This window comes from Oryctolagus cuniculus, chromosome 5 (assembly GCF_051225735.1).
Source record: "Oryctolagus cuniculus isolate XC-2025 breed Fujian yellow rabbit chromosome 5, ASM5122573v1, whole genome shotgun sequence".
Taxonomy (NCBI): domain Eukaryota; kingdom Metazoa; phylum Chordata; class Mammalia; order Lagomorpha; family Leporidae; genus Oryctolagus; species Oryctolagus cuniculus.
Genome location: NC_142871.1, coordinates 145,938,523 through 146,082,477, shown reverse-complemented (window position 1 = coordinate 146,082,477; position 143,955 = coordinate 145,938,523). Strand labels below are relative to the sequence as shown.

At 39.6% G+C, this 143,955-nt stretch overlaps 1 long non-coding RNA gene across 1 annotated transcript; it reads right to left on the bottom strand.

The window, feature by feature from the left end:
• Nucleotides 1–40,206: 40,206 nt before the first annotated feature.
• Nucleotides 40,207–135,737, bottom strand: LOC108178872 (uncharacterized). The gene is made up of 6 exons (XR_016233479.1): nucleotides 135,380–135,737; nucleotides 96,427–96,474; nucleotides 94,845–94,893; nucleotides 90,497–90,554; nucleotides 84,331–84,482; nucleotides 40,207–40,323 (listed from the first exon to the last, which is right to left on the bottom strand). It is a non-coding gene; the product is annotated as an uncharacterized LOC108178872 (long non-coding RNA).
• Between the last annotated feature and the right edge of the window lie 8,218 nt (nucleotides 135,738–143,955).

Here is a 143,955-nt window from a genome sequence, read left to right as displayed (position 1 = left end):
AGACAGAGAGAGAGAGAGAGAGAGAGAGAGAGAAAGGTCTTCCTTTTCAGTTGGTTCACCCCCCAAATAGCCGCTACGGCTGGTGCGTTGCGCTGATCTGAAGCCAGGAGCCAGGTGCTTTTTCCTGGTCTCCCATGCAGGTGCAGGGCCCAAGCACTTGGGCCATCCTCCACTGCCTTCCCCGGGCCACAGCAGAGAGCTGGCCTGGAAGAGGGTCAACCGAGTCAGAACCCAGGGTGCCAGCACCACAGGCGGAGGATTAGCCAAGTGAGCCGCGGCGCCGGCCAACAAGCGTGTTCTTAAACCTGAATCTATATGAGTATCACTTGGTGTGCTTTAAAAATTATTGGTATTCAGATCCCACCGCAGAGAGCCCCATTCTAGCTGAGCATTATAGCGTAGGTGTTGCCAACTAATATGTAGTCAGGGCTGAGAGCCTCATCCGAGAGGAAGATGGTGAGCAGACGTCTGAAACATGAAGTAATATCTTTACTTCAGGTGCCTCCGTGAAGACCTTCAGGTGCCGTGCAGAGTCAGCATCTTCTTTCCTGGGGCCATTTACCTTCTCTATTCCAGTGCTTCTGACATAGATGGCCTCCACAGACAATTCCCAGGACAGCAATCACACTGAGAGGCACTAATGAATTCAGGCTCACTATGTAATTTCTGTTACTGGGAGATGATGACATAAATTATTCATTCTTAAGCTGGCCAGGTATTAGGATTAACCAAGACATTTCTTAGAAATTTAGATGCCATGAATGGGTAACTGAATTTTTCTGAAGATAAATCCCTATAAAATGCATTTTGATCAAATTTTACAAACAACCTTTATATTTCAGCTTATTCATAAGTTGCTAGATCTGCATATGTGAAAGCACGAATTTGACATAAATGAGTTGGACAGAAATACATGGCAACATGTGTTTCATTCTGAAAACAATTCCTTTCTAGGATATGATAGTCTGTAACTTTTAGAAACTGACCTATCTGTATTGGAATTCCTGTTTTACCACATAAAGTCATGTGGTCCTGGTGAAGCTACCCAAAGTTTCTGTGCAGCAGAGGCAGTGAGGATAACAGGAATATGTTCCTCCTGGGCTGCCGTGACCTGCCCAGCATAGCACAGATGCTGATACATGCTCATTTCTCTCTCCTCCCTCGTGCCCTGCAAAGTGTGTCCAGTGACAGAGACAAAGTATAAAGGAAAGAGAACAAATGCAAAGAAAGACTGATACACAAGAAAATATAAGCATAGGTTAAGCATAGGTTGTCAAGAACATGTAATTCATGTACCTAAAATCTAAATAATTTCCAATAATAAAGGGTGAGGATCTCAGTGCTAAATCTCTCTTAGATCTAAAACATTTACAGGTTCAATGCTTCTCTGAATGTTTGCCTGAACTCAGATACAGCCATGTTTAGTTGATTTCTGGAAAAATGTTTGAAAACAATTCATAAAGTAACAATTAATAAAGACAAAAGAATCAGACTTCACTGAAATTGATGTGTTGCTCATGAAGAAGATGGATTTAATAAAATAAGGTCACTCTAACTTGTAGCTCTCTATGAGGTCCACTCTTAGAGCCAAGAACTTGGCTTCTACTTATTTATCAATAATATCAAACGTCAACAGTGCTGTGAAACCTCTCCAAAAAAATCCTGTTCTAAATAAAATGAATTCTGTTCAACAAATATTTATTGAACAACTTAAATATCAAAAGTATCCTTCTCTATTCTCCCAGATTTCCTGAAATATGACTTCATTGTCACACTTTCACACTATTTTTTGCATATCCTTTTCCCTTTTTCCTCTCCCCTACTAAACTGTATCCTTTCCAGATGGAAACCTAGGCATATTAGTCTTGGAATTCCTCTTGCTAAACACAGCACCTAACACAGTGATTTGGGGAACAGTAGAATAGAATGAAGAGCTAATTTATCTAACACTAAAGTACCATGTATTCAAATTTTATAGAGGTACATACAAGCATTTGACAAAGCTCAATCTTGTTAGTGAAGATTGAAGAAAAATAAATTGAAATAAAATATTAGCAAACTGAATCTAGCAGTACACTCAAAGAATAACTAATGAGCCATTACTAAGTGGTGGCCATGTCCAGAATAAAATAATAGTCATTATTAAAAAATATATCATAAAATTCACCATCTTAAAAAGTCAATGGAGAAAAATAATATTACCTCAGTAAATACTAAGAAGTCTTTTGATAGAAAGATACTCCCATAATATGATAAAAATCAAGCTCAAATTAATTGCAGCTTCAGTGTTAATGATAAATCTCTGGAACCATTGATATGAAAGTCAAGAACAATGATAAATAGTAAATTCCAATAAAAACTCCATTATTTAGTGTTATATACATAAACAACTAAATACTTCTTAAATATATAATTATGTTAAAGAAAGAGGGAAAATTACTATTTTTATAAATGGCATATTTATATACCTGAAAGAAACAAAAGATTCAACAACAACAACAAAAAAATCCAGAAAACTTAAGAACTCGATATGTACCACTAACTCTTAAAGAACCTAAATTGGCTTCAGGCTGTCTTCCCCCCAAGCTTAATCCTGGAGGAAATATATAGGAAAATACTAGAGAGAGAATAGAGAGAATCAAAATTCTAGGTAGAAAGAAGTGTAAATTTGAAATGCATGGCAATATCCAGGGTGAGGACTTGAAGCAAAAGGCTTGGAGTCCTGGCAGTGCAGACCTCGCCATTCTGCTCTTGACTCTGCCTTGCCAGTGGCTCTCTCAGCACTGTCCCAGGACCATGAGCACCTGCATCACTTGAGGACTTGGTAGGAAAAATGCTTGTGTCCTAACCTGGCATACTAAATCAGAAATTCTGGGAGTGAGGCCCAGTGATCAGTTTTTAAGAATCCTCTGGGTGATTCTGATGAATACCGAAGTTTGAGAACCACGGTCATAATGCTGCTTCTCACTGTGAGGAAAGTGTAAAGTACTGAGCTCAGGAGTTGTTCTACGGGAACAGTTCCCAGGTCCCTGAGTTGTCCATTAGGGGCTCATGTACACCCCATGCTTATCAGGAACGCTGAGACTATGCTCTGGCCTTCCTCCAGGGATTTGCTTTGACAGAGTAAATGAGCTCACAGGCCAAAATAAAAGGTATTTGAGGATCTTACTTATTTCCAAAAAACAAAATATGGTAGAAGCAAATTCTCTCAGAAGCAAACATATTAGGAAAGAAAGACCAAGAGCTTAAAAGTATTCAATGTATATGTAAAAGCTTTTAAACATTGAAAAAAAGAAATTATGGATAAGGATCACTAAGACAAAGGGAACAAAAACAGTAAGCTCCATGACTACCACAATTTACTATCTAGAAAGAGTTTTCAGGGTACAACACAGGTGGGAAGAACCCAACAAATCTACTAATTAGCTGCTTGGGATGCTTGCATTCCATTTCTAAATTCCCGGGCTTAAGTTCCTGTTCTGCTTCTGCTTCCAGCCTCCTGTTAATGTAGACCCTAGGAGGCAGCAGGAAATGGCCCAAATACTTGCGTTCCTATCACATACATGGGATACCCAGATTGAGCTAATGCTTATTATAATCAATGTTTAAAAACAGTGAAAAAGAGAAAAATCTTAAAATCACACAGAGAAAAACAGTGAATTATTGAGGGGAGGTAAATATGAGAAAGACATCAAACATATCAGAAGCAATGCAAGTCAGAAAACAGTGGAACAATAACTATCAAGAAACAAAAGAAAATAATTGTCAGGCTGGCACAGTGGCTCACGTGGTTAATCCTCCGCCTGTGGTGCCAACATCCCTTATTGGCACCAGGTTCTAGTCCTGGTTGCTCCTCTTCCAGTCCAGCTCTCTGCTGTGGCCTGGGAGGGCAGTGGAGGATGGCCCAAGTCCTTGGGCCTCTGTACCCGCATGGGAGACCAGGAGGAAGCACCTGGCTCCTGACTTCAGAGAGGTGTATCTCCAGCCATAGAGGCCATTTGGGGGGTTAACCAACCAATGGAAGGAAGACCTTTCTCTCTGTCTCTCTCAATGTCTAACTCTATCTGTCAAATAAATTAAAAAAAAAAAAGTTTTGTCAACTTGGAATCCTATACCCACAGAAAATATCTTTCAAAATCAAGAGTAAGGCTGGCGCCGTGGCTCAATAGGCTAATCCTCCACCTAGCGGCGCTGGCACACTGGGTTCTAGTCCCGGTCGGGGTGCCAGATTCTGTCCCGGTTGCCCCTCTTCCAGGCCAGCTCTCTGCTGTGGCCCGGGAAGGCAGTGGAGGATGGCCCAAGTGCTTGGGCCCTGCACCCTCATGGGAGACCAGGAGAAGCACCTTGCTCCTGGTTTTGGATCAGCGCGGTGCGCCGGCCGCAGCGCGCCAGCTGTGGCAGCCATTGGAGGGTGAACCAATGGCAAGAGGAAGACCTTTCTCTCTGTCTCTCTCTCTCACTATCCACTCTGCCTGTCAAAAAAAAAAAATCAAGAGTGAAATAAAGACATGTTAATACATACAAAACTGAAAAAAAACATAAACAAACCATCACTACAAGAAATTTTAAAAGTCCATCAAGCAAAATGAAAATGCTAACACAAGAAATTCTGTGTCTTAGCCAAGAAATGGAGACAATAAAAATAGTAAATGTTGGGTAGATGTTAAAATTACTTTTCTTCTTGTTCATAATCATTTTATTTTTTTCTGTTACTATTTTTTCTTTCTTTTCCCCAGAAACTTTTATTTAAGGAATACAAACTTCATGCATTTTATAAATATAACTTTAGGAACATAGTGATTCTTCTCATTGTACCTGCCTCCCTACCCTCACTCCCACCTCTTTTCCTCTTCCCTCTCCTCCTCACATTCTTATTTTTATAAGATCTATTTTCAATTAATTTTATGCACATATGATTAACCCTATACTAAGAGTTCAACAAATTTTATGAAAAAAGATAGTTTAAACAAAAATACTGAGATGCAATGTAATTCATTACTTATATCAAAATAAATATGCAATAAAAATGGCACAAAATCCAGAGAAAGTGAATAGAAGTATATGTTTAAGATGCTTAAATAATACTTAAATTGATACAATTCTAGCAGTTTTTTTTAAAGAAGCTAACATGCTAACTCTGAAATTTATATGTAAATAAAACGTCTTGCGATTATTTTTTAAGAGAAGAACTAATTTAAAGAGTTGTACAACCTGATTTGAAGACAATACAGTGTTGGCATTAAAGAAGAATACCGATTAATAGGACAGAATAAAACCCAGAAGTGGATCTTTACTTACATGGTAAATTTACTTTTGGTAAAGTGGCTAGCTCACTCACTGGGGGAAGGGATCATCTTTTTCAGTAAATGGTGCCAGAATAACTCACTGTACAAAAAATACAGAGCAACCCAGAGAGCACCAGCAGAGCTTCTCACACAGCAGTGCTCTTGTCATTCATCTCATCAAACAAGAACAGTTTCGTAAGAGGTTTCAAGGTAAATCACCAGGCATTTACCTCTCTGTCCTCATTTAACATCTTTCTGTTTCCTAGTCTTAAAAATTCTTTAAAGGGCACCCATTTTCCTTCAGCTGACAATGCAGAAAAGACTACACTGACATAGTTAAATTCCCAGGACTTTCAGTCCTTCAAGGATGGACTCAATGATTGGTATCATTGCTTATAAAAGTTTCTTGAACTGGACAGAATCTATGTTGAGAAATAAATCTCATTTTCTTTCATTTTTATTCTTTATATTTTCCATGAATTTTTTGAAGTCCTCTGGTATGTGTTGCTATTGTACAACTCAACCCTAAGACAAACCAATAAAAACTAGCCAAAATATTTGGACAAACTCCCCCAAAGAAGATATACAGTGGGGAAATAAATACATTCAAAATTTCTTAACACCATTATTCAGTAGAAACATGAGCATAAAAACTACAGTGGAATTTCACTACATACCGACCACGATGACTGAAATTTATGAGCCTGTCAAACCAAAATAAACTTAATATATTTTTGTCATAAAAACTAGGAAACACTAAACAATAAGATTGAGAAATTGTGCATGTAAAATTAAGTTTCTTTTAATGGGTAAATAAAGGCAACCTATATGTTTGAAAGATACAAATAAAACCAGAAGATAATGTTTAAAAAACTATGATAATGACTTGCCAACTTTACCGTACAAAGAATTCTTACAGATTAGTTTTATAAAATCCAGAGGGTTATAAACTGTTAATTTCCAGAGAAAAAAGAAGGTGATCAACAATAATATGAAAATTTTCTCTATCTTAGTTATCAAGGAAATTTTTAAAAACCTAGAAATGATCTTCAGAAATTGGCAAAATTATTAGTAAGCCCATATCATTGTACTAACATGCCATAATAAAAATGTAAATAAATACATGAATAAGTGTTCTCTTGAATAGATATGACATTAGAAAATACAAATTTCTCTGAATTCATACATTGAATTCAATTTAAAATTTTTAGAAATTTATTCAAATGCCCATTCAAAATTCCAACTAAATAACTAAAAACTTGGCAAAATAGAATTCAAAGATATTTCCAATTATTGTTCAAATTCATTGGGACAATAAACTGGTCATTTGCCATAAAAAATGTTGCCAATTGTTAGAGAAAATAAGCTATTCATCTGGAAGAAAACAAAGATGCTACTGGGACATCATATCATTTATTTAAAGAGTAAAATTAAGACATAAAATTAATAGCTGAAATTTGGATTGAGTTGTTTTATGTTAAATAATCATACAGTGGGGAAAGCCTCTTAGCATTCAAAACTCAGAAGCATAGAGAAATACAATGCTGATAAATTCATGAAATAAAACTAAAAATTTCATTATGAGAAGAAAATAAATCATATTGAGCATATTTCTAGAATCTAAAATAAAAATTGGAAAGCAACATGTGTCAGGCATATGACAAAGGATTATTAGTAAATATACAAATAATCCAAACAAGTTATCTGGGATTTTTAAAAAGTGTACTATCACAACAACAGATGAAGACCCAAAATAAAAACTGTAAAATATTCAGTAGTAATAAGGATATTCCTTCTCACATATAATCAAGCAATGCACATCTAAGCAACCATATATAATATCAGTAGTGCCAAAATCTATTATTAGGTATTGAAAAATATCTAAATCTACGCTGAAAACAAAATAAAAACAAGACACTTAAAATTTGTTGAAGGAATTTCAATTCTTGTGTCCTTTCTAGAGAACATTTTGTCACAAATGATAAGAAGGGAAGCAGGAAGGGGACATTAGAGTTGAGGGCTGAGGGTAGGGACGTAAGAGAAAAAAGAAGAAAAAATATTTTTTTCCTTTCAAATGTTATTTAAGCAAATTATGGGATGAACAAACTAACAATGCAATCATCAAAAATGATGATACGGAAAATTTTGTCATGAATAAGTGCTCAAAGTTTGTATAAATAATACTATATATAATTTATAATGCTATTCACAAACATATACACCAGTGCCTTTAAAAATTTGTGGGAAATGCATATTATAAAAAATATGCATGGATTTCAAAAATGTTTTGCCCCTAAACACACTTATCTTTTAATTACACTTTTCCACAAATTTGTTGAAGTCTCCCTATAAAGAAGACTATGTAAAAACGGTTGTGTGGGTATGAGTGTGTGTGTGTGTGTGAGTCTGTGCATGTGCCTGCACATGAACATAGAAGGATATCTAAAAGAGTTTTCAATGTTACATCAGTAGTTACCTTAGTGGTGGAATTATATAGAATTATTCTTACATTAACCATTATACATTTCTAATGGTGTCAGTTTTTAAAACAATGAGCATAGTTTTAAAGTAATAAAGCTATTTTTAAAAAATATGAATCATCCAGGGGCTGGCACTGTGGCATAGTATGCTAAGCCTCCACCTGCAGTGCCTTTGCCAGCATCCATATGGGTGCTGGTTGGAGTTCTGACTGCCCTTCTTCCAATCCAACTTTCTGCATATCGCCTGGGAAAGCAGTGGAATATGGCCCAAGTGCTTGGGCCCTGTGCCATGTGGGAGACCTGGAAGAAGCTCCTAGCTCCTGGCTCCTGGCTTCGGACTGTCTCCAACCATTGAAGCCGTTTGGGGAATAAACCAGAGGATAGAAGATCTCTCTGTCTCTACTTGTCTCTGTCTGCAACTTTGCATCTCAAATTAATAAATAAATCTTTCAAAAAATATGAATCATGCAGTAAGATATGAGTGTAAGAGGACACAACTTAGGACCCCACCAGCCGAGAGCTTCTGCATTAGCATTGGAAAGCAAGGTCAGACAAGACTGCTGCAGTCTAAACCACTAGTAAAAAAGCTGCAGGGAGAGCCTAGAGGGAATCTGGCTTGGAGTCACATGGGGGATAGTGTACTCACCAAAATAGAGAAGAAAAAGCAAAGGAGGAGCATGTTTTCTGTTTCCTGGATCATTCTGCAATGGCAACCTAAAACAACCTGACAGAGAGCAGGTGCCATTTTGGACATATGTAACAGCTGTGCCAGCTCATGCCTATGCCCAGCAACCAGCCAAGTGGAGGCACCTGAGTCTGGTAAGAAGCACAGACTAGGGGCTGAGTGCATCGGACTGTGGGAGGCTTGTGTACCAGGACTGTGAAAACACTGAGGTTGTGTGAGAGGGCTCAGGGTGTGGCTGGGACACTGGGCAGTCACTGTTGGAGGCTGCACAGGATAGGGTTCCCTGGTTACCTGGCAAGAGACGATGCTGGGAAATCTGAGCTTATACTGAAGTCTGCACAGACTCTTGTGTGGTCTTTGTGGCAGAATGAATTAATGCTATAACTAGTACTCAAACAGTATTTTACACTTTGTGTTTCTGTGTGGGTGCAAACTGTTGAAATCTTTACTTAATATATGCTAAATTGATCTTCTGTATATAAAGATAATTTAAATGAATCTTGATGTGAATGGAAGAGTAGAGGGAGTGAGAGATGGGAGGGTTGCAGGTGGGAGGGAAATTATGGGGGGGAAGCCATTGTAATCCATAATCTGTGCTTTGGAAACTTATATTCATTAAATAAAAGTTAAAAAAAGAATGGATGAATGACATACTCACTGGGGCTACTGCCCAGGCACTGGTCTCCTTCAAGGAGAGGAGCAGAGTTGAGTCTATGCCAACAGACAAGAAGAAACCTCCCTCTGATTAAAAAAAAAGGAGATTTACCACACCAAACCTGGGTATGTCACCTCAGATATGCCCTTCATCCGGGAGCACTGAACAGAGAGCCTCTAGTTATTACCTGAAAGCAGACATTCCACTAATCCAATCAGAAATAGTCCAAAGATAAAAGCCACCACGGTAAAAAAAAATCAAAGAAACCAATGAGTATCCCCACAAATGCTGAATAACAAATGCACCAATCCAAGAAAAAAGAACAAGGAAGACAACATTATACCTCCAAAAGAACACAAAACCTTAGCACTAGATTGTGAAGATGATGAGATTGAAGAAAATTCAGAAATGGAATTCAAAAAACTGATCACAGAATTATTTTAAGTAATCAGAAGCAAATGGGCAAACTAATGAAATCCATACATGACATGAAAGGAAATTTCCACCATGAAATTGAGATCATAAATCAAAATGAAACATTGGAAATGAAGAATTCAATAGAACAAATTAAAAAAAAAGTGGAGATCCATAACAACAGTATCAGTGAAGCAGAAGAAAGAATATCTGACTTAGAAGACAAACACAGAAAATGATACAGTCAAACCAAACACAAGAAGAAGAAATTAAAAAACTAAAAAACACTGTTGGGAAACTACGGGACACTATCAAACGACCTAGCATATGCATTATAGGAGTTACTGAAGGCATGGAAAGAAAGAAAGGATTAAAAGGCCTTTTTAGTGAAATAACAACAGAAAATTTCCCCAACTTGGAGAAAGAAAGGGGCATCCAAGTATAGGAAGCACATAGAACTTCTAATAGACATGACCAGAAAAGATCTTCACCACAACATATTGTAGTCAAACTCTCCACAGTAAAACATAAAGAAAAGATTCTAAAATATGTTTGAAAGAAATGCCAGATTACTTTCAGAGGACATCCAATTAGACTCATCAGAAACCCTATAGGCTAGCAGAGAATGGTGAGATATAGTTAAGTCTTAAGAGAATAAAAACTGTCAACCCAGAATACTATACCCTCAAAGCTCTCATTTATGAAATAAAGATCTTCCATGACAAACAGAAACTTAAATAATTTGTCACCACCTGTCCAGCCCTATAGATGATGCTTAAAGATGTGCTGCACACAGAAACACAGAAACATAGTCATCACTATGGAAGAAGGTAAAGGAAGGAAAACTCCAAGTAAAAGTACAAAAAAAATCCAAAATAAAAAACAGGAATATTTTTGGAAAAATGGCAAGGCAAAGTCGTTACTTATCAATAGTCACCTTGAATGTAAATGGCCTCATCTCTGCAGTTAAAAGACACATACTAGATGAATGGATTAAAAAACAAAACCCATCTATTCGCTGCCTACAAGAAAAACATCTCACCAACAAAGACACATGCAGACTGAAGGTGAAAGAATACAAAAAGATATTCCTGCTAACAGAAACTAAAAAGAGCTGGTATAGCCATCCTAGTATCAGACAAAATGGACTTTGACACAAAAACCATTACAGTAGACAAAAAAAGACATTGTGTAATGATTAAGGGATCAATTCAAAAGGAAGAAGTGACTATTATAAATGTATAGTCACCTAATTACAGGCTACCTGGCTATTTAAAAGAAATGTTAAAGGATCTAAAGGGAGATATAGATTCAAATACAATAGTAATGGGGGATTTCAATATCCCACTTTCAGCAATAGACAGAACAACTAGACAGAAAATCAGCTCAGAAACAGCAGAGTAAATCAATACTACAGACCAAATGGACCTAATGGATATGTGCAAAACTCTTCATTCTACAGTCGTAGAATACACATTCTACTCACCAGCACATGGAACCTTCTCTAGGATTCACCACATGCTAGGCCATAAAAAAAGTATCAACAAATTCGAAAAAATCAAAATCATGCCATGCATCTTCTCAGATCACATTGCAATGCAGCTGGAAATCAGCAACTTAGGAATCTCTAGAACACAGGCAAACACATGGAGACTGAACAATATGCTCCTGAATGAACAATGGGTTATTGAAGAAATCAAAAGATAAATCGAAAAATTTCTGAAAACAAATGGAGACCACACCACACAAAATGAAGAGCTGGTTTTTTGAAAAAATAAACAAAATTGACACCCCATTGGTCTAACTAACCAAAAAAGGAGAGAGAATACCCAAATTAATAAAATAGAGATGAAAAAGGAATGTAACAACAGACACTACAGATATAAAAAGAATCATCAGAAATTACTATAAAGAGCTGTATGCCAACAAACTGGGAAACCTAGAAGAAATGGATAGATTCCTGGACACATACAACCTACTACATTGAGCCATGAAGTCATAGAAAACCTAAATAGAGCCATTACCAAAACAGAAATTGAATCAGTAATAAAAACCCTCTCAACAACAACAACAAAAAAGTCTAGGACCAGATGGCTTCACTGCTGAATTCTACCAGACATTTAAAGAAAAACTAACCCCAATTCTTCTGAAATTATTCAAAACAACTGAAAATGAGGGAATCCTCCCAAACCTCCCTTCCTAAACCAGGAAAAGAAACAACAGAGAACAAGAACTACAGACCAATTTCCCTGATGAACATAGATGCAAAAATCCTCAACAAAATGCTAGCCAATCAAATCCAACAACATATCAGAAAGGTCATTCACCCAGACCAAGTGGGATTTATCCCTGGTATACAATGATGGTTCAACATTCACAAATCAATCAATATGATACATCACATTAATAAAGTGCTGAACAAAAGCTATATGATTAACTCAATAGATGCAGAGAAAGCATCTGAAACTCTAAATAAATTGGGTATATAGAAACATTCCTCAATATAATCAAGGTAATTTATGATAAACCCATGGCCAGAATCCTCTTAAATGGGGAAAAGTTGGAAGAATTCCCACTGAGACCCAAAACCAGACAAGGATGCCCACGCTCACATTTGCTATTCAATATAGTCCTGAAGTTTTAACCAGAGCCATTAGGCAAGAAATTCAAATCAAAGGGATTCAAATTGGGAATGAGGAAGTCAAAGTATCCATATTTGGGGATCCAAAAGACTCCATCAAAACACTATTGGGACGCATAGAAGATTTGGCAAAGTAGCAGGACATAAAACCAATAAAATCAAGAGCCTTTGTATACACAGACAATTCCATGTCTGAGAAAGAACTTCTAAGATGAATCCCATTCACAATATCCACAAAAAATAGCAAATGTCTTGGAATAAATTTAACCAAGGATATCAAAGATCTCTATGATGAGAATTAAAGAACATTAAAGAAAGAAATAGAAGATACAAAAAATGGAAAAATCTTCCATGTTCCTTGATTGGAAGAATCAATATCATCAAAATGTACGTTCTTCTAATAGCAATCTACATATTCAATGTGATTCCAATCAAAATATTAAAACATTCTTCTCAGATATAGAAAAAATAATGCTGAAATGCATATGGAAACACAGGAGTCCTCGAATAGTAAAAGTAATCTTATACAACAAAAACAAAGCTGGAGGCATCACAATACCATATTCCAAGAGATACTGTAAGGCAGTTACAATCAAAACAGCTTGGTACTGATACAAAAACAGATGGATAGACCAATGGAACAGAATAAAAATGCCAGAAATCAATCCAAGCATCTACAATCAACTTACATTTGACCAAGGAGCTAAAACCAATCCCTGGAAAAGGATGATCTCTTCAACAAATGGTGCTGGGAAAACTAGATTTCCACATGCAGTAGTGTGAAGCAGGTCCCCTTCCTTACCCCTTACCCAAAAATGCAATCAAATGGATCAAAGATCAAAGTCTATGACTCAATACCATCAAATTGTTAGACAACATTGGGGAAACCCTGCAAAACACTGGCACAGGCAAAGAGTTCTTGGAAAGACCCTAGATGTACAAGCAATCAAAGCCAAAATCAACAGATTATATTACATCAAATTGAGAAGTTTCTGCAGAAGAAACACTCAGGAAAGTGAAGAGGCAACTGATAGAATGGAAGAAACTATTTGCAGACTTTGAAACTGATAAAGGATTAATAACCATAATATATTAAAAAATCAATAAACTCCACAACAATAAAACAAACTATCCAGTTAAGAAATGGGCCAGCACCCAGCTCCTGACTTCAGATTGGCGCAGCGCTGGCTATAGCGGCCATTAGGGGAGTGAACCAACGGAAGGAAGACCTTCCTCTCTGTCTCTCTCTCACTGTTTATAACTCTACCTGTCAAATAAAAAAAGTTACTATAAAAAAAAGAAATGGGCCAGGACTTAAAAGACATTTTTCAAAAGAGGAAATCCAAATGTCCAGCAGACATGTGAAAAAATGTCCAGGATCACTAGCCATCAGGGAACTGCAAATCAAAACCACAATGAGGTTTCACCTCACCCCAGTTAGAATGGCTTTCATACAGCAATCAAGAAACAACAAATGCTGGTGAGGATGTGGAGAAAAAGGTACCCTAATCCACTCTTGATGGGACTGTAAACTGGTAAAGCCATTATTGATGACAGTTAGCAGATACTTCAGAAATATAAATATAGACCTACAGTATGACCCAGCCATCCCACTCCTGGGAATTTACCCAATGGAAATGAAATTATCAAAAAAAGTTTTCTGAACCCCCATTTTTATTGCAGCTCAAGTTACAATAGCTAATATATGGAATCATCCTAAATTCCTGTCAACTGAAGACTGGATAAAGAAAGTATGGGAAATATATATTCTATGGAATACTACACAGCAGTAAAAATAAAATGAAATCCAGTCATTTGCAACAAAATGGATGAATCTGGAAAGCATCATACTTAGTGAAACAAGCCATTCCCAAAGGGACAAATACCATATGTTCTCCGTGATCTGTGATAACTGGTAGAGCACTTAAGATAAAATCTGTAGAAGTAAAGTTGACACTTTGAGAAGTAATGACTTGAACAGCCCTTATTTTGACTGTGAAGGTACGGTTATTTTTTTCTTAATGGAGAATGGGACTGGGAATGGGACAGGGAGGAGAAAGTGAGAGGGGAAGCTTACAGGGCAGGTATAATGGGAAGAATCATTATATTTCTAAAGTTGTACTTAGGAAATTTATACTCATTAAATAAACAGTTTCTTTGGGGGAAAAAAGAGTTTAAGAATAATCTGATGGGGCTGGTGCTGTGGCACAGCAGGTTAAAACCCTGGACTGAAACGCCGGCATTCCATATGGGCGCCGGTTCTAGTCCCAGCTGCTCCTCTTCTAATCCAGCTCTCTGCTATGGCCTGGGATAGCCGTAGAAGATGGCCCAAGTCCTTGGGCTCCTGCACTCATGTGGGAGACCCAGAAGAAGCTCCTGGCTTCTGGCTTCAGATCCATGCAGCTCCAGCCGTTGCAGCTTTCTGGGGAGTGAACCAGTGGATAGAAGACCTTTCTCTCTTTCTCTACCTCTCTCTGTAACTCTGTCTTTCAAATAAACAAAAATAAATCTTAAAAAAAAAGAGTAATATGATTCATTCAACTTAAAACCACATATGTGACATTACTTTAAAACATGTATTATTATTGTACATATTTTGGGGTTACCACTGGCAACTCAGTACACGTATTAAATATCAAATGATTATAATGATAAAATCAGGTTATTAGCACTTCTGTTTTCATAAACATCTCTTATAAATCCTTAAAAAATGAGGGTCAGGTGTTTGGCACAGTTACATTGCTGCTTGGGGTGCTTGCAGCTCACGTGAGAGTACCTGAATTCAAAACCCTGGGCCACTCCCAATTCCAGCTTCCTGTTAATGAGCATCCTGAGAGGCAGTAGGTTATGGCCCAAGTTGTGTGTCTTTGCCCACACAGGAGGCCAAGACTGAATCCTTAGCTCCTGGTTTTGCCCTGGCCTGGGCCTCAGCTATTGAGGGCATTTGGAAAGGGAACCAGTAGATGGCAAGATGGGAGACCTCTCTCTCTCTCTCTCTCTCTCTCTCTCTTTACTCTCTTTCTCTCTCCTTCTCAAAAAATAAAATAAGATAAACAAATAACTGCTTTTTAAATAAGCAAGGCATTAAATATAAACTAATGACAGAAAAAGGGAAATGTTATTTGCTATGATTTGATCAGTATACTTTGAATACATTTATTGAAATTCACACTGTACTCCAGAAATATGCACAATTATTACGTGTTAATAAAGCATGTCTTCTTTGAACAATCTTTCTATTAGTTCAATTTCATTATTACTCTGTCTCTTCACTTTGGAGAAAACAGAGGAGAAACAGGAAACATTTGACAACATTTCAAATATAAAATCAGTATTTCATTTTCTTTTTCATGGTTTTAGTAACTGAATTTCATTTTAGGTCAGCATCCTTTCAGATATTTGGAAAGAGGCAACATTCTAAATATTAACTTTAAGGTAACATTAAAATGTCATCCACACATTTTAAGTGTACTGCCCAAAAAAAAAAAAAAGCATTGGCTGTGGCATGCAAAAAAAGGAAAGAGGCAGAAGAAAGCAAGCCAACAAACACTGATCACGAGTAGGTGGAATGAAAAACAATGAGAGTCTAAGGGTTGGGGTAAAAACAGAAAACAATTGAAAATTCCAAATCTAGAGCTATAGCATAGGATAGATTTGGCGGAGCAGTCCAGTATTCATAGCCAGGGACCATTCATTCAACCTTTTGGTTCAAATCCAGTCAGATATTATCTCCAGGTGCAATATTTGGCACTGAGATGAACGTTAAAATTAAATGTTTATTGGTGCCTTAATACTGTCAGAGCCTTGTTCCAACTCTGACCCAGGTTTGTTTCCATCAGGAAGAATATATGGTGCTTAATCCTGGTTTCCCCAAGATTCAAGAAATGTCATCACAACCATCTTGCTTCCATTTCTCATGTCAGTTTTAGGAGCACAGCTGTCTTGTGTACTAGTATCTGGCCATAACATAGGCTGCAAATATTGCGGGTAATCTGGATTATTTTCACTTTAAATTTAACCATTTTAGCAGAAAATGATATCTTAGACAATATTAGATTGTTCTTAAATAGATACTTTATCTGACAATGGATTTTAAGTATGTAACACTTTCAATCAGTCATTCTAGTTCTAGAAATTTCCACTAAGGAAGTCTGTGAATGTATAAAAATTTACAAACAAAATTATTTTTAACTTTTATTTAAAGAATATAAATTTCCAAAGTACAGCTTACGGATTACAATGACTTCCCCCCCATAACGTCCCTCCCACCCGCAACCCTCCCCTTTCCCGCTCCCTCTCCCCTTCCATTCACATCAAGATTCATTTTCAATTCTCTTTATATACAGAAGATCAGTTTAGCATATATTAAGTAAAGAATTCAACAGTTTGCACCCACATAGAAACACAAAGTGAAAAATACTGTTTGAGTACTAGTTATAGCATTAAATCACACTGTACAGCACATTAAGGACAGAGATCCTACATGAGGAGTAAGTGTACAGTGACTCTTGTTGTTGACTTAACAAATTGACACTCTTGTTTATGGCATCAGTAATCACCCTAGGCTCTTGTCATGAGTTGCCAAGGCTATGGAAGCCTTTTGAGTTCACCGACTCTGATCATAATGAACAAATTTTAATATAAGCTTATTTTTCATAGAAAAGAATAAAAGACAAGAAAGCACACTAAACTATCCAAAAAATAAGAGACTGAGAAATAGTCTCTTATTATAAATAAATAAAAATGAGTACAGACATTGTACAAGTTTGTCACAAAGTTTTTAGAAAACCAAATTAAATAAATTTTACTTTGAAATGTATTTATTACTGCTACATAATACATATTTCCATAAATTTTAGAAGATCTTATATGCAGGGATTTCAAAATGCCTTAGTACCAAAATAAACTTACACTTAATTCCATTTCCCACAAACATTTGATAGTCCCTTTGTATACAGTCAATTTTTTAAAGATTTATTTATTTATTTGAAAGAGTTACTCAGAGAGAGGAGAGGAAGAGAGAGAGAGAAAGAGAGAGAGAGAGAAAGTCTTCCATCCGCTGGTTCACTCTCCAACTGGCCGCAACAGCCGGAGTTGCGCTGATCTGAAGCCAGGAGCCAGGAGCTTCTTCTAGGTCTCCCACACAGGTGCAGGGGCCCAAGGACTTGGGCCATCTTCTACTGCCTTCCCAAGCCATAGCAGAGAGCTGGATTGGAAGAGGAGATGTCATGCCAAAAGGATGTCACCACATTCATTATCCAGGTCACACGACAAACAGTGCACCTAGAAATTGTTTGCTACAAGGTCTATGAGATGGAAAATATTTTGATCTGAAATTGATCATATTAGTAACCCTTCCATAAAAAGAAAAATTAGACTTAGATATGCCATGTAATTGGGTGTGGACCAAAAGAGATAGATTTTTCTCTAACATGGAAACTTAAATAAGAAATCTTGAAGTTACAAATTTATATTTACTTTGGAAGGTCAGAAATTATCTTGTTGATTATGACTGGCTTCTTTTAAAAGAATTAAATCCGCCGTGGTTCACTAGGCTAATCCTCCACCTGTGGCGCCAACACCCCAGGGTTCTAGTCGCGGTCGGGGCGCCAGATTCTGTCCCGGTTGCCCCTCTTCCAGGCCAGCTCTCTGCTGTGGCCCAGGAAGGCAGTGGAGGATGGCCCAGGTCCTTGGGCCCTGCACCTGCATGGGAGACCAAGAGGAGGAAGCACCTGGCTCCTGGATTCGGATCAGCTTAGCGCACTGGCCGCAGTGTGCCAGCCATAGAGGCCACTTTGGGGGGTGAAGCAATGGAAAAAGGAAGACCATTCTCTCTCTCTAACTCTGCCTGTCAAAAAAAAAAAAAAAGAATTAAATCCATCATAAACTTCTGCTGAAGATTTTGAGACTATCATTCATTTGGAACACAAATTCCCAGACAATCTAGATTCTGGCAGTAACTTGCATTTACTTATTTTGGTTCAAGGTTTCAATTTTACCTCTGCTTCTTTTTTTTTTTTTTTTTTTTTTAATTTATTTGAAGGACAAAGTTACAGAGAGAGGCAAAGCCACAGAGAGAGAAAGTTCTTCCATCCACTGGTTCACTCCCCAAATGACCACAATGGCCAGAGCTGAGCACATCTGAAGCCAGGAGCCAGGAGCCAGGAGCCGGGTCTCCCACATGGGTGCAGGGGCCCAAGGACTTGGGCCATCCTCCACTGCTTTCCCAGGCCATAGAAGAGAGCTGGATTGGAAGAGGAGCAGCAGGGACTCGAACTGGCACCCAGATGGAATGCCAGCACTAAAGGCCAGGTCTTTAACCCACTGCTCCACAGCTCCAGCCCCAACCTCTGCTGCTGCTTCTCATGCAGCTGGTCAGATTACAAAAACAGTACTGACAGTGAAACATAGAGATTTGTATAATTCGCCTCCAATCTTTCACCAATTGTTAGATTACTGACAAGGAGCTATCTCAAGCCTTCCCTTGGCTAATTCCACATTTACTTGGGAAGAAATATATGATATGGGAGCAGAATACCCAAGTTTTAATATAGCTTACTTATGTGAGGCTCTGGAGACTCAGTTTCCCCATCTGTGAAATGGAGAAAAAGTCTATCTCAGAGAATTGTGGTAGGGTAAATGAGAATCTGCTGAACAATCCATAAATCTTCATTACCATATATGATTTCCACTTTGTCATATAAGTTTTTACTATCAGGACTACAGAGGTAACTATAATTATTATTGGAATTGCTGTTTAAAGAATAATTTTAGAGTAGTTTTAAAGATTCTCAGCAAAATGGAGAGGATGATACAGAGATTGTCCATATACTCCTTGTCCCCACATATGCACAGCTTCCCTCGTTATCAACATCCCCCCCCCCGTGTGGTATCTTTACTACAATCAATGAATCTATGCTGACACATCATTGTCACCCATAGTGCTGAGCTTACATTAAGCCTCACTCTTGGTGTTGTACGTTACTTCAGTTTGGAAAAATGTAAAATGAATGGCAGGTAGCCAGCATTGCAGATTAGTTTCACTGGTATAAAAATTCTCTCTGCTCCACCTCTTCATCCTCCCTGTTTCTCCTACCCCAGTAACTCCTGGAAACCACTGATCTTTTTACTCTCTATGGTTTCACTTTTCCAGGACATCATGTTAGTTGGCATGATACAGTATAGAGTTTTTACAGATTGGTTTCTTTTACTTAGTAACATGCATTTAAGCTTCCTTTTTATCTTTAGATAACCTGATAGCTCATTTCTTTTTAGCACTGAATAATGTTCCATTGTCTGGACTTACCACAATTTATCTACTACCTAAAGACATCTTGTTTTCTTCTAAATATGAGCAATTATAAATTAGGCTGTTATGACTATCCATGAGCAGGAGTCTGTGTAGACATAAGTTTCCAACTTCTTTGAGTAAATACCAAGAGTGACTATTGGATCCTATGGTTAGACTATGGTTTAGTTTGGTAAGAAACTGCCAATCTGTCTCCTAAAAATGTCTGTACCATTTTGCATTCCCAACAATAATGAATGAGAGTTCTGATGGTTCCATATCGTCATCACCATTTGGTGCTGTCAGTGTTTTAATTTTGACCATTCCAACAGATGTGGAATGTTCTCACAGTGTTGTTTTAATATACGTTTCCCTGATTACATATTTTAATTTGCTAATTTGCTATTTGTATGTCTTCTTTGATGAGATGCCTCTCATAATCTTTAGTCCATGTATTAGTCTGGCAGTTTGTTTTCTTATTGTTGCATTATAGGACTTCTTTGTATATTTCCTTATCAGAATGCCTTTAGCAAATATTAATCCCAGCTGATGACTTGTCTTATTCTCTAACTCTGTCTTCTACAGGACTAAAGTTTGAATTTTAATTAACTTCAGTTTATCAATTTCATTTTAATGGTTATACTTTGGTGTTGTATCTAATGTCATCACCATAGCTAAAGTTATCCAGGTTTTCTCCTCTGTTATTTTCTAGGAGCCATATGGTTTTGGCTTTACATTTTAGTTTATCATTCATTTTGAATTAATTTTCACGAAGGGTATAAAGTCTGTGTCTGGACACACTTTTTACATGTGGCTATCCAGTTGTTCTACCAGCATTTGTTGAGAAGATTATATTTGCTACATTGTACTGCTTTTGCTCTTTAGTTAAAGATCGATCATTATATTTATGTGGGTCTATTTCTGAGCTCTCTATTTTGTTCCTCTGATCTGTTTTTTTATTCTTCTACCAATACCACACTGCCATGATTACTATATCTTTATATTGTCTCCATATAATTACTTCTTACTGTTTGTTTCATAAGAGTTAATTTTTGCCAAAAATTTGGAGGTTGTCATAGAGATAATGGAGGCGATGTCATGTGAAGTACACCACACCGTTGAATAGGTAAGGCATTGATGGTGAAATATCAGTGGAACTATTAAAAACATCTCCTCTACACATAAAAACTACCCTAAAACTCAGTGGCTTAAACAGCCACCATTTTATCTGCTCAGTCACTATTTTATCTGCTCACAATTCTGTGGATCAACCAGGACTGCCTATGTGGTTGTTCTGTTCCATGTAGTGTTGGTGAAGATCATTCATTTGGCTACATTAAGCTTATGAATCAGCTCACTCAAAAGCCCACAAAGTCTTCACTCACATGTCTCATGGTCTAGTACACCTCATGTGCCTTTCTGTCTCTTTAAGTGACTATCTTAGACTAACAGTATTATGGACTCGATGGGGATCAGACTTCATTACATGGTTACTGGCTCCCAAGAGGAAGAGGAAATATTCTAAAAGGGAGTTCACAGTATCTTAAGGTCCAACCCCAGATATTTGCTTCAAAAAATCCATTTTTCCATATCTATTGATTAAAGGTAATTAAAGAGTCAGATCATCCCTTCATGAGAGGAGGTTCAGCAAAAAACAGGAAGCCATCTCTAAACCACTTCTAGAGATGCTGTCATTCAATCTTTATGTTCCTTTTAATTCAATCTCACCATGAATAGTTACATGTTACACTGGTTTGGGGTAGAATTATTCCACAATGGATTTTGATTCCTCTTTTAAAAATTCTAATAAAATCATTCCTACTCACCCCTGTTTACAGGTAGTCTGAACACAATTTCCCTCTCTACCTGAAGAATATCACTTTCTGAGTTCCAGTCTCCTAAAATAATAGGTAATTCGTAAAGTAGAGTCAAAGCAATGGGTAAGATGATTAAATATGGAAAATGATAAGGATGAAGGATGGTGAAAGGATATCAAGGTCAAATCCTATGTTTCTTGTCTTATGCAGCAAACATAGCTGATAATGAAAATTATACCTGGAGACCAAATTATTCTACATCTAAATGCAACTGGCTTGAATTTCCAATTCCACAGTCTGCACAAGTCATTGTCCTTGTAAAGATTGCAATTCCTAGAAACCTCCATTCTCTGATCAACCTGAAACAGTTCTTCACTGTCTGTGCACAAATGCGCATACACATACATCTGTTCACATCCTGCACAAGTTTCCATCATGAAAATGGAGAAGGTTTACATCTTAAAACAAGTAGCTTTTACTGAGAATTTTACACATCTCCTTTCTTAAAATGCTCATTGATTGTCTCATCAGAAGTTCCCTATCCTCTTGTTTCTTCTCAGTTTATCTCGATCTTTCTATTTTTCTTCCTACTTTCTTAGTTTTGCTTCAGTTTCCTCCTTTTTCTCTCTTCTCTGCCCCTTCACAAAAGAGATATAACATGACAGCTTCCTGCACTGGGAACAGACCTGATTTCTCCCACTCTGAGGTATTAGCTGATGCCCAGGTTCCTGGCAGCAGCTGGGAAGGTAGGAAGGATAGCTATGACTTCCAACCAAACAGAAACAGTACTATTCCAAAAACGAAGTATGGCAAAGAAAGCAGTTTCTGCTTAGAAATGGTGATAAATGATAAACAATAAAGCCCAGTGGGAAGATGTAAGGGATCAAATGCATCCCTTCATGTGAGGTGCAGTACAGAATTTGCAGTCATCTTTAACCCACAGTGTCATGTCATCTGGGAATGTATTCATCGTGGCTGCATGGACTTTCAGGCACCTTCAAGAAATAGAAAGGGAGAGGCCAGTGATAGAGATCTGGAGTCCTAGGTCTGAGCATTAGGCATATCTGGAGATTTACAATATCAAATCACAAGTAACTGTCACCAGATTCCAGCAGGTTTCAAATCACTGCTGGCCCTGCCCTCTGACTTAAAAGGCCCAGAGATGACCACATTGTTTATTGTTTACACTCACATGAAAAGACAAAGGCTTGAACAAGAAGTGAGCAGAGGACATTCCTCAAATTGAGAGGTGTGGCTTCATTTCTGTTCAAGGGTCAAAGGCTCTCTTCTCTCCTACACAACCACATTTTCAACCAGGGTGTCACTAACACTGATTTCCACATAGCACCATAGAAAGTTGTCCAGCCAATGGCAGATTTGGTGGATTGCCCTTTATTTTTGCTTGCGGGAGAAAATTCATCATTCTCCTAGTGGTGTGCTGCTGAGAGGGTGATCTTAATTAAAATGTAAAATGTCAAACACCAGTATGGAGGAGGGTCAGCCTGGGGGAGAACAAATGAGTCAGGTTTATGAGTCACTGAGCAGAAAGCTGGTAACCCTACTACTAGAAAAGATTATAAAAAGAAAGCCAAAAGTTCATGTTATGTATTGAGCTACCATCTTTTCTCCACATGCCAATCAATGTAGACGCATGCATACCTACCTTCAAGGTAAACTGTGCAACTCACTGGCCTCACATAGGCACTATGTGAGCAAAGACTGAAGAGGGTATTTCACGCTTCTGTTTAAGAGTCTGACCTTTCTTTTTTAAAAGATTTATTTATTTACTTGAAAGGCAATTACAGACAGAGAGGGAGAGACAGAGAGAGAGGTCTTCCATCCGCTGGTTCACTCCCCAAATGGCCACATGGTTGAAACGGGGCTGATCAGAAGCCAGGAGCCAGAAGCTTCTTCTGGGTCTCCCCTGGGAATGCAGGGGCCCAAGCACTTGGGCTGTCTTCTGTTGTTTTCTCAGGCCATCAGCAGGGAGCTTGATTGGAAGAAGAGCAGCTGGGACTTGAACTGGTGCCCATACGGTGCCAAAGGCAGATGCTTAACTTACTATACCACAGCACCAGCCCTGTTGGTATTTTCTTAAACATTATTTATCAAACCTTCAAATCCATTTGTGTTAGAAATGAGGCAGGGCACAAAAGTTTTAAAGGATTTTTTAAGGAGCAGCACTTTCTGCTCTTTGAAATTATGATGCTGTTGGGCTTCTAGTTTCAGGCCCAGTGATGAAGAAAAGCAAACCTCAGTGATTTCTAATCTTTGGTTCAAGAAGCTCCTTGTCACTTCTTATTTTCCTCCCCTTCCACCTGTGCTTTGGCTTGGAATCCACTTCTTTCTGGAAGAGTTTCTTGGCCCCTGCTAGGGTAGCTGCCCCTCTTGTACACAGGTGTCCTTGAGCATCAAGAGCAAATTGATTCCAGGAGCCCCTTAGATAGCAAATCCCATGGGTGCTCATATTCCTTATTTAATATGGAATAACATTTGCACGTAACCTACACAATCTTCATACATAATCTAAATCATCTGTTGCTTCCTTACAATACCTAACACACTGGAAATGTGGAAATGCTATGTAAATAATTGTTATGCTGTGTTGGTTAGGGAATGATGACAAGAAAAGAGGATTTTCAGTGCAGACACAATTTTTCTATAACATTTTCAGTTCACAGCTGGTAGATACGGAATCCACAGATAGAGGACAGATTGTTCTTTTATAATACCCTGTAGTTATGTCCATCAAAACCCATGTTAGGTTAGGTGGTGATTACCTATTTACTCGTCTGTCACCCCCTTAGACATCCTCTTCTAAAGCAAGGACTATACTTCTCAACATTGACTCCCCAGCGCACGGCACAGCATCCAGCACAGAGTAGCTTTGCGACGTTTGTTGCTTTAATGATCGTTGTGCAGTGACACCATCCCATCAGATCTTGACTGTAGTCCCAGGAGGAGGTGAAGAAGCTGACACAGGGTGACTCAATGACTCACTTTGTGGCTGAATCCGGCCAGGTCCCCTGAACTGTGAACAATATTGGAAGCACATGGTGCAATCCAGCTTCCACTCCGCCTTCCACCTACTTCGTCACTGTGCCATTGAATTACAAAGCTCAGGACTCAGAATCACAGAGAACTGGAGCTGGAAAGGACTCCAGAGACTGCTTTGTCATAGTCCAGCCCCAGCATTTTACAAAAATGAAATCAATCGAGAGGAAAATTACTTGCTGCGGACCTTGACCTGAGACTCTAGCATGTGGGGTGCCTCTCTATTTTCTTTCCTTTGGTAGAAAGGTACATTGATAATGATCACTGATTGATAAGCATAGCTTTTCTTCCAGATCTGAGCCTTTATCCCAGGCCTATTCATGACATGCAAACAAGTGAATTTGAAAAAAGACATAGTTTTCCATTCATCTTTCCACTCTGGTTCCACATGCCACAAATGGAGACCATTTGGCGGGGGCTGAAGAGGTGAGAAGGGACCCATGACTGCAGTTCTGCATCACCACTCAGCAGGGCTGTCAGTAATGTCTTACTTAACATGCTGTCACAGAATTCTCCTTCAGTGTCACCTCGGTCGCTACTGTAACACTCCATAAGAAATAATGCCATCTGTTAAAATACACAAGGCAGGGAAACGCAGCTGCTGTCATCACACAAAGATGGAATCAGCCAACACGAAGCAATTACTTTCCTTTTAAATTTCACAATTAAAATTTTAGTCTTGCTTTATTTGTATCACAAAAGTCACCACAACACTGTGCCTGTTGAAGTAACAACACCACTCTCTTGATGAAAACATAGAGGAGGAGGAGATTCGTTGGGGATAATAGTAATTGTTACTCTGTTGCCTGTTTCATAAATATCTTCTACATTCCATTGGGCCATGTTAATTATAGGTAGCAGTACTAACAATAATGGATTTGCATATAGTGTTCACATTTAGGCTCTTCTAGTAATTACAGGAAAAATTCACAAAGTGAGGTTGATAGCTGATGGAATGATTATTATGCTACATATCCAAGATTTTTTTTCTCTTTCTCTGTCTTCTTGCTAGTAGAAGATTTAACAGAAAAGGAAGACACCCAGCTCATAGGCAAACAGGTTTCTAATTTAAACAGAGATGAAATTCTGCCTCTCAGTTTTTATTCCATTCATTGGAAGGGAGCAGATTGCTGGCTAAACAACAGAAGGGTGGACTTATTCAGAGCTTAACTGCTGAGCTAACTCTTCAAAAAGCTGTAAGAGATCAACAATTGCCTTGGCCATACTCCATTATGAGGGTGTCAGCAAGCTGGTGTTTCTCCCTTTGCTGCAATTTTAGCATGGAAGTTATATACTGTATTTTCTTGGGGCGGAAGAATAGGCAAAACCTGGCTTAACTGGTTTCTGATGGGCAAAGTTCTCTTGCAGAGAACAATAAAATGATTGACTACACGAAAGGGTTAAACTCTCAGCTTTTCTCCAACTTCTGACCTGTTTATGAGACCAAACACCAATAATGCTATGAGTATAGAAATACTTAAATATTTGTTACTTGGTTCTTCTTCAAAAGGAAACTTAAAATATCCACCCTTTTCGCAGTGTGTTTTATGACTCTTAAAGAGTCATAAGCTTCAGTAAAGTTTCCTTTCAGAATATAGTTTTTGCTTTTCACAACCTTGCTTAGTTATCTGGTTCTTAGACCAGTGGTCCCCATATCAACCAGTTCATAGACAGAGTAGCTCTCAAACCACATGGTAAAAACACTTAGTTCCTGGGCCAGTGCTGTGGTGTAGCAGGTAAAGCTGCAACCCGCAGTGCCGGCATCCCATGTTGGCATCAGTTCAAGTCTCTGCTGCTCCACTTCCGTTTCAGCTTTCTGCTATGACCTGGAACAGCAGTAGAAGATGGCCCAAGTGCTTGGGCCCCTATCCCTGCATGGGAGACCCAGAAGACACTCCTGGCTCCTGGCTTCAGATTCACTCAGCTCTAATCGTTGCAGCCATTTGGGCCATGAATCAGCAGATGGAAGATCCTCTCTCTCTCTCTCTCTCTCTCCCCCTGCCTCTGCCTTTTGCTGTAACTCTGCCTTTCAAATAAATAAATCTTTAAAAAAAACACTCTATAGTCAATACATGGGCCTTTACAGGAAAATTAGTTACCATAAAATTGACATTTTATCATAAATGTCTCTAATTATTTATTTCTTTACATGGAATGATGTTGTTAGAAAATGATAATTATTAAAAGAATGATCATTTACTATGCCCCAACTTCTGTAAAATTAGTTATTTTTTTAAAAGTACACATCCAAAAATAAAATCCACATACAGGTTTCCCAAACCCTCTAATTCCTTCAGGACTAAATGCCCCATCAGAGATAATTCTGTAGGCTCACCTTTAAGAGACTTAAAGGTTCATATGCTAAAACCAGGGATGCTGGCCTAATGCTGTGGCATAGCAGGTAAAGCCTCTGCCTGCAGTGCTGGCATCCCATATGGGCATCACTTGGACTCCCTGCTGCTCCACTTCCAATCCAGCTCCCTGTTATAGCCTAGGAAAGCAGTGGAAAATGGTCCAAGTCCTTGGGCCCTTGCACCCACATGAGAGACCCAGAAGAAGCTCCTGGCTCCTGGCTTCAGATCAGCGCTGCGCTAGCCATTGCAGCCATCTGGGGAATGAACCAGCCGATAGAAGACCTCTCTCTCTCACTCTCTGCCTCTGCCTCTCAGTAACTCTGCCTTTCAAATAAATAAGTAAATAAACAAATAAATATTTTAAAAAGCCAGGGATGCTACCATTTTGGAATAATCCTATTAGCCATTAGGTCTTTCATTTCTGGTAGGGCACAAGGCAGCAGCTAACAAAATTATTCTCATAAACAAAATCTGGAGAAATACATTACTCATACTCATAGATTTTTGCCTTGGTCTATTGGCCAAAATCTTGATGAATACAATGATGTCTGATGTGTTTTTATAGGAAGAAAACTCAATTTTATCACAGACTGCAAGATTCTTAAGGTTCTTGAATACAAAAGGTCTTATTTAGAAAGAAATTTAAATCTATAAATATAATTCACAATCAAGGATCCTAAAGTCACAGAACAGCAATAACAACATGTCTGATTGCTGATTGAATCACACACTACCAGCATTCCAGGGAATCAATCAACAAAGGAGTCCTTAGGCCAGGCTTGTCTGCATTTTATACCATGAGACACATATTCAGACAGTCTTCAGTTCTATAAGATGCTTGTATTGTTTGCAGATTGATTTATAAAGAGGAAAGAGTATATGCTATATATTATACCAATCTTTTAACTATACTATTATGTTTAATATACATTAATAATGATCTCCATTCTGCCTTACCTGGCCACAGAGCTCTAAAACTAGTTTTCAGTTACCATGTTGAATTTCTATATTTTATTACTCCTTCTTTTCTGAGCCAAGCTTGAAGGAATACACAACAATGGTAAAAGCATGTAGTTATAAAGAAAGCAAAGATTATTTTTCCCCATGCAATGTATAAGGAGGAGTCTTATGGGACTCAGAGAGGAAAAGATACACAATCTGTTCAAACCACCCAATTTCTCATTTAATCCTCCACTTGCCCATCTCTTACCAACTCTTCATTTTTGTTAAATCCCTTATCTTTTCCATCCCTCTCCTGCTGTTCTCTTTTGGGTCCTATAGACTTGCTATATATCCACACCAAGACTCATGTTCGCACAGACATTTAGCATAATCACTTCATGTAACACGTGAACATTTTGCAAAGTAGAATACGCATGGAAAACATATACAAACCCTTCCCGCTTTATCAAAAGCAATAGTTGGGGTGTCCAGCGCTGTGGTGTAGTGGGTAAAGCCCCTGCCGGAAGTACCGGCATCCCATAAGGACGCTGGTTGGAGTCCCTGCTGCTCTACTTCCAATCCAGCTCTTTGTTATGGCCTGGGAAAGCAGTAGAAAATGGCTCAAGTCGTTGGGCCCCTGTAACTGCGTGGGAGGCCTAGAGGAGGCTTCTGGCTTCTGGCTTCATATCATTCCAGCTCTGGCCATTACAGCCATCTGGGGAGTGAATCAGCAGATGGAAGACCTCTCTCTCTTGCTCTCTCTCTCTCTCTCTCTCTCTCTCTGCCTCTCGTAGCTCTACCTTTCAAATAAATAAATAAATTTTTTTTAAAAAGCAATAGTTGAGGGTGAGGGGATCTGTACATGTGAATGAAATCAAGTAAAATCTGCCTACTTTAGATTTTTCCTCTACTATAATGATTATTTTTTCCATTCCAACATTATCCTTAGGGATGTACAGGTCATGTGAGCCGATAATTAAGAATAAGCTTAAAGGTGTGTAGAAGGAAAGCAAGTCTAGTTTTGAGTCTGCTTCAGTCCTCAGGTGAGACATGAAGTAGTAGATAAGAAACAACATGGATAACTGAAGACTCAGTGTTACCTGGGATCTCACCTACTCCTACACACAAGCACCTACCAGATGGCTCCACGGCAGTCGAGAGGTATAAAATGAAGTCCTTATTACAGTCAGCAGCAGGAATGCACAGTCTTTCCCAATTAAAGAAGATACTCATTTATTCAGGGGCATCCATATAAATGGATTAGATCTCATAAGACACAGAGTTTTTCTTTATGCAGATTCCTAAAGAATTCCAAAAGTGGGGAACAACACTCCCACCCTGCCCAAGCCAAATCACCTCAAATATAAATTCAGTTATATACCTATGACCATTTCTCTATCATATAACGTCCTATCAATATGGCTTCTCAAGTGAGATTGGTAAATCACTGTGCTAAGTGTTTGCCCTGTGTTGTCTTATTTACAGCAGAACAGCCAATTGATTGTAGTCCATAGGAGGGTTTCCAAATTTTCCAAACTATGGTCAATTACTCTAGAATCTTCTCAGTTTAAGCAATCTCCCTTGCAACTTTATATCAGCTTCACTTATCCTAAGAATTTACTGGATCTTATATTGTGAACATAATAATCAAAACCATAGTTATACAATGCTTCTAATTTTTTAAAAATCTCAGCAACTGATAACTATAATTCATGTAGATACATTTATTCTGCATTTGATTTCCTGAAAGAACACAAAATAAGGCAATAACTTAATTCATCCATGATTCTACCCATCTGATTTTCCCATTGTATAAGCTATGTGGAACCTAGTAACTTGCACATCAAGATCTTCACCCTGAAAATAGAGTATAAGATAGAGTGTGCTGAAGAAGAAATTTCTAATATTCTGGTCAAACCAATATGTTATTCATACAACAGCATGCAAATGAATTAAGAATACATGTGGGACTCCTGAATTAAATCATTTCCAATTCTGTCATTGCCCAGAAACTATCCATAGGTAGTTTGTAAATATTCACATCTAGGGAAATTTTTTTAAGCTTTCTATTTTCACTTATGGAATTAAGCTTGTCTAATGGTAGGTTTGTGCACATCATAGTATCAATGATCATGGGAAGTATAAGCCTTCTGGAAAGACAAACTCCAGTGAGGGAGATCTACATTAGGTTAGCATTGCCAATTTACCTAGCTAAATCATTATGCTGAAAAAAAAAGAAAACAATCTAATCCCAATTTCAATTACCAACATGTTTGTGCACCCTCATGCACATTTTCAAGAGAAGCCCAGTAAAACATCCCATTAAAATACATGTATGTTGTAATATGCATTGAGCTATATTACAAGTCAAGTAATACCTCCACCAAAATAAGTATATCAAATCCTCAGATTATTCATGTGTAGGATTACACAAATCCATTGTACTTTAGGCAAATAAAATGAAAGCATTTTTCTCTTCACCCTGTGAAGATTTAATTATGTCTTGAAAAGTTATCCATGAAAGTACTAACCCCCAATGTGACCATGTTTGGAAGTAGAGTCATTGAGAGGTGATTAAGGTTAAATGGTATCATTAGGTTGAAATCCTAATCCAAAGGGAGGGGAGTTCTTCAAAGAAAGACCCACCAGCAATATCAGAGACCAAATAAGGACAAAGCAAAGCTGTCCATCAATCAATAAGAAGCTTCATGAGAAACCAACCCTGAGAAACCAACCCTGATGGCACCTGGATTTTAGACTTTCAGCCTCCGAAACTATGAGAAATAATTTTTTGTTGTGTAAACTATCCACAAAAAAAAAAGCAGATAGACTCTTGCTATATCAGACTTGAATGTTGTAAAGTTGCTGATACATGTTTCTTAAATAGAAAGTACCAATCTTGTGGCTAGTGCTGTGGCACAGTAGGCTAAGCCTCTGCCTGCAGCACTGGCATTCCATATGGGAGTCAATTCATCTCCCAGCTGCTCCTCTTCTGATCCATTTCTCTGCTTTCACCTGGGAAAGCAGTAGAAGGTGACTCAAGTGTTTGGGCTCCTGGGCCCATGTGGGAGACCTGCAGGAAGTCCCTGGCTCCTGGCTTCAGATTGGTGCAGCTCCATCCATTGCGGCCATTTGGGGAGTGAACCAGCATATGGAAGACCTCTCTCCGTCTCCTTCTTTCTGTCTGTAACTCCACCTCTCAAATAAATAAATAAATCTTTTGGGGAAAAAAAAAAGGCAAAAAAAGCGGGCCAGCACTGTGGCACAGCGGGTTAAAGCCCTGGCCTGAAGTGCTGGCATCCCATATGGATGCCAGTTCTAGTCCTGGCTGCTCCTCTTCCAATCCAGCTCTCTGCTGTGGCCTTAGATAGCAGTAGAGGATGGCCTGAGTCCTTGGGCCCCTGCACCCACGTGGGAGACCTGGAAGAAGCTCCTGGCTCCTGGCTCCTGGCTTTGGATAGGCGCAGCTCCAGCCATTGTGGCCATCTGGGGAGTGAACCAGTGGATGGAAGACCATCTCTCTCTGTCTCTACCTCTCTCTGTAACTCCATCTTTCAATAAATAAAATAAATCTTTTTAAAAAAGCAAGAAAGTGGCCAGCGCTGCGGCTCACTAAGCTAATCCTCTGCCTACGGCGCCAGTACACCGGGTTCTAGTCCTGGTCGGGGCACCTGTTTTGTCCTGGTTGCTCCTCTTCCAGGCCAGCTCTCTGCTGTGACCCAGGAATGCAGTGGAGGATGGCCTAAGTGCTTGGGCCCTGCACCCACATGGGAGACCAGGAGAAGCACCTGGCTCCTGGTTTCAGATCAGCGCAGTGCACTGGCCGCAGCACGCTGGCTGCTGCAGCCATTGAGGGATGAACCAATGGAAAAGGAAGACCTTTCTCTCTGTCTCTCTTTCTCACTGTCCACTCTGCCTGTCAAGAAAAAAAAAAGCAAGAAAGCACCAATCTTTGTTATATTTACAAAAGAAAAATGAGACACCAGCCAACAACATGAAAGACACACATGAGCACAAACTTTATTAAGGATATAGTTACAGATATAGAAGATGTAGATATAGATAGATCAAGTGCTTTTAATATGTTTATCACTGTTCTCAGCATTAAGGATACATCAATGAACACCACAGAGAATAACCAACTGTCACACCAATTGCATTCTAGTGGTAGAAAGAAGTAACACATGTAAAAACCAATAAATAAAATAATTTATATTAGTAATTGTGCCAGGAGAAAAATAAAACAATGTATATTGTATATAGAGGGCAGCAGAAAGTTGCACATGATTGAAGCCTCTGAAGAAAAAGAAATCATGGTTTCATATTACAAGTAATCAAGAAGACTGAATAACAGAGTGAACATAGACAGTTGAAATAGCCAGCCATGATCATTCGACTCAACAGGCAGAACAGTGGAAAGTAGAGACACAAAGAGGAGGGTGCTGGAAGAGTTTCTGTGGAGAGAGCAGCCTAAATGCTGATAGGGATTTACAAAGGAGTTACAGCCTGGTCCACATGAAATATAACTGCACTGAATAAGAATGGAGATATATAGACTTATCCAATCCAGAGATTAGAGACTTATTCATTCAGGCATATAGGGGCTTACCTAATCCAGAAGTCCAGGTAAATTTGCCAGATCTCAACATCAATATTTAATCTCTTAGTTCCTGGCTGAGAATCTTATTCTTAATTAGTCCAAGTCCTATGAAGATATTTAGTACCTCATTCCATGTGATTATGGAAAGATGAAACTAGGAAGTAGAAGCAATGCAGCATTTTGTGACTTGACACACAGGAATCCAGGTCCATCACATGCCCTCTCTACCGACCAGAAAGCAACCCAGCTAGAAGAAACATCTCTCAGGGAACCTCTGGGGAAAAATACATTCTTCTTTTCCTTTGTCACCATTTTCTTTTTTTTAACTTTTATTTAATGAATATAAATTTCCAAAGTACAGCTTATGGATTACAGTGGTTTCCCCCCCATAACTTCCCTCCCACCCGCAACCCTCCCCTTTCCCTCTCCCTCTACCCTTCCATTCACATCAAGATTCATTTTCAATTGTCTTTATATACAGAAGATCAGTTTAGCATATATTAAGTAAAGATTTCAACAGTTTGCACCCACATAGAAACACAAAGTGAAAAATACTGTTTTAATACTAGTTAAAGCATTAAATCACAATGTACAGCACATTAAGGACAGAGATCCTACATGAGGAGTAAGTGCACAGTGTCTCCTGTTGTTGACTTAACAAATTGACACGCTTGTTTATGGCATCAGTAATCACCCTAGGCTCTTGTCATGAGTTGCCATTTTCTTAATATGTGATCTTTAAAAAATCAAACCCTTTATTTTTTTTTCAAGTTTTATTTAATAAATATAAATTTCCAAAGTACAACTTTTGAATTATAGCAGCTTTTCCCCCATAATCTCCCTCCCACCTGCAACCATCCCATCTCCCACTCCCTTACCCATCCCATTCTTCATCATGATTTATTTTCAATTATCTTTATATACAGATCAACTTAGTATACACTAAGTAAAGATTTCAACAGACTGCACCCACAAAGACACACAAATTATAGAGCACTGTTTGAGTAGTAGTTTCACCATTAATTCTCATAGTGCAACACACTAAGGGCAGAGGTCCTACATGGGGTGGGGAGGAGGTGCACAGTGACTCACACTCTCTTATTTATGACGTTAATAATCACCCGAAGCTCTTGTCATGAGCTGCCAAGGCCATGGAAGCCTCCTGAGTTCACCAACTCTGATCTTATTTAGACAAGGCCATATTCAAAGTGGAAGTTCTCTCCTAAATTCAGAAAAAGGTACTGCCTTCTTTGATGGCCCATTCTTTCCACTGGGATCTCACTCACAGAGATCTTTCATTTAGGTCATTCATTTTTTTTTCTTGCCACAATGTCTTGGTTTTCCATGCCTGTGAAACTCTCATGGGCTTTTTAGCCAGATCTGAATGCCTTAAGGGCTGATTCTGAGACCAGAGTGCTATTCAGGGCTTTTGCCATTCTATGAGTCTGCTGTGTATCCCACTACCCATTCTCTCCTTTTTAATTTTATCAATTATTTGCAGACACTGAAAAATCAAACCCTTTAAACATCCAAATAATCAGGAAAGTTATAAGAGGACCACAGACACATCATTGACTTCCCAGAAATCATCAGAAACACCCTCCATTCACTCCAGTCACAGCATTGACTGAGATGTTCTAATGTGACCCAGGACAGATCCAAGCAGAGCTCTGAGGGTTTTGTTCTGTCACATTCCCTCTCACTAAGGACAGAACTGACAGCTCTGAAGAAGTGTTTAGGGTGGTCCTGCTCTGAACAATGGAGGGGAAGCTTGTTTTCTAGCACAAGTCAAAGCCACACCAGCAGGAACACCCACTGCATTTTTAGGACACATGCACACTAAACAACTTTGGAAGCCTTCCCCATACAAACAAACTTCCTTTAAGAGAGAAAAAATAATTTTTAAATATCTTTGCATATTTGATATCTCCATTTGTTTCTTCTCTTTCCCTGCCTTTTCCTTGTCATAGTTACTATGGCATCCTGTTGGCAGTTGATTTCATGTCTGATTCTGTACACGTTCACTTTCTGAACTTCTTGGGATAGAATGAAGCAGATGTTTCACAGAAGACTATCTAATAAAACAGGTCTCTAGACCTACACACAAAAACAGTAACAAAAGAAATGCACTGTGCACAATTACTTTCCTTCATACCATGAACACAGTTTATTTTAAACTGATATATGTCCACTTTAAGCACATATTTTTCCAATTGAAATAAGCAGAAACATTGGAAAGTCTGTGACTTTGATAAATGCATGTGTTGTTCACAGTTATTGATTATGATTACCAGGGGGAAAGAGCTTATTGAGATTGTTAGATATATTTAGTCCACCAAAGTACAGGAGTGGGAACAGGTGAAAAATCATAGCTAAGAATCTCAAAGAATATGACTTTCTTTTGCAGCATGGCAAGATTAACCTATCTCACACAATAACATGAGCTGTCACGCTGCAGAAGAGAAACATGAATTTTGCTTGCCCTTAAAAAACACATGAGAAATATAAGGCTTATAAAACAGAGCAGTCTGGAAATTTCGGGCTATTTATTATAAGAAACAGTCTTAATTCTGCAACAAAAGCAGTTTCAGACTGCAGAATGCAAAAAGGAAAGAGAAATGTTAGAAGGGGGGGTTTAAGAAAGGCAGTTTTAATAAAGTGAGAAAGAAGGAGAGGGAATTGGGAAAGGGCAGCTTCCTCCCTGCCTTGCCTTCCATCACTTTCTAGAGACAGAGGAAGTCAATTATGTACCGCAGCTTCACCTCATGCAATTCGATTCCCTGGCTGACCTCCTTTGAACACACCTCCCTGCAGGATGTCTTGACAAGTTGCCCTGCTCATCAGCACAGAAAACTTTCACTACCTGTAGAACCAGAGAAGCTCATTAGAAACTCAACGAATGTGGCATGGGGCTGTAAATTGCTTTAAAAGTTTCAGGTTTTTCTCTTCTTTCTCAAATTGCACAGATCAATTATGAAGCTCTGTCACAGAAAAGTAGATCATAATATCCATTAATATATCACCATGTTATCAAGCTTCAGCTCATAATCCACCACAATGAAACAGGTTTTTATGGCCACTCTAAGCCAAGTCTTACAAATAAAGGAAGAAAGGAGAGAAAGGAGGGAGAAATGGTAAATGAAGGGAGAAAGGAGAAAATGAAAAAACTATTTACAAGGCAAATGCAATTGTTAACAGCAATTAATATCTAACATTTACTGCACTAATTAGTATCTCCTAAAGGGCCTGAGTGTGTGACTGTATCAGCTTAAGACTGCCTGATCTGATAAGAAAAAACCCATATATATCACATCAAAAAAATTTCTTTCTTGTTTTTCTTCCTTGCTGTAGTGAACACATGAGAGCACATGAAGGAAGGTAGAATAATTCATTACTTTGTCTCCTACTGGTTGATATGTTCAACGTTTTTTGAATAAATACAAAGTCATAAATTAGCTGGTAGCAAAACAGAATTAACTGAATGTCTTAAGTAGGATCATCAAACCAATGTTTGAGTCAATTTATCTGCCTAGGATTTCACTAATGTAGTTTCAGCTCATTAGGGTGAGAGTTGATGCTGGAGATGGGACATTATTAGACAAAGAAAGGGAAAAATGCAAGGTCAGAAAAAGCTGACTTCTTCTGTTTTTGCAAGATAATTTCTGGAAAGCTGTCTAATGTGTGTTTTGGCATTTGAAAAAACTACCCTCTGAACAGGAATTTTTGACTTAATAATGAAGGTATCTTCAAAGGGTCTGAAGATATTTCTACACATTCTGACACTAAAAAAACTCCATCTTTCATTCTCCCAGACATTACTTCCTGAAAATACCTTAGAAAAAATCTTGGGGGGTGGGCAGTATACAGAATAGAAATGCACACACACACACACACACACATAACTATACTCCCTGTAAACACATACACACACACACACACACACACATATATATATACATGAAAAGCAAAAAAATTATTCTACATATATATGTTACACAGAAATACAGAGGAAGACATTGTTCTGATTGTTTCCTAGGAATGAATTTTTCAGGCATCAAAGTGAAACAAAAATTGTGGTGCATAGCAAGAAAGAAACAGCAGCAAGGTTGTAGAGAGAGGAGCTTTTCTCTGCATTTCCAGTAACAGAAGAAATAATAATCTGTATTCTATCAAGAAGACTTCCCTGTAGAAGGAGAACATATGATAGTCACTGGAGTTTGCAGCCTGACCTGAGTCAGACAACAACTGCAAAAATGCCATTTCTACTCTATCCCCACAATTTGTTAAGTGAATTCATCACTTAATGGACAAAATAATAAGACCTTGCAACTCCTGACTTAACCACGTATAATAAGTCATTAAGGAAGAACTATTTGTTAGATTAAGACCTACACAATATCAGCAGGGCCCAAAGGCATCAAGCTTATGAATCTATATTTCATCTGGTTAATTCAAATATCAAAGAATCTATATAAGTGGAGCAAAACACTATCAAGGCTAAACAGTGGCAATAAAATAACCAGAGTAGGTAAATGTCAAGAAAAACAAAGTCTTCATAAAATTTAACCATGGCCAAGTTATGCAACCTCCAAGACTTAACACCCTGTTGTGTAAAATACAGAGAACAGTGGCATCCACAACATATTGCTATAAGGACTGAAATAGATAATGTGTTCAAAGCAGTTATCACAATGCATAGCACATGATAAGCACATGTCAGCTACACTGTTTGAGTTACTCACTAGATAATTTCTCAACTCTTAGTTCATTGAGCTTTTTAGTACACCTGATAGGGATATTATACAGTGGATATGAGTGCTCACAATTTTAAAAGATATTTTAAATATTTATCTGAGAAGCAGAAGATGCAGGGGTGGCAGAAAGAGAGGAAGAGGGAGAGGGAGAGGGAGGAAAGAACTGACAGAGAGATCTCCCATTCTCTAGCTCACTTCCTAAATGCCTGTCATGGTGTCATGGATAGGGCTGGGACAGGCTGAAGCCAGGAGCCAGGAACTCTAACCAGCTCTCCCACAAGAGTGGCAGAAACACAACTATTTGGACCATCACTGCTGCCTCCCAGAGTGCTCAGTGGCAGGAAACTAGAGTCAGATATAAGCAGATTTCCAAACCCATATAATCCAATATCACGTTAATCAGCATCTTAATTGCTGTCCTGAATGTCCCCACTCCTACTGTCAGTAACTTTGAATACAAACACACACACAAATAGCTATTCTTCATCAAATTTTAAAAACTTAACTGGTTTTTATATCTGGGCTTAAAAGCTTAACTAGATAATTTTCATTTGTCTCCTGCTGCTGCTGCTACTGAAAAACCTGTGCCTGAAGCAACTCCAAGCATGAGACACCTGTGATGTGTCTGATTTCATGATATAAATGCTATTGTGCACAACCTCAGATCCTCCAAGGTCAGCACATTCAGTTTACTAGGGGTTTTCAAAAGGAAACTGTACACATACACACACTAAAATTCTTCAAAAAGTTCATGGAAATGTATATAAAGAAAAATTATGCATAGATTTCAATTTGCATCAAAATAAACTTTTTAATTTGATTTTTCCTTGGATTTTCTGAAGTGCTCTCATATCTATATCTGAAAATGTCTATATATATAAATTGTCATTTGAAAGGTATATATCATCCATAAGTCTGGAATATTTTGCAAAACTATCCCTTTGTATTTTACTGTAGTATCTCTTTAAAACTATGCTTTCAAAATTTTTATATCTCTAGTTGAGCTGAAATTATAATTAGTGTAAATTTCTAAAGTTTATACTCTTGCAAGGGAAAGAGTGTTACTATTTGCCAGAATTAGAGATGACCTTGTCCAAATGGGGTAAACAAAAGATTGTTTATTTGGGGAGAATTTACATTTCTGGCCAACTAAATTTTTCTCTCGTGCCTCCAGTCCTCCTCTCTGGTACTATGAGAGGCAACTTTGGTGAGCAGCTCCCACTCACATCCGAGCAGAGCTGCAATAACAGCAAATGGTCCTTGGAAATCACAATCACATTAGGCTGCTGTTCAAATAGCTTTTAGGGTTGTGATAATAGGAGACATTCCTAATAACTGGTGACTCTGTGAGACCCTGCCCAGAAGGCCTCCGAATGGCAGCACACAATTTAAATTTTAATCTGGAAACAGTGGAAATGATCAGATTCCAGCTGGGAACCTTCTGGTCTGAGGCCGGTGTTCAGCCTCCCCATTAGATGCCCCAAAGCTTCGTTGAGTTGATGAGTAAATGCCTCGACTCTTAGTCTTTTTCGTGGTGTGACCAACTCCCACCTGACTCACTGGAACCCCGAGGGGTCCCGTTTCTTTGCTTCCATTGAGGTTGTCTTGGAACATTGCCCTGATCAAGCATTCCCACACTGCTGTGATCCAACCAAGCACATCTGTGCCTGACATAAGTGCAACAGTACTTCCATCATTCTGACAAGTGATAACTATCTGAACTTTTTCCTTCCATGTGCTGAGTGGGCTCTGGGATATACTTGCCCACTTTAAACTTCCAGTGAAAGCTGGCAGACGCATGCCATGGGCAGGAGGAAAGCACTTTTATTTTTTCCCTGCAATAGGCAATAACCCTTAGGATAATAACTCAACACAAGTTAAATAGCTAAAGGCGGCATTAGTGGGACCCTATCAGCATGGAAGGGAACAGCTGGCCATGTTAGCAATCATTGCATGTCATTACTTGGGAAGTCCACTCCCAATTCTACTACCAACTTGTATTTCCTGAGTGTTCAGGCAACAACGTGTGACAGATGAGAAAGTACCATCACAGGACATGAGAGGCAGAACACAAGATTTCAAAGTGTGGCAATGCCAGATTTGGTTCCTGATGTGCAAGGAGGGGGAAAAAATCTTACTTACAGAAATAAAGTTGGGGATAAAAAATTGAGGATTCTGCCAATAAAACTCTGATATCTCTAGCTTTTTTTATAATAGGAACATTTTCATTCCCAATGCACATCAGTGACTCCTAAGAATGGGGACTGGTCTCTCCAACGAGGAGTGTGATTTTAACAAAACGATGAACCTGGGTGCTGGGAGGACTCTGGGTGCAAACTCAACTGCTTCCACTGGGCTCCATTAAGAAACCTATTTCAGTGCCCCAATACCCTTAGCAACAGAATTAGAAAGTTGTTTTGATTTTTTTGAAAACCACACATAAGAGCAAATTTCTGCAAGGTGGAAATGGGAATAAAAACCAGTGTTTTGGAATTTGTTCTTTGCAGATAGTCATCAAATGAGGTACAATATTTGCTAACAGAGGGTAATTTGAATTATCCACGGATAGTTCAAAAACACAAAGAGTTCATTACCCAGATATCTCTATTTAAAATAGATTTGCTTTTGTTCATCAGTGCAGTGCACATGGCTGGGAAATGGCAAAGTGCCAAACTGAAACTGCTCCTAATTTTCAGAGGAGGCCACCAGCTAATTACACAGACTGCAGGTGTGAAGAGAGAAGCTCAAAGTAATCAATAGCAGTAATTAATCTGCTAGACTGGAGCTAAAGAGCTAACAGCTGGACATCAGAAACGGACACATGCAACAAGATCAGCAATAATTACCTCTTTAAATATTGAATTTCCATAGCAACAATTAGGCATTTAAATAAAGGCTGGAAACCAAGGCTTTGAGGCATGACACTGCATGGCAAACACAACATTCTCCAAATCAACCCTTTTAATAAAGCACCAACAATATGCTCAGGCTAGGTTGACCAGTTTCCAGGGGTGGAAGAAGCTGAATGTAGCTCCTTCAGCCTCAGCTTTCTTGGCAACCTGTCATATATATACTCTTGGAACTCCGAGACACAAAAATAGCCCTAGAAGTTTGCATTAGGGAAGACAGCAGTGCCATCTCTCACATCACAAAGCTACCAGATACAAGGCACATTTCCTCTCATTTGTGAAACATGTCCCTTTAAAAAAAATCACAAAACCTGTCAGTGAAACTCTTACCTGAGAAGCTGGAACCATCAGTTTTGAAGAAAGCCATTGGGCAGCATTATGAGAGCTTTTTCAAGACCAGTGGAAAACAGAGACCCACAGAGTGAGGTTCCTGTGACATTCTTAGCTTTGGGAAAAGAATAAAGGAAACTTTTTGTTAGTGGATTTTATATGATCAGGGGAGGGAGGTGGGAAAAGTCAGCATAGCTGTTATTGAATGTTAAGTAAGCGTGGGGCACCATGCTACACACTTTATGTTCTGCATCCGTTTGAGCCTAACAAGTTTGGTTTATTTTATGAAGCAAATAAAGCATAGGGAGAATCATGGCTTGCCAGAGTTCCATAGTCAATAAATGGACAATTGAAGAAGCATAATGTGAATCCAGTTATTGAAGTTTTTAAGGTTTTTCAGTCACATAATCAGAAGTATTTAAGAAAGGAATCTATTCTCTAAAATGCTGCAAGTTATTATTAGTTGAAACAAAGTTTACCTATTGCCATATATGCTCTATCACTGTTACAAAAAAAAGTCAACAATGGGTTATATTATTCAACAGACACTTGTTTCAGTTTCTTTCCCTTCAGGGTTATTGAATTTAATTTTTTTCTCATTTTCCATGGCCCTTATTCAAGTAAACAATTGTTGTTTAGAAAAAAATGACAAACTAGGATTAATAATCATTTATTCATGCAGAAACAAATGGCAGAGTAACTCTGAAACATGAAGTTATCCAAGCACAACTCATATTAATCATCACCAAAACAGAGTAGTTTTTGTTGAGTTCCTATTCTGCCACATGCTGAGCAAGGAATTTGACATTATTTCATTTAATTTTTAAGGTACTACTACAGACTAAATAATAAAATTAGCATCCATTCACACTTGAGAAAAATGAAGCAACGAGAGAATGCACAATTAACCAATGTTCCCAGGAACCCATATGTCAGTCCAAGTTTAACGGAGCTAGAATGTATGGTCAACCTACACTCTGTCTGCACACAGCATTGTGATAACTGGAGGGTAGAAAGGGCAGAGGGTAAAGGAAGTTTGCATATCAGGTTTCCCATTAGTGTCAGATGAAAGCAGTAAGTTCCTAGTGTTACACAGCACGGTTGGGAGACTATAGCCCACGATAACCTGTTACATATTTTGTGACCAATCGGAAGAAAGGAACTCCTGGGGATGCTGCTATGGTGCAGTGGGTTAAAGCCCTGGCCTGAAGCACCGACATCTCATATGGGCACCAATTTTAGTCCCAGCTGCTCTTCTTTCCATTTAGCTCTCTGCTATGGCCTGGGAAATCAGTAGAAGATGGCCGAAGTCCTTAGGCAACTGTACCCATGTGTATCAATCAAGATTCACTGCTGAATTCTGCCAGACACTTAAAAAAGAACCAACTCCAATTCTTCTCAAATGATTCAGAACAATCGAAAAAGACAGAATCCTCCCAAATTCTTTTTATGAAGCCAGCATCACCTTAATCCCTAAGCCTGAAAAACATGCAGCATTGAAAGAAAATTACAGACCAATATCCCTGAGGAACATAGATGCAAAAATCCTTAATAAAATTCTGGCAAATAGAAGGCAACAACACATCAGAAAGATCATCCGCCCAAAAACCAAGTGGGATTTATCCCTGGTATGCAATGATGGTTAAATGTTTGCAAATCAATCTATGTGATACAACATATTAACAAACTCCAGAAGAAAAACCATATGATTATCTCAATAGATGCAGAGAAAGCATTCAATAAAATACAACACCCTTTCATGATGAAAACTTTAAGCAAACTGAATATAGAAGGAACATTCCTCAATACAACCAAAGCAATTTATGAAAAACCCACGGCCAGCATCCTATTGAATGGGGAAAAGTTGGAAGCATTTCCACTGAGATCTGGTACCAGACAAGGATGCCCACTCTCACCACTGCTATTCAATATAGTTCTGGAAGTTCTAGCCAGAGCCATTAGGCAAAAAAAAATAAATAAATAAAGGGATACAAATTGGGAAAGAAGAACTCAAAGTATCCCTCTTTGCAGATGATATGATTCTTTACTTAGGGGATCCAAAGAACTCTACCAAGAGGCTACTGGAACTCATAGAAGAGTTTGGAAAAGTAGCAGGATATAAAATCAATGCACAAAAATCAACAGCCTTTGTATACACAGGCAATGCCACGGCTGAGGAAGAACTTCTAAGATCAATCCCATTCACAATAACTACAAAAACAAACAAATACCTTGGAATAAACTTAACCAAAGACGTCAAAGATCTCTACGATGAGAATTACAAATTCTTAAAGAAAGAAACAGAAGAGGATACCAAGAAATGGAAAAATCTTCCATGCTCATGGATTGGAAGAATCAATATCATCAACATGTCCATTCTCCCAAAAGCAATTTATAGATTCAATGCAATACCAATCAAGATACCCAAGACCTTCTTCTCAGATCTGGAAAAATGATGCTGAAATTCATATGGAGAAACAGGAGACCTTGAAAAGCTAAAACAATCTTGTACAACAAAAACAAAGCTGAAGGCATCACAATACCAGATTTCAGGACATACTACAGGGCAGTTGTAATCAAAACAGCATGGTACTGGTACAGAAACAGATGGATAGACCAATGGAACAGAATTGAAACACCAGAAATCAATCCAATCATCTACAGCCAACTTATATTTGATCAAGGATCTAAAACTAATTCCTGGAGCAAGGACAGTCTATTCAATAAATGGTGCTGGGAAAATTGGATTTCCACGTGCAGAATCATGAAGCAAGACCCCTACCTTACACCTTACACAAAAATCCACTCAACATGGATTAAAGACCTAAATCTACAACCTGACACCATCAAGTTACTAGAGAACATTGGAGAAACCCTGCAAGATATTGGTACTGGCAAAGACTTCTTGAAAAAGACCCCAGAGGCACAGGCAATCAAAGCCAAAATTAACAACTGGGATTCCATCAAATTGAGAAGCTTCTGTACTGAAAAAGAAACAGTCAGGAGAGTGAAGAGACAACGGACAGAATGGGAAAAAATATTTGCAAACTATGCAACAGATAAAGTGTTAATAACCAGAATCTACAAAGTGATCAAGAAACTCCACAACAACAAAACAAACAACCCACTTAAGGGATGGATCTCAATAGACATTTTTCAAAAGAGGAAATCCAAATGGCCAACAGGCACATGAAAAAATGTTCAAGGTCACTAGCAATCAGGGAAATGCAAATCAAAACCACAATGAGGTTTCACCTCACCCCGGTTAAAATGGCTCACATACAGAAATCTACCAACAACAGATGCTGGCGAGGATGTGGGGAAAAAGAGACATTAACCCACTGTTGGTGGGAATGAAAACTGGTAAAGCCACTATGGAAGTCAGTCTGGAGATTCCTCAGAAACCTGAATATAACCCTACCATACAATCCAGCCATCCCACTCCTTGGAATTTACCCAAAAGAAATTAAATTGGCAAACAAAAAAGTGGTCTGCACCTTAATGTTTATTGAAGCTCAATTCACAATAGCTAAGATCTGGAATCAACCTAAATGCCCATCAACAGTAGACTGGATAAAGAAATTATGGTACATATACTCTATAGAATACTATAAAGCAGTAAAAAAACAATGAAATCCGGTCATTTGCAACAAATGGAGGCATCTGAAACATCATGCGCTGTGACATAAGCCAGTTCCAAAGAGACAAATATCATATGTTCTCCCTGATTGGTTACAACTAACCGAGCATCAAAAAGGAAACCTGGTGAAGTGAAATGGACACTGTGAGAAACAGTGACTTGATCAGCCCTTGTCCTGACTGTTGAGGAACAAATTAATACTTTATTCCTTTAGTATTTTTTTTGTTCTAGTTAATACTATTGGTTGAACTCTTTAATTAATGCACAATTATTCTTAGGTGTTTAAATTTAATTGAAAAGTGATCCCTGTTAAATATAAGACTGGGAATAAGAGAGGGAGGACATGTACAGTTTGGGACATACTCAATCTGACTTGCCCCAAATGGTAGAGTTAGAAATGTGCCAAGGGATTCCAATTCAATCCCATCAGGTGGAATGTACCAATGCCATCTCACTAGTCAGAGTGATCAGTTTCAGTTCACAATTGATCACAATGATAGTAATAAGAGTCAAAGAATCACATAAACAAGACTAGTGTCTGCTAATACTAACTGATAGTATTAAAAAGGAGAGAATGATCCAACATGGGAAGCAGGATACATAGCAGACTCATAGAATGGCGGATGTCCTAAACAGCACTCTGGCCTCAGAATCAGCCCTTAAGGCATTTGGATCTGGTTGAAGAGCCCATGAGAGTATTTTAGGCATGGAAAGCCAAGACACTCTGGAAAAAAAATTCCTAAATATTAGATCTCTGCAAGTGAGATCCCAGTAGAAAGAACGAGGCCATCAAAGAAGGAGGTACCTTTCTCTGAATGGAAGAGAGAACTTCCACTTTGACTATGGCCTTGTCTAAATAAGATTGGAGTCGGTGAACTCAAAAGGCTTCCATAGCCTTGGGAACTCATGACAAGAGTGATTACTGATGCCATAAACAAGAGTGTCTATTTGTTTTGTCAACAACAGAAATCACTGTGCACTTACTCCCCATGTAGGATCTCTGTCCTTAATGTGTTGTACAGTGTGAATTAATGCTATAACTAGTACTCAAATAGTACTTCATACTTTGTGTTTCTGTGTGGGTGCAAACTGTTGAAATCTTTACTTAATATATACTAAATTGACCTTCTGTATATAAAGATAATTGAAAATGAATATTGATGTGAATGGAATGGGAGAGGGAGCAGGAGATGGGAGGGTTGCAGGTGGAAGGGAAGTTATCGGGGGGGACCACTGTAATCCATAAGCTGTACTTTGGAAATTTATATTTGTTAAAATTAAAAAAGAATGTATCAATTGAGTAGTATACATTTTTAATAGAATTTATGGTTTTAGAGCTTCTAAAAACTGTGAGGTTTTGCTGTGAACCTAAAAGGTGTGTTTCTTGAAGTGTTAATCTATGTCATAAGTGAACTGTTACCAAATTGAGCATGCTATTTTGGGAGTTTTCCAAATGTTTTGTCATAAAATTGATGGGACAAACATATTGTTCTGAGTAAGGAATAAGTTTTATATCCCCTCACACTTATTCAATCTTAAAACTACAAAGTTATACTGGATTGAAGAAACTTCTATAAATAAACCACATATGATTGCCTTCTCCTCTAGTTTATATATAAAATAATAGATCATTCCCTTACAAATAATAAGGTCTCATTAATTTGAACTAATTCCAACTTTGTAACTAAGAGGCACTCTGCTAGTTTTATGTTTAAGCATTGATAAAAGATAAGTTAATCAATGTATTTGGAGGAAGAATGCTTATCAACAAGTTCCCATGGATCCATAAATCAGAGAGGATGAGTACCATGCTGCCCATCTGGCAATAAGCAGTTTTCAAAGAATCCTTCCAGTATCTCTGTTCCCATTCATTTTTCATACAAAAAAGATTCAATTCAATCCACACAACAACCAAAGGAAGACAGGGAGAAATGGAGCTGGGAGGGAATATTTGAAGGCAAACAGTGCATTCAGAATGTCTCCTTATGGAAAATCCTATCAAGTACAATAATCGTCAAAAGGTACATGGAAAATGCATATTATATAGAAATGATGCATGGGTTTCAAAATAATTTGCACCAAAGTAAACTTATTTTTTTAATTTTACTTTTTCATGAATTTTTTTGAAACTGTCTTGGATCTACATGAAGGCAGATTTTTTTTTAACTTTTATTTAATGAATATAAATTTCCAAAGTACGGCTTATGGATTACAATGGCTTCCCCCCCATATCGTCTCTCCCACCCGCATCCCTCCCCTTTCCCACTTCCTCTCCCCTTCCATTCACATGAGGATTCATTTTCGATTCTCTTTATATACAGAAGATCAGTTTAGCATACATTAAGTAAAGATTTCAACAGTTTGAAGGCAGATTTTGAAGACTAGAGTAGATAATAAAACAAAATGTCATTTAATCTGAACATGACACTAAGAGGACCTCATTTTCTATAGAAATTAGCAAATATTGCATGTTGTTAAACATCAGGGATTTTCATTCTGAAAATTATTTCCATTGAAAGAAAAGGAAAGTTTGGTTTGGATGTTACTATAATTCCAAAGGGCAATGAACTATTGCTAGTGATTCCATTCCCAAGCTGCACATTTGATTGGGATTGGCAAACTAAAATATTGGGTAAAATCCTCCTTACATCCTTTTTAAATTGTTTTAAAGACTATTTTTTTATCTGAAAGGCAGAGATACAGAGAAAGAAGGAAAGAGAGAGATCTTCCATCCACTGTTTCACTACCTAAATGGCTGCAATGGCCGGGGCTGGGCCATATCAAAGCCAGGTGCCAGAGGCTTTGTCCGGGTCTCCCATATAGATGCAGGGGCCCAAGTACACGGGCCAACCTCTGCTGCTTTCCCAAGGCACATTATCAGGGAGCTGGACTGGAAGTGGAGCAGCCAGGACTCGAAACAGCACCCATATGGGAAGCTCGCACTGCAGGTAGAGGCTGAGCCTTCTACGCCACAGCATCGACCCCCATTTTTTTTTCAAAAATTTTATTCCTTAATTGTGCTTCAATAATTTATTTTTGTATCAAGGTAAAATATACATGACAAAAATTTCATCATTTAATCTTATTCCAGTGTACAATTCATGTAATGGAACATAGCCACATTTTTGCACATCAATCTGCAACAATTGCAACATTTATCTCTAGAACTTTTGTCTTCCCAAATTGAAACTCTGTATGCACTGGACCATAAATCCCCATTCTTCCTTTATCACCAGTGCCTGGTAACAATCTTTCTACTATATGTTCATGAATTTTAATGTTTTAGATACCTAATGGAATAAGTAAAATCATGCATATTTACCCCTTTTTTAACTTAGAAAACTTTTATTTAAGGTATGCAAACTTCAAGGATTTCATATATACAAATTTAGGAACATAGTGATTCTTCCCACCCTGCCCAACCCCTCATTCCCACTCCCAGCCTTCTTTCCCCTCCCTCTCCTATTTCCATTATTATTTTTTACAAATATCTATTTTCAATTAACTTTATACTCATAAGATTAACCCTACACTAAAAGTTCAACAAATAATAAGGGAAAAAAACTGTTCCTCAACAGTTAAGGGCTTTTCAATTTTATCGCATATCAAAGTGTCAATTTCAGTTCTATAGATTACCTTTTAGGTACTCTATTAGTTACCACAGATCAGGAGAACACATTGTATTTTTCTTTTTGGGACTGTCTTATTTCAGTGAATATAATGGTTTCCAGTTGCATCCATTTTGTTTCAAATGACAGGACTTCATTTTTCATACTGCTATGCAGTACTCCATGGTGTACATATACCATAATTTATTTATCCAATCTTCAGTTGGTGGACATCTGGGTTGATTCCATATCTCTGCTATTGTGAATTGAGCTGCAATAAACACGGGGCACAAATAATGCTTTCATATACTGATTTTATTTCTTTTGGGTAAATTCCAATGAGTGGAATGGCTGTGTCATATGGTAGGTCTATATTCAGATTTCTGAGGCACCTCCATAATGTCTTCCACAGTGGTTATACCAGTTTACAATCCCACCAATCTACATCCTCACCAGCATTTATTGTTTGTTGATTTCTGTATGAAAGACATTCTAACTGAGGTGAAGTCAAGCACAATTGTGGTTTTGAATTGCATTTACCTGATGGCTAGTGATCCTGGGAAATTTTTCAGCATCTGTTGGCCATTTGAATTTCATCTTTTGAAAAATGCCTACTTAAATCCTTTGCCTCTTTCTTAACTGGATTGTTTGTTTTCCTGTTGCTGAGTTTCTTGGGCTCTTTGTAGATTCTGGACATTAATCCTTTACCAGTTGCATAGTTTGAAAATATTTTCTCCCATTCTGATGGTTGCCTGTTCACTTTGCTGAGTGTTTCTTTTGCAGTGCAGAAGCTTCTCAGTTTGATGTAAACACGTAATTCAATTTTGGCTTTGAGTGCCCATGCTTCTGAAGTTTCTCCAAGAAGTCTTTGCCTATGCCAATGCCTTGTAGGGTTTCCCCAGTGTTCTCTAATAATTTGATGGTATCGAGTCATAGATTTAGATATTTGATCCATTTGAGTGCATTTTTGTGTAAGGTGTAAGGTGTAAGGTAGGGGGTCTTTCTACATACCCCTCCATACTTTCTTCATACTTCTTCCATGTGGAGATCCAGTTGTCCCAGCACCATTTGTTTAAGAGACTTTCCTTTTTCCAGGGGTTGATTTTAGCTCCTTTGTTAAGGATAAGGTGGCTGTGGATGCATGGATTGTTTTCCAGTGTTTCTATCTGTTCCATTGGTCTACCCTTCTGTTTTTGTGCCAGTACCAAGCTGTATCGATTATAATTGCCCTGTCGTATGTCTTGAAATGGGGTATTGTGATGCCTCCAGCTTTGTTTTTGTTGTATAAGATTGTTTTAGCTACTTTGTGTATCCATATGAATTTAATCATCATTTTTTCTAGATTTGAAAAGAATGTCATTGGTATTTTGATTGGAATCTGTATATAGTTTTCAGTAGTATGGAAATTTTGATGATATTGATTCTCCTGATCCATGAATATGGAAGATTTTTCCATGTTTTGTGTCTTTTTTTCTTTCTTTAATATTTTGTAATTTCATCTTAGAGATCTTTGGCATCCTTGGTTAAATTTATCCCAAAGTGCTTGATTTTTTTGTAGCTATTGTGATTATGAATGTGAATGATCTTACAATTCCTTTTTCAGTGGTGGCATTGTCTGAGTATTCAAAGTTTTGACTTTCGTGTGTTAATTTTATATCCTGCCACTTTACCAAGCTCTTCTATGAGTTCAAATAGTCTCTTAGTGAAGTCTTCTGGTCCCCTTTTAAATAGAATCTGGTCATCTGCAAATAGGGATAATCTGACTTCCTCTTCCCCAGTTCATATCCTCTTGATTTCTTTTTCTTGTATAATGGATCTGGCTAAAACTTCTAAGACTATATTGAATAGTAGTGGTGAGAGTGAGCATCCTTGTCTGGTTCCAGAATCTTTGTGCAAATGCTTCCAACTTTTCCACATTCCATAGATACTGGTTGTGTGTTTGTCATAAATTGCCTTGGTTATGTTGAGCAATGTTCTTTCTATACCCAATTTGCTTAAGCTTTTCATCATGAAAGGATTTTGTATTATATCAAATGCTTTCTGCATCTATTGAGATATTCATATGGCTTATGTTCTTCAATTTGTTAATGTAATGTATCACACTTATTGATTTGCATATGCTGAACCATCGTGATTTTTTGAAAAAAAAAATAAACAAAATTGATAAACCAATGGTCCAACTAACCAAAAAGGAGAGGGAGAAGACCCAAATCAATAAAATCAGAGATGAAAAAGGAAATATACATACCACAGAAATAAAAATAATCATCAGAAAGTACTACAAAGAGCTGTATGCCAACAAATTGGTTGCCTCAGCAGATATGGATAAATTCCTGGATACATACAACATACCAGAATTGAGCTATGGGGCCGGCGCTGTAGTGCTGGGTTCACACTCTGGTCTGAGATGGGGCATCCCATAGGGGCGCCAGTTCGAGACCCAACAGTTCCACTTCCAATCCAGCTCTCTACTATGGCCTGGGAAAGCAGTAAAAAAGATGGCCCAAGTCCTGGGGCTCCTGCTCCCATGTGGGAGACCCAGAAAAAGTTCCTGGCTCCTAGCTTCGGATGGGTGCAGCTCCAGCTGTTGCGGCCAATTGGAGAATGAACCAGCAGACAAAAGACCCCTCTCCCTCTCTCTCTCTTTCTTTCTTTATCTCTCTCTCTGCCTCTCCTCTCTCTGTGTAACTCTGACTTTCAAATAAATAAATGAATCTTTAAAAAATTGAGCTATAAAGACATACAAAGCTTAAACAGTTCAATAAACAAAAGAGAGACTGAATAAGTAATAAAGGCCCTCACAACAACAACAAAAAAAAAAGCCCATTACCATAGAGTTTCACTGCTGAATTCTACCAAGCATTTAAAGAAGAACTAATTCCAACTCTTCTCAAGCTATTCAAAACAAGTGGAAGGAAGGGTATCCTCCCAAAATCTTTCAATCAATCCAGCATCACCTTAATTCATAAACTAGAAAAAGATACAGCAGAGAAAGAGAATTATAGACCAATTTCCCTGATGAATATAGATGCAAAAATCCTCAACAAAATATTAGCCAACCAAATCCAACAACACATGAGAAAGATGATTCACCCCAACCAAGTGGTATTTATCCCTGGTATTTAGGGATATTTCAATATTCATACATTTACCCTTTCCTCTCTGGATTATTTCACTTAGCATATATCCTTAAGGTTCAAGTATGTTGCATCATGTATTTCTTTCTTTTTCAAGACTGAAAAAATACTGCAGCATATGTTTACATTTTGCAAATACATCCATCAGACAGATGTGTTGCTTATAACCTTTCGGCTATTGTAAATAATGCTTCTATTTACACTGATGTACATATATATCTATTTGAGTCCCAGCTTTCTATTATTTTTAGGTAAGTACCTAGGAGTGGAATTTCTAGGTCATATGATAATTCTATGCTTACTTTTTTGAGCAACATGCTGCCTGTTTTGGTAAGTAATGTCTTACTGGAACACAACCACACTTTCTTGTATTGGCTATAGCTGCTTTCATGCAACAATGGCAGAGTAGAGTGATTGCAGCATAAAGGCAAATGAAATACTTACTACTTTACCCTTTACAGAAAAAGCTTATTCTGTGTTACAGTCCTCAGAGGCACCTCATAAAAATCAGATGCCTGGGCATCCTCAGACACATTGAGCCACACTCTACAGGGGCAGGAATTACAAAACTATAATGTATATATTCTTTCAGAACAATTATTTCACAGTTAGTGTTGGAGCCAACATTTGAGAATCATTTAATAAGAGACCTCCAGAAATTTGTCAAATGCATTCAATGTCAGCAATTCTAGTGTCCAGTTAATCTCAAGATTTAAGAAGCTCCTAAAGTGTATCCAACATTTAAAGGCATGTACCCTGAGAATACAACAGAAGCAATGCATGACAATGAAACTTGGTTTGAAAGAAGAACAATTTGGGAACTGAAAGGAGCCCTATTTAGAATGGACATGTGATAACATTACACAGGAGGAGGTCTGACATCAGCCTCACTTGTATTGATCCATGCAATCAGTGAACAGAATTTCTCCATCTCAGTAGCCAGTCATTTCTCTTTAACTCACTGTCTCTAAACCTCTGACCTATTGATGGAAGCTATGTTTTTCAATATGAATTGTTCTGTTTTGCTCTGCACTTTCTAAGTCTGTTCATTGATTTCACTCACTTTCTATCATTCTGGGGATCTTATGTCTCTTGGTCCATCTTAACATGGGTGTGTGTTAAATTTTGAGAAAACAGTAGTAAAGTCCTATCCATTGTTTTCTCCACTTTCAGATGTTTCTTTTTAACTCTATATGACCCTGTTGAAAATATTTGTGGTCTGGTGAGCCATACCACATTCAACTCAAATACCACAGTAATAACAGATCCTCATATCCCAGTGTAACAAATGTCATGTAATGAAAACCTATTTAGGGCCGGCGCCGTGGCTCACTAGGCTAATCTTCCGCCTTGCGGCGCTGGCACACCGGGTTCTAGTCCCAGTCGGGGCACCGGATTCTGTCCCGGTTGCCCCTCTTCCAGGCCAGCTCTCTGCTGTGGCCCAGGAAGGCAGTGGAGGATGGCCCAAGTGCTTGGGCCCTGCACCCCATGGGAGACCAGGAGAAGCACCTGGCTCCTGCCTTCAGATCAGCGTGGCGTGCCGGCTGCAGTGCGCTGGCTGCAGCGGCCATTGGAGGGTGAACCAACGGCAAAGGAAGACCTTTTTCTCTGTCTCTCTCTCTCACTATCCACTCTGCCTGTCAAAAAAAAAAAAAAAAGAAAGAAAGAAAAAGAAAACCTATTTGTATTTTTTTAATTCTAGTCTAAGATAATCAAAGGTACTCTTACTTCAGGCAATATTTATTATGAATTAATAACACAACCTGGGGCCAGTGTTCTGGTGCTGCAGGCTAAGCTGCCTCTTTCAACACAGGTATCCCATATCAAAGTCCAGCTGGAGTCCTAGCTGCTCCACTGCCATTCCAGCTTCCTGCTAATGGATGTAGAAAGGCAGAGAAAGATGGCTCAAGTCTTCATCAAATGCCACCCAAGTAAGAGATCAGGATGGAATTCATGGCTCCTTGTTTCAGCCCAACCTGGACCTGGTTGTTGCAGCCATTTGGAGAGTTCATAAGCAGATGTAAGATAAGCATATTCTCTCTCTCTCTCTCTCTCTCTCTCTCTCTCTCTCTCCTTTTCAAATAAATAAAACAACGTAAGATTTTGGATTTTCTTTAGATATCATTTACAAATGGACTGATGCTATCACTGATTAAGGATAAGATATTAGCAACACAAAATAACCCAAACCAGAAGCAATTATTTTGAAAACATACTTTAACATGCTTCAATTTTTTTTGACAGGCAGTTAGACTGTGAGAGAGAGAGACAGACAGACACACAAAAAGGTCTTCCTTCTGTCGGTTTACCCCCCAAATGGCTGCTACGGCTGGCCCACTACAGCCGGCGTGCTGCACCAATCTGAAGCCAGGAGCCACGCATGAAGATATGATGGAAAAAATATGTGTTTTGAGGCCAAGAAACCAAGGTCCAAATTTAGACCATCACTAATTAGCTGTAAAATCTTGAACAATTTTATTAAATTCTCTAAGCCTCATTTCCTTTATATATAAAATGCATTACTATTTTCTTTGAAAACTTTGGAAGAATTAGACATTAGAATGTAAGGTATAAAACACCATAGTGGGCTACGCATAAACAGACTCTCATCAAAAGCTATTGCTGTTCCTTTCACAATTAGTCTTGGTCAAATTACTACATTAGTCCCCTCTCTAATCTCCCTTGCCTTGTATCCTGCTCTCTCCTGCAGTTGACCCTATTTCAAACCATTATCAACAGTGCTACCTGTGTAGCTTTCCCCACAATATAATCCTGCTTCATTTCCTCCCTTGCCAAAAGTCATTCAATGGTTCACTAACATTTTGTACCAAACATATCCTTATTTGTTGTTCCCTGAGTGGAACCATATTAGTTTCCTATTGCTCCTATAACAGATTACCAGGAACCTAGGGGCTTTTTAAAAAAATGTTTTTGAGGTCAGAAATCTACTATCAAGGTGTCAGCAGTCTTGGAAGTTTACTGAAGGCTCTAGAGGGGAATATGTTACCAGCTTTCTTTGGCTTCTAGAGGCCACCTGCTTTCCTTACTCACTGGCTTCTTCCTCCACTTTCAAAGCCAGTGTATCATTTTCTTATCTTTCTAATTTTGACCTCTCTCTGATTTCCATTTCTACCTTAAAAGAGGCATGTGGCCCATCTGGACAATCCAGGATAACTTTCTTATGTTAAGGTCAAATAACTAGTAAACTTAATTCTCTCTTGCCACATTAACCTAACATACTCATGAGTTCCAGGAATTAGGACAGGGACATAGTTAAGAGAGAGGCATTATTCTGCCTACCATAGGGATCATGTTCTATGCTCATATCTCTGTGCATGCTATTCCCTCAGTATGTAGTTCTCCTCTACACTTTTCCTTCACAATCTCCTTTCTTTTCAAACTCTAAGTATCAGCTAACTCAATAAGCCTTTTCATGGCCCAATCCTATCTGAATTACCTCTGTGCACATTTAGCTCTACAGATTACATAATATATATCTACGGCTGCAGTTGTAATTATTAGCTCATGAACATCAGTTGCCAGATTTAAAATTCTGCATGGTCAGTACCTGGGTTATTATTTCCTACTACCACCTCTAGCAGAGAGAATAAATTAAAGTAAGTGTTCAATAAGAGTCTGGTATAGAAATTGCAATCTGTGGGGAAGAGGGTGGGAAAATGCTTACAGTTTTTGCTGTTGTTTTGTTCTTATGATTTAGTTGCTTTGTTTATGTGTCCTTGGTAATTTCCTGATTTTTACCTGAGGTATCATTCACATCAAATATGAGATCACAGGGAAAGTGTTAATATAGAATGGTCTCAATGGTAGAATTGCCTTAGAAATAACGTAGGGAGATTTTAAAAATTTTTGTGACTTCAGCTGTGGTCCTGTAATTCTTATGTGCTTCCGTAGGATAACCAGGATATTGGGAGTTTAAAAGCTCTCAACAGATGCAGCTAAGGCTGAGACTCACTGGATTTTACCTAGTGCCCAAAGATTTCTCATGACAATGCTAAGAGCAATCTACAATATTAGAATTTTAACAATATTTGAATAACACACCAGTATTAGTTATTGATCAAACCTACTATGACTACTAACAAATGGTTATATTCATTGATAGACCATTTGAAAAGAAAAAACTCTGAATTTTAGTGCATATTCTCTTTTCTGATAAATCCCATACATTTTCTTGAAGAAAAAGAAAACAAAGTTTTGTATGTTCTTATTATGTGACTTTGTGCTATGGAGTAGAAATTGTCTCAGCCTCAAAAGAGTCAGCTCTCCTTCTTGCTGCATGACTGGCTCATTAAGCTTCAGTGATTTGGCCCCAACTTCCTATCTCTGGGGTCAGCCTGGGAGATTGTTGTGGATCACTGAGAAGAGAAGCAGGTTCCTGCCTGTGGAAGTTCTGCGAGGCTATGAGAGGGCAATGCTTAATTCATGAGGCATCCAGAGTGCAGGCTTTCTCCAAACCAGCTGCTTTTTGAAAGTCTGGCTGTTACCAAACAAAAAACATCAAAATAAAGAAAAAATATTAAGTCTCAACATGGTTGAATGCACAATTTGTGTGAAAATAAGTTGTCATGTACAATCAATGTAATATTCATCAATGAACACTTAATATCTCTTTTCCTTCCTAAACTCAAATGTCAGTGTATCATACTACTTAAATAGGGAAGAACGCATGCTTTTCTCAAAGGTCACAATAGCCGTATACCCTTAAAAATTAGAACAGGTTTTTAAATTTTTTGACTCATTTATTTTATTTATTTGAATGGCAAAAAGATCCAGAGAGAAAAAAAGCAACAGAGATAGAGAGACCTTCCATCAGCTCATTTACTTCCCAAACACCACAAATGCCAGGACTGGACCAAGTCGAATCCGGGATCCAGAAACATAATCCAGATCTTCCACATTAGTGGCAGGGCCTCAAGCATTTGAGCCGTTACCTGCTGCCTCCTAGGACGCACACCAATGGGAGGCCAAAATAGAAGTAGAGTTGGAATCCAAATTCAGGTACTATGACCTTGATTATGGTATCCCAAGTGGTGTCTTAAGTACTAGACCAAACTCCTACCCCAAGAATAGATCTTAAAGCAAAGCACTTTAGGTGGGGTTTATAATACTTGCTAATATACTATTATCTTTTCTTTATTTCTTATATTAGAAAGAAATTAAGTTGAAAAGATTGAATAAATTCAGATTCTGAATATACTTTTCTGATTATAGATAGCTATGTAGCAAACTATATAAATTAGACTATTTTATTAGCTATTACTGGTTTACAAATGATCACAAATTGAAAGCTTGAAATTAGTGAGTATGTATTACCTCACAGTTTCTGTAGATCAGAAGTCTAGGCACAGCTTAACAGGTCTACTGCTCTGGGCCTTACAAGACTATAATCAAGGTGTCATCTGAGGGGGCAGCATTGTGGCATAATGGGTAAAGTCACTGCCTGCAGTGCTGGCATCCCATATGTATGCCAGTACATGTCCTAGCTGCCCCTCTTCTGAACCAGCTCATTCTGGGAAAAGCAGCAGAATATAGCCCAAGCCTTTCCTGCCACCCACGTGGGAGCCCAGATGAAGCTCCTGGCTTCTAACTTCGGTCTCTCTCTCTATCCCCTCTCTCTCCCTTTCTCCCTCTCTCTCTCCCTTTCTCTTTCCTTCACTCCCAATCTCCCTCACTCTCTCCCTCTCTCTCCCTCTATCTTTCCCTCACTCCCAATCTCCCTCACTCTTTCTCTCCCTCTCTCTCTTCCTCTCTCTCTCTCTCTCCCTCCCTCCCACCCTGTAACATTGGCTTTCAAATAAATAAATAAATCCTTTTTAAAAAATGTGTCATCTGAGGCTGAGGCTTCATCTGGAGTCTCAACTAGAAAGAACCCACTTTCAGTCTCACTCAGGTTATTGGCAAAATTCATTCCTTTGCAATAGGGCTGAAGACCCTGGCTTCTTACTGTCTAGGAACTCATCATGCTTGCCCTCAGCAAGGAGAAGCTGCTCCACTAGTACCACTTCCTGCTAAATGGACTTCCTCAAATGGATGTCTAATTCTTCAAATCCAGTTAAGGGGAGAAAGACTCTACATCAAGACTATTAAGGAAGACTTGGTCTTATACTGAGCCTTGGGGTACCCCTACCCCCAAGGGCCCCAGGTTGAATGCACACCATGCCCTCTTTCCAGCTATATGACCATGCATTGCTGCAGTCTGGTCTTACCTCCATCTCCAAGCTGGGTCCCCGACTCACTTATGGTTCTACATACAATTTTTCAACTTCAGGGCACTGCTAAAGCAATATGCATTTAACAAAAATCACACTTCAGATTTTGAATTTTGATGTTTTCCTGGGATAGTGCTATGTGGTACGATATTCTCTTGTGATGCTGAGCAGTAGCAGAGAATGCAACTCCCAGAGAGCCCCATGTTCATGAAGGAAAACAACCCTTACTCTGCAGTATCCTATGTTGCTGAGCTGGGATGTGTGGTAGGTTAGCTGTATTTAATACAGTTTTATTTATTAATGATTTGTTTATTTTTACTTACAATTGGTTTCTTAGGATAGAAATGCACCATAAGTTGAAGTGCACCTGTACAATATAACTGTAGTGACATCCATTACCTTATCATACTCTATTAGTCTGAAGCAAGTCACAGCTTCCACCAATACTCAAGAGAGGGAAGAAATACAAGCATGTTGACGTCATAAATAAGAGTGCCAATTGTTAAATCAACAAGGGGAGTCACTGGGTACATGCTCCCCACGTAGGATCTCTGTCCTTAATGTGTTCTACTATGAAACTTAAAAACGACACTACTAGTCGAACAATATTCTATACCTTGTGCGGTTGTGTGAGGGCAGCCTGTTGAAATCCTTGCTTAGTATATACTAAGTTGATCTTCTGTATATGAAGGTAATTGAAAATGAAACTCAATGAAGGGTGGGATGGGAGAGCGAGTGGGAGAGGGGAAGGCCACGGGAGGGAGGGAGGTTGGGGGGGAAGCCACAACAATACAAAAGTTGCACTTTGTAAATTCACATTTATTAAATAAAAAAATAACTATATAACAAACAAACAAAAAAAGAAACATAAGAAAAAGAAATACAAGCATGTGAACATCAACAAGGAAAGAACAAAAGGGAGCATCCTAGAATCTATCTACTGCCCTCATTTTACCATAGCTTGCCTTGTGTCATTACGAGGTGGAGGTGGAGTTAACCCATTCTACCTGCCCAAGATCATCAAGTCTGAGAGAAGTTTCTTTAATCATGACTTCTTGAGGTTGGAAACATTTATATGACTTTTATGGGAACTAAAGAATTCTAAATAAGAATAAAGTTCTGTTTGTTTTGTGCTTAAGAAAGTAAGTGCACAAAACAGATTCTAAGATGGCAGAATAGGGAACAACATACTGGACTAGGCTAGAGGTAAATAGTGTAAAAAAGTGCAGTAAGTCCACTCTCAGGGAATAACTAGACAGCAAACTGCAGTGGAAATCCTACAGAAGGAAGAAGAACACCATGGACTTGTGTGGAAGGTGCAGACATGCAGCACGAACATGGACACAACACACAACTCCAGCAGACCGAGCAGGCAGAAGCTTAGAGGTGGAAGCAAGACCAGACTGCAGCATCCCATGGTGATATAGCTGGAGGGAGAGCATGGCATAAGCTTGGCCTGGAGCCCTGGGGGCTAAGAGGTACCCAAGGACCACGGTGTAGGAAAAGGGGCAAGTTTATCTAACACCATCTTCCCCACAAGAGCGCCTGATGCCCTGCTGAGAGACGATAGGTGACATTTTGGGCTTGAATGGCAGCTGCAGAAGCCCTTGTGTCTGCACACAGCAACTGGATAAAACAGGACACGATCTTCTTGCCAGTACTGGAGGCAGCAGCGGGGAGAGGGCAACATTCAGCCAATGGTTCTTGTGTATACTTGTGACCCAGAGATTCTAGAAGAGGGAAAAATATGCAGGCCCCACTGACTTTGAGGCTGACTGGGAGAATTGACAGGGGGCTGGGCACCCACACAGGACTGTGAGGCACCCCCAGTCTCCCAAGCTACCTAGGTGGAGTACCCACAGACAGCTGGCTCAGGGAACATCTGCCTCTCTGAGGACCAGTCTTGTGGGGAAGAGCAGACCTTCTGCACCCAGCAACTGTGGGAGCCTTGTGTGCTGAGACTGTGGAGACTGCAGATGCACAAGAGGGTATGGGGTGTAACCAGGTCTCTGGGCAAACACTGTGTGTCTCTCCAAACGTTGGAGCTCTCTGGTTGCCTAGTGCAGATGACTGCAGTAGGATCCATGCTTGGAGTGAAGACAGCACAGAGCATTTATGCAGTTCACACAGTGGCACAGAGGAGTGTTGCACACACTGGGGGCTAACACCTAGTCTTTGCTCAGCTTGGAGAAAAGGAGGTGAGAGTGTGATCACAGAAATAGAGGTGGCCAAACCCCTTCTGTTAATGAGAGATCTACCATGCCCACCTTGGGTATTACTGTGGATACTCCTCTCACTCTGCAGCACTGACCAGAGCTCCCTTGACACACCCAGAATATACCTCTGGGTATTCACTGGAAGTGCAGATATTCTATTAAGCCACAGAGGCATAGATCAAAGATAAAAGCAAGAGAGGAAAAAAAAAAAAACCGGTATCTCCACAAATACCTAAAAATAAACACAAACCAGTATCATCACAAGTGCCTCAAAATAAACCCAGAAATTTAAGAAACAACACTAAGGAAGACATCACAACCCCTGCCCTCGAAAAGATACAACAACACTTGAATACTAGAATGTGACGATAAAGAGAATGATGAAATGCCAGAAATGGAATCCAAAATATTAATCATAGGATTACTCAAAAGCAATCAGAAGCAAAACAAAAAGCTAAAGAAATCCATACATGACATGAATAAACATTTTACCATGAAATTGAGATTTTAAACAGAAATCAAAATAAATATTAGAAGTGAATAATTCAATAGATCAAAAAAATGCAGTGAAAAGCCTTAAAAATTTTGGTGAGACAGAAGAAAGAATATCTGAGCTAGAAGACAATCTTTGAAAATTTCAGTCAGTCAGGAAAAAAAGAAAAAATTAGAAAAATTTAAAACAGTGTTGGAGATTTATGGGATACTACCAAACAACCCAACAAAGGGGTGCTGGGAAAACTGGATCTCTGAGTGAAGTATGAAGCAAGACCCATACCTTACACCTTACACAAAAAATGTACTCAAAATATATCAAAGATCTAAATCTGTAACCCAATACCAGCAAATTATTAGAGAACATTGGGAAACCCTAAAGATGTTGGCATAGGCAAAGAATTCTCAGGAAAAAAAAAAACAGAAGCACAGGCAATCAAAGCCAGAATTGACAAATGAGATTATATCAAATTAAGAAGCTTCTGCACTGCAAAAGAAAAAATCAGCAAAAGGAGAAAATATTTGCAAACCATGCATCTGATAAAAGGTTAATATCCAGAATCTATAAGAAGCTCAAGAAATTCAACAACAGCAAAACAAACAATCCAGTTATGGGCAATGGACTTGAACAGGCATTTTCTTTTTTCTTTTTTTTTAACTTTTATTTAATGAATGTAAATTTCCAAAGTACGACTTATGGATTACAATGGCTTCCCCCCCCATACCGTCCCTCCCACCCACAACCCTCCCCTTTCCCACTCCCTCTCCCCTTCCATTCACATCAAGATTCATTTTTGATTATCTTTATATACAGAAGATCAGCTTAGTATACATTAAGTAAGGATTTCAGCAGTTTGCTCCCACACAGAAACATAAAGTGAAAAATAATAGATGATTTTTTTTAAATGATGATGAAATCAGATCAGACCTATTGTCATGTTTAATCCCAGTGACAGTCAAGTTGGGAATTGATAATTTCTTTTTTTTTTTTTACAGAAGATCAGTTTAGTATGCATTAAGTAAAGATTTCAACAGTTTGCACCCCCATAGAAACACAAAGTGAAATATACTGTTTGAGTACTTGTTATAGCATTAAATCTCAATGCACAGCACATTAAGGACAGAGATCCTACATGAGGAGTAAGTGCACAGTGACTCCTGTTGTTGACTTTACCAATTGACAATCCTGTCTATGGCATCAGTAATCTCTCTATGCTCCAGTCATGAGTTTCCAAGGCTATGGAAGCCCTCTGAGTTCTCCGACTCTTATCTTGTTTAGACAAGGTCATAGTCAAAGTGGAGGTTCTCTCCTCCCTTCAGAGAAAGGTACCTCCTTCTTTGAAGACCTTTGAACAGGCATTTTCAAGAGAGGAAATTCAAACAGCCAACAGACACTTGAAAAAATGCTCAGGATCACTAGCCATCAGGGAAATGCAAATCAAAACCACAATGAGGTTCCACCTCACCCCAGTTAGAAGGCTTCTCATACAGAAATAAAGAAATGCTGGCAAGAATGCAAGGGAAAAGGTACCCTAATACACTATTAGTGGAAGTGTAAACCGGTGCAGCCATGGTAAAAGACAGTATAGAGATACCTCAGAAATCTGAATAGTGGCCTTTCATATGATCCAGCCATCCCACTCCTGGAAATTTACACAAACCAAAAGAAACAAGCATATGAAAGAGTTATCTGTACCCCCATGTTGATTACAGCTCATTTCACAATAGCTAAGTATGGGAGTCAACCCAGATGTCCATCAACTGAAGACTTGATAAAGAAATTGTGATACACACACACACACACACACACACACACACTATGGAGTACTACTCAACTGTAAAAAAAAAATGAAATCATGGGGCCAGCACTGTGGCGTAGTGGGTAAAGCCATCGCCTGTAGTGCCAGCATCCCATATGAGCACTGGTTTAAGTCCCGGCTGCTCCACTTCTAATCCAGCTCTCCACTATGGCGTGGGAAAGCAGTAGAAGATGGTCCTTGGACCCCTTTACCCATGTGGCATACCCAGAAGAAGCTCCTGGCTCCTAGCTCAGCTCTAGTTGTAGTGGCCATCCAGAGAGTGAACCCGCAGATAGAAGACCTCTCTCTCTCTGCCTCTGCCTCTCTGTAACTCTGCCTTTCAAATAAATAATCTTTTTTAAAAATGAAATCATATCTTTTGCAACAAAATGGATGCAACTGTAAACTGTTATACATAGTGAAATAAGTCATTCACAAAAAGATAGATATCATATGTTTCCCTGATCTGCGGTAATTAATAGAGTAATTAAAATGTAATGTATTTAAGTAGATCTTCTGTATATAAAGAAAATTAATCTTGATGAAGAATGGGATGGGAGATAGAGTGGGAGATGGGATGGTTGTGGGTGGGAGGAAGGTTATGGGGGGGGGGGAGCTGCAATAATCCAAAAGTTGTACTTTGGAAATTTATAATTATTAAATAAAAGTTTAAAAATGTAATGTATTGGAGTGAAATGGACAAGTTAAGATTGAGATTTGATGACTGTTTACAATTGTCTGTTCTGTTGAGGAACAGGATTATTTTCATTCTGCTTGTTGAACTCTCTACCTCTTAACCTTACAATCATTAAGTAAACTGAAAGCAGATCTTTGTAAGAATTAAGAGTGATAATGGGAGAGGCAGAGGAAGAAGGGTTGGAGCACGGGTGGGAGGGAGGTTAGGGTGGGAAGTACCACTATGTTCCTAAATCTGTATATATGAAAAATATTAAACTTGTATAACAAATATTTTTTAAAAAAAGAAAAGAAATGAATAAATTAGGAAACATCTGAATATCCTTAAGTAGACTATTCTTGCATAGTCACAATCTAAGTATGATTTTTTATTTGATGGTTTGTTTTTCAAGAGTTCATTTAAAAAGTTTGCATAATACTCAAGATAGTTAAATAACTCAAAAGATCACCCAACAGGACAATGGAAAATTTCCTATTCCAGCTAAGTGACTTAAACGGGTCAAGTGCTAAGTGAATATATGTTAAATTCAAATGAATCAAAACTGCATCAGGGTCATATTGGCAATTAATGATATGCCTACAGTATCTCTATCAGTAGCTTAGGATTTGATCATCTTATGTTGTAGCAACTTTGCCTTTCTGCCATAGTCAAACGTTTCTTTCCTAGTTCTTTACCATTTGATCTAAAAAGCAAATATAATTCCAATTTAAGATGTGATAAAACTGAACTTCATATATATGAAGTAATTTTCCAAAGGTTACAAGCTGTATGAGATGAGACCGAAAAACAGATTCGCATATAAGTCAGATATAGATATAAGCTCTGACTTAAAGTGGTGCCTTCCCTATAACATCAAACTACCTTCTCATTTATAGCAAGGCCTCAATAATGATTCTAAACCAGGAATAGGTACAACAGCTACATAAAGATTGACTCTCCAAGATTCATAGGAAGTTCTGTTACATAATCTCTGCCACCATTGATCTTCACATTGTCATAGAAAAAGGAGGCATTTGGCAGGCGCCAGTCTGTGGACACTACAGACGTCATATCCTTGTATTCATTTGTCTGACACCAGCACCCACTCCATACAGAACTTAACCTAATACAATGCCCTCAACACAGACAGCTGAGAAATGTCTCTGGCTAGTTGTGTAGGAAGAATTGTCATCCATGCCACTCAGCCAGTTTCTTTAGAGACATTAAGTTATGATCTATTTTTCCTCCTAAGGGTCCTTAGAGGTAGATTCCCCCCCCCCAGTATCAGTGAGGGAAGTGGAGACAACGAAGTCAAGAAAATTTCTAAGCAATGAGCCTAAAGATGGAATCCAACCCAAGCCTATACAACACTAAAGTCTGTGTAAATTCTACCATGCCATGTGGTCTTTGAGCTAAGAGAGAAGAGATTAACTGTGACTTCTCACTTCTACTTTACTATCAACAGTGTGACTACTGTCAAATCACTTGTGTACTGTACAACTCCAGTTAGATCATCTCTTAGTTCCCTTTCTCCTGAATTCTAGGCCTCCATGATGCTTATACTCAGGTAATACTTTAAGAATCAATAAATTGGCCAGCGCCGTGGCTCACTAGGATTACCTCCTCTTGCAGCGCCGGCACCCCGGGTTCTAGTCCCAGTTGGAGTGCTGGTTCTGTCCCAGTTGCTCCTCTTCCAGTCCAGCTCTCTGCTGTGGCCCTGGAAGGCAGTAGAGGATGGCCCAAGCCCTTGGGCCCTGCACCAGCATGGGAGACTGGGGGGAAGCACCTGGCTCCTGGCTTCAGATTGGCGCAGCACACTGGCCATAGCGGCCATTTTGGGGGTGAACCAATGGAAGGAAGACCTTTCTCTCTGTCTCTCTCTCTCACTGTCTAACTCTGCCTGTCAAAAAAAAAGAATCAATAAATCTGGGGATGGTGTTGCGGCATAGTGGGTAACGCCACCACCTGTGATGCCTGCATCCCATATGGGCACTGGTTCCTGTCTCAGCTGCTCTGCTTCTGGTCCACCTCCCTGCTAATGACCTGGGAAAGCAGCAAATGATGGCCCAAGTACCTGGGCCTCTGGTACCCATGGTAGAAGAAGCCCCTAGCTTACACCTGGCCTGTGCAGCCACCTAGAGGGAGAGTGAGCCAATGGACAGAAAATTGATTGATCTCTTTCTCTCCCTCTTTCTGTCTCTTCCTCTCTGTAACTCATTCTAAAATAAATTTTAAAAAGTCATTGAGTTTGAATCAAGAACAAAGAAATTTTTTTTCCCCCTTCCTTCAATTATTTTTTAGGTTTGAGAATATCCATAGCTTACCAGAAATTCAATGTATTTCAGATAACAAACATTAAATGCAATGTATTCCACAACTATAAGAAAATTTGACATTGTATGCATTTGTCTTTTTTTTCTCTTTTTGACAGGAAGAGTGGACAGTGAGAGAGAGAGACAGAGAGAAAGGTCTTCCTTTTTGCCGTTGGTTCACCCTCCAATGGCCGCTGCGGCCAGCGCGCTGCAGCCGGCACGCCGCACTGATCTGAAGCCAGGAGCCAGGTGCTTCTCCTGGTCTCCCATGGGGTGCAGGGCCCAAGCACTTGGGCCATCCTCCACTGCACTCCCTGGCCACAGCAGAGAGCTGGCCTGGAAGAGGGGCAACCGGAACAGAATCTGGCACCCGACCAGGACTAGAACCTGGTGTGCCGGCACCGCAGGCGAAGGATTAGCCTATTGAGCCGCGGAGCCGGCTGCATTTGTCTTAATATTTCAGTCAATTTCTCCTACTGCATACAGCTCATACAAATTTTGTATAAATCTATTGGGCAGAGTACATAAAATAATATTTTAGGGGCTGGCGCCGTGGCTCACTTGGTTAATCCTCCACCTGTGGTGCTGGCATCCCATATGGGCGCCGGGTTCTAGTCCTGGTTGCTCTTCTTCCTGTCCAGCTCTCTACTGTGGCCCGGGAAGGCAGTGGAGGATGGCCCAAGCGCTTGGGCCCCTGCACCTTCATGGGAGTCTAGGAGGAGTCACCTGACTCCTGGCTTCAGATCATTGCAGCTTCAGACATAGCGGCCATTTTGGGGGGGAGGGTGAACCAATGGAAGGAAGACCTTTTTCTCTGTCTCTCTCTCTCTCTCTCTCACTGTCTAACTCTGTCAAATAAATTTTTAAAATTTATTTAAAAAATAATATTTAAACATACACATAATCTAATTACAGAGTTGACCAGATTAGATGTGAAAATGCATAATTACACAAACATAACAAAAGAAACTCATGCCTTCAAAATTTTCTGCAAATATCAAGACTACCTGGGAAGGCTTGGAAGCAAAGGTGGGTTTTGGGCCAGACTTACAAAGAATAGAAGGAATGTAGTTGATCAGAGAGAACACCTAACTATGGGGATGACTAGATCAAACACCCAGCAATTTGTAGGAAAATTATACAGGTCTGAAGGCTCACCAGAAGAAACTTTGAAAGGGATCACCTGCAGAGTTATAGACAAGATTAATGGAATCAGTAAGAAGCCATTTCTACACCTAGCCTGTGTGGACAATAGAAAGAAACATATAATGTCATGGGTGCCTAGTGAGAACTGGATCTTCCACAGCAGCCATGGACATGTAGGCTGTAACTGCTGCCAAAGCCATGCCACCAAATCAGGATGAGACCTCTCTCCTTCTGCTCTTCAATCTTCCAGTGCCTCCCAATGGTCAGCCCCAATGGGAAACTGATCCAGATAGAAAAGCCTCCCAGAAAATGGGAGTGAAGGTGGAGGACAGAGTTCATTTGAAGGGTCCAAATGGAGAAAACCAACCCAGGGGATGGATTTACCCTTTTCTCTCCAGATGCAAAGGTTAGGAGACTTAAAAGAAAAAGTACACACCAAAAAGGAAAGCAATATTCCCCCATTAGACAAATTAAAAGAAAGTTTCAGCTCACAACAGAGAAAAACTACATACCATGTACTGCCAGAACCAAAGCCAATAGGAAGCAACCTGGGGTGAAAGGTCAGCACAGGAAGACATTAGAATCCCAGGGTGGCACAGATGTCACAGGAGAAACAATAAGGCAACACAGAATCATGAGAAGTTGCAGAGCAGGCCGGCGCCACGGCTCACTAGGCTAATCATCTGCCTTGTGGCGCCGGCACACCGGGTTCTAGTCCCGCTCGGGGTGCCAGATTCTGTCCCGGTTGCCCCTCTTCCAGGCCAGCTCTCTGCTGTGGCCAGGGAGTGCAGTGGAGGATGGCCCAGGTGCTTGGGCCCTGCACCCCATGGGAGACCTGGAAAAGCACCTGGCTCCTGCCATCAGATCAGCGCGGTGCGCTGGCCGCAGCACGCCAGCCGTGGCGGCCATTGGAGGGTGAACCAACGGCAAAGGAAGACCTTTCTCTCTGTCTCTCTCTCACTATCCACTCTGCCTGTCAAAATAAAAAAATTAAAAAGTTGCAGTGCTTGGCAAGGCACAGTATTTCATTTTAGCTAAATGTGGTTTTCTGAACAAGGGAGTTAGGTTTCTATGAGGAAGGTATAGAACTAGAGCTGATAGAAGGAGAGAGAAATAGAGGTAGAGGAAGGGGGTTATATTAAAACAGTAAAAGTTAAAGTTAGAACAGACAAAAGGAAATAGGCTAAACTTCATAAGAATTAAATATAAATATTACAAAACATATATATAACGATATCTAAATCTATGGCTAACAATTTTATGTAGAAAATCAAAACTATACAGCATAGTAAAAATGTGAATGTGGTTTTAATGAGTCACTGAATAAACAGATTCTCATGAGTTACTCTCATCTTTGAACACATCATTTGCTAGAAAATCAGTCTCGAGATAATTGTACACAAACAGAAAGGGCGAAGGAAAAACCCTAGGCACTAACTTTCTAAAATTGTGGAGACTAACAATGAGCAAAACTTTGTTCTTGAAATTACTTATACTTGAAATGGCTGTTTTATTCAGTCTTTGGTCTCCCTTCATTTCCTTTTGATGTCTATACAAATCAGTAACAGCTACAATATTTCTGCTGAGGCAGCACTTCCTGCCAATCAATCCCATAATGAATTAGAGAATGTTTGGAACTTTGTTTCTTCCTTGGTAGGCAAAAGAGGGCCTTATTTTCAAATGCCTTAAGCCAAAGTCATCATTGCCTAAGTCATGTGGCTCAAATCTGGGATGAGTAATAAAATCTATTTGAAGGGTTAAAGTAGTAATAAAAAAAAAGTGCTAGAAACTATTACCACTTCTCTTTGGAGTCTTAAGAAAAAAGATTTAATAATACCCTTATCTGGATCTCTGACAACATACTTTTTATATTAAATAAAGCAATATTAAAGACAAATACCATCAAGAAAATGGAAAAAAAAAAAAAGCACAAGGTGCAACAGACCTTTGTTCCTTTATGCTGACAATAGAAATGGAGCTTTGTCACATGAATTTGGAATGTGCATTTGTTCTACTCAACTATTGTCCTTATTCTCTTTCTTTATCCCTCCTAACTCCTCTGACCAAAATACTGGTCAGATTTTATCGCTTCTGTAACTAGTTCTTATAAGAAAATCGATTTAAGAGGTACACAGTAGATTGAGGCATGGAGCCCCATTGACTGAAGAAAACAGGAAGACCCCAGGAAGAATGGTAGGAAGCTTGAAATCTAGTCCTTAGCTACTTGCTCATTATCATTGTGTGTCAGTAAAGGCACTCCTATCTGCGGCCCATAAGCATATAAGTTTCCATCTTCCAGAATCATGACCTTCAACTCTGCCAGTGGTAGCAGCCAATATTTTATCCCACCAGTAAGAAGGCAGTGCGTCGATATGAAAATGAAGTCCTTGCAAAGAAAGAAAATGTTCATGGTCAGTGTACAAGAGGAAAGTTTTGCCACTGAGAAATTATGTCCTTACACTCAAAATATAAGAAAATGATGGGAATTGACTGTGGAATGAGATTCATACTGAAAGCAATAAAAGAGTTACATCAAGGGCCGGCGCCACGGCTCACTAGGCTAATCCTCCGCCTTGCGGCGCCGGCACACCGGGTTCTAGTCCCGGTCGGGGCGCCGGATTCTGTCCCGGTTGCCCCTCTTCCAGGCCAGCTCTCTGCTGTGGCCAGGGAGTGCAGTGGAGGATGGCCCAAGTCCTTGGGCCCTGCACCCCATGGGAGACCAGGAAAAGTACCTGGCTCCTGCCATCGGATCAGTGCGGTGCGCCACCGTGGCGGCCATTGGAGGGTGAACCAACGGCAAAGGAAGACCTTTCTCTCTGTCTCTCTCTCACTATCCACTCTGCCTGTCAAATAAATAAATAAATAAATAAATAAATAAATAAATAAAAAGAGTTACATCAAAATGAACTGGAAAAGTTATTAAGAAAGGTTTAGGGCCGGTGCCGCGGCTCAATAGGCTAATCCTCCGCCTTGCGGCGCCGGCACACCGGGTTCTAGTCCTGGTCGGGGCACCGGATTCTGTCCCAGTTGCCCCTCTTCCAGGCCAGCTCTCTGCTGTGGCCAGGGAGTGCAGTGGAGGATGGCCCAAGTACTTGGGCCCTGCACCTCATGGGAGACCAGGAGAAGTACCTGGCTCCTGCCTTCAGATCGACCGCGGCGGCCATTGGAGGGTGAACCAACGGCAAAAGGAAGACCTTTCTCTCTCTCTCTCTCTCTCTCTCTCTCACTGTCCACTCTGCCTGTAAAAAAAAAAAAAAGGTTTAGAGATCTATATCCAATATTTTCAAAATATCCCTTTTTCCAGATATTGCTTTTTTTATTCACCTTTAAAGAGTACCATCCAGCACTTATTGCTCTACTTCCTTATTACATTTTTCTCTCAAGCAGTTTAGACAGACACTCCTTGACTTATGATGGGATTATACCCTGATAAACCCACCATAACTTGAAAATACCGTAAGTCTGGGTTAGCATTGTGGCATAAAAGTAAATAGGCCACCTGTGACACCAGTGTCCCAAATGGCACCGATTCAAGCATTGTCTACTCCACTTCCCATCCAGCTCCCTGCTAGTGCACCTAGGAAAGCAGCTGAGGAAGGCCCAAGTCCTTGGGCCCCTACACCCACGTGGGAGACCTGGAGGAAGCTCCTGGCTCCTGGCTTCAGATCAGCCCAGCTCCACCACTGCAGCCCTCTGGGGAGTGAACCAGTGAATGGAAGATCTCTCTCTCTCTCTCTCTCTCTCTGCCTCACCCTCTCTATCCCTCCACAATGCTGGACCCAATAAATCCTTTTTAACTAATTAATTTAAAAAAAAATCAAAATACCCTAAGTCAGAAATGAATTTGTTACAGCTAACCTATTGACTGTCCTAGCTCAGTAACACAACACACCATAGGGAATTAGTTGTTTCCTCTCATGATCACAACACTGACCAGGAGCTACATTTGCTGCCACTTCCCAGTATCTCAAGAAAGGTTTCAATCACATATTCCTAGCCCAGAAGGGGTCACATTCAAAATTCAAGGTATGATTTTTATTGAATGCACATCAGAAAACCATAGGATAAACCACTGTACATTAGGGGAACACGTGCAGTCTCTTTTCTGTCTCCAAAACCACATTAAAGTGATAAATGACCTTCAAAAGACAAAACTCAATAGCTATGGCTCTGTCCTCCTTCCAGGCAGTCTGTACCCTATTTGACCCATTTACTACACTGAACTGACATCATCTCATAGTAGTCCATGTCTCTAATTACTCCTCTCAATTCTCCTTTCCCTAAGTAAAGAAATATCCCTCAAAAGTCATTAGATTTTGCTTTTCTCTTACTCTTTTTTTTCTCTATGAGCAATGCCATTCACTCTCATGGTTTCAAATATTACTATCATGAGCTTGGCTTCACAAAGTGCTTCCCTAGAGTCAAGTTCTCTAAGTAGCTCTAATCTATATTTCCAACTAACTTCTAGACACCTTTTCCTAGGTGTTCCAGAGACACCTCAGAAAGCATACATGTAAAATCTAATTTAGTATGCCACCAAAATCTGCAAGTCTTTTGGATTTCCTTTAAAAGCATTACCATCTTTCTCTTCCTTCTCCTTTCCCCTCCCCCAACATCCAACTAGTAGAGTCAGTAAATTCCCCTGTTAGTCTCCTTGTTCTCATTCCTATAGACATCTTTCCGGCTTAACTGATAATTGACATTTGCCTGGGTAATTACCATAATGTCCTCATGACCTCCCAGCCTCCAACATATCCCTGATGTCAACTACCCTTTGCAACACTGACCACATCTACCTGCTCACACATGTTCAATATCCCTTCCTAGCTTCTGAGTCAAATAAAAATGCCTCAAACAAGCCTTCAAAATCCCCCACTGCTGGGGCCGTGGCTCAATAGGCTAATCCTCGGCCTGCAGCGCCAGCTCACCGGGTTCTAGTCCCTGTCTGGGCACTGGATTCTGTCCCAGTTGCCCTCTTCCAGTCCAGCTCTCTGCTGTGGCCCGGGAGTGCAGTGGAGGATGGCCCAGGTCCTTGGGCCCTGCACCCACAAAACAGGAGGAAGCACCTGGCTCCTGGCTTTGGATCAGCGCGGTGCACTGGAAGCGGCCACTGGAAGATAAATAAACGATAAAGGAAGACTTTTCTCTCTGACTCTCTGTCTCTCTCACTGTCCACTCTGCCTGTCAAAAAAAAAATCCCCCACAATATTGAGACCAGCATTGTAGTGCAGCAGGTTAAGGCTGCCACTTGTGATGCCAGTATCCCATATCAGAATACTGGTTCAAGTCCCAGCTGCTACACGTCCAATCCAGCTCATTGCTAACACACCTGATAAAGCAGCGGAAGATGCTTCAAGTAATTGGATCCCCGCCACACATATGGTGTACCTGGATAGAGTTCAAGGCTCCTGGCTTTGGTCTGGCCCAGCTCCAGCAATTGTAGCCACTTGGGGAGTGAACCAAAAGATGGAAGTTCTCTTTCTCTCTCTGTCTTCCTATCATTTTGCTTTTTTTTGTTTTTTTTTTAACTTTTATTTAATGAATATAAATTTCCAAAGTACGACTTATGGATTACAATGGCTTCCCCCCCATACCGTCCCTCCCACCCACAACCCTCCCCTTTCCCACTCCCTCTCCCCTTCCATTCACATCAAGATTCATTTTCGATTATCTTAATATACAGAAGACCAGCTTAGTATACAGTTTGCTCCCACACAGAAACATAAAGTGAAAAATAATAGATGATTTTTTTAAATGATGATGAAATCAGATCAGACCTATTGTCATGTTTAATCCCAATGAGAGTCAAGTTGTTAATTGATAATTTCTTTTTTTTTTTTACAGAGGATCAGTTTAGTATGCATTAAGTAAAGATTTCAACAGTTTGCACCCCCATAGAAACACAAAGTGAAATGTATTGTTTGAGTACTCGTTATAGCATTAAATCTCAATGTACAGCATATTAAGGACAGAGATCTTACATGAGGAGTAAGTACACAGTGACTCCTGTTGTTGACTTTACCAATTGACACTCCTGTCTATGGCATCAGTAATCTCCCTATGCTCCAGTCATGAGTTTCCAAGGCTATGGAAGCCCTCTGAGTTCTCAGACTCTTATCTTATTTAGACAAGGTCATAGTCAAAGTGGAGGTTCTCTCCTTCCTTCAGAGAAAGGTACCTCCTTCTTTGAAGACCTGTTCTTTCCACTGGGATCTCACTCACAGAGATCTTCTGCCAGAGTGTCTTGGCTTTCCATGCCTGAAATACTCTCATGGGCTTTTCAGCCAGATCCGAATGCCTTTAGGGCTGATTCTGAGGCCAGAGTGCTATTTAGGACATCTGCCATTCTATGAGTCTGCTGAGTATCTCACTTCCCATGTTGGATCACTCTCCCCTTTATTTATTCTATCGGTTAGTGTTAGCAGGTACTAGACTTGTCTATGTGCTCCCTTTGACTCTTAGTCCTTTCATTATGATCAATTGTGAACTGAAATTGATCACTTGGAGTAGTGAGATGGCATTGGTACATGCCACCCTGATGGGATTGAATTGGAATCCCCTGGTAAGTTTCTAACTCTACCATTTGGGGCAAGTCAGCTTGAGCATGTCCCAAATTATACATCTCTTCCCTCTCTTATTCCCACTCTTATGCTTAACAGGGATCACATTTCAGTTAATTTTCAACACTTAAGAATAACTGTGTATTAATTACAGAATTAAACCAGTCATATTAAGTAGAACAGACAAAAAAACTACTAAGAGGGATAATGTATTAAGTTGTTCATTAACAGTCAGGGCTATGCTGATCAAGTCACCGTTTCCCATAGTGTCCATTTCACTTCAGGAGGTTTCCTTTTTGGTGTTCAGTCAGTTGTCACCGATCAGGGAGAACATATGGTATTTGTCCCTTTGGGACTGGCTTATTTCACTCAGCATGATGTGTTCCAGATTCCTCCATTTTGTTGCAAATGACTGGATTTCGTTGTTTCTTACTGCGGTATAGTATTCTAAAGAGTACATATCCCATAATTTCTTTATCCACTCTATCGTTGATGGGCATTTAGGTTGGTTCCAGGTCTTAGCTATTGTGAATTGAGCTGCAATAAACATTAGGCTGCAGACCGCTTTTTTGTTTGCCAATTTAAATTCCTTTGGGTAAATTCCAAGGAGTGGGATGGCTGGGTTGTATGGTAGGGTTATATTCAGGTTTCTGAGGAATCTCCAGACTGACTTCCATAGTGGCTTTACCAGTTTACATTCCCACCAACAGTGGGTTAGTGTCCCTTTTTCCCCACATCCTCGCCAGCATCTGTTGCTGGTAGATTTCTGTATGGGAGCCATTCTAACCGGGGTAAGGTGAAACCTCATTGTGGTTTTGATTTGCATTTCCCTGATGGCTAGTGATCCTGAACATTTTTTCATGTGTCTGTTGGCCATTTGGATTTCCTCTTTTGAAAAATGTCTATTGAGGTCCTTGGCCCATCTCTTAAGTGGGTTGTTGGTTTTGTTTTTGTGGAGTTTCTTGATCTCTTTGTAGATTCTGGTTATTAACACTTTATCTGTTGCATAGTTTGCAAATATTTTTTCCCATTCTGTCCGTTGTCTCTTCACTCTCCTGACTGTTTCTTTTTCAGTACAGAAACTTCTCAATTTGATGCAATCCCAATAGTTGATTTTGGCTTTGACTGCCTGTGCCTCCCGGGTCTTTTCCAGAAATTCTTTGCCTGTGCCAATATCTTGAAGGGTTTCTCCAATGTTCTCTAGTAACTTGATGGTGTCAGGTTGTAGATTTAGGTCTTTAATCCATGTTGAGTGGATTTTTGTGTAAGGTGTAAGGTAGGGGTCTTGCTTCATGATTCTGCACGTGGAAATCCAATTTTCCCAGCACCATTTATTGAATAGACTGTCCTTGCTCCAGGAATTAGTTTTAGATCCTTGATCAAATATAAGTTGGCTGTAGATGATTGGATTGATTTCTGGTGTTTCAATTCTGTTCCATTGGTCTATCCATCTGTTTCTGTACCAGTACCATGCTGTTTTGATTACAACTGCCCTGTAGTATGTCCGAAATCTGGTATTGTGATGCCTCCAGCTTTGTTTTTGTTGTACAAGATTGCTTTAGCTATTCGAGGTCTCTTGTGCCTCCATATGAATTTCAGCACCATTTTTTCCAGATCTGAGAAGAATGTCTTTGGAATCTTCATTGATATTGCATTGAATCTATAAATTGCTTTTGGGAGAATGGACATGTTGATGATATTGATTCTTCCAATCCATGAGCATGGAAGATTTTTCCATTTCTTGGTATCCTCTTCTGTTTCTTTCTTTAAGAATTTGTAATTCTCATCGTAGAGATCTTTGACGTCTTTGGTTAAGTTTATTCCAAGGTATTTGTTTGTTTTTGTAGCTATTGTGAATGGGATTGATCTTAGAAGTTCTTCCTCAGCCATGGCATTCCCTGTGTGTACAAAGGCTGTTGATTTTTGTGCATTGATTTTATACCCTGCTACTTTGCCAAACTCTTCTTTGAGTTCCAATAGTCTCTTAGTAGAGTTCTTTGGGTCCCCTAAATAAAGAATCATGTCATCTGCAAAGAGGGATAGTTTGAGTTCTTCCTTCCCAATTTGTATCCCTTTAATTTCTTTTTCTTGCCTAATAGCTCTGGCTAGAACTTCCAGAACTATATTGAACAGCAGTGGTGACAGTGGACATCCCTGTCTGGTACCAGATCTCAGTGGAAATGCTTCCAGCTTTTGCCCATTCAATAGGATGTTGGCTGTGGGTTTTTCATAGATTGCTTTGATTGTATTGAGGAATGTTCCTTCCACACCCAGTTTGCTTAGAGTTTTCATCATGAACGGGTGTTGTATTTTATCAAATGCTTTCTCGGCATCTATTGAGATAATCATGGTTTTTCTTCTGCAGTCTGTTAATGTGGTGTATCACATTGATTGTCTTGCACACATTAAACCATCCCTGCATACCAGGGATAAATCCCACTTGGTCTGGGTGGATGATCTTTCTGATGTGTTGTTGCATTCTATTGGCGAGAATTTTATTGAGGATTTTTGCATCTATGTTCATCAGGGATATTGGTCTGTAATTCTCTTTCAGTGCTGCATCTTTTTCCGGCTTAGGAATTAAGGTGATGCTGGCTTCATAGAAAGAATTTGGGAGGACTCCCTCTTCTTCGATTGTTCTGAATAGTTTGAGAAGAATTGGAGTTAGTTCTTCTTTAAATGTCTGGTAGAATTCAGCAGTGAATCCATCTGGTCCTGGGCTTTTCTTTGTTGGGAGGGACTTTATTACTGTTTCAATTTCTGTCTCAGTTATGGGTCTGTTTAGGTTTTCGATGTCTTCCTGGTTCAATTTAGGTAGGTTGCATGTGTCCAGGAATCTATCCATTTCTGATAGGTTTCCCTGTTTGCTGGCATACAAGTCCTTGTAGTAATTTCTGATGATTCTTTTTATTTCTGTGGTGTCTGTTGTTACATTTCCTTTTTCATCTCTGATTTTATTGATTTGGGTCTTTTCTCTTCTTTTTTTAGTTAGTTGGGCCAATGGGGTGTCAATTTTGTTTATTTTTTCAAAAAATCAGCTCCTCGTTTGGCTGATTTTTTGGAATGTTTTTCTTGATTCAATCCTGTTGATTTCTTCTCTGATTTTAATTATTTCTCTTCTCCTACTAGATTTGGGTCTGGTTTGCTGTAGGTTTTCTAGATCCTTGAGGTGAATTGAAAGCTCATCTATTTGGTGCCTTTCCAATTTCTTGATGTAGGCACCTATTGCTATAAACTTTCCTCTTAACACTGCTTTTGCTGCGTCCCATAAGTTTTGGTATGTTGTGCTGTTATCCTCATTTACTTCCAGAAAGTTTTTTATTTCTCTTTTGATTTCTTCTATGACCCATTTTTCATTCAGGAGCATGTTGTTCAATCTCCATGTGTTTGCATATGCTCTAGGGATTCCTGAGTTGCTAATTTCCAACTTCATTCCTTTATGGTCTGAGAAGCTGCATGGTATGATTCTAATTCTTTTGAATTTGCTGAGACTTGCTTTATGGCCTAGTATGTGGTCAATCCTAGAGAAGGTTCCATGTACTGCTGAGAAGAATGTAAAATCTTTAGCTGTAGGATTAAAAGTTCTGTATATATCTGTTAGATCCATTTGGGCTATAGTGTCGTTTAAATCTACTGTATCCTTGTTGATCTTCTGTCCTATAGATCTGTCTATTTCTGAGAGTGGAGTATTGAAGTCCCCCAGTACTATTGTATTGGGGTCTAAGTCTCCCTTTAAGTCCGTTAATAAATCTTTTAGATAAACTGGTGCCTTGTAGTTAGGTGCATATACATTGATAATTGTTATATCTTCTTGTTGAATTGATCCCTTAATCATGATATAGTGCCCCTCTTTGTCTCTCTTAACAGTTTTTGTGGTAAAGTTTATGTTGTCCGATATTAAGATGGCTACGCCCGCTCTTTTTTCATTTCTGTTGGCATGGTATATCTTTTTCCAGCCTTTCACTTTCAGTCTGTATGGATCTTATTGGAAAGATATGTTTCTTGTAAGCAGCAAATAGATGGGTTTTGTTCCTTAACCCAATCAGCCAATCGGTGTCTTTTAACTGGACAGTTCAGGCCATTCACGTTCAATGTGACTAATGATAAGTGGTAACTTTGCCCTGCCATTTGCCAAAGATAAGTTCTAATATATGCTTTGAATTCCCTGTGATCTTTTGCTGTGAGCTTTCCTTCCTTGGTTTCCTTCCTTTACCTTCTTTCATATTGATGACCGTGTTTCTGTGTTTCTGTGTGTAACACATCTTTAAGCATCTTTTGCAGGGCTGGACAAGTGGCAACAAATTCTTTCAATTTCTGTTTGCTATGAAAAGTCTTTATTTCACCTTCATTCACAAATGATAGCTTTGCAGGATATAATATTCTGGGCTGGCAGTTGTTCTCTCTTAGTACCTGGGCTATATCTCGCCATTCCCTCCTAGCTTGTAGAGTTTCTGATGAGAAGTCAGCTGTGAGTCTGATTGGAGATCCTCTGAGAGTAATCTGACGTTTCTCTCTTGCACATTTTAGGATCTTTTCTTTATGTTTCACTGTGGTGAGTTTAATTACAACGTGTCGTGGTGAGGATCTCTTTTGGTCGTGTTTATTAGGGGTTCTGTGAGCTTCCTGTACTAGGATTTCTCTGTCCTTCTCCAAACCTGGGAAATTTTCTGCTAATATCTCACTAAAAAGGCCTTCTAATCCTTTCTCCCTCTCCATGCCTTCAGGAACTCCTAGAACCCGAATGTTGGGTTTTTAATAGTATCCTGAAGATTCCCGACAATATGTTTTAGATTTCTAATTTCCTCTTTTTTTCTTTGGTCTGACTGTATCCTTTCCTGTTCTCTGTCTTCTAAGTCCGATATTGTCTCTTCTGCTTCACCCATTCTGTTTGTAAGGCTCTCTATTGTGTTTTTCATTTGATCTATTGAATTCTTCACTTCAGTCACTATCACAGTTTCCTGTTGTACTAGTTGTTTCGTTTCATTTTGATTCCTCCTTAATATTTCATTTTCATGAGAGAGATTTTCTATCTTGTCCATTAAGGATTTCTGTAGTTCAAGAATTTGTTTTTGAGAACTTCTTAATGTTCTTATCAATTTTTTGAGATCTGCTTCTTGCATTTCTTCTATGTCATCATCTTCATAATCTTGAATTGGGGTGTCTTTTTCATTTGAGGGCGTCATGGTGACTTCCTTGTTTTTATTACCTCGGTTTTTGAGTCTGTTATTTGTCATATTGGAGATATTTGGTTTCTTCACTGTGGTGCTTTTTCTTGTTATACTATGACTCTAGATTAAGTGGACTATCTGTTTTTGATGGAGCCTTAGGGCTTGAGATGGGTGTGGCCTGAGAGCTCTGTTTGGTGTGCCAAAGGTGACACTCCCAGGTTAGGCGTGGTAAATCTCTCTCTTTCTCTCTCTTTCTTTTTTTGATTCAAAAAGGAAGTAATTCCGCACAGCTGAACGAAGTTGGAGGTAGTTAGCAGGCAAATGATATACCCACAGGAGCCAGAGATCAGAAGCTCTTTCCCAAGGACCACACAGGGAATCTGTTCGGCCCTCAGAGTGGGCTCAAATTCTCCTTCAGTCTCCCACTGGGTTGCCAAAGTTATGGAATTGTAGCGTCTCTGGAGAGTGCTCACGTGAATTCCGTGAGTTCTCTCCCCCACCGTCTCTTTTTCACAGTCTCAGTTCAGTAGCACCACAAATGTACTAGGTCCTAATCTCCTGTTAATTCGCCCCACCCAGAGTCAGGTTTTTCTGCTAGGCTCAGGGCCGGTGCAGACCTGAGGTCGCTCTGCTTATGACGTATGTCCAAGATGGCGCCTGCTCTTTGTCTTGCTCGCCCTTGAGAGGTGAGCGGAGAGAGAGAAACCCGTGTCCGTACCAGTCACCTTTTTTTTTTTCTCTCTCTCTCTCCCTTCCAGTTAGCCTGGTGAACTACCCCCCCGGGGGTCGTTCCCTCTAGTCTCCTCTCTCCGCTTGCCTGCCGGTGTCTCGGGCTATTGAGGTTCGGCTCACCTCGCGTTCCAGCGCTGGTGTGTTGAGTCTGCTGCTGGTGTCCTGAACTGTGGGCTCCCATGCTCTCCACACAGGTCCACTGTGAATCATGCGTTCCGGAAGAGTTTCTTCTGCTGTTTCCTCCCCTACTCTTCCTTGAACCTGCAGTATCTCCACTTTTATTAAACTATCTCTCCCCGGACTATCAGTGTGCCCCCTTCCTATTCCGCCATCTTGCCTCCTCCCCCCTATTAAAAATCCATTTTGCTTTTTTAATAAAATGATTTTTTAAGTCCCTACAATGTTATCCTATTATACTTCTCTAGATTCCCAAACTAACCCTCATGATTGCCTGTAGTATATCACACTCCTGCCCCTTGCATGACTTTGTCTCATTACTACCCCTCCATCCCCTCTCTTTGTCCCCTCTGCCTTTCAGAGCCCTTGCCTTCCTTCAAGATCAATATCTAAGGTCACTTTATTCATAGAGTTTGCCCTCACTTCAACCCCTCTTTGATTTGAACCATTTCTCTCCAGATTTCTCCTCTGTACTTGGAATCTTCTGCATACTTCTGTTAGTTTTTCAGCTTTTTAGCATGTCTTCTTTTAAATTATCTTTTAGTCTGCTACATTCAAGCAGCCAGGAAGTTTGAGGCCATGTCTTATTTATCTTCACATCCCCAAGATGCAGGTCAGTGAGTTTTTCTAATTGAGTTGAATCTATTTTTCTCACAGCAATGAAAGTTTAAATGAGGAACAGAGGTTTTCTGGCTACCTGTCTTCAAATGGCATTTAGAATCAAAATCGGTCATATATATATATATATATATATATATCACTCCTCTGTCTAGTAACATACACTACAATCCTACTGATCACAAAATTGAAACTAATAGCCAGTCTCAAATACCTTGAAATGGACTGGAGAAAGGTAGAAAACAGTGGACTATGACCTAAAACATATAATACATACATGTGACACAACTAGAAAATCAAGGTAACATGTTTTACCTTCTTAATTTAAAAAAAGCCCACCTCTTTCTATAATTGAAATGAAGTACAACATGTACTATACTTGTAAGATGTATAAGCCCCTAAAAATACCACTGACTATAATACAGAATTTTTCCCATTCTGCCAGAAACTTAGATTCATGTCATAAGAGAAATTGTTGCATTCTTTTACCTGGATGCTTGACTAATTCCAAGCAAAATAATCTATCACATTGCTGAATTATTGCTCCCCACAAAAATTCAGCAGTGAAGAAGATATTTTAGAAGTTCAATTAAGACATTCTAAGAGACCGTCTTAATAAGGACAAATTTTTGCCATAACATGAATAATTTTTTCAGAAAAGTATGGCCAGGAAGCCTCAGGAGATGAGTGAGCCTCTTCTGCAGGATCTAATTGCCTGGTAGCAATCTCATTTTTCCATCACACTTTATTTAACTTTTCTTTACTTATATCACATAAATTAACTCAGCAGCCATGCAGAATAATTTTGCTTCATTTGGATCTAAATTAATGAGCATGATTACAAAGCCATGTGTATAATTTCAATGCAGATACAACTATAATTATTATATTGTATGGGTTAGCATTTCAGCCTTATATTAATGTATTTTGAATACATAACGTATGATGCTTTTGTGATCTTCTGCCTCAACATCTGACTGAAAAATGTCCTCCAGTCAAAAAAATGCTAAAATAAATTATTAAACCCAAGGGAGGGAGAGGAAAATCTGGAATAGAAAAAGAAATGACATAGGGAGAAGGATGCTCCCAGGAACTCATTTCCTCGTATAAATTTTATTTCCAAGTCGCTTCATTAAGTAATGCATTAAGTAGAGAAACAATAGATCATTTTTCCTAGCATTTAAGTGAGTTGTTTTCAGATAGAGAACTCTGAGCATTTGAGCATATGTAAGAAATGAAAACGAGAAATCACAAAAGAACACAGGCACTTACGTCTGCAGTCAATCGTGAGTTTTGCTGGTAAGTATCAGCTTGAGACCATGAATTATTTCTGCCCAGGCCGTCCAGTGCACAGAGCCCTGCTCTGAAAATATTACACTCTTAGGGCAGGCAATTATATGTCTTTAGGATTAATCCCAAACAAGACAATGATTTAGAAATACACACTTTCTCTTTGAAGAGCTTTTAGTATGAAAAGTAATTTTTCCTCCCTACCCTTAGGCCTTCTAACCCCCTTTTTCTCCCCTGCTGGATTAAAGGTAGAAAGCAATGCTTCCACCTGCTAGCACTCACAGACCAATAACTTTAATTTTTGGCACTTACTTACAGGCTGAATAGACCATCCACACCTGCTTTCCCCTTAATTAGCTGGCTATCTAACGGCTGCAGATTGGAGGCTGCCAGCTTCCTTAACTAAGAGAAAGATCATTTTGTTGCTAGTGTAAATAACTGGAATTGGGGAATGGGGGGAAGAAAAGGAATTTTTCTTTTAGAGAAACTAGAAAACATAGCTACAGAAGAAAGAAACATTCAGGTAGAGAAAGGGAGCCAAGAAAAAAATTTTTAAAGCAATATGAAGCCAGAAAAATGAACAGCAGCCCAACTTGGCAATGATAGAATTACTTCTACTTAAGATTATCTGAAATCCCCAGAGTTCCTGACATTTTTCTCCATTTATCACCTGGTATGCCACCCCACATCACCTAGCAGAGGTGAGGAACAGGATCCCCAACACAGCAGAAAGAACATGTTGTTGATATTAGGAACTCCCATAGCGCTGGACTTGACTCTGCTGCTGACCAGTTTCTGAAATTTGAACATGGTATAATTCGGCAGTCTCAGTGTTCTTGCTGGTCAAATGTGGGGTGGACGAAAACAGGCTCTGAATTTCCCTTCAGTTTGAGTATCCTATTCTCTTTTTGCAACAAGAGCCACCCTTAAAACCACCCAGAAGAGGAAAAGGAAACATAATCAAAAATAGAGAGCATTGTAAAAATTGTACCCTTCACACCAGACTAGAAAGTTTGAAATTTCAAACTATGCAAGGTAAATACTAGAGCTTAGTGGAAACCTACATGATCATAAGCTTTAATATTTTATGGGTACAGATAGGAAAAACCAAGGCCAGCAATATTTGACTGATTTGTCTCAACATCATAGAGCATAGTCAAGACTAGAAATCAACTTCAACTGCCTCATCAGACAAATGACCAGTGAAAGAATCTGATGGGTCACCCTTGACCTTAAGCTTGCACAGAATGAAATCACAATGGTTCTAATCAAAAAACAGGTACTGCATGATCAAATGTAAGGTGCTGGTTTCTCTCTCCTTCATAATTTGCACAAGCTTTTCATTTGTGCTCTTTGTGGCCAGTGTAAGCTTCATAGAAATTGAAATCATACCATGCATCTTTCTTGACTATAATGGAATGAGACTGGAAATTAACTTAAGAATCTCTAGAGATGAACGCTATGGCGTAGTAGGTTAAGCCTCCGCGTTTGGCACCAGTATCACATCTGGGCGCCGGTTCATTTTCTGGCTGCCACTCTTCCAATAGAGCTCTTTGCTAATGGCATCCACGTGGGAGACCCAGAAGAAGATCCTGGCTCTGGGCCTTGGATTGGCCCAGCTCCAGCTGGGCGTTGCAGCCATTTGGGGAGTGAACCAGAGAAAAGAATTTTCGGTCTCTTCTTCTCTCTGTCTGTGGCTCTACCTCTCAAATTTAAAAAAAAGGGGGGGGGGGTGAGGGGCAGTGCTGTGGTGCAGCAGGTTAAAGCCCTGGCCTGCAGCACCACCAGGAGACCCGGAAGAAGCTCCTGGATCCTCACTTCAGATTAGTGCAGCACCGGCCATTGCAGCCATTTGGGGAGTGAACCAGCAGATGGAAGACCTCTCTCTCTGTGTGTGTGTGTGTGTGTGTGTGTGTGTGTGTGTCACTGCTTCTCTGTAACTCTACCATTCAAGAAAATAAATACAAAATCTTAAAAAATAAAAATAAAAAAATAAGGAGCTGGCACTGTGGTGCAGCGGGTTGAAGCCCTGACCTGAAGCGCCAGCATCCCATATGAGCACCAGTTCCAATCCCTACTGCTCCTCTTCTGATCCAGCTCTCTGCTATGGCCTGGGAAAGCAGTGGAGGATGGTCCAAGTCCTTGGGCCCCTGCACCCATGTGGGAGACCTGGAAGAAGCTCCTGGCTCCTGCCTTTGGATCAGTGCAGCTGTGACCTTTGTGACCAATTAGGGAGTGAATCAGCAGATGGAAAACCTCTCTCTCTGTCTCTCTCTCTCTCTCTCTCTCTCTCTCTCTCTGTTTCTGTGTGTGTGTGTATGTGTGTGTGTCTGCCTCTCCTCCTCTCTCTGTGCAACTCTGACTTTCAAATAAATAAATAAATCTTTAAAAAATATATAAGACAGGGATTGAATCATTAATAAAACCTGCTGGCAAAATTGGATCTCCACATGCATAAGTATGAAAAAGACCTCTCCCTTTCCTTATAGAAAAATCAACTCAAAATGGATAAAGGATTTAAATCTATGACCTGATATCATCAAATTACTGGAAGAAAACATTAGGGAAACTCTGCAAGACATTGGCATAAGCAAAGACTTCTTTTTTGTAAAGATTTGTTTATTTATTTGAAAGGCAGAGTTATAGAGAGAGGTAGACACAGAGAGAGAGAGGTTTTCCAACTGCTGGTTCACTCCCCAGATGGCCACAACAGCCGGAGCTGCGCTGACCTGAAGCGAGGAGTCAGGAGCTTCTTCTGGGTCTCCCACATGGGTGCAGGGGCCCAAGGACTTAGGCATTTTACAAAAGAGGAAACTCAAATGGCCAGCAGATACATGAAAAAAATGCTCAGGATCAGTAGCCATCAGGGAAATATATATCAAAATCACAGTGAGATTTCACCTCACCCCAGTAAGAATGGCTCTCATACAGAAATAGAATAATAATAAATCCTGGTGAGGATGTGGGGGGAAAGACACCCTAATACACTGTTGGTAGGAATGTAAACTAACACAGCCATTATTGAAGAAAGTATAGAGATTCCTCAGAAAGTTGAATACAGACCTACTATATGATCCAGCCATCCCACTCCTGGGAATTTACCCAAAGGAAATGAAATCAGCATCTGAAAAGAGTTACGTGTACCCCCATGTTTATTGTAGCTCAATACACAATAGCTAAGATATGGAATCATTCTTTAACCAATGACCAGATAAAGAAAATGTGGTGTGTGTGTATATATATATATATACATACACACACACACACACACACACACTATTGAATACTAATCAGCCATAAAGAAAATGAAATCCTGTCATTTGCAACAAAATGGATACAAGTAAAAATCATTATACTTAATGAAATAGGCCAGTCCCAAAAAGACAAATATCACATGTTTTCCCTGATTTGTGGTAATAGAGTACCAAAAACAGAATGTATTGACATTTTTAAATTTGATTATTGTTTACAGCCCTTGTCTCTACTGCTGAGAAACAGTGTTTGTTTTGTTGAATTCTTTACTTACTTAATATTATGATTAAAAAGTAAACTGAAAATATTATAAAAATTAAAAGAAAAATAAGAAAGGAAGGAGGAGGGAGGTTGGGGATAAAGGTAGAGTGGAAAGTGTCACTATGTTCCTAAATCTGTATATATGAAATACATGAATTTGTTTACCTTATATTGAAAAAACTTTGAAGGAAATAATAATGTACTCCCCAAAGTCTCCTCAGGAATAGCACTATGCCAGCATATTGCTATTTTTCACATATAGATATGTTCCTCAATTAATAATGGTGTTACATCCTGATAAACTCATCATAAGTTGAAAATATCTCAAGTTGAAAATGCATTTAGTACACCTGACCTAGTAACATCCTAGACTAGCCTAGCCTAGTCCACCGTAAACATACTCAGAATACTTATAGTTGCTTACAGTTGGGAAAAATTACTACACACAAAGCCAATTAATAATAAAGTATTAAATATTTCATGTAATTTATGTTATAGTGCAAGTGAAAAACAATATAGTTGTACAGGTATACTTCTACACCACCATAGAGTTGTAAATTCCTAAGTCAAACCATTGTGAGCATGGGACTTCTTTATTGCAAGCTGCTGCTAGACCACAGCCCTTTGCTGTTAAATCACATCAACAGCTTCCACTGCTCTCAAGAGAGACATGAAACCTCTCATGGTTTCCCAGATGGCCTTCACCACCTGACTGCTGCTCACTTCTCCAGGTTCATCTGATATTCACCCCCGGCACATTGTATAATTAAATTCAACCCTCCTGCCACAGTTATTGAACACTGCTTACCTCTCCAACTGTTGATTATACTGATGTATTGTACTTGCATTTCAGTCATCCTATTTTTCCACTACTTGATACACTTGGTAAGAGAAGTGATGATTTTCTCCTTCAGTATCGAAAGCCTCATAGTGTTTGATTTACGATAGGTGCCTAAAAAGCTGTCAAATAAATTCACATTAAAGAGCTCAAAAGACCTGAAATTATGATTGTACTAGTGAGCCATATGTGCATAGGTATTTTAAATAACTGACCATTGTCTTTATAAACTTATATAACAATTGTTAAAGCCTTTCTTTTATGCTCATAGACCCACTGACTTTCCCTAGTATTCTTTGAGCATTCTCAAATTTATGAGTTTCACTAACTGAGACACTGGTGCAGAAATAGGATCACTCAATAACTGAAAATTCACTACTGCACTCCAGTCTTGTAGAACTGTCAGTTTGAATTTTACCCAGGTGTCTCTAGAAGAGAGAAATTGGGGTTACATTCTGGAATCTGACTATCTGAGCTGTTCTGACCTATGTTCCAATGGAACCTCCAGCAAGCTGCTTCATTTCACTTTTTATTTCGATCTCCTCATCTGCCAGATAAGGTAGGATTACTGCTTACTTCATACAGCATCTGTACCTCACTCAGCACTCCCTGCTAGCCACTGGAGAACTGAAGTACTTGTAGTTTCTAAAAATCTTACAGCAAAATTTGGCCCAAATAATTTCTCCATCTTTGCTTAACAGCTTATTATGATGATGACTATAATCATTCTCTCTAAGCATTTCATGAATGATGTCTCTTTTGATCCTCACAACTCATGGAGGGAGTTATTATTCTCTATTATAAATTAATACATCAAGAAATGGTGTAATGGCACTGCTGAACACCCAATGTCACAAAAAGTTTTACCTACAAATACCAAGATTCTACTTTATATCCTTTGCCCATCCTACCACCACCTTCCAGAAACAAGTTGCCCTCAACATTTTTCCCTGTCAAGGTGACTCAGGTACCCACACACACAGGCCCTGGATTTATCTTTGCTTTACCTCTCAACCACAACATGCAGCCAATCCTCTTGGGACATAGCTCTTTCTTCCCTCCCATCTTTTTATTCCTACTCCTACCCTCTTAATTCTTGGAGGCTTTAATTTTTAAAAATTTGAAAAAATTAAGTTTATTGAGAAATAGAGCTCTTCCTTCAGATATGAAATTCAAAAAAAAAAAGGGTAATTCACAGTTTCCTCAGCGTCTCCATTTTCTCCCCAAATCTGTTTTTCTTTTTAAAGGAAACTGAACTGAAAGAATTCTCTTGGAATCAACCACCTCACACAGAAAAGGATTCTGAAATAACTCTTCTGATTAAGAAGGCAAATTCTCCACCACACTGATGTCACTTTCCTAGAGACTTATTTGCCAAGAAAGGATACTAATGTGGTGAAAGGAATTAATTTCTCTTCTACAATTTGATTTTTATTGTGCTGATAGTTTTTCTAAGATCAGTTATGCTCTATCAATAAATCTTTTTTTCTCTACAGCTCTTAGCAAGTTTATGAGTATAAAGTTAACTAAAAATAGATCTTTGCAAAAAAAAAATAAGAATGGGAATAAGGGTGGAGGAATAAGTGTAGGAGTATGGTCAGGAGGGAGGGTAGGGTGGGAAGAATCACTATGTTCCTCAATTTGTATATATGAAATGCATGAAGTTTGTATTCCTTAAATAACATTGAAAAAAAGGAATAAACAAATGAAGAGAAAGATGGGTCTCAATTCTCCTTGGGAGTTAGTCTCCATCTGGCTAAGGCAAACAACTAATTAGGTTTTTCTGGATCTTGTGACCTCTTGGACATGACAAAATGAGAAAGGGCATAGCTACATGGCTCATAAACTGAAGAGAAACCTTGGACTAACTTCTGTGAACTCAGAATCTCAGGACAGCTGCAAAACTTGAATAAGGATCATAGCCCAACCGGACTTCCAATCTAATAGGCCAAATTCTGTTTTATTTTCCTGGAAAGTATTTGAGAGTCAGAGCTGTATTTCTGTATCATTCCCTTATATCAGACAATGCACAATTCCCATTGTTTACACTCAACCTATAGTCCTGACTGTGCCCTTTTACTTTGTTCAATGGAAAATAAACTTCAGGTTTTGAAGGATGACTCTCTCACAAAGACCTTCCCATGTATAGCCAGTACCTGTGCTAAGAGAGTAACGTTTCCTTTGGTTATTAATGACCCCTGAATCCTCCCCATTCAAGATTCTGAACACTTTTACAGTTACAACTGTATTTATCCTAACAAGATGTAGTTCTTTGATTCAAGAATAAATTGCAAAAACTTTGAAACCATGGCACGAGTCAAAAACATCTACATGGGCCAATACACATGGAGCAGGGAAGTGGCTGGAGTGAGCAGGGACACAGCAGGGTGAATGGCAGCATCCACTACTTTCTTTTTTACTTTTTTTATTTTTTTGGACAGGCAGAGTGGACAGTGAGAAAGAGAGACAGAGAGAAAGGTCTTCCTTTTCCATTGGTTCACCCCACAATGGCCACTGCGGCCGGTGCGCTGCAGCTGGCGCACCACGCTGATCCAAAGCCAGGAGCCAGGTGCCTCTCCTGGTCTCCCAGCAGCATTCACTTTCTAAAGCAGAAATGGAATAATAGGATGCTCCCATATTCACTAGAATTGAAAGAAAACTTCAGAATTGGCCACGGGACAGTTTCGGCCCCCTCAGTTCTGAAATTTAAAGTGAATGGGAGAGAAGGAACAAAAGTTGGAAGAAAAAAAGTAGATAAAGTTTTATGATTAAGAAGATATTTTAATTATGGTTAGTATGCATTAAGCCTGTGGTTATAGAGTGGATTAAAATTATGTTTTTGAAGAAGTTAAAGAAAAAGAGAAAGAAAGAAAGGAGGGGGAATCGAGAGAGGGATAGTCAGAAGGAAGTATGGGTATCTTCTTAGAATTGTACTTCTGAAATACATGAAATCTGTTCTCTTTATATCAATAAAAATTTTAAAAGGTGATATTTTAATTGGTTTTATGCTAATTATAAAATGGTCATGATGGATATATTAAATTTCTAAGATAATATAATCAGATAATAATTATAAAATGATTATTGACATTACCTAGCCTTTCTGAGTAAACCCATAAGTTAGGAAGTAGAGAAAATCATGCTAATGGAAGAAATGAAGTACCTAACAGAGAGAGAAAGAAAGCAACTAAATGATTGATCTTATGTTGACCTCTCTAAAACATTTCCTTTTCATGAAGTCACTGAGGGAGGAAAATAAATGGGAAAAAGTTTCCCTTATGTAACCTTTAAAGTCACTCATGTTCTGAGTTACTCATCAGAGGTCTATGTGTCTTCTTTTTTTTTTTTAATTTTTATTTTTTGACAGGCAGAGTGGACAGTGAGAGAGAGAGAGACAGAGAGAAAGGTCTTCCTTTGCCGTTGGTTCACCCTCCAATGGCCGCCACGGCCGGCGCACCGCGCTGATCCGATGGCAGGAGCCAGGTACTTTTCCTGGTCTCCCATGGGGTGCAGGGCCCAAGTACTTGGGCCATCCTCCACTGCACTCCCTGGACACAGCAGAGAACTGGCCTGGAAGAGGGGCAACCGGGACAGAATCCGGTGCCCCGACCGGGACTAGAACCTGGTGTGCCAGCGCTGCAAGGCAGAGGATTAGCCTAGTGAGCCACAGCGCTGGCTGGTCTACGTGTCTTCTAATGTTTCATTATCTCCACAGTTCTTTGAAAACTAATTGGCCCATGGGGCTGACACTGTGGCATAGTGGGTAAAACTGCCACCTGCAGTGCCGCATCCCATATGGGCGCCAGTTCTGGACCCAGCTGCTCCAATTCTGATGCAGCTCTCTGCTATGGCCTGGGAAAGCAGAAGATGGCCCAGGAACTTGGGCCCCTGCACCCACGTCGGAGATCCAGAGGAAACTACTGGCTCCTGGCTTCGGACCAGCGGACCCCGGCCCTTGCAGCCAGTTGGGGAGTGAACCAGCAGATGGAAGACCTCTCTCTCTCTCTCTCTCTCTCTGCCTCTCATTCTCTCTCTGTAATTCTGACTTTTGAATAAAAATGAATAAATCTAAAAAAAAAAGAAAGAATGAAAACTAGTTGGCCCAGTTTCGATGGCTGACCCAAACCAGAACAGGTATCTTTCAAAACTTCCCAATATATGCTGTTTCTAAATGCAGACAAGTTCCTTTCATGTTGTAAAAAATGAGAACCAGAAATAGGAAATCTCGGAAACTCAAGACTGAGTCATGCAGAGGATTTGTAAGCCATAGATGGGTAAACCCTTGGGCAACTTCCCTTGACCCAAATCCTGAATGGGTGTTCTCTTCCATGACAGGACAATGAAACTGTCCCATCGCTAACAAATCTAGTGAATATAGGAGCAGCCTATTACCCCATTTTTTGCTTTAGAAAGTGGATGCTGCCACTCACTGTGCTGTGTCTCTGCTCACCCCAATCACATCCCTGCCCCTTGTGTATGGGCATATGTAGGCTACCACACAAACAAGCTACCTAAATCTGGCATCAGTTGCTTTTTCCAAGAAGCAGAATCTACCAGAGCAGACAAAAAGGCAGAAAGAGGAAAAGAAGGAGGTCAGTCTTCAGTTTCAGCCATCTTCCTGCATTATCATCCCAGGCTGGCTCTGTCCCTAGAGAGAGGACCACAGCTCCAGTCAAGCACCCCTGCCCAAATAGTTTTCTCTCTTTGAGGGCTATAGAACATTCTTGTCTCAATTCATGCGGATCATAATCTTTTGTTTCTCTGCAATCTAAACACACTGCTGTAAAATGTGCCTTGGTTAAAATCTATTCATATGGCCCAGTTTCCTTCCCAGACCTTCAGTGACACATATCCTCTATTTCACTACTACTCTAAGAACAAATCAAGATGTAAGTGACACATCTAAAGTCTACTAAAGGAAATCCACATAGCAAGCACAGCATCTTAGCTTAAAGTATCAAACTTGCTTTTCAAATGTAGGATTGTACTGCTTGTGTTTAAAGTAGAAAGAATATTACAATATTTTTCAGCAAATTATAAGTAAATGTCTTTAAAAATAATTCAGTAGGAATAAATTCTAGGGAGCAAATTATAAAATGTTTATCTCAGTAGTGATTTTTGTAATTTCAGAATATGTCCCCCATCTAATAATATATTATTTTAAAATATTTCATGGAGAAACCTAGAGAAAACCATGAAGTTTTCCTTCATTTCTTGTCCATTAGATCCTTTTCTTTTTTACACTTGGCATTTCTAAATATGCAGAGACTTTTTAACTCCATTGCAGAACACTCAACTAAACTGTATTGGGAATAGACTTCTGCCAAAGGTCATCTGAATCCTCCAAGAATTTATAATTCCTCACTCACCTCCCTGAAAAGGAAATATATGAATACCATGACTCAAATAAAATATTAGCTACTTCTAGATAGAAGTGTTCCTCTGACCACAATGCTGGCACAATTCACTAACATTTTAATAGTCCATTTGGTCCTAATCCAAGACTCAGTCCTACACTATTCTTTTTATTTCCTTACATGTTCCATTTCTTCTGAGGAATTGGAATAATGATAGTGACTACTTTGGAGAGAGCAGGAGTTTGAAAACATTGCCTAAGGGATACAAAAGTTGTTTTATTCCATAATTAGGCATTTCTGTCCCAGGAGCATTTTATAGTCATGGTTTGAAATAACAGCCATTATTTTATTACAATTTTCTATTTTTTGCACATAAAAATATTTAGAACATGTTTTTAGCTGAGTTTTATTAGCCATAATGCCAGGAAGTGCCTAGTGTTATGGATGATGGAATTATCTTTGAGGGCTTCCCTTTAGTGTTATTTCTTCCTTGTAGTCTACGCTTTCTCAGTGCTTGCTACTAGAGCTGAAATATAAAGAGGAAATTGAATATTCTATCCATTTGTGGAAGTGACCTATACTTAGGGATAAAGTGATCTTCCCCCATATATCTTTCCACTCCTTTTTCTCTAATGAGCATTAAATTCTCCATGCTACATATTAAGCTACTTAGGCAGTGAGTAATGCTATAGTATTAATAAGAACTAGAAATATAGAGCTGATTCAGCAAGCACAGAAATAACAATTTAAAAGCAATAGGCATTAAATAATGTCCTTACCAAGGAGTTGGATTCAATTTTCTTCATAGGGGATCTATCACAAATCTCTGAGGATGCCCTGGTACATGGAAAAGAGAACACAATGAAGAAATTAAAGAAACAGAAGGGATAGTCTAGTGCATCTAGACAACTCTTACAAACAGGAATAACTCTTTCAATACAAATAAAATTCAGTGCAAAATGGGGTTAACCTTTACAGTATCTGTGAAGTTTCTACTTTAACTCTTCTAGGGGCAGGGCACTAGTTATTACCTTAAACAACATATCACACTGGCACTCTATGAGAATACCATTGCTTATGTAGAAACAAAATCTGATTTCTCTTAATTTCTAGTCCTTGATGCCAGTTCTTCTTTTTGAAGGGAACATAGAAAATCATAATTCTTCTCATGCATTATAACCCTACAATTATTTAGAAAGTAGTTAGCAAATTCTTCACAAATCACCATTTTTTTTTTTGGTTAGGCAGAACCCATCCATCTCCCTTCTGGCAGTATCTAATTTTCCTTTAGTACCACACGTCTTCACTCACACAGCTAGAATGAGCATATGGCATAGAACTGTCAAGAAATACAAATTTCCTGTCCCAATATTTCTAACTGGACATTTAACAAATGTTTAATCAATGAGATATAATTTTACTTTTTAACTGAAAGAATATAGAAAGTTATATTTCCAGGTAAAATATTTATGGCTATATGTATGTATTATAGTGCAACATAATGTTCTGATATATGTATGCATTGTGCAATAATAAATCAAACTAATTAACATATCTATCATCTAACATAGCTATTTTTATTTTAAGCTAAGCATATTTTTAAAAAAAATATATTCTCCTATGGGACAGGTGTTTAGCCTAGCAGCAGAGATACTGGCTGAAACACCCACATCCTATATCAGAAGGTCTAGGTTTAAGTCCCAGCTCCACCTCCTGAATCCAGCTTCCTGGTAATGCACACCCAGGGAGGAAGCAGATGTTGGCTCAAGTACTTGGATCTCTGCCACCCACATGAGAGACAAAATTATATTCCTGGATTCCAACCTCTACAGGAATTTGGGGAGTAAACTAGCAGATAGAAACTCTCTCTAAACAAACAAATAATTAGAAATTTTTAATCTACTATCCTAGCAATCTTCAAATATGCAAAATATTATCATGATATATAGAACCACACTATACAATCGATCTATAGAACTTGTCCTTTCTTCATTCTGAACATCTCCCAGTTCCCCACAAGTCAACCCTCTGCTCTTAAGTTCAATGTTTTTAGAGTTCACATGTAATTGTGGTATTTGTCTTTTCGTGCCTGGCATATTTTAATAACAATAACATTTGCTAGGTTCACCCATGTTCCTGCAAATGTCAAAACTCCCTTTTTTTAAGACTAAATAGCATTCCACTACATATATATTCAACACATTTTCCTTTTTCTTTTTAAAGATTTTATTTATTTACTTGAGAGGTAAAGTTGCAGACAGAGATGAAGAGACAGAGGCAAATGTCTTCCATCCACTGATTCAGTCACCAAATAGCCACAATGGCCAGAGTTGGGCCAATTCAAAGCCAAGAGCCAGGAACTTCCTCTGGGTCTCCCACGCAGGTGCAGGGACCCAAGCAGTTAGACCACCTTCCACTGCTTTCTCAGGCCATAGCAGAGAGCTGGATTGGAAGAGGAGCAGCCAGGACAAGTACCAGTGCCTACATAGGATACTAGCACCATAGGCAGGGCCTTAGCCCACTACGCCACAGCATCAGCCCCAACACATTTTCTGTATCCATTTATCTTGGTTCCATATGCTAGCTATTGTGAATAATGTTGCAATGAACATGGGAGTACACATACCTCTTCAGCAAACTGATTTCATGTCTTCTGTACACATATTCAGAAGGTATTGAGTAATTATATGGTAACTGTATTTTAAATTTTTGAAGAACCCCTCTTTTGTTTTACATAATGGTAGTACTAATTTATATTCCCACCAACAGCATAGAAGTGTTCCCCTTTCATCCTTACCAGTATTATCTTTTATCATTTTTATAAAAAGCCATTAAAACAGGTATGAGGTAATATCTCATTTTGCTTTCACATATTTCTGATGATTAGTGATTTTAAGCATTTTTATACCTGTTGGCCATCTGTATTTTTTTTTTGTCCTTTAAAAAGTGATTGATGATTGATTGAAAAGAAGAATGACAGAGAAAAAGGGACAGAGAAAGAGATCTTCTGTCAGCTGGATCACTCTCTAAATGGCCACAACAGCCAGGGCTGGGTCAGACCAAAATCAGGACCCAAGAGCTCCATCCTGGTCTCTCATATGGGTGGCAAGAGCCCATGTACTTGAGACATCATCTGCTGTTTCCCAGGTACATTAGCAAAAAGCTGGTTTTGAATTCTTGCTTGAGGGTATTTTTAATTTCTTACATATTTTGAATAATGGCCTCTTATCAAATGTATACTTTGTAGACATTTTCTCCCATTCTATATGCTGTCTCTTCTCTCTGCTGATTGTTACTTTTGCTGTTCAGAGATTTTCTGTTTGGTACAATCCCATTTGTCTATTTTTGCTTTAGTTGCCTATATATTCCAGGGTCATATCCAAAGCATCTTTGTTAAAATCAATATCCTGAAACATCTCCCCTAGGTTTTCTTCTAGTGGTTTCACATTTTCAGACCTTACATTTAAGTCCTTAATCCATTTTAGTCAATTTTTGTATATGAGATTCAATTTTATTCTTCCAGTTTTCGAAGACCATTAATTGAAGAGAGTGACCCTTCCCTCATTGTGTATTCTGAGTACTTATGTTGAAAATCAGTTCATTGTAGATGTGTAGATTTATTTCTAAGCACTGTATTCTGTTACATTGGTCCATATGTCAGTTTTTATGCCTGTACCATGCTGTTTTTATTACTACTCCCCTCTGGTGTATTTTGAGATGAGATATTATGCTGTCTCTAGCTCTTTTTCCCTTGCTCAAGACTGCATTGGCTATTCAGGGTTTCTTGAAGCTCCATACAAATTTAATAATTGTTTTTTCTATTTCTGTCAAAAATGTCATTGGAATTTTGATAGAGATTGTATTGAATCTGTAGGTTGTTTTTTGTAGCATGGACATTTTAACAATATTAATTTTTCTAACCCACTAACACAGGGTATCTTTCCATTTATTTGTGTCTTCTTCAATTTCTTCCATTCCCTATTTTATAAGTTTAGTAGTTTCAGTGTCATAGAACTTTCAAATCCTTGGTTACATTTATTCCTGAGATAATTTTATGCCTTTGTAACCGGAATTTTTTTCTTAACTTCTTTTTCAAATAATTCATTGTTAGTATATGTAATTATTACAAAGAATTATTTATATGTTGACTTTGTAGCCTGCAATTTTACTGACTGTTTATTGGATTTGCTTTTTGGTTGAAGTCTTTAGGATTTCTCATACAAAAATTATGTCATCTACCAACAGATATAGTTTGGCTACCTCTTTTCCAATGAAGTTTTCCATAAATCATCTTTTTGCTTGCCTAATTGCTCTAGCTAGGATTTCCAGTAATGATTGAATAGAAGTTGTGAGAGTGGGCATCTTTGTCTTGTTCCTGATCTTAGAGGAAAAGCTTTGATGTTTTCACAACTGAATATAATGTTAGTTGTGGGTTTGTCATATATAGCCTTTATTGTGATGAGATACATTCCTTCTGTTCCTAATTTTATGAGGATTTTTATCATGAAAGGATTTTGAATTTTGTCATGTTTTTTCTTCATCTATTGAGATGATAATATGGTTTTTTTCTTTTTTTTCTTTTTTTTCTTTTTTTTTTTTTTTTTTGACAGGCAGAGTGGACAGTGAGAGAGAGAGAGAGAAAGGTCTTCCTTTGCCGTTGGTTCACCCTCCAATGGCCTGCCGATGGCAGGAGCCAGGAGCCAGGTGCTTTTCCTGGTCTCCCATGGGGTGCAGGGCCCAAGCACCTGGGCCATCCTCCACTGCACACCCTGGCCACAGCAGAGAGCTGGCCTGGAAGAGGGGCAACCGAGACAGAATCCGGCGCCCCAACCAGGACTAGAACCCAGTGTGCCGGCGCCGCAAGGTGGAGGATTAGCCTAGTGAGCCACGGCGCCAGCCGATAATATGGTTTTTGACCTTCATTCTGTTAATGTGGTGTTTCACATTTCATGATTTGCATATGTGGAATGATTCTTGTATCCCAGAGATAAATTCCACTTGATCATGGTGAATGGTTGTTCCAATGTGACAATTCCAGTTGTTTAAATTGAAACCTTAAGAAAGGAAATTTTTTCCATGCTATGGACTGTTAGTTTTAGGATTATATAAGCTCAGAGTTTGACACACCATTTCATGAAGAGGTTTCTTCTAGAAAATGAAGCCAAATAAATCAAAGCTAAAAAATGGAAGAAAAAAATCAAATGATAGGGTTTAAAATCTGGATATATTTGAGTTTTAAATTAAGTCTACTCCTGGCCCCTTCTGTAACATAAATCAATCTATTTCTTTTTCTTAACAGGAGTTATTTCCTACCAAAAAATCTGACTTAATAGAGCTTTTCTGAGTCGTATCCTTTCGAATGGATGATTGTTCCACCAACTATCTTTTAAATAGCGTATCTATCTAGATGTTCACACTGGTAGTGAATCTCAAGTCATCTCTTGACTTGCATCAGTAGAAATGAGTTTCATAAATTGTGTTACCCAGAACTAAACCCAAAATATGTGATCTGAGCAATATGATAAATTTCAACCATTACATGGATACGATAATTCTATCACTGTGGCCAATAGTCCCTAAAAACTAATGTGGATGATTAGTTGGATGTGTCAACTTGGCTAGACTACAATACCCAGTTGTTTGGTCAAATAGATGGTGCCATGAAGGGTAGATTTTGAGTGAAGCTAATTACCATTCATATTGTGGGTGGACCTCCAATCAGAAAAGACTGAGGTCCTCATAAGAGGAAGGAATTCTGCCTCCAGACTCAAGAATGCAACATCAGTTCCTGCCAGAATTCCCATTTTGCCTGATTTCAGATCTCATAACTGCCTGTGCCAGTTCGTGGGCGTGGGTGGAGGGGGGTGGTGGAGGGGGGTGGTGGTGTATGTTACTGTTTTTGTGTTTCTCTGTAAAACTATGAGTGATAAAAATGAAAATACATCACATTCTTTCCTCGTTTGTATTTGTCAGGCAATGGTGATCCTTAGCTCTTCCAACTGCATGAACTATCCCATCTTGGATTTGTTCGTTCATTATTTCAGCTAAACTCATTATACTTTATGTCTTTGTCTACTACAATGATTTCCATTAATTGAGATATTTTTGAAAAATATTCTTTTATCTATCATGTTCATTAAGGTTCTTGGTTTGGAACTTTTACACATTTGATGAGAAAGCTTTGATATCTTTAGCAATTAGAAAATATTCATTAAACTATAGATTATATTGAAACCCTGTTGAACACAACTTGAGACTCCCATCAATCAGCATCTTGTTTTGCTAACTGTTTAACCAGTTGTTAATCCACCTAACAATATAATTACCAAACCTATGTTCTCCGCCGACTTGCCTGTAAGAATATTGTAACAGTTGCCAGTGAATGCTTCCTAGAAATAAAATAGCCTGTGTTCACAGAATTTCTCCCATCTACCTAGTAACCCATGGAAAACTAATTATGTTGACATACATCGTTGTTTATAGGTGCATTCTGACTCTAACTTTCGCTGTTTTCTTTTGTGAAGAGTTTTGTAAATAAATCATCTAGAATTTTACCAGAAGGCCATCAAATTAGTAAGAAAGCTTATATCCTATTACTTTATTTATTTAAAAAATTATATTCCTCAGAGATTAAAAATATTTGGTTATATAATTTCATCTCCAAATTCTTTAAATACTTTGCAAAGTCTTCATCAAAGAATATTCTCACCTTCCTGGGCTTCATGTTACTTCTGTTTCCAGCTTAAATGTGTTTCATCTTGATAGACAAAGACAAAGATAAAACTGGATTAAGTGAAAAGGCAAATAACCAGGAAAAAGTACTATAACAAATAAAATATACAAATAAACCTTATCTCTGTCCTATTAAAAAGTGCATAAAATCTGGTATTTAAACTGCCGGAACTTCAAAAGATAAATGAGCAAAGGACACGAAAAGATAATTCATGAACAAAATAATATACCTTGATCACAAAAGAGAGGAAATTTGTAGCTTTGTAATATTCTAGTAAATACAACTTAACTTTATGATCATAAGGTAAACTGAAAGTAGATCTTTGTAAAAAGTAAGAGTGGGAATGGCAGAGCGAAGAGAGAGAAAGGTTGGAGCATGGGCAGGAGAGAGAGTAGGGTAGGATGCATTACCACATTACTAAGTCTGTATATATGAAATACATGAAACTTGTATAACTTAAATAAAATTTAAAAAACACTTTTAAGCTTTTTCTGTTAAAATACCACTTTTTTAAAAAAAGATATACAACTTTGATGGTGAAGTTATCACCTATAAAACACACATTTTTATGATATATATTTTAATGATATACATCAATAATAGTAATATATACTGTTACTACCCTTACACACACAAAGCTATGTATCAATAATCAAAATACCCCAAGGAAATGCTGGGCTTTATTTAGTATAAATTTTTCAAAATTTATTCTTAGATTTTAATTATTTTTTCATAATACTTGCACATTTTTGAAGAGTGCAATGCAACTTTGCAACACATATACATAGCTTAGGCCAACTATGTTAGGAAACCAGCCTTTCATTCTCCTTGTCTTTATTTGTGTTTGATTTTTATAGTCTATATGTTTATAATTAAGAATAGATACCACCTATATAAAAATGATTACTAATAACTTGCTATAAGCAATTCCAATTTTAATTTTCTTTTTGTTTAAAGAGATGAAATGGAGTAGACATTGTGGTGCACCAGGTTAAGTCACCACTTTGGATTTCCACATCCCATAATAGAATACCCATTTTGAATCATGGCTACTCTGTGCTTCTATCAAGCTTCCTGTTAATGCATCTGGGAAAGTAGCAGAAAGTAACCCAAGTACTTGGGCCTCTGTCACCGAAGTGAGAGACCCAGGTGGAGTTTCTGGCTCCTGGATTCAGCTTGACTTAGCCCTGACTGTTATTGGCATTTGGAGAGTGAACCAGTCCAGGGAATTGAAGATTTCTGCCTGTCTCATCATTTGTTTCATCTGCCTTTCAAATAAATAAATAAATGTTTAAAAGAAAGAGATACATAAATATATAATTCTATGTAATAAGTACTATGTAATAAAAATCAGTAAAACTTGATCTTCTGTATATAAAGATAATTAAAAATGAATCTTAATGAAGAATCGGAGAGGAGAGGGAGTAGGAGATGGGATGGTTTGTGGATAGGAGGGTGGTTATAGGGGAAAAACTGCTAAAATCCAAAAGTTGTACTTTAGAAATTTATATTTATTAAATAAAAGTTTTCTAAAAAATAAAAAAGAGGTCTTAGAATACACCAAAACTTTTATGAGTGTAGTGACTACCAGAGACTGGAAAGCTGAGGAGGGAGCATGATTGATGGGTACAAGGGTGCAACTGGATGAGAGGAATAACTTGTAATGATCTGTAGCACAGTGAAGAAACTGAAAATAATTTTGTTCTCAAAATAGCTAATAGCATTCTGATTATTCCCAACACAAATGATAAATATTTGTGGTGATGTATATGCTAATTACTCTGATCATTACATGTTATATGCATGCATTGAAATACTACAGTGTACTTCTAAGTACGTACAATTGTATGTATCAATTACAAATAAACATACATATATTCTCTTCAAATGATTCTTTTCTTAACTTTTAATTTGATATTTTTTGAATTTCTTATAAAATATATGAATGACTTTAACGATTGAAAAAACAACGATTTTATTTTTTGAAACTACATTGAGCAGTTCTTACTTCTTCCAAACCAATAGATGCTGGGCTTATTTTTAGTAACAGCCATTTACTTAGTCAAGAAAAATCATAAATATGATTTTGGTTTCAGGTATTCTATCCTAAATATGAGAGGAAAAAAGGAAGCAATCATGACATGATCCCTAAGGCATAAGAAGTCTTTCTCCTGAAACTACTCCTCAGAATGCTGAAACTCAACATTCTCAGCCATGAATCAATAACCAACCACAGTTAGCCTAGAACAGGAGCTTCAGCAGGCAACACTGGTTGGTTTTGCCAAGGGTAGGGGGTAGGAGAAGTTAAAGACCATATATTGAACAGCCAGCCTCTTCATTTCAGAAACACATCCCTATGGATTCCTCCCACTGCAGTACATGTCAGTATACCCTTAACAATTCATATTGCTTTTATGAGAAGTATGGTCTCAGGACTGACACCACGCAATGCTAAACAGGAATGAGCAGAGTTACCCTCCCATGAGTTTTACAATCAATTACAGGCATCCTTGAGCCTTCCTCCAGGTATTCACTTATGTGACATGAGACGCTCCCTATTCAAAAATGTGGAAATACAAGGGTGCCTCGAAACAATTCAGGGAAAATGGAATTAAAAATGTTTCTTCAAGTGTAAACATTTTGAAATTGTACATACTCACAGTAGTATGAGGTGAAAAAAAGAACAATTTCTGTAGAAAAAGAAGAGGAAAAGTCTCATCACGATTCCACCATTTGATATTTATTAATAAAACTATGCTGACAGTGAGGAAGCTAGAGCAAAGTTATCACACTTTAAAAATAAAGACAGGGGTGACTTTTTGTCCTGGCAGTTAAGATACTGATTGGGACATCTACATCCCGTATCAGAGTGCCTGGCTCTGCTCCCAATTCCAGCTTGCTGTTAGTGTACACTGTGGGAGGCAGCAGATGATGGCTCAAGTACTGATGTCTCTGTCACCCACATGGGAAACCTGGATGGAGTTCCAGGCTTCTATCTTCAATTGCGCCAAACTTAGCATTTAGAGAGTGACCCAGGAGATAAGAATGCTCTCTCACTTATTTCTCTCTCTCTCCCTCTCTCTCCCTCTCTCTCTCTTTCCCTCTCCCTCTCTCCCTCCCTCTCTCCCTCTCTCCCTCTCTCCCTCTCTCCCTCTTTCTCTCAAACAAATTAATGAAATTAAAGAGAATTTTCCAGATCCAATCTGTAGCATTATAATAAAGGGTATAGGGGCTGGCACTGTAGTGCAACTGGTTAAGCTGCTGCTGTAACACAGACACCATTTATCAAAGTGCCAGTCGGAGACATAGGTGCTCTGCCTCCAATCCAGCTCCCTGCTACTGCACTTGGAACAACAGCAAAAAAACATCCAAAGTGCTTGAGGTCCTGCCAATCACATGGGAGACCTTGATGGAGTTCTGGGATTCTGGTTTCAGCCATTTGTGCAGTGAACCAGCAGATGAAAGATCACTGTCTTTCTGTGTGTCTTTATCCATACATATTTATTAGAAAGAAATGTAAATATTAGCCTCACCAATAATGGTGCCATCAGACAATATATGCCTGCTGATACGATGCAATGAGAAGTACCAGGACATTACAAGGGAAGTTGAGAAATCTGAATGTAGATAGAATATTATATATTAATAATGTTGTATCAATGTTGAGTTTCTTGACTAAGATAATTTATTGTAGTTATTATCTAAAGGAATGCCTTTGTGCTTAGAAGACAAACCTGAGAAATGTAAGGATAATGCTAGCAGCTTCCTTTCAAATGGTTTAGATAAAAAGGAAAAAGAAAGTGTAAAAAGGAAAGATGACTATTCATTAAATACACAAAGCATATATGATACACATATACATACAGAATGTATGTGAGGGGAACCAATATGGACAAGAAGTTAGCAATTAATGAACAGTATATTAAAATATTTGACGTTTAGAGAATTTACCATCCTACTTTTCTATGAGTTTCTAATATTCAAAATTAGATTGAGAAAGAGACATGCAAAACAAACACATACCCCTGTGATAAATGGAAGAAGCATATGATGTTTAAGATGTCTGGTTTTGCACACAGCTTTGGAAACTCTGGGAAGGTAGCCTAGCTGCTTGGGATCTTAGTTTCCTCTTCTGAAAAGTGAGATAGGTGCACTGAATGATCTCCAAGGCCCTTTCCTATGAGAAGAGTGTGTATTTGGGAATAAAAAGTCAAATAGTTATGATTGTGGGTGCATGTTTACATATACAGATAGCATAATAAAATTGCTATTTCCCTTCATAAAATTAATACCTGTTAATTCCATAATTTAAAAATTATTCTTCAATAGTATCTTGGCTAATTGTGCATACTCAATGGTATTTTCTTACTTGAAATTGAAATTATATTTCTTCTTCTAAGAATCAGATCTCTTTTCTACTTTAAAAAGATAATTCTCATGGAAGGAGTTGGGAGGATTCTCTGCCTTTCACCTTTTTTGAATAGTTTGAGAAGAATTGGAATTAGTTCTTCTTTAAAAGTCTGGTACCTTGGCCAGCACTGAGGCTCAATAGGCTAATCCTCTGCCTGCGGCACTAGCACCCCGTGTTCTAGTCCCGGTCGGGGCACTAGATTCTGTCCCGGTCGCTCCTCTACCTGTCCAGCTCTCTGCTGTGGCCTGGGAAGGCAGTGGAGGATGGCCCAAGTCTTTGGGCCCTGCACCTGCATGGGAGACCAGGAGAAGCACCTGGCTCCTGGCTTCGGATCAGCACAGTGCGCCATCCACAGCACGCCAGCCGCAGCGGCCATTGGAGGGTAAACCAATGGAAAAGGAAGACCTTTCTCTCTGTCTCTCTCTCTCACTGTCCACTCTGCCTGTCAAAAAAAAAAAAAAAGAAAAAAAAAAGAAAAAAGAAACTATAAAACATTGATAAAAAAAAAAAAAAAGAAGACAAAGAAATGGAAAGGCAGCCATGGTCGTGTATTAGAAGAATGAATAGGGGTCAGAGCTGTGGCGTAGCAGGTGAAGCCACTGCCTGCAGTGCCGGCATCCCATGTGGACACTGATTTGAGCCCTCACTACTCCACCTCCGATCCAGCTCTCTGCTATGGTCTGGGAAGGCAGTGGAGAATGGCCCAAGTGGTTGGGCCCCTGTATCCCTGTGGGAGACTCGGAGGAGGCTCCTGGCTTCTGGCTTCGGATTAGCTCAGCTCTGGCCATTGCAGCCTATTGGGGAGTGGACCAGCAGATAGAAGACCTCTCTCTCTCTCTGCCTCTCCTTCTCTCTCTGTGTAACTCTGAATTTTAAATAAATAGGTCTTTTTAAAAAGAAGAAGAATTAATAATATTAAAATACTCATACTGGTCAAAGTGATTTGTAAATTTAATGCAATACCTATCAAGACACTCACTACATTTTTCACAGGACTAGAAGAAACACTATTAAAATTTGTATGGAACCACAAAGATCCCAAATCGCCAAAGCAACCTTGGAAAAAAAGAATAAAACAAAAGGCATTATACTCCCTGACTTTAAAATACATTGCAATGCTACAATAATTAAAGCAGCATGATATTAGCATAAAAACATATCTATAGACCAATGGAACAGAATAGAGACCTAGAATTAAACCCATGTGTACTCATCCAACTGATCTTTAATAAAGGTGCTAAGAATACACATTGGACAAAAGACAGTCTTTTAATAAATGATACTGGGGAAGTGGATTCCACATGCAGAAGAATTAACTCAGTAGCACTCATCATGTACAAAAGTCATTTTAAAAGAACAAATAACACTTTATATAAATTAAATTTATGAGAAAACAGGGGAGACCCTGTCGGACATTGGATTGGGCAAGAATGTTTTTTATTAGACTCCAAAAATATGAGAAACAAAAAGCAAAAATAGAAAAATTGGATCTCATCAAACTAAACAGCTTCGGTATGCAGCAAAGGAAACAATCAACAGAGTGAAAAGAATCAATATAATGGGCAAAATACCTGCAAGTTATATATTTGACAAGGAATTAATAACCAGAATATAATGGACAATAGACCTAAACAGAAATTTCTGAAAGGGAGACACACAAACGGTAAAGGAAATGCAAATCAAAACCATGATGATAGCATCTCACCCCAGTTAGAAGGGCTATTGTCAAAAAGGCAAAAGAGAACAATTGTTAGAGAGGATGTGTTTAAAAAGGGAATTCTTGCACTTTGTCAATGAGAATGTGAATTATTACAGTCATTATGGAAAACAGTATGGAACTTCCTCAAAATAATAAAAAACTAAAAATGGAACTACCATATGATCTAGCAATTGCACTACTGAGTATACACCCAAGTGAAATGAAATTAGTATTTTAAAGAAATTGCAGGGGCCAGTGTTGGGATGTGGTAGGTTAAGCTTCCACCTGCGGTACCAGCATCCCATTTGGGCACTAGTATGTGTCATAGCTACTCCTCTTCTGATCCAGATCTCTTCTTATCACCTGGGAAAGCAGTAGAAGATGGTCCAAGTGCTTGGGCCCCGGTACCCATGTGAAAGACCCAGAAAAAGCTCCTGGATCTTGGCTTCAGATCAGCCTAGCTCCACCCATTGCAGCCATTGGGGTGTGAACCAGCAGATGGAAGACTTCTCTATTTCTCCCTCTTTCTGTCTATTACTCTACATCTCAAACAAATGAATAAATCTTTTAAAAAGAAGAAAAAGAAGAGGAAGAGGAAGAAATTGCAGCATTATTCACAACAGCCAAAAAAGGGAAACAACTTAAATGTCTATTGAATGAATTAAAAAAGAAAATATGGTACATATATACAATGAAATACTACTAAGAGATAAAAATAGATGAAATCTTTTTATTTGCAACAACATGGATAGAACTGGAAGTCACTTTGTTAATTGAAATAAACCAAGCTCAGAAAGACAAGTACTCACCTGTGGGGTCTAAAAAGTTAATTAGTAAAAATTCCAAAGTATAGGGGGCCGGCGCGGTGGCACACTAGGTTAATCCTCCACCTGCGGCGCCGGATTCCTACATGGGCAGCGGGTTCTAGTCCCAGTTGCTCCTCTTCCAGTCCAGCTCTCTACTGTGGCCCGGGAAGGCAGTGGAGGATGGCCCAAGTGCTTGGGCGCCTGCACCCACGCGGGAGACCAGGAAAAAGCACCTGGCTCCTGGCTTCGGATCAGCGTAGCTCTGGCCATAGCAGCCATTGGGGGCTGAACCAACAGAAGGAAGACCTTTCTCTCTGACTCTCCCTCTCACTGTCTGTAACTCTACTTATCAAATAAATAAATAATATTTTTAAAAAATACACACACACCAATGCACCAATGGAAAACCAACAACAGGGATTATATAGTGCTTGGTAACTTTAATATCCATCTCCACTTCATCAGCCAGAATTCTTCCAGGATGTGCAGATCCTCTTCTAAATGTCCAAGCCTTACTCAGAAATAACTTCAGCATGCCTGTCCATAAGCATTGTACTAAAAGCTTGGGCTTTTCATCCACAAAATTTACACACTCAATTTAAATCTTCAGTCATTATTAACTGATTTTTCAAGAATATTTTTCTCTCACTATATATTGTACAAAATGTGCAAAGTACACGAATGTTACCTTTGGTTATTGAGAGACTGACACTGCAGCTCACTCCCTCACTTTTTGGCACATGCTTTCCTGATCCATTCCTATACCCTGATAAGTATTCTGTATGGTATGATGATGATAAGTATTTTTAGCCCCTCTGGCTGGCAAACATAATTTCTTACTTGAATTTTACTGAGTAACATTATGACAAATCCAGAGTAATAATCCCCCAAGAGTAGCAGCAGTGTGGGATATTACTTGTGAGCATCACCTACGATATATATATGGCCACAGTGGCATGAACTCCTACCCCAAGCTGCTACATAAACCATTTTTGAGGGATGCAGGATAATTAATACTCTCAGGAATCCTGACCATTTTCATACTCTCTTGAGTTCTGCACCTTGCTCTTCTCCCATCAGCTCAGGTCCCGGAAGTTTGGTATCTCAAAAGAGAGAGGCAGCTGACCACCACTTGACTGATATAACTAAATCACTGATGTTACTTCAAGATCACAAGAATATCCAAACAAAGTTCTTCCCCACTCTGTAAAACTTTCCAGAAAACATCTTGTTCCACCCACATTAAGAATACTTACCCACATCTAATTTAAGTCATCATTCTCATATCATGTCTATTTAAAAGGTCAAAACATTACTAAATGTTTCCCCATTTCTCACTAATATCTTCTGGTGAACCTCAAGCATTTTGAGATTAATGCCAAAAATACAAACATTATTTGAGAAAGAACAAATCTAGTGTACTTTCCTATGTAATACACTCAGTTATAACACTGAAGCTAACACAAAGGGTATGGTCCCATTCACAATTCAAACCAGAAATCTTTTCTACCAGGACAGTGGCATTAGCAATTAAGAATGACAATAGTTTATGTAAACAAAACAGTTGGAGCAATTTGGAGAGGTAAATGGTAACTCCAATCTAGTGACAAACCACTTGACATATAGTTCTGAAAAACTATCTCATTTAGACAGAGCAGAAACCGTAGCCAAGCCAAGAGGTGGTTTAAGCAAAGCCAGAGCAGAAGATGTCGGCTGGGTTACATGATTCTCTCTACAGAGTTTTTACATGGTACACCATGTTCTGAATCTTTCTTTGATATATATAGAAGCTGGAAGAAAACAAGCCATTTATTTTTAGTCAATATGTTGTTATGTTACATTAAATAATCCATCTTGTTCAAAGGATGTAACTAAATTCCATTAGCCATTAAGGTTTTCCCTTCAATTTATATTGACTTGCTGGATTGTTTGGCAATTGCCACAAAACTTAGATCAAGGAAAGAAAGACAGGCCAAACTTTTAGACAGGTAGAGTTATAGACAGTGAGAGAGAGAGACAGAAAGGTCTTCCCTCCGTTGGTTCACTCCCCAAATGGCTACCACAGCTGGTGCGCTGCGCCGATCCGAAGCCAGGAGCCAGGTGCTTCCTCCTGGTCTCCCATGCGGGTGCAGGGCCCAAGCATTTGGGCCATCCTCCACTGCACTCCCAGGCCACAGCATGGCATTGGACTGGAAGAGGAGCAACCAGGACTAGAACCCGGCGCCCATATGGGATGCCGGCGCCACAGGCGGAGGATGAACCAAGTGAGCCACGGCGCCGGCTCAAACTTTTAGAATCAGATGGAAACCTTTTGCCCTTATTCCTGCTGGTCTTTATTTCCAGTAAATTGTGTTTTCTGGCTTAAAATGAGGCCTCAAATGAATATGCCTGTCATTGTTTTAAAAATAATAATCATGGATTGTTAAGAAATAAGCAAGAACAAAGCATGTATTTTTATTTCTCTACCTTTCCCTTCAACTTAATGGCTATTAAAGAGCAATGATTGTCCCCCAGAAACAGGAGTTCTTTCAACTGCACCAGAAAATGCATTTTAGAACGTGAACAAGCTAGCTGCAGCCCTATCTTTGTTTGGCAACCTGAGTATTCTCTTCACTTAGCCCCGTTCATAGCAACACACAAAGGACTACTCTGCAGCCAGGGATAATAGCTGATCCCATAATCTGGCACTAACACTTAGAAAGATTAATTACCCTATTAAAATCTTAGACATTACTAAGGAAATCTTTGCATAAACCTTTAACTCACAACAAATGCAGCCTCCTTGGTGCCTTCAGTTTGTTACACAATAGAGGTCCTCACCCGCCCATCCTTGTTCACCATTGTTTCCGGTATCTTCAGGAGTATCCAGAATCACTTACACAAAAGTGCACACACATTGGCACATCCACCCTGAGCAACAGAGAGCCCAAGCTGCTGCCCAATACAAAGGCATAAAGCAGAAGTGTGGTTGGAACAGATAAAGTAAAAACTCGTCCTGTCTGTAAATTGCCTGCTTCAGAGATTAAACAGCAGGGAAAAAACACTCCGTGATTCAAAGGCTGCTGCTGTGTCAGAACCGGAGGTGCCTAAGCAGATTCAGGTTGTAATCCCCATACAAATTATATGCCCAATATGTGAAATAATGAGGAGGGCTCACTTCATGATACTTAGAATCAAAGTTCCCCTCTAGAGTACAACATTTGTGCTCAGACTTTAGGGATGCCTCCACATCTCATTTCTACACTCGCTGTCAAAATGTCGTAGTGCCCTTCTTCTCAGGGTTGCTTCCTTCTTGAACTTCTTAACGCATTTCCAAGCAGAATCCAGTGGTTTCAAGACATACACATAACCAAATGGAAGAGGACATGCAGAATGGCCAAATAGGTTATAACTCATTGATGGTCATTACAAAGAAACACTTAGTCACCTCCATTCCCTGTACCAATTGACTATATCATCAAACACACCTGGTCAAATTCTGTCCTCAGAAAACATGCTAGAGTACTGTTGACGGTACCCTGGTTATGAGCATGGCCAGTAGTGTCAGAATCCCACCTCCAGCATGAGCCCAGGCAGTGAAGTTATCTGATTGTCCTCATATACCCCTCTGTACGATGGGAATGATAGTAACACCGAATGCACAAAGATACAGGCGGATGAAATGAGGAAAGGCGTGGAAAGCACCTGGCACAGCACCCAACACATAGGCAGTGCTCAGAAAATGTTAGCTGGCCGGCACCATGGCTCACTAGGCTAATCCTCTGCCTCCAGCACCGGCACTCTGGGTTGTAGTCCCGGTTGGGGCGCCGGATTCTGTCCCAGTTGCTCCTCTTCCAATCCAGCTCTCTGCTGTGGCCCAGGAAGACAGTGGAGGATGGCCCAAGTACTTGGGCCCCTGCACCCGCATGGGAGACCAGGAGGAAGCACCTGGCTCCTGGCTTCGAATAGGCGCAGCGCACTGGCCATGGGGGCCATTTGGGGGGTGAACCAACGGAAGGAAGACCTTTCTCTGTCTCTCTCACTGTCTAACTCTGCCTGTCAAAAAAAAAAAAAAAAAAAAAAGAAAATGTTAGCTGTAGGTGTACTTGTCCTGGTGGATAATCACTTACAAATTGACTTCAGAATCATAGAGCAAGCTACAATCCAAGCAAGGAGACAATTTACTCACTCATATTTTAGAGTTAATGAATAGATCAGTTGCATCTTAAGCACAGTTTTGACAAACTTAACGACAGGGACACACAAGTGTCACAAAATCAGTGGAACCAGAGTCTCAGAAATATACTTTACTAATCTTACTCTACCCATATCATTCCCACAACCCAATAGTAAGTAGGTCAAACATCTTCAGCCACAAAGGCTAAATGCCTCCACCCTGAGACCATACGTAATCCTTTCCAAAAGGCAGGTGTGGGCAATATCAGGGAACATTTTAAGCATCCAGTCTTTCCCTTTTATGCCCTCTTTTACCTCTCAAGACCTCCCTTTCAAACATAAGAACTATGGTAAGCAATCAATGAATGTTTTCTTGTCCTGACTTAAGCCCTCCCATCTCCCAGAATCCTTCCATCTTCTGGAAAGTTCCCAAAGCCAGCTATATTAAAACTATAAAAAACAAGCTCCCACACATTCACTCACTTCTGAGTCACTAAATTTCAGAAGTATAAGGCAAAATGGGGAGCTTTGAGAACAATACTACAAGTGAGAAATCAGTTTCATTTTATGTGCCAACACCAATCGACTGGTAATGGCTTTGTGGCCTGCAGCATTAAGCCAAATTATGAGCAGCAGGAAAGTGTGCTGATATCCATTAGCTATGCCTTCCATGGTCATAAGAGGGTGGATTACCAGATTGCTTGCACTTGATGTCCTAGATCTAATTCAAAGAAAAGAAAATTGAGACCAAGAGACAGTAGGTAGGACTTTTCTAAGACGATGCTGATGTGAGCGGTAGATTTCAACTCTAAATCTAATGGCTAGTGAACGTCCCATCACACTTAGTTATTTATTTGTTGCTTGCTTCTTCTGTACCATAGCACTGGAAACTGTCATGTATAATGTGCATCAATGTATAATGCCTACTTTGACAGGCAAATACTCAAGGCTTTGGGGCTGGTGCTGTGGCACAGCGGGTTAAAGCCACAGCCTGCAGAGCCAGCATCCCATATAGGCACCGGTTCATTTCCCGGATGCTCCACTTCCAATTCAGCTCTCGGCTATGGCCTGGGAAAGCAGTAGAAGATGACCCAAGTTCTTGGGCCCCTGTGCCCACATGGGAGACCCAGAAGAAGCTCCTGGATCCTGACTTCGGATCAACTCAGCTCTGACTGTTGCAGTCACTTGGGGAGTGAACCAGCGGATGGAAGACCTCTCTCTTTCTCTCAATCTCTCTCTCTCTCTCTCTCCATGGATCTACCTCTTTCTGTAACTCTTTCAAATAAGTAAAATAAAATCTTAAAAAAATACTCAAGGCTTTGAAATCTGCATTACAATACTCCTATAAAGTTGTGAAGACTATAAACATTACAATCATAACAGTAGTACATTCAATGACATACATGCTTCTAATTTTGTCATATGTAATAACTCATTTAATCCTCTGAATATTGCTGTTTTGCAGATGAGAGACCTTAAACAGAAAGGTAAAATAAATCATGAAATACAAGAAACTTGTATAACTTAAAGAAAATTTAAAAAATAAAAAAATACTGGATCCAGAGTCCATGCTCAATATTACTCTACTAAATTGTCTCTCCTATCTAATTTATATACAGCAGTTTACATTGTGCATCTAATAAAACTGGAGCTAGGCATTTGGTACATGGATTAAGTTGTCACTTGGGACACCCACATCCCATATCAAAGTGCCTGGGTTCAAACCGAAGCTCCTCCACTTCCAACCTGGATTCTTGTTAATGCACACCCTTGGTGGCAACAGATTACTCAAGTACTTGGGTCCTCGTCACTCATGTGGGAGACTCAAATGGTGTTCCTGACTCCTGCCTGGCCCAGGCCTGGCTGTTGTGGACATTTGGGAAGTGAACAGGTAAATAGAATATCGATCTCTGTCTACCTTGCAAATAAAATGAAAAAAGAAATATTTAAAACAAAATGTTGCTGGCCATCAATTAAAATAGGATACTTGACCAGAAAGAACATCCTTACAGGCAACTTCCAGTCACATCTAAGTCTGATTGCTTCCCATGGTTCTCGATGTGGTTTGGACATACCCTTAATCTCTCAAGCTGGCAGCCCCTATAATATGTTCCTGCCTTATCATGTAATTTCCAACCAATGAAAAGCCTTTTGGCCTTCCACATATAACTGAGACACAAAACAGGCCTGGGACCCCAACCCCACCACTTCTTCCTATACTTTGAAGCAGAGAGAACTATGGTTTTGCATCTGAAACCACTGCTGCAAATTCTATAACCACCTACAGGCAAAAAGGGTACAGGGCAGGAGGGAGCAAGGTTACAGGATAAAAGATAGGATAGTAGCCGGCGCCGCAGCTCACTAGGCTAATCCTCCACCTTGCGGCACCAGCACACAGGGTTCTAGTCCCGGTCGGGGCACCAGATTCTGTCCCAGTTGCCCCTCTTCCAGACCAGCTCTCTGCTGTGGCCCAGGAAGGCAGTGGAGGATGGCTCAAGTGCTTGGGCCCTGCACCCCATGGGAGACCAGGATAAGTACCTGGCTCCTGCCATCAGATCAGCGCGGTGCGCCGGCCACAGCAGCCATTGGAGGGTGAACCAACAGCAAAGGAAGACCTTTCTCTCTGTCTCTCTCTCTCACTGTCCACTCTGCCTGTCCAAAAAATAAATAAATAAATAAATAAATAAATAAATAAAAGATAGTAGGATAGTGTCATCAAAAGAGGAGATAAGGCAACAGCCTGATATTTTTCAAGAGAAACTAACAATACCCTCATCCACACCCTTCAATCACCTGTTCAGCAGCCCTGAGCACTAACTGCATGGCAGTGTATGGAGCAGTAAAGACAAAATAATCACAAGCTACTCCTCCAGCACTCAAGGGGGTCACATGCCAGAACAGAGGCAGACATATGAGAAAATAGCTGAAAACAAACAGATCAAGTACAGAGCCAGATGCATTCACAGTGTACTCAATAGGAGTATACAGGAACAGTAGCAAGATTAGCAGGGTCTCAGTGAGTGAGGGACCAAGAAAAGTCAGGGGAGGCTCCCACAGTTCCCCTGCTCTTATCTGTAGGCTCTGTCCAGTGTGGATGCTACACAGGAGGGAAACATGTAAGAGCCAACAAGAATGCAGTTGGTTCTCCCATTTAGGTTTCTGTATCGCAGTGCTGAGCCTACCGGGACCCTGACTCTTGTGAGGGAAGTCATACTACTATATTCAAAGAGCACAGTATTTGTGGGCAGGGAAGTGTACTTCCACCCTACTCCTTACTTGTGCTTGACCCTGAGTGAGTTATGCCAACTTCCCCTAGATACACAAGATGCTTATTTCAAGGGCTCTTGTAAAGACCAACTGAGATAAAATGATGAACAGAACCTAACAAATAAGTTGTGCTAAATGTCCTACCTTCCTTATATCAATGTCCCACCTTCCTTTTTTCTATCCCCAATATCCTTTAGGTATTGGGTTTCTATGATTCTAAGACTGAGAATAAATCTGAGTCTAAGCAGAGGCATACCTCCACTCTGCTCAATCCCACTTCACATTTCCCTCTTCCTTTACTGGCCTATGTCCCCAGCCACATCTTTATCTACAATCATAAAACAGAAAATGGAATATGGTGTAGCCTGATAATTAAGCTCTCTTGTTAGGATACCATGGTTCAAATCTCAGTTCCATCATTTCTGGTGTGTGACTTTAGGTAGTTAACTAATTATTCAAGACATCAGTTTTATAATTTTTTAAAAGGATTTATTTATTTATTTATTTATTTGAAAGGCAGATTTACAGAGAGACAGAGAGAGAGAGAGAGAGAGAGAGAGATCTTCCATCTACTGGTTCACTACCCAGCTACTCACAATGGCTGGAGATGCACCAATCTGAAGCCAGGATCCAGAAGCGTCTTCCAGGTCTCCCATGCAGGCACAGGGGCTCAGGCACTTGGGCTATCTTCCACTGCTTTTCCAGGCCATAGCAGAGAGCAGAAGTGGAGCAGCCGGGCCTCAAACCGGTGCCCATATTGATGTTGGCACTTCTGGCAGCAGCTTTACCCACTATGCCACAGTGCTGGCCCCTTCAGTTTTATCTTTTATCCTAGACAAAAATGGGCCTAAAAATTTTATCTAACTCAAAGTTTTTATGAGAATAAGTAAAAATGTATGTAAGTTACTCAGCACAGGATCTGAGTTTATTGTCAGTTATTGCTATAATCTTTGTTTTATAAAAGGTAGAGTTGCTTTTTTCAAGCTAGAATGAAAAAAGTTCAACCATATCACAATAAAGACTTCCCAATGACAAAGGTTTGTTGTTTTCTCATAATAAATGCAGTCACCTTGTATACCCCATTTTTGAAGAATAGCTATGTCTGTCCACATTTGCACTTTTGGGAAGGAGTAGAGGCAGGATGAAGTTTCTATTATAGGATGACTGCTTGTCACCATCTAATCATCTTAGAACATGACTAAAGTGACAAGGTGGTGATGAGCACTGGCAGCATGACACAGCTCTGTTTCCATGGAGTCTCCTTTCTCCATCAGCTTTTTGTTATTATAACTAAATTCCTGAAACAAGCTACTGTTGAAGTTTATTTTATCTCATAGTTTTTGAGGATCAAGCCTGGATTGGGACCATTAGTTCAGCCATCTGGTTTCCATAGGAGGAAGGTAAAGGCACAGTGTGTGTAGAAGGATCACATGGTGAGACAGGAAGTGGAAAAAGAGGCTGAGCCTACTCAGCTTTTTTTTTTATTTTAAAGATGTATTTATTTTTTGAAAGTCAGAGTTACACAGAGAGAGGAGAGGCAGAGAGAGGGAGAAGTCTTTCATCCGCTGGTTCACTCCTCAATTGGCTGCAACAGTCGGAGTTGTGCCGATCCGAAGTCAGGAGCCAGGAGCTTCTTCCAGGTCTCCCACGTGGGTGCAGGGGCCCAAGGACTTGGGCCACCTTCTACTGCTTTCCCAGGCCACAGCAGAGAGCTGGATCAGAAAAGGAGCAGCTGGGACTAGAACCGGCACCCATATGGGATGCCAGTGCTACAGGCCAGGGCGTTAACCCGCTGCACCACAGCGCCGGCCCCCTACTCAGCTTTTACGATCAGCCCTCTCATGAGAACAAACTTCTGAGGGCATGTCACCAATGACATGAAGACCTTCCATGAGGCATATTAACACCATAACTGGATCAAGCTTCCACCCTCCTAACACCACCAATCCACAACATTTGGGTCCAAAGACCTTCATGAGTTCAGTGGCCAAATCCTTTTCAAATCATAGCACTTTGTATTTAGATCAACAGATAATTTAAAAAAAAAAAAACATATACAAGAGTACTTCAACACATTTGTGGAAAAAGAGTATTAAAATAGGTTTGTTTTGATACAAAAAAAATTGAAATCAATGTGAACTTTTTCATGATTGGAACACATTTTCCATGAACTTTTTGAAGATCCCTCATATAGAGCAAAATGTCAAGTAGTGATAAATCCTATGAAGAAAAATAAAGAGCCACAGAGGGAAAGTGCTGTGTGGATAGAGCAAGGAGGTGATCATTTAGTGCAATCTTACGTCTTCAAGTAAGACATATACTATCATCCCCATTCAGTAGATAAGCCAAGTGACTTGCCCAACATCCCACAGCTGGTAAGAAATAAGGCATAAAATAAAAATAAATCTCCTACTTTCAATTGCTTTGTTAGTGTGTCATATTTAGTTGTTCTAATAATACTTCAACCTTAAATTATACTTCCATAAATGTGCATTTTTAATCACAGATAATCCCTAGGTACTCGTTTTTCCTTGTTGGTCCCCATAAAATGAGATCATCTAATAAGAAACAGATATAAAGGAAAAAAGACATCTAAAAAAAGAAAAGCCCCCTGAACTCATGAATAGCAAACTGAATTGTACAGAATGAGGTCTTTCTCTCACCCTCACTCTTAAATATTTTGATTAAAAGCTGGTATTCAGAATGCACTCCATTTCCATGTGCGTAGATCTGTCTTTTACAATTAGAAATGTCCTCGATCCAAAACTTCAACTATTAGGGAAAATAAAAGCCAAAAATAATCACTACAAACAGCATTGACATAATCTCCAACCCTGCTCTTTTATTTGTTTGCGTAATAAACAAGTGAAATTTTAGTGATAAACTGATTGCTCGGCCTTGTGCCCTAAAATGATGGAAATTCTAATAGGCTTAGTTGAGATTATGTGGTTTTGACATAACAAATATTAATCCAATTAAATTCTCTGAAGACTTTTTGGAAAACATCACCAAGTAGGGAGATATAAATCCCATTCTTATAACTGATTAAATGTCTTTATGGTTATTTTCTTCCTAACCCTAATTTTTTTAGTATTGGCATGAGAGCAAATAACTGACAATTGTAAATATCAACTACAAATTGTATTACTTAAAGCAAGCTAGAAACACTAAGCTATTTAGCCTTGATAAACAAACTTTAGACTGAGTTTTTCCTGAAAAATGGGTTAAACAAAAATCCAGTAATCAATTAATCTGAAAATATTAAACATTAAATGTCTGCCTTTGCAAAAGTGTAAATGTAACTACAAGACAGCTGAAATAAGCCTGCCTTTGAAATCCTGATCAAATTGGTTCCAATCTCATTCTAACCACAATGGATAGCAAGCCAAGCCTAATATTTTTAGATATCCTTGGCAGGCTGGTGCTTTATCGCAAAACCTTTGGCTCCAGTTCTCTACTGAATCCCCATTGTCTCTCTTCTCTCTTCTTGTAGTCACTCCCTTGGGTTATCACCACTTCTTCTTGATTTTCAAAAGGACTATTGACACAAGGCCATGGTAGATAGTAGAATCTCTACCAAAAGTACCAAGTAATGTTACTTACAATGCAGCACAGGCTAGCAGAATAGAGAAGCCTGTTCTTCTTTTTTAAGATTTACTTATGAAAGAATTGAAAATGAATCTTGATGAGAATGGAAGAGGAGAGGGAGCGGGAGAGGGGAGGGTTGCGGGTGGGAGGGAAGTTATGGGGGGGCACTGTAATCCATAAGCTGTACTTTGGAAATTTATATTCATTAAATAAAAGTTAAAAAAAGATTTACTTATGTATTTGAAAGGCTGAGTGTCAGAGAAAGAGAGAGAAAGAGAACTTCCATCCACTGGTTCACTCCCCAAATGGCTACAACAGCCAGAGCTGGGCTGGCCAAAGCCAGGAGCCAGGAACTCCATCCAGATCTCCCACATCAGTGGCAGGGATCCAAATACTTGGGTCATCATCTGCTGCCTTCCCAGGCACACTCATAGGAAGCCAGATGAGAGGAAGAGTAGCCATAACTCAATCTGGCCCACTGATATAAGCAGCAGCTTAACCTACTGCTCCACAATGCCAGCCCCCATTCCTCTTCTTAAAAGTCTTGCAACTATCACCCATCACCATCACTCCACCAGCACTGAAGAATTTCTCCTGTCTACCACCTGCTTTCCAATAGTGATCACACACACACACAGGCTCACCCTTCCTTTTCACTACTCCACTTGACACTATACTCCAAATGGCACACTCAACTCTCATTCTGAGTCAGCCAATAATTCTTCCCGTAAGAGAATTTCTGTAGTCAGTCTTAAATCAAGACATTCTTGTCCTCTCCGCATATGACCCAGCTAATATTACCTGTTTTCTCAAAGGGCAGAGGAAAGGATATCACCTGCCATTTACCTGCAGACATAGCCAATTTCAGATCCCCAACATATTTCCTAATGCTTTTACAACTGTGGTATATATGTATCAGTGAGGCAATGCTACCAATATGAAGTAAAGAAAGTTTGTAGATCTCATTTGTTATGCTGCTAACCTTGACCAGTCTCTAATTCCCAGAAAATCATGTGCCTGAAAAAAACACTGAAATTTAAAATATTCTAAGATAGACTTTTTCTTTTGACATCATTTTATACTAATGATATCCTAATAATCAAAAGACTGATTCCCAAATTTTATTTGGGAAGAATCAGTAAGCTCTTTTATCAGGTATGAAAGAGATATTTATATTCAATGCTACATAAATATGAACTACTGAAGTTTTTACTATTTTATCATAAAATTATTTTTCTGATTATAAAAATGGCATGTGCTTATTGTATAAAGTATCTTTTCAGAAAAAAAAAATCACCACTACCAACAGATAACCACTATTCACATTTGGCATATTTCCTATAAGTTTCTTTTCTCTGTAGGATTTTATAGACAAGAGATCACCACAGTACATAAACTCTTGTTCTTATCTTCATACTTAATACATATATTGATCATTTTCCCATTCATAAGCATAATTAACAATTCATATTAATCCATATGTATATACATAATTTCACCTATTGTGCAACACTTAGATTTTATAAATACTAAGTTAACACCATATTAAATCAACTCTTTGATCAGTTGTGATAAAAATATGCATATATGCATTTAAAGAATGTCTACAAAGTCAGTTAAGGCACAACAGGACAACTAGAGTAAATAATGCCATAGCTTTTAATGTAATGTATTTTGCCTACTTAGAAAATACAGTTTTAAAGGTAAAGAAAACAGAATCTGCCAGGAAGTGGTCTAGATGTGAACTTAAGGAATTGGAATACATCCACCTCTATGCTTAATCCTGTCCCTACTAAAGACCAAAACCAGACAGGACAAGTGTGAGGATGGGAAGATTCTAAGACTCAGAAAAATACAGATTGCACACTTTCCAGTGACATATATCAACAGCAGATTGTCCAGGTTGCATGTCTTCCATTCTGCCTATTTGAAGTGCCATAAAGATGCCACAAGTGAACATAGAGTAACTGATTCAATGACCCATTGGGACCACTCTTAAGGTATATATATGCAAGTGCTCTCATTTACTCCACTAATTCTCTTTGCCTTCCAAACACATGATTCTAATTATTTTTCCAAAACTATACTATTTTTAAATGCTGTTTGGTACAGCAGTTAAGTCACTGCTTAGGACAACTGCATTCCAGGTCAGCATGCCTGAATGCAAGCCCCAACTGAGCTCCTGATTTCAGCTTCCTTCTAATGTGCACCCAAAGAGTCAACAGATAACGTTTCAAGAATGTGGGTCTCTGCCAGCTATATGAGAGACCTGTTGAGTTACCAGCTCCGGACTTCAGCCTGGAACAGCCCCAGGCTATTGCAGACATTTAGGGTGTGAACAAAACATAAGGGATCTCTCTCTCTCTCTCTCTCTCTCTCTCTCTCTCCTCTCTCTCTCTCTCCTCTTCTCCCTCCCTCCCCTTCTCCCTCTCCCTCAGCCTTTCAAATAAATTGCAGACTTTTATAAAAATTTTAAAATAATAATTAATAAATACAATGTCATACCTATGGTATTCTTTTCTCCCTGAGATGCTTCCATTTGATTTATAACAGAAATGAAAAAACAATTGGCATGCTGCTTAAAATGTTCCAGGAAACAATATCATTTGACTAGTATCTCATCATTCTCATCATTCTGTGATTTGTAAAACTGGAACACATATGAAACATTATTATGGTGGTGGCAGTATATAATGATATTTCTAACCCATTCCAAATTCCAATTCCACCACCTTGCCCAAATCCCAAATTCTCTCTATGGCTGCTGGGAATATCAAAGACCATGGACTGCAGCATTCCCTGAACCATGTAAAAGAAACTCAAGTTCTACTTTGTTCCAAATGCTCTCCAAAGGCTCAACTAAGAATTTATAGTGAAATTGGAACCTCTCACAACAACATATGAGCTAATATGGTTGACTAGTTTTCAAGGGGAATGGTTATTAGAATCGCATTAGGAATTACACATCAAACTGAAAGGATTTAGAAAGAATAAACAAAAGAAACTAAGAAACCAAAGTTTGTTTCCCCAACTTGTAAAACAGCTCTTTACACAAGAAACTAGAAAGTGGTGCCTTGTCGCTCCCCATCTTCGTGGAGGAACGACACAGGACCCTGCGTTGTTCTTTTGTCTGCTCGGCCCTCCCCGGGTTTTCTGCTGGTTCTTCCCGGGTTGGCTACCGTCCCTTCCACCTCCGTGGAAGGGCAGTTCCCCCTGCCACATTCCCCACTTCCGCGGGGGAGCAGCACACCGCCGGCCGGCTCTCTCGGGGGCTGCACAGGTGTTCCCTCAGATGTTCCCCTTAGATGTTCCTGGTGCATGCCGTCTCTCTCCTCCTTTATAGTCCTCCTCCGCCAATCCTAACTCGGCTGCCCACACGCCGAGTATGCTGCTCTCCTCCAATCAGGAGCAGGTCCTGCTGCCTATTGGTTGAACTGGAGGCAGCTGTGCAGAAGCCGTCTCTCCCTTCTCAGTGCCATATTGTGGGAGAGCAGATGCATAGAATAAGTCTTAATTCCAGTAACTCAGTCCAGTCCGGGTTGCTCCCCACAGTGCCTCAGCTTGCCAGCTTCACCATGTTCAACACTGTCCTACTGCCTTGTGAAGCAATTGAAAAGGAGAAAGAATGCAAAGATGGATCCTGGGGTTCTGAAAAGGGGAGCTCTAAGGTGCAACCTCATAAGGGAATGTTATGAGTGAGGGATGCACTTGGAGTCGGAGGCGCATAAAACTGGCACTGTACTGAAGGGGGGGGCTTCTAATGCTGGGACTCCACATGGAGCATCATCAGCATGACAAGCTGGCCCTCCAAAGGCAGCATGATTATGACCAGTCACCCATCTTCCAAGGAGAACAAGATGAGCCAACAAATCCACTGTGCATTTTCTTCACCCAGAAGTTACCTTGAACTCAGAAGCCAGGAAATTTGGCAAAAGACTAGCAGGAGACACCACACACCATCAGAATTCCCTCTCCCTGGCTAGTCTTGGAATTAAAAGCAAGGTAAGAAATGGGCAAATCAAAGAGGGCATGTACCCTAACGCATAGCTACTCTGCTCCTCACTCACTCACATCTCATTCCACCCACCTCTGCATGTCTGGTTTACTTCTAAGACCCTCTCTCCCCAGCTCATTCTCAAACACCAATGGGAAGTTGGCCTTAAGGATGCTATTTATGTCATTGCCCAAGGAGCTGTTCACCCTCACACCTGGGATCTTGTCCAAAAGAAAAAGAAAATCTTTCACATGAAGAATAACGGCTTAGGAAGAAATTTATTCTTCCTTGACTACGTGAATCACAGATAAACCAATACCCTCAAACAGTAAGTGTCACAATTCTTTCCTTCATTTTGAGAGAAATTCCACTGAAATCTCTTCTTTTTTTCAAATCTATGTTTATTTCCCAGTTCTCTCTTGACTCCTCTCCATACTTTTGAATTCTCTCACTCACCTCCCTTAAAAAGAACCATTCTAACATGGCAGCCTTCAACTCCCAGATAACCAGGGACAAACCAGAAGGCTGGGACTGGTGCATTCTCTGAAGATGAGACCAGAAGAGCTGGCCCCTTGTGGGGATAGGAGCTGTTTCAACCTTAGCCGGGAGCTGGCAAAGCCCCCTGTTTGAAACTGGGGCAAAGAATGATTCTAGCTTCCTCTTCAACAACAACCAGCTTCATCTCGCATCTCCTTCCGGCCCACGCTTCTCCTGTCTCGGTGACTCTGGAGGCAGCAATTGCACAGTAGTAAGGATCCTCTTGGGCCGGTCAGTCTCAGCGAGAGCAGGATGCCAGGTGCTCTGTGCCAGAAACATTTCCTTGCCACTCCATCTGCCCTGCACTCTTCCTCCCTCCAGGACTCTCCTGTCTTCTTGGCCATCGGCATCACTCAAGCCAGGCTGAAACCAAAGAGACAACTTTCCCTATGCCCCACACCCAAGGTTATTTCTTTTTCTGGCTCACTGGTGGTGGATCCAGCCCAAGGTCAGTTAGAAAGTGTGATGAGTGGGCATTCTCAGTAATCCTTCTGTTGAACAAGACTTCCAGGGATTGTCTGAGTAGTTTTTGCCTCAATTCTCTATTTCTTAATTATTGTTCACATGGTGTCATAGATTTCTCTGACTCCCTGAACACTTCAAATGTTCACATTTCTCCCAACACTCATGATCCTGGGGTCTTATGAATTCCAAGACCTGTCAATCTCCTTGATACCCATAAGACATGCCCAGGGTCCCCTCCCCTTCCGGTTCCTCTTGTTTCTCTTTCTAGGACCTTGAAAGAACAATAGGTAGGAGAAGCCAACATCGCTCCTACACAAGTTTCTGAGGAAAACATGGAGCTCGTGTGGCATGTAAAAACCTGTCCCTCTACGTCCAATGATTCCAGGAACCAGATAGAAATACAATGATAAAGTTTGGCTCTCCTGAGAGAAGCCAGCAGAAAGCCCACACCCAGTAAACCAGCCTGTTAACAACTGCCCTGCCAAAACCCAGGGAGTCAACATTCTTGCTGCTTCCATTTCCGTTTCCTTTTCTCATTATTAGTCAGACTTGCCCAAATGTAACATTTTTATGTTATAAGAGATAATGGATATTTTTAACTCCCATTCCCCTCCCTATGACTCAAAATAAGGACATTGTAAGAAATGGTTCCAGATCCCAGAACACTTCCCTTCTCCCTAAGGCCAAACCGCCCAGCTCTGTGACTGCTCCATACCAGGCAGAAAGCCAGACTTGATGGAAGCGAAAAGACAGCAGCTTCTGTGAGGTTTGTGTCACCCACGTTACTGGGCAGAGTGGAGCAATCGGATTTTCAAAGGGCCCCCAGCTTTTCCCTTAGAAGGTCTATGAAGTGCCCCAGGCACCACTTTCATCCTGGCCAGATAGAGCAAAGGAACCGTTGGGAAGCAGAGAAACAGGAAAGGGTCATGAAGAAAGGGCTCCCTTGTGTTTGAGAAAGTTCACTGTAGTCGCTCTCTGCCCGCAGGCCCTGCCCTCCTTCTCTAACTGGGGGAGGAAGTCACCAACCTCCTCCAATGTGCAGAGGAGCCAGTCTCGGACAACACAGGTCAAACCAGGCTACTCGTGGGCTCCAACAGAAAAGCACGCATCATCCTGTGTCTTAGGCTAGGCCAATGAGCAGGGGCAAATTGGCAGTATTAGTGGTAAAGTCTGGGAGTTATCAAGACCAGGAAAGAGATGTGGTCAGTGACAATGCCATCATGTGACCAATCAGCCAGGTTAAAGGCAAACTTTAGACCTGTTCTTGGGATGACATAGTTGAAGAAATAGCTCAGAATTATTCAAGAATGGCTCAAGAAAGACCCCAGCCCAACCCACGGATGGTGTAACACACATCTGCAAAGGTGAGAGAAGGAAATGTGACAGGATGACTTGCAGAAGGCATTTTCATAACAAAAATAGGACAACTCCTACGTGATATAATAAAATACTGGAAAAAATGTTGGCCCCCATAGCTCCTTATGAAATAGAAGAATCATTCAATTCAATTCATTCAATAAAAACCTAGAATATTTTTTAAAACTAAAACAAAAGAATAAAGATTTACACTAAAGATGAGAGTTTCCTCTGCCTATCAGTGGCTTGAAGACTGTATTAAACTGTGACTGAGAGTATTGTACCCATGATGACTGCAGTACATTCAGTAGACTGAGTCAATTTGTTTGCACATATGGACTCCAAAACGGTTTCAGCCTTATTCAGGTTTATCAACTATCCCAGGCTTACAAAATGGATCCTAAACAAGAAATTTACTCTTTTGGCATCAGCCTGGAAAAAAAAATGGCATTGGAATGGAACTCACACTTCCCCCAACTTATGTTTAAAAACATACTTCCTACCCAGAGGAATAAGAACGAAGTACACACACAAAAAATGCAATCAACCAAAGTGTCCATCCATAAACAAATAGATGAAAACAACACAGTACATATACACAAAGGAATACTATTAACGCATTAAAAAGATGAAATATTGTCATTTGCAACAATAAGGATGAACCTAGGAAACATTACATTAAGTGAGATCAGCCAGGCACAGAAAGATAAATACCACATATTCTCTCTCATAAGTGGAATCTAAAAAAGCTGATCCTGTAGAAGTTGAGAGTCAAATAGTGGCTACTAGAGGCTGAGGCTGGGGAGCAGTTGCTCCAGGGTACAGCTGTACAGAGAAATAAGTTCTGGTGTTCTGCACAGTAGGGTGATGAAGGTCAGTAGTAATGCGCAGTATGTTTCAAAACAGCTAGAAGAGTGGATTTTACATGTTTCACCACAAGGAAATGATAAATGACAGAGGTGGTAGATGTGCTAAGTTCCTTGATTTGATCATTACATAAGGCATACATGTATCAAAACGTTGCATCATGCTCCTTAAATGTGTACAATTACGATGTGCCAATTAAAAATAAAGTAAAAAACAAATTCAGGCATACAATTTCCCTCCCTATCTTTTATTTCTCCTCCCTTTGCTCCCTCTATTTCTAGGTTGTTCTTCCTACAGCTTAGGTTAATAAGATGATTATTTTCATGAAAGCAAACCTGCTCAAAGCCTCAAAAAATCTTGCAAGAAACTCTGATTGTGATTCAATCTTTCAAACTTTGCAGTGCTAATAATCCCTTTAGACTCATAAAGAGCTTAGTAGAAACAGCATAGGAATTAATTGAATTTGTCATCTCACCAACAAGAAACAGCAACTCAATTATTAATATTAATATTATGGTAGGTTTCTATATTTTACATTCTTTGTCTTAAAGAGACAGTATCAAATTAAACACACAGTAGCCTCTACTCTATTCCTATGTCCTCATCATAGCTCTTGCAGTGATTCAATCAAAAGTAAAATATAAACCAGGTATTTATTTAATGCCTACATTTTTGTTATTAATGGCTCTGAATTAGTTAGCTCTGTATTAATGGCTCTGAATTAGTGACAACAAAATTTTGTTATTCCAGTTTATTCTCATTTTTTTTTTTTTTTTGGACAGGCAGAGTGGACAGAGAGAGAGAGACAGAGAGAAGGGTCTTCCTCTTCCGTTGGTTCACCCTCCAATGGCCGCTGCGGTCGGCACGCTGCGGCCGGCGTACCGCGCTGATCCGATGGCAGGAGCCAGGAGCCAGGTGCTTTTCCTGGTCTCCCATGCGGGTGCAAGGCCCAAGCACTTGGGCCATCCTCTACTGCACTCCTGGGCCACAGCAGAGAGCTGGCCTGGAAGAGGGGCAACCAGGACAGAATCCGGCACCCTGACCAGGACTAGAACCCGGTGTGCCGGCGCCACAGGTGGAGGATTAGCCTATTGAGCCACAGCTCCGGCCCCATTTTCCAGTTTATTCTTAAGTATTTTCGTTTGCTAGTAGATAGACTTCTTCTCTTTATAGAAAGCTTGCTTTTTGTGTCCTAATTCATTTTTTATTTAGAAATATTTTCCAACTAGGCTTCCTCTCCAGATTTGGAGTACCTATATAGGTTGTCTTCACAACCTGCTAGAAATATCAACTTCTAAATAACAGAGGCAACTTGCACTAATATTTTATTGCAAGATGTAATAGACAGGACTCGAAGTTCAGAGACATGAGTTCTGCTCCCAGTACCCAAAAACAACCCCACTTTTCCTTCCCATAAGCACATCCCACAACATATGTTTAAAAAAAGAGGGTCCAACACTGTAGCAAGTAAAGCTACCACCTGTGGTGCTGGCATCTCATATGGGTGTCGGTTCTAGTCCTGGCTGCTCCATTTCCAATCCAGCTCCCCATTAATGTGCCTAGGAAAGCAGCAGAAGATGGCCCAAGCAGGCCCCTGCACCCACATGGCAGATCCAGAAGAAGTTCCTAACTTCAGATCAGCCAGCGCTGGCCATTGAGGCCATTTAGGAAGTGAACCAGTGGATAGAAGATCTCTCTCTCTCTCTCTCTCTCTCTCTCCCCCTCTCTCTCTCTGTCTCTGTCTCTAGCCCCTCTCTCTATAACTCTGCCTTTCAAATAGATACATAAATAATTCTTTAAAAAAAAAAAACAAAAGAGCAAGAATTATTCCTAACATCACTGTCTTCTCTGAACTATTTCTAAGTTTCTATCTTTTATGGTTATAATTATATGATGCTATTTTTAAAAAAACCTATAAATACCTCTCTCTCAATAGCAAATAAAAATTAGTTCTGGTTTCTTATTCATTATACTACTTATTGCTGCTGTAGAAAGTTGAGAAAGACACTTTTCCATAATTGCTTTTATAACATCTTTTGACAATTTTTTCCAATAGAATCTAAAAAAGTTTGTGTGTGTGTGTGTGTACATGCATGTGTATTTGGTGTGTGGGATATGTGTGTCTACAATGAGTATATATTTGTATGTATATTGTGGGAGGTGGTTGCAATAAGGCAAAAAGAAGTACTAATCTACAGCACTTTGTTTAACCACTGCTGTCTTGAATTTCAACAGGTTAAAAACCTACTGAGGAAATGCATAGTTTTATGCCATGAGCAACAAAGCCACGTTCTACTCCTGTGGATGATTGTGGAATAATCATAAGCCAGCCAGTCTCATCAAGTGCCAACTTTTCAGTGAGCACTTGCTCAGACATGGGCCTTGGCAGTGGGTGTTTATCTGCGTCAGAGTCCCATGCCCTCGGCAAGTTCACACTCCAGTTGAGGAGAAACAGAATTACAGAATTCTATGGTTGGAAGAGTTATCAGAGTTCTGCTAGTCTAAGCTCTATCCCATGAAATCATTATAAAGATTCAATGACTTAACCCAAACTAAATACTCATGGAGTGCAAAATCCAGTTATACTGCACATGGCAGGTTACAAAAACGGTCATTTATTCTCTTCTTCAACCAAATCTGTCCTCTGCTCAGTGAGGAATGCCCACATCATAACATCATTAAACTTAAAAGATTGGACTAATGAAACACATCCCCTGTCTTTCCAGTCTCTCAAAAAGCTAAAGATCAATTTCTACCACACTGTTCCAGTGTGGTTTACATAGTGGCCAGAAGACAAGAGTGGCTGTGCTGATGGGAGACGCCAGCGCCTGGCCGAGAAATTCCATGTAGTCGCCCTCCCTCTAGTGGACAAAGAGGAGATGGCAGCCCTATGGTTCAGCCTTCCCAGCCTGGCTGGAAAAAAAGACTAGGGGTTACCCAACCCCCAAAGTTTTGCCTGTTTTGGAACCTCCACGCTAAGTTATAGAACAAGTTGCTGTACAAAGACTTCTTAATTAGAACATCTTGCTTGTTTATAACGATCATGGCACTTACAAAAGACCATATGTCTTGGAGACGCGGCTTGGCAAGGCTGTTCCAATGTTTACCAAATCTATTTTGTGTCCCATGCTAATAATAGTGCAGTGGGTCCCCAAGCAGAGTCATCGAGACTGAGGGCTGCTTGTTTCTTCTGTTACTCAGGATTCCACCCTCAGAACGTGAAAGGCCTCTTAGTTCCTCTGAAAGGACTAAAACAGAGCTCAAAGTTTCCCAAATGCTGTTATTTTGGGAAACGTTTATTTCAAGGGCTAAATTGTAATCTTTCGCCAAATCAACATTACTTTGTTTTACAGAGGCTTTGAACGATTCCTTTTAGAAGAAACTCCAATGAGTGCCAACCCACTTGACTGTAGAATCCGTACTATAATTATGTCCTGTAGGTTTTAGCTTCAGCAAGGAAAAACTGAGGTTCATTCTGATTTTAGGGGTGAAATTGATGCATTGCTAATAACTAGTCCAAGCTAGTTATCATTGTGTTTTTCCCCTTGATAACCCTGATCACAGTGTATGATTAAAATTCAACTGGGGCCGGCGCTGTGGCATAGCGAGTAAAGATGCCACCTTCAGTGCCAACATCCCATATGGGAGCCGGTTCAAGATCCAGCTGCTCCACTTTTGATCCAGCTCTTTGCTATGGCCTGGGAAAGCAGTAGAAGATGGCCCAAGCCCTTGGGCCCCTCAACCCATGTGGAGATTTGGAGGAAGCTCCTGGCTCCTGGCTTCGGATCAGCACAGCTCCAGCTGCTGTGGCCAATTGGAGATCGAATCAGTGGGTGGAAGACACCTCTCTCTCTCTCTCTCTGCATCTCCTTCTCTTTCTGTGTAACTCTGACTTTCAAATAAATAAATAAATCTTTTTAAAAAAATTAAAAATTAAATAAAATTCAACTGCAATTTGGTATGCCTATAAAATCTATCCATAACAAAACCAGAAATAATAATAATCAAATATTTTGTTTTATTTTGTTGATGTGGCAAGTGAAACAAAGCTGGGTTTATTTTTTCATTCCTTAGGTTTGATTTTGGTCATTTAAGAGACACAACAACTGTCATTTATTTTGGCACAGTTTTGTGGTAATTTATTGAGAGATCTGGGAACTAGCTGGTTAGGTTCTGCATCTTCTCAGTACTGTTTAACTTATGTTAGTCTTTGAAAGTCACTCAGACCTCTCTGTGTGCAGACTCACACACTGAGTTGTTAGGGGTGCAGGATCCTTAAGAGTTTCCCCTTTCCTAATTGTTACCTCTATAGTTCTAGACCATATAATGCTCCAGCACAATGTATTTTATGTACTTGGAATGACTGTTACCAGTCTCTCTCCTACTTAGGAAACAGTGTGCCCTAGCAACTACTAAGGTACCTCAAAGGAAAAATTGAATTACAGGACAAGTTTATTCGGATGCAAAACAAATTTGAAATCCATGTGTAATTTTTGCATAATATACATTTCCATGAAATTTTTGAGGACTTCACAGATTTATAAAGAACTTTGAAATAGCTCACAAGAATGATAAATAGAAAGCCAGTACAAGCAGACAAGTTATCATGTGCCAGCCAGAGTCTTAAATGACATATGTCATTAACTCATTTATTCCACACAAGAAACCTATGCTGTAATCACCACTGACAGCCTACTGAAAACAAACGCACCTTCATCAAGGTGCCTCCATGTTTTCTAAGCACATCAACTCACTGGTTACAACAATATTCATTCATCCAAACTATTAAATGCCTTATTTTTATGCTTTTATCAATGTCTATACTGAACCACTTTTGACACTGGGTTCTGTTTCTATTTTTTAATGTCTGACATTGTTGCTGCCTTGAGTTCCTCAAGGGCAAGGTCTTTGTTTTATTTCTCTGGATTTTCTTGTTATAAATAATTTTGATATGCAGTGGGTGGCTTTTCTGAATATAATTTGTTTCTTTATATCTAAATTTACTACTAACATTTTATTAATCAATTGGAAGGATTTGCACCATAAAGATCCCTTATTTCCAAAAGAGGAAAGCAGAATTACATTGCGAGTTTATGAAACAGCAATTAAATTTAACTCTGAGGGTGTAGTACTGTTTCCTTCAGCTATAAAAGTACTTTGGAATGAGTGCAAACTGAGGGGAAAGAAGTTGGAGAAAGTTCTCTGATGTGACTGGGACTCTTTACAGGCTAAAAAAGAAAAAGTCACAGGTCATATGCTGGTGCCAGAAAATTTAACAAGATTGAACAGTGCTGGTGATTCAGCTCCTAAGAGACAGAGCTGTAACTCCAGGAAATTTGAATTAAAGCCAAATATGGAGGAGTGATATCTCTCTCACGTTCTGGAGAACATCAAGCCTTGCATTCCCAGAACACAAAATACTTTGCATAAAATAATTGGCCACCCACACTAGGAGGTCACTGTTATTTTTTAAACAATTCGCTAAAACTTCAATTTATGTTTCCCCCAAAATACAGGCATGCACCTACAAACATGCTTGCATTTCTTTAAACTGAGGATTTGATGGCTTATGTATCTTGTTGTGGAACAGGAGGAAAATGTTTTGTATTAAGTAGTTGGCTGTGTCAAGATACTTTCAAAATCCAGGTGAAAAACTGGAGGGAGATGGCAAGGGGAGATGGTCTAGCAAACAGATGATTGTGTTCTAACACATATTTGTGCTTTCATTCAGTGAATTTTAAGGTACAACATCTTTAAGAGAAGTTGGTTGGAAACCATCACCAAGCAAGCAGAGTTCTGCCTCTTAAAATGCTGACAGCCTAGGTCTACTAAGAAACATCAGGGGCACATATAAAAATAACATTCTGCAAATATAATTGTAATCATGAACTAGTCAAAGAATAGCTATGGGAGGGCAGAGAAGGGAGAGTGAGTATCTAGCTATAAGAATTCAGCAGAACTTCATGGAGAGGGAAAAATACTAGCTGATCTTTGAATAATGTTTAGAAATTTAAATATGCAAAGCTGAAAAAGGACCTTCCAGAGTTACCTATGTGTGCAGAGGTACGGAGAGGAAAACATGGAGGCATAGACTGGAAAAGCATTCCCACTTAAAGGGAAGTAAAGGAAGTGAGAATGCAATCATATAGAGTCAGGATGAATTTTTCAATTCATTTTTACAGTTTTTGTGGCCAAAACACAAAAATAACAACAAAATCAAGATGAGAAACCAGGTCCAGAAGGGAGTTTGTTCTGTGCATGCAACAGAAGTCCAAATCCTTCCAGGAGCTACAGGCAGAACAAGGAGAAAGAAACCTTCCCAAACAAGTGAAATGAGAGCTCCAGGGATGGTAATGCAAACAAGGTGATTAGGCAAATGCTGCCTTAGAGCTTATCTTTGTCTCTGGAGAGGGATCTGGAAGACTCAGCTAATGATACACGCTGAATGCCAAGCAATTGGGTTGTGGGCATTTTAAGTGGCGAGCACTGACTCTGGAACTGTCTCTAAATGACTGAACTATATTGGTCCTTAGGGCCCAAGGTCAAGACCCAATTTTTCTATCTATCCCTCTACAGTTATAATGAGGATGCTTGTTACTCAGTAATGGTGTAGATTAATTCTGAGTGAACACACCCAGTGGTTGGCAGAATAATGAAAGTATCTTCCACTGTAAAGCAACATAGCATTTGAATGAGGGATTTATTCCTTTCTCCAGAAAAAGAAAAAAAAATGCTTTTCATTTGATTTTTTTAAATGGATAGAGAGAACCAAAAATAAAATTCTTTTAAAAGCCTAAATGCAGTGTGTGAGCACAATGAGACAAATTGAAAATTGAGGAGATTGTTGGTTAATGCACTAGTTCTCATTTTCTCTTTCCTAGAAAACACGGCTTTCCCAAACTTCAGGGATATAGAATATTTAATACAAAGAAGAATAAAAACATGGCCAAAGATGAACAAGACTGAGAACCATGTGTCATTTGCCTGACTCCCAACATCGCCACTACTCACTTAGAATTCATACTGAGTCCCACTAGCTCTGCTGTGTTCTAGAAGGTTCTCTCTGATTTAAGAAGGGTAAACCATGTCAATCTGAGATTACTTCCTAAACTTGTCAGCACATTTATTCCTTAGGGCATCTTCCCTGCCTTTGTAGCACTTGACTGCTGCTTTTGCTTTTATATCTGTTTCCAGCATCAATATACATTTATAAAGTTCATGGCTGTTGAGCACCTACCATGTGCAGGTACTCAATGCACTTGTTCATTCTTCCTATATCATTCTCATAATCAAAAATTCTTCAGATATTCTTGTTGATAAAATTCAGAATTTTCTTTGAAAGTATCCAAAAAGATGGCAGCGTGCCTCACCTTCTGCCTGAAGTAGTATTTGTGTGAAGAACTAGAGAAAAGGTGAGAAGGGGAGACACATACACTAACAGAGAGGCAGCTATGCCACTATTTTTAAAACAAGGACATTACTTTTTACCTCAATTGCCCTAAAGCATGAACTTTACCCCTTCTTGCTTTCAGTAAACAATTAATGCTTGAGAACAACAGTTACAGTATTCATCTTTGGATTTTTATCTTCAGGTAATCAATGTATTACCAAGCATAACACTAAAGCCTCAGTTATCTGCCATTCAAGCAAGAAAATACTACCTTGCCTGTGGCCTGTGTCTATACCATGTGATGTAAGTTAGAGATGTAGCAGTGAGCTGCACCAGAGGACCAACCCGAGAAAAGTTTTAAAGTAAGCTGTTTTCTCTGCACAGATACAACAACCTGGTCACTCTCCATCTTTCTCCATATCAGAGCTAATAACCATTCCAGCCAGGTTTGTTAGTAAATACACATTCACTGTGGTATTGAGTCTGTCTTTATAGTGCAGTTCTCATAAGCCATGCTCAAAAACACTAAACAATACTAGGAGTTTTTTTCCTATTTGTTTCCAAAAGACAAAATCAAGAATTACATATAATAATGGAAAAATGGACAAGTTTCAGATGCATCAAAATATGTAGAATTATAGGTGGTTACTAGTTTTTAAATGCATCACTAGCGATTATTTATAAACACATTTTGGATACCTACCATCTATAGCATCAGGGCCAAAAAGTGTATTTATCTATTTGTTTATTAAATATATATTAACAGCCAACTGTCCCCCAGGCTCATGCTGTGCTAGGTAGCAGACAACTTCAAGTGGCTGGAGAATAGAATACAGATCACTTTCCAGTTAACACAGGAGAGATATTCACAGGAAGTCCTACACAGATTCTCAGGAGTATCTCAAGGTGCAAAAATTGGAACCAATTTTGTTCATAACATGAGCCTAGAGCGCCATGGGTGGACAAGAGAGCTTGCTCTACTGCTTCACCACAAAATAAAATTTGCTTTTCCAAGAATTTTGTTTTCAACTTGTGATACATTTCCAGGTTGTTTAACTGTCCAAAATCTCTTGGAGCCAAGCAGAACCAGGCTAAGGGGAAAACAACCAATGAGTCAAAAATATATAAGAAAGGATGTTAAGCACTATCATCTTCCTACCCGTATGAGCCCAGGGGATTCTCTGATGAAAATGAAGACAAATTGGATAAACAAGCAAATCTGAATGTTTTATAAATCTCTCTCTTGAGGGCTGAAATAGGCATTTGTTGTGGTTTGAATATGTCCATCAAAAGTTCATGTGTTGGAAACTTAATCCTCAAATTCTTATATTGATGGTATTTGAAGGTGGGGCCTTTGAGAAGTAGTTAGAATTAGATTAGATCATGAGGGTAGTATCTTTGTGATGCCATCAGTGGCTTTATGAAAAGAAGGATTTGGGGCTGGTGCTGTGGACTCATAGGCTAAGCCCCAACCTGCAGCACCACTATCCCATATGGGCGTCAGTTACTGTTCCCACTGCTCCTCTTCCATTTCAGCTCTCCATTAAGGCCTGGGAAAGCAATGGAAGACGGCCCAAGTGCATGGGCCCCTGCATCCACGTGGGAGACCCAGAAGAAGCTCCTGGTTCCTGGCTTGGGATTGGCCCAGCTCCAGCCATTGAGGCCATCTGGGGAGTGAACCAGCAGATGAAAAATATTTCTCTGCCTCTCCCCTCTCTCTGTAACTCTACCTCTCAAATAATAAATAATCTTTTTAGTAAAGAAGAAGAAGAACTGACACTTGAGCTAACACACTTGCTCTGTCTCACCATGAAAATCCTTTGCTGTGTTATGATGCAGTCAGAAGCCCCTCACCAGGTGGCATCTCCATGCTCTTGGGCTTCCCAGCCTCCAGCACTGTAAGCCAAATAAACTTCCCTTCTTTGTAAATTATCCAGTCTGTGGTTACAGCAACAGAAAATGGACAAAGACAGCATTTATGCAATTTGGGATTGCAACAAAATTCAAAATACAAATTACAAAACAATATAAAATATAAATTGCAAAACATCAGGATAAAGGTTGAAAATCTCACTGCAAAATTTCCAACCATAGCAAAGGAAAAATAAAGAATTGTGAAACAGACTCTATAAACAAAATACAAAAAAAAAAAGACATGGACAAAGTGAATATTAAATGGGAGAAGAAATTTGAAAAAAAATTATGAAGGGGAAATAGTAAAAAAAATTTTTTTTTGACAGGCAGAGTTAGACAGTGAGAGAGAGAGAGACAGAGAGAAAGTTCTTCCTTCCATTGGTTCACTCCCCAAAAGGCCGTCATTGCTGGCACGCTGCGCCGATCCGAAGCCAGGAGCCAGGTGCTCTCTCCTGGTCTCCCATGTGGGTGCAGGGCCCAAGCACTTGGGCCATCCTCCACTGCCTTCCTGGGCCACAGCAGAGAGATGGACTGGAAGAGGAACAACTGGGACAGAATCTGGTGCCCCAACTGGGACTAGAACCCAGGGTGCCAGCACGCAAGGCAGAGGATCAGCCTAGTGAGCGGCAGCGCCGGCCAGAATTAGTAAAATTTCTAAAAACCAACTCATACCCTTCCCAACCTCTGTGAGGAAGCTATGAGAAAAAAAAATTAACATTCACCAACTTGAAGCCTAATAAAGCAATGCAGGTGCCCCACTGAAAGGTAGAAAGCAGAGACATTTAGGATGTTAAGGTCCCAACTCTACCATGAAAATTTTGAATGAAAAGCAGAGTTCAAATCCAAAAGAGAAGGCAGAAAGCTGGCCTGTCACTGTTCACACTACTGTACATTTTTAAGTGTTAAAAACAGCATAGTCTCAAAAAATTATTTAATGGAAGCCATCAACTGAATTAAAAACAACAAATTCAAACAAAAACAGACATGGAAGGGAGCGGAGGGGAGGGGGAGAAGACAATCCCCTGAGTCAAATGTAATCGATTAGGCAAATAAAATTGTTGAGTGGAGTGCTCCTGAAAACACTTAACACTGATGAAAACAATGCCAATGGCACACCGTCAGAGGCAGTCTTTTCTGAAGGTGGAAAAAAGACATGCATGGGGCCAGTGCTGTGGCACAATGGGTTAAAGCCACTGTGCAGTGCTGGCATCCCATATGGATGCAGGTTCGAGTCCCACATGCTCCACTTCCCATCCAGTTCCCTACTATTGCACCTGGGAAAGCAATGGATGATGGTCCCTGCACCTTCATGGAAGTCTCCGAAGAAGCACCTCGTTTAGGCCAGACCCCGCCCTGGCTATTGAGGCCATTTGGGGAGCGAACCAGGGGATAGATCTCTTTTCTCCTTCTCTCTCCCTTTCAACTGCCTTTCATATAAAAAATAAATAAATTTGTCCCCCAAAGGGACAAATACCATATGTTCTCCCTGATCGGTGACAACTGACTGAACACCAAAAAGGAAACCTGTTGAAGTGGAATGGACACTATGGGAAACGGTGACTTGATCAGCATAGCCCTGACTGTTAATGAACAACTTAATACATTATCCCTCTTAGTAGTTTTTTTGTCTGTTCTACTTAATATGACTGGTTTAATTCTGTAATTAATACACAGTTATTCTTAAGTGTTGAAATTTAACTGAAATGTGATCCCTGTTAAACATAAGAGTAGGAATAAGAGAGGGAAGAGATATATAATTTGGGACATGCTCAAGCTGACTTGCCCCAAATGGTAGAGTTAGAAACATACCAGGGGACTCCAATTTAATCCCATCAAGGTGGCATGTACCAATGCCATCTCACTATTCCAAGTGATCAATTTCAGTTCACAATTGATCATAATGAAAGGACTAAGAGTCAAAGGGAGCACATAAACAAGTCTAGTACCTGCTAACACTAACCAATAGAATAAATAAAGGGGAGAGTGATCCAACATGGGAAGTGAGATACTCAGCAGACTCATAGAATGGCAGATGTCCTAAATAGCACTCTGGCCTCAGAATCAGCCCTAAAGGCATTCGGATCTGGCTGAAAAGCCCATGAGAGTATTTCAGGCATGGAAAGCCAAGACACTCTGGCAAAAGATCTCTGTGAGTGAGATCCCAGTGGAAAGAACAGGTCTTCAAAGAAGGAGGTACCTTTCTCTGAAGGGAGGAGAGAACCTCCACTTTGACTATGACCTTGTCTAAACAAGATAAGAATCGGAGAACTCAGAGGGCTTCCATAGGCTTGGAAACTTATGACTGGAGCATAGGGAGATTACTGATGCCATAGACAGGAGTGTCAATTGGTAAAGTCAACAACAGGAGTCACTGTGCACTTACTCCTCATGTAGGATCTCTGTCCTTAATGTGCTGTGCATTGAGATTTAATGCTATAACGAGTACTCAAACAATATATTTCACTTTGTGTTTCTATGGGGGTGCAAACTGTTGAAATCTTTACTTAATGCATACTAAACTGATCCTCTGTAAAAAAAAAAAAATTATCAACTCCCAACTTGACTCTCACTGGGATTAAACATGACAATAGGTCTGATCTGATTTCATCATCATTTTAAAAAAATCATCTATTATTCCTCACTTTATGTTTCCGTGTGGGAGCAAACTGTTGAAATCCTTACCTAATGTATACTAAGCTGATCTTCTGTATATTAAGATAATCGAAAATGAATCTTGATGTGAATGGAAGGGGAGAGGGAGTGGGAAAGGGGAGGGCTGTGGGTGGGAGGGACGGTATGGGGGGGAAGCCATTGTAATCCATAAATCGTACTTTGGAAATTTATATTCATTAAATAAAAGTTAAAAAAAAATAAAAATAAAAATAAAAGGAGCCGGCGCCGCGGCTCACTAGGCTAATCCTCCACCTTGCGGCGCCGGCACACAGGGTTCTAGTCCTGGTCGGGGCGCCGGATTCTGTCCCAGTTGCCCCTCTTCCAGGCCAGCTCTCTGCTGTGGCCCGGGAAGGCAGTGGAGGATGGCCCAAGTGCTTGGGCCCTGCACCCCATGGGAGACCAGGATAAGCACCTGGCTCCTGCCATCAGATCAGCGCGGTGCGCTGGCCGCAGCACTCCGGCCACAGCGGCCATTGGAGGGTGAATCAACAGCAAAGGAAGACCTTTCTCTCTGTCTCTCTCTCTCACTGTCCACTCTGCCTGTCAAAAAATAAAAAATAAAAAAAAATAAAAGGAGACATGTAGGAACTCAGAGGACATGGAGAGATATGGAATATAGTCTCCACCTTGTGATTATAACTCCAGTTCTCATGAAAGATAGCTTGTCAGCCTAATTCCCTCTCTCCCTCCCTCACTCTCTCTCTCTCTCCCTCCCTCCCTCTCTCTACCTCCCTCCCTCACGCACACACACACACACACACACACAATTTTCAACTTCCCATTCCTTTGAGCAAATTTACTTGTCTTGCTCATTCCCATTCTAATGCCAAATATTTTCTGATGACATTATATTCTAATTCACAAAATTAATTGCAAAATTAATTGACGAGCTCCTTAACAAACAGTAGGTCCAGGGAGCATGGGACATGGGACAGATCGAGATAGTAGTGATTTCTGCCTTCCTTAGTCCTGTTCAGTAGGAGTCACAGAGATCTGACAGCGCCAGGGCTGACCCTAATTGGCTCCCCAGTTCTGACAAGGAGAGGCAGAGCGTTAGGCAGGGGGGCCCTTCCAGCTGGGAGCCGCTGAGTCTGCTGTAGGGATCCCACCAAGCAAGCTTCTGATCCCAGATTTTATCCAGGATTGCTTCACAATGGTGTAAATCTCTGAAACACAATTTTCCCATGTATTCTGAGTTAACACAGAATGGCCATAAGAAACCTTCCCAAGCACAATTGCTGGGACCACAATGGCTGAAAATCTGCCTGCATTAGGCTTCGGCCACTTCGCTATGCCTTTCCCCCAGGGGATCATCATAGATCCGTTTCCACTCCTAGCTTTCACACCTGTCCCTGCAAGCTTCAATGTTGCATAACCTTCACTCAACTGCACCTGACCAGTTAAAAAGTCTATCTCCTATTCCTCTGCCTCTGACTTGAAAGCTTCTGAACTCAGGTGCAATAGCCACTCTATAGTGTTGTTGCCTTATAATTCAGACCCATGGACGATGACCATGTGATTATATTTCTGTCAGCACGAAACCACCTGACCCCTGGCATACTCAGCTTTTGAGCAGTAATTTGTGCTAGTTTACTTCTCTGCTATTGTCTCCTAACACACACCAGTTGTGCCCACAGTCATGCTCAGAGAGTTCACATGGAAAGAATATGCTCTGTGTGTCTGGCCTTAGCATTGAAGATGCCCCAGTTCTTGCCACAAGTAGACCTTATCCTTACATGCAATACCACCTTTACTTTCTCCCTTGAACAGCCCTCTCATTTGCTTTATAAAGCCTCCTATCACTTACCAAAAGCTCTGCTCTTCTCAATGAACAATGAGAGGCAAGGATGCAAATACACACCAGAATGGAAATTAGTTGACTGAAACTCACATGCAGATTATCCTCTGGGAGCAGGTTGTAGGGGAAGGAAGTTGAGATGACAGAAGTCCCCAGTGCTTGAAATGGAGATGGGGGCAGGTGTTAGCCATAGAAGTTAAGGCACTGCTGGGAAAAAGTGGAGGGGTTTGAGTCCTGGCTATTTGCAACTCCAGCTTCCTACTAATGCATCCTGGGAGGCAGCAGGTGATGACTCAAGAATTTGGGTCCCTGTCATTCACATAGGAGATCTATATTGAGTTCCCAGCTCCTGAGTTTGACCTGGCCAAGCACCGGTTGTTGCAGGCACTTGAGGAATAAAAAGGTAGATGCAAGCTCGCTCTCTCTAACTCTGTCTCTCTCTCTCTCCCTCTGTGTGTGTGTGTGTATTTGTGTGTGTATCCATGTGTGGGGATATGTTGGTCTGTCTCTCCACCTTTCAAGAAAATAATTTTTTTTAATTTTTTAAATATTGTGATGGATAATTTGCTGAGAACCACAGTCATTCCTGCCCTTGATCACAGACATCATTCAGGCAGCATGGCACAGAACACAAGCCCCAGACTGCCCTGATCAACTCTGAATTAACTATGTGAGTTCAATCCTGTGAGTCTCTGCTTTCTCTCCTGTGACATGAAGTTTGAAATAAGATGATCTCTAACATCTTCTCCATCATAAAAGGTTGCAATTCTGCTGATCTTTTTAAATGGAGGAGACAGCATATTTGCAGTCTCTGAGGTCACTGCAGGGGGAAGGCACCATTGAATTCATAAAGATGGAATTTATCTTATTTTTTGTTACTTATTCACATGTCTATTTATCATTTATTTTAATTAAGTTTTAAATTTATTAAAATATGCTCTATTAACATTTCCTGAAAACATAAGAGCAGCCTTCAGCTATCTGGAGGGCTCCTCCTCAAGTGGATTGTTTTGCATTCCCCCATAGGGCAGAACTGAAACCAAGGGTAGAAGACAGATTTAAGCTTAATGTAGATGAAATTCACAGGGTGGATGGTCCCAACATAGAATCAAGCAATTAATGAACTAAAAGCATTACTGGGTCCTATGATTATCAGAAGTATTTAAACAAGGGTTAGACAGATTGTACTGATGTGGTGGTGGCAGGTGGTAGAGGTAGAGTTGGAGGTTTGCACTACATCTAAAAATCATGGGGATCCATGGCTTCATGAATATTCCGCTCCCATAAGCATATTGTTTTATCCCAAGAAGATCCCTAAAGATGAGAAAGCTTACCTCTGCAAGTATTATTTGACCAAAAGTTCTTGCCCAACTTTCTTGGAAAAAGGATCTTTCCTAATGCATCTCACTGCTGCTGCCTCAGCCAACAGTCTGTCCAACAGAAGGGCTTTTTAGCGTTCAGATCAAAGCCTCCTGTGTGCAAAGTGCCCATTGTTCATTAGTGAAATGTGACTTGCACCTGCTCCACTGAGGTGTACGGCTTTCACTGCGTCCCTCTCGGTTTCAGCAGGCTGTAGCAAGATCACAGGCCCAGTCACATTGGTGATGAAGGAAGCCATGCTCTGCCAGTCAAAAGCTGGACCAGCTGTTCTGGTCCTGTGTGAACCAGGTGCGTACTGCTTCCCCAGGAGACTGCTGCCAAGCCTTGGCAGCGGGTGGACCAGCAGCTGCTCCTCCAGCTTCAGTCTTGTCTATTTCTCTTCTCCTCAGTCTGAGAATTCAAGTGCTATCCCCTCAGGAGGCCTGTTACAAAGAAGATAAAAGACACCTTTGAAAAAGGGTAACATAAGGGCTGTGATTACAGAAGGTTGACCAAGGACCTAAAACGGCAAGAGACATGGTCAACATGAAAACTAAGACAACTTTCAACCACTCTAAGCTTCTCATGGTGTGGGTGGCATCATTTTCAAGACAGGAGGAACTCATTACAGAAAAAGATCATAGCTAGAATATAAGTTTTTGATTAATCAGATCACTGATTTTATTATTACTAAAAATCTAGTATCAGATTTTAAATCCATGCCAGCATTGATCCATATAAAAGCATTTCGGTAAATACTAACAGCCTCAACATAGATAACAAGGCAAGGTCATTTGCTCTCAAAGATGTCCATTTCAAGGTTGCCATTTGTAGTGCAGTGAGTGAAATCACCATTTGCTATCCTATTTTGGAGTGCTAGTTTGAGTCCCAACAACTCTGCTTCCAATCCAACTTTCTGGAAGCAGCAGATAACGGCTCAAAGTGCTTGGGCCGCTGCCACCTATTTGGGAGACCCAGATGGAGTTTCAGGCTTCTGGTTTCAACCTGGCCCAGTCCTGGATGTTGAGAGCATTTGGGGAGTGAATCGGCGGGACAAAGATACTTCTTTTTCTCTCTGCCACCCAGTCTTTCAAGTAGATTAAAATAGACATTAAATAAAAAAGCCTCTGCCACTTTCCTTAAAAAAAAAACTGTCCATTGCCCACCTTCATGACTTCTCATAAATCAATATGAACAATAGCTTCAGGAAACAAGATTAATACTTTTTCCTATGACCTTTCCTGGTTATAGATTCACTATATGTGACACCTCAAGAAATGTTCATCTATAACTGAAGTGGATGGATTTAGATCTTGAATTTATGTTGTATGTCCATTTTTCAGAAAATATTTAACTACCACTACAGCACTCAGGCATAGCCCATGCCCTATAACCCCACCATGGCACCATGCTCTCATTAGACGCTAATGATGTTACAGGAACAGATGCACCAGGAGTGAGTAACCAATTTGCCGGTGGTTGGGGGGAGGGGGCTTGCTTCCTCCCCCAAAGGCTCTTCCTTGCACGTGGCCCTTGGAGATATGGCAAAGTGCTACTTCCCAAGCAGTAAATCCCAAGTCAGGAGGCAGTGGGGGAGGGCGGGGGCAAGTGTAAATGAACTGTTGTGCAGTGACTCATTCTTTCACTGACTTCATTCACTTCTGTGTTTTCAGCCAGTTGGGCAGCTGTGTTGGCCATGGAAAGTCAGAGAAGTTTTTTGTTCCCAAGACAGGAAGATGGTGGGGGGAGCAGAGGAAGACAGATAAAACAGTGGGTGCATGTGTGTGGAGCCATAATTGCTGTATGACTTCAGCCCCTCTGACCAGCTAACAGTCACCACATTAGTCACCAGTCCTCATAGGACAAGACCTGGCTGGATTGAACATGAAGGGAGAGGCGCCCGGCAGTTGCAGCTCAGGTCTGGACAAAGTTCTCACTGTGCTGCAGAAAGGTGAGGGGGAAATGCCTATGGTTAAGAATGTGGTCTTTAACAGAAAACCAAGTAAAACTGATCTATTCAAAAAAATAAAAAAAGATCTTTTATTAAAATTATCACAGTCTACAGGGAGAGACACTTCTGACTATCCAGAAATGTAAGCAATGATCTGAGATCATAGAAGAGGGAGTAACACCACTAGAAACTTACAGAGCAATGCAAAGGTGCCATAGCCAGCACATACTTGCTTATGTCAACTGGGCCCTCAGCTCAACTTGTATTCTCTCCCTTATCACTGATCAGCACTCATTCTTGCCCATTTTCCAAGGACGAATCCAAACTCCAAAACTTACTTCAAATCTTCAACCCAGGCCTCAGCCTGCACGGACAGCAAACACTGGTTTGCAGGCTAAATTCAGCCCCCTGCTTATTTCAAATAGTTTTATTAGAACAAAATTTGTTGAAGGTCTTGTCTTTGGCTCCTGGAATGTCACAGTAAGAATGGCATGGTTGTGGCAGGGCCCACAAAACCTGAACTACTGACTATTTGACCTTTAACAAAAATAGTTTGCTGGTTCTTGCTCCAATATATAGCAGAAAACCATACTTCTTACTTACGTGAAGAATTCCCTCAATGTTTCGAGCAAACACCCTTAGGTATTCTATTCCTGTTCCTATCTCTGTCTGGGCCTTTCAAACTTAATCAAGACTAGTCCATCCAGTCCGGCCAGAAATGCCATCCCTCTCCTTTCTTTTAGGTGCTTTCTCTCCTGCCTTTAAAATAAACTCAAGATGTTTGTCTTCAGCCCACTTTTCACTATCTTCCTGTGGGTGAGAGCCTTCCTTCCCCTCCAGGATCATCACACCACGTCTCTAGGCTGGCCTTTCACAAAGCTTTTTACTTGTTGTATTGCACTACCAACCTCTGCACCTGGATATCTTGTGTGAACAACAAAGGTATTCATGTCCAAAACTAAGCTCAACTTCCTTCTCAAGATCTCTCCCACCTTGGACCTCTCTAGCTCTGTGACTGACACTACCAACCACCTAGAAATCTGCAAGTCAACTTTCCCCCATGCCAGACATGCAATAAATTAGACAAAGATGCTAATTAATCTACTTTCTCAATTGGTTCACACTTAAGTAATGCCCAACACTCACCATCCTACTATCTGTCCTAGGTTGGCTCCATCTTCTCTCACCTGAACAAAAGAAATCACCTCTTAACCAGCAGATCCTGTCTCCCACTCCTCTGGCTGATCTCCCCACTCTTGCTTGAAGTGTAGATCAGACTATTCCCCATTCCCATTTAAAATTCTTTTTTTACTCTAATGTGGCCAGTAAAATAAGTTATATATCCCTTAGTCAAGATTTCTCATAATGAGATCTCCAGGCCTCTTTCCAATCTTATCTCCCATATGTTCACTCTGCCCTTGGCCTGCATCACACCTGATCCCATATGTACCCTTTTTGAGCCCACTAGTTCATAAAGGAAAACCACAAAGAATTCCTGGGTTTTAGCGCCTCTACTCTGGCCTGCAGTCTCCTGCACTGTTCCCCACCTGACTTTGCTCCAATCTCCTCCTCTCCTGGCTCTGTGGTTTTGGCTATGTGACTTCAACCCAGATCCTGCTTTGGGCCTTATAAGTTTGGTATTTAGTGCTGATCTTTCTGGTGAATCTAGACTTTCTTCTAACAGACTTTAACTTAGATTGATTCTCCAGTTCTTGGAAGCCTTGTTTGCTTCAGGCTTGAACATCCTATACTAACTCTTAGAAACTCTTAGAATCCAATTCTAAATCATGACTCAACCCACACCCAAGGAGCCGTAATACCCACTAGCATGACATTAGTAACCTCTATATCTAATTCATCCTCCCTCAATATAAAATTATTTATAATTCCCTTGATATCCCCATGGTAATTCATGTCCACGGTATGTCTAGAATGGTATTTTAACTCTTGTTCATATGGTAAAGTAATACTAGATATTCTATACTCATACCAAGTGTCCCTCACCCATATGTATCAAATAGTTATATTGCTAAATTCTCAAGAAACTGTAGGAGAGAGAGAATGAGAACAAACAGAAAAAGTCATAACTGTGGATTGGCTCACTTGCTTCTCACCTTAAAAACTGGAATCAACATAATGTTAGAAGGACCCTAGACAAATACAGTTAAGGAAGATAAGGGATACACTAACACTTCCCCTGGCAACAGGATCCAAATCTCATAGTAATAAGGGGAAAAGAGCATAAATGAGCATAGAATAAATGGAGATAGTGCATTTTCTGGTTAACTCTGCCTTAGGGAAAGATCTGGAGGGAAATGTTAGGATATTAGGAACATAGACAAAGAATGCAGAAAGAAATGAAACAAAAAAAAACACCTAATAAAAGAAGTAATTCAAGACTGTACAGGCAAGAGAACTTTCAGATACAGTTCTTTCTCTTGTTTATTTTTTCTGAGCAATGCTAAGTAAAGGAATCATGATGCCGTGTATCCTCAGGTCTCATACAGTATTTTCAGGAATCATGGTTAGGAAGAAATCCCATGGTATCAGGCACCTGCATTGAGGAAAAATGGATACTTGGTCTTTGATTTTGTGCCTACAGCAATCTAGGCAACCATCTGTTCAGAACAATCCTCTGCCTGATATTGGCTCAAAACTGGATCCAGGGAAGAAGAGGAAGAATGGAAAGAAATGTTGGAGGCAGGAAATCATATCTTCCCTGGACAATCTCCTCTCAGAGTGAGTTCATGGCCTCTTCTCAATGCCCCAAAAATATTCTGTGATTATTCCACCAGTGCCCGTAGCATATTACCCTGGTAATATCTACTTAGATAGATATACTCATTTTTCCAAGTACATTGTAACATAGTAGTTTAGGATCAAATAAAATAAAATCGAAATTTTATTCTAGAATGGTAATAGAATAAAAGAGGAGAGAAGAGATAATTCTGAAATCTGCCATCTAGTACAAGTTTATTTCTCAGCAGTGCAAAATCTGATGCATGTCAGTAGGAATTTCCTCCTTCTAACAATCATGGGTCCAAGTTCCCTTCCCTTGTGACATTGCCAACTCAACACATCATTCTGGATGGGTCATGACAGCCTGGAAGAAGAGAGAGGAAGTACCACACTGGTTCTTATGCTCCTTAGCCCATAATTTGCATCTACAGCATTTGATTCACATTTTGTGGCCAGAACTATTTACACGGCCCTATCTTCTACTAAGGGCTGAAAGGCACAAGCTTCCAATGTATTTAGTAAGGATAGAAGACTTCAATAGGGCAAGTACAGGAAGTCTCCAATGCTTCAGTCTCATTTGTCCTTATTACTCCAACACCTGGACGAAAGGTGAGTGCAGAACATTCTAGGTACTGAACAAGGTTTTGCTGAACTCTGGTGACTCTCCCTGGTCAACTTAAGGGAAGAATTAACAGAATATGGGATTAGGAAGTATAGAAAAGACCTTTTCAAAACCCCAACCCCAGGTAGAATCTGAAATGAGAGAAGAAACAAGAGAGAGCCTTGTGGAGGAATCCAAATAGATGAATTAAGAAAAGTCAGCAGCACTGCATGCTGTAGAGAGGATAAATAAGATGACTAATAGCAGACCATTAGATCTGAAAATTAGGCTTGTATCTGATGCAGGCCAAATCCCATTTTGGTGAGTTCTAAGAAGGTATCTAAATCATTTCAGTGAGCTAGAGTTCCATAGTACATATGCTGTTCAAAACAGATGGCTGTTTGAGATTTGTGGATGTTTTGTTACTCTGTGATTTCTTTAAACCTAATAAAATTTCTTGCCATGAATTAATAAGGTAGCAGCTATTCTTCATCATGCAACTGCCACGTGCCCAGCACTCTGTTAAGTGCTCTATTCACATTGTTGGTAATTTTTAATAACAGCCCTATAGAGAACATATGGCTAAATTCTGGCATTATAATTAGTACACACTACAGTGAGGATTGGGGCCCAAATCTGCTTGGTTCCAAACTTTGAACTCTTTAAACTGTATCACCTTGTTCCTCAAAATATGCAGTGGTTAAAGCTGCAAATATTAAATCTGGGGCATTTCTTTTTTAATATTTATTTTTATTTTTGTTTTACTTGAAAGAGAGTGTGTGTGTGTGAGAGAGAGAGAGAGAGAGAGAGAGAGAGAGAGAGAGAGAATCTTCCATCCACTTTCCCAAATGCTTGTGATGACCAGGGCTGGGTCATGGGGAAGCCAGGAGCCAGGAACTCCATGTGCTCACCCACGTGCGTGGCAAGTGCCAAAGTAACTGGACCATCATCTGCTAATTACCAGGGTGCACAGTAACAGGAAACTGGATCAGAAGCCAAGGTGGACTTCAAATCCAGGCACTGCAATATGGGATGTAGCAACCCACTTCACCACAACTCCCCTCCCTGGGACATTTCTTAAAGAGTAAAATAATAAGATGTTAAGGTGGGGATGGGGCTGGCTCAAGTTGGACTAGACTATTTTTTGTCTTTAGCTTCAGAATCTTTCCAGACCCAGTCACTGCTACTGTAACAGGTATTCTTAATTATCATTATGAAATTTTCCCCATGAAAGAGATGTTACATAATGTACAGATTTGTCCAAACTTCCCTCAGTTCTTTTCTGGTTTGCTTACTTTTCATCATCTCCTCTTTCTTTTTATTTATGTAAATAATACTTTGCTAACAATAAATCATCTTTGATGTTTGTTAAGACAGTTGTTTTCTCTTTCACATAAAATTGTAAACAATGTGCTATATGTGCATAATAATATTTCACAGAAAGTAAAATGCATGTTTCTCAAATTTTTAAGGAAACCCTGGACTAGTATATTGATTTGACTGTAGGTGTATCAAGAGAATATCTCTGGATTTATTTCTAAAAATATTTTATTAATAATAATTATACATATTAATGGAAAACTGTATTATATTTCTTTTGTTACTTTATACTTATAGAAACATTTTTTATTTTAAGATTTAAAAATTTTTACCATTTTGCCAAATCACTTCATATACCTGAAAACAGATATTAATATCTCTGAAAACAGAGATATTAATGTCATATAATGTGGAATTCATAACTGATTATAAAGCAAGGGAATAGGACATCCTGTCATGTAGATGGTATAATTCAGTGAAAATTATTTATTATAACTACCTACATACCATACGACATCCACACAATTTTTATACTTCTATATATTAATTTCCACTTATAAGAGAAAACATGTGATATTTGTCTTTATGTATCTAGCTTATTTCACTTATGCTAAG